Source organism: Stegodyphus dumicola, chromosome 1 (assembly GCF_044657685.1).
Source record: "Stegodyphus dumicola isolate Sdum_Otavi_A_Nest chromosome 1, ASM4465768v1".
Classification (NCBI taxonomy): Eukaryota; Metazoa; Arthropoda; class Arachnida; order Araneae; family Eresidae; genus Stegodyphus; species Stegodyphus dumicola.
Genome location: NC_140768.1, coordinates 271,528,212 through 271,652,083, shown reverse-complemented (window position 1 = coordinate 271,652,083; position 123,872 = coordinate 271,528,212). Strand labels below are relative to the sequence as shown.

At 31.8% G+C, this 123,872-nt stretch overlaps 1 protein-coding gene across 3 annotated transcripts; it reads right to left on the bottom strand.

The window, feature by feature from the left end:
- Positions 1–14,932: 14,932 nt before the first annotated feature.
- Positions 14,933–94,062, bottom strand: LOC118201807 (polyadenylate-binding protein 2-B-like). Of its 3 annotated transcripts, none has more exons than XM_085806828.1 (9): positions 93,905–94,062; positions 81,065–81,171; positions 68,353–68,458; positions 66,813–66,869; positions 55,999–56,066; positions 55,760–55,866; positions 51,035–51,122; positions 35,855–35,976; positions 14,933–14,998 (listed from the first exon to the last, which is right to left on the bottom strand). In XM_085806828.1, exons 1-9 carry the CDS (start codon positions 93,906–93,908, stop codon positions 14,971–14,973), a joined length of 687 nt encoding a protein of 228 aa, XP_085662954.1. In that variant the 5' UTR covers positions 93,909–94,062; the 3' UTR covers positions 14,933–14,970. The 3 variants fall into 3 exon arrangements, with proteins under 3 accessions (XP_085662954.1, XP_085662957.1, XP_085662966.1); XM_085806831.1 differs by having other exon boundaries at positions 81,065–81,123; positions 93,905–94,054; XM_085806840.1 differs by lacking the exon at positions 66,813–66,869.
- Positions 94,063–123,872: the final 29,810 nt, after the last annotated feature.

The following is a 123,872-nucleotide window of genomic DNA, read 5'->3' as shown; positions in this document are numbered from 1 at the left end:
GGGAAAAATTCCTTTGGACTAATAAGATAAGAAAGCCTGGACAGGAATAAGCAAGTGTAACCATTTTAGTTCTGGTTTCATCAACAGATGTCGCCACTTGCTTATTCCTGTCCATGCTTTCTCAGGATTACTCCTTTCAAGTTACAGATAAGCCTCAGATTACAAAGGCCTTAGGAATGTCATGGAATATGTCTACAGGTTTTTCTTACGATTTAAAGATACTTGACATTGAAGAAACAGGAACGAAAAGAAATGTCTTATCAACAATAGGTCTCCTCTTTGATCCGTTAGGTTTAATTGGACCTGTTACGAAAAAAGCTAAAATATTTCTACATTAAGTTTGGCTTCTAAAATTAAATTTAAATACACCTCTTCCTAAAAATTACTTTGAAGAATGGAAGGAATTTCTGCATAGTCTAAAAATAGTCAACGATTATCACATCCCTAGAATTGTTCTAACCAATGGATTACAACAAATAGAAATTATAGGATTCTGTGATGCTAGTCAGAAAGGCCTACGGTGCTGCAAATTATGTGAAATGTATGTCATCTTCAAATGAATGTTCATCAAGACTTCTGTGCAGCAAGTCTTGTGTGTCACCTATGAAATCAATTACCATTCCTCGTTTGGAACTTTGTGGTGCAGTTCTGTTGGTAAAACTAATTAAAAGAATATTAGAGGCCATTCAGTTGTCTATAATCAAAGTGTATTACTTCACTGATTCGTCAATAGTGTTATCATGGATTAAGAAGGAACCTTATCAACTAAAGACATTTGTTGCTAATAGAGTATCTGTTATTCGCAGCATGACTGCTGTTCACGAGTGGTACCATGTTAGCACTCACAATAATCCAGCTGATTTGATATCACGTGGAGCTGAACCTAAAGATCTTCTTCATAATGATTTATGATGCTATGGACTAACTTTCTTGACTAAGGAGAGGTTTTTGACTAATCCTTGTGAAGTAATGTCATCTGATATGGATGATGTGGAATATGTCAAAGAACTAAAACTTAAGGATAATAATGACTTTGTTAATTTAAATGTGAACTCTTAATTCCCTTATTTTAGATCATATACTTAACATCAGTAATAACTATACAGTCAAAAGTCGTTAATTCGGACACCCATAATCCGGACCTCAAAGATACAAACTTTCTGCGCGTGCGTCGCGTTGACGCATGCGCGTAAGACCTTTACGGCTGCGAATATGCGTGTGCGCATGCGCATAATACCTTTACACATTTAATGTATAACGGACGGTATAAGCTAAGCTAAAATTATCTAATTCAGTTAATGTTGCAGATTGCGTTGTTCCTTAATCTTCGAATTGGGTCCGGCTTATTATTTTTTGCAGACTGTTAGAGCAATTTTATAAAGTAAGCTTAAACTTTCAATTATGTCAAAAAGAATTTCCGATATATATTTACTAATATTTAAAGGATCTACAAAGCAAAAGTATGTTTCAAAATCCATTAAACAAAAAGTGGAATTGCTGCAAAAAATGAATGATGAATGCATTCCAAGTACAAAACAAAGAATATTAGTTTAGAATGAAAAACTGTGTGTTGAAAATTATCAGGTTATAGTTTAAATTTAATGAAGCCACTGACATTGAAATAACTTCATTTTATTCAGCTATTTATTTATTCACTTTAGTATTTTATATTGCTATGCATAAAAACTATATGCTTTATTATATACCTTTCTTCTAAAATAAGTATTTTTTTAGCCTTTAGGTCTATTTAAATAAAATTCATATGATTTATATGCAAAGTCTCCAATTTGTGAGTATCCAACTTAACACACTTTTCCTCCGTCCAAACTAAAACTAGCACACAACGATATTGCTGCCTATCAAAACACATTGTTTACCTGTTTTGTTAACACATCCTACATAAGACATCTTAAAGGAATTAGGATTTTATTCATACCAAGTATACAAAAATGCTATTAAGCTTATTAGCCAAAAGGGATGTTAGTCCCAAATGGGATATTAGTCTCAAAATGGCATTTTGCGTCAAAACATTTAAAATGCATTGTATCACTTTTCAAATTGTCACCCTGTATTACATTTAAAGGAATTAAAAAAAAAAACCTGCTTGAATATATGTATATTCCTCACACAGTGGAAAAAAAACAATGGCACCTACATCCATCAAATTTTGAATAACTTAGTCCTCTACCTGAACATGAGTCCAAAATTTGAATCTGTTTTATTATCTATTTTATATTTTATAAAACTTTAAAACTTTTGATTAACAAACTCAACGATTTCAAAGTGAGCAGTGGCAGCTCTGAAGGGAAAACATTTTTATTTCCAGTGCCCGAGACTGTATATCTAAAATTCTAAAGATATGCCGTTTTTAAATATTTTGTGATTTTGCTGTTGAAAGAAGTTTTATGTAGGATAAGCACCAAGAATGTGAGATTTAATAAAGAAACACACAAACTATTAGTAATAAAAAGATAAAAAAAAGTTTTGTAAAGCCCTCTTAGTAAGAAAACTGAACATTGATATGATAAACGGACAAAAGTGAAAAAATAGAGAAAAATGTATGCCAACACTTAATGCTGCATGAGGAACTCAAATATTGCTTTTAAAATGTTTGCAATTTTGCTGTTGAATTGTATATGGTGTATATGCGAGGAAAATTATCTTAATAATAAAGCTAAAAAGATCAAAGGGCAAAAAAAAGTTACAGTGAGTGAAACAGCAGACTGGTACATGACGAATTCGGCGAGAATGTAAAAAGCCTTCCCTTCTGGGTGACTGTTAAAATTTGAAATCTTTCAGTTTTTAGCTGAATAATGGTACTTTCAAAGTGCAATACAATTTGAGGAAGGGACTTGTGTTACAGGTTCATCAAAATCTGTTTACAAATACCATGCATTTACTAGAGAGGCTTTCACACATATTTTAAGAACAGAAATTTAACATGCCATATTAGAAAAATGCTGTGGTTTGCAAGACTATTTGCTAATGAGTACAATCCCATTTTAGTAAAGATAAGGCTGTTTTTAAAGAGAAATTATAAAATAAATATTTTATAAAATTGAATTCTATAACATTTTGTATTTAATTATTATAATCTAAAAGTTTCTGTTAAGTTTTTTTTTAAAAAAAAAATAAAGCAGAAAATGTCTTGAAAATACTTTTATTCAAACTTTTCCTTTTTTTTTTTTTTTTTTAACATACATCAATATCACTCTTCTTCACTGAAAAGCTGCAAAGAAAAAAATGCTAAGGGATTACTGAAATGAAATTTAAATCCAAGTCTGTTTATAATTAAAAATATTAAATAATTATTTAAATTAAATAGATGTAAATATGTATACATACCTATTTTCATATAGTGTCTTACTCATACCATATTAAATAAAAATTAATTAAAGGGAGCTTTCATTTTAAATTTACAATTTGCATAGCTGCAAATAAACCACAGAACTGAGATATACTGATCACAGCTTAGTTACTAAGTGATGCAGGATTCATTACTGCATATTGAGTTTATAAGATATAATGTACACTGCTAAAAAAAAAAAAAAAAAAAAAATGGGACAGTGCTAATATCTCCCGTTCTACTGGGGCGATTCAAGAAATTCAAATTGCGTTCTTCATGTCTCGAAAGCGCGACTTAGGATATATATTAGATTTATATATAGCACTATTCTAACATAGGTATTTTGAAACAAAATCGGACTTCTGAAATAACATACCAATGTTTTTACATATTTCGATTCTACCACTCAAATTATGCCAGCATACCAAGTTTTGTAAAAATCGTACAAGTAGTTTTTGAAATATTAGCTCTCAAAATTTTAGCTCCTCAATGTTAATTGAATTTGGCAAATATTTATTTATATCTCTTTTTTTTATTAAACTTTTTTGATTTTTTTCTGTCACATTTCGAAATTTAGGTTCATTCCAAATAAAATTTACCCATTTTTTGTGTTTTATTTTTTAAATTTCTATTTTTAAATAATTTTTATAAATTTTTCGAAAAAAATTTTGAATTATAACCTATAAAATTTTTACCATCATCTTAAAGTAAGTATATTTTTAAGCATATCTGTAAAAAATTAGACATTTTTATTCAAAATTTTCTAAGATATACACAAATTTACATATTTTCGCGTTTTGAAATTTGGCATCTTTTTTTTTAGCGATAATAACGCCAAATGTGGTGTATGGATTTTTGTTACACTGTATTGCCACAGCTATTTTTAACCTTAAATTTCAGGTAAAATTTTACGGAGAATTAATTATATGACATTTTTTCCCTCAATGATGCGTAATAAATATTTATTAATACTATATGAAAAGCTATTTTTTTAAATAAATTTTTTAATATTTTTTTTAATTTCTCTCTATCTTTTTTTTTTTTTTTTTTTTTAATAAGAGTACATTTTTGTAAGAATAAATTTTTACCTTCGGCGTTTTATCGTCTGCTACTTTACTTCGTTTAAATCGAATTGTCTAAAACTGAGAATTTTCGTTTGATGTTTATTTGAATTTTATGACATTAACTGCACAATTTATTTCTAAACAAACTGATGCTTTTGAAGTGGCTGAAAGAGCGGCTGGTACTATCATCCATATTTTTAAAGCACGGTATATTTTTATAGAAACATAAGATTTAGAATAATCATTTTTATAAAAGTCAAATTATGATATAAATATACAACCCTCTAGACACTGAATTAATGGAAGTTCAATGGTTATGTAGAAATGATCTGCAGCTACTTAATGGCTGGATAAGTCAGCAGATTCTGTGGACAAGTAAGAATAATTATATAAATGACACCAACATTCTGCATTCAATAAACAACGATGATATGATGTTTACTAAATGAATTAAGAAGTTTTAAAGCATAAAAAATCAACTCATTTTTTTCCTAAAATGTATTTTTTTGCGTAGCGTATTTTCATTATATCCTTAAAATTCTAATTTAGAATGTAATTGTCAAGAACTTAATCCTAATCATCAGTAATATAATAAGTAATTATTGCTGTTATTAATAAATCCTTCTTATAAAGTAATTGCAAATATTTCAAAAAACTTTCTGTCTGAATGCAAACATTTTTCTATGCAAATATTTTTAATTTTTTATTAATCAAGATTGCACACCATATTACTTATTTGCACTTCAATTCTTAACCTCACTTCTAGTAGAAGTTACAAATTAATTATATTAAATTAAGGATTGGATTGGATTATTTAATTATGGCAAAGCACACGAGGGCTATCTGCCTAAAGGGAGGGATGCCTTCGTGGAGGACTTTCTAAGGGAAACTGGCTCGTATACACGTTACACATCGGGAAAACCACGAAAACACCCATGCAACCAGCCCGTTCGCGGGATTCGAACCTCGGACCGAACTACCAGTGATCAGTGTCTTTACCGCTCGGCCGTTTGTGGGCCTTTATGAAATGGAAGGCGATAACTTTATTTAAAATGATTGTCAGAAATACCAAAATGTTTCGAAAAGTTGGATACTTTTTAATATACTTTCAGAATGCTTAAAGAAAAAGAGAAGAAAAATAAATTTTTTCATAAAATTTAGTATTTGTATTTTTTTTAATTTAAAACTTTTCAATGTTATGATATTTGATTCTTGCGATTTCAAAAATAAAATATTTGACTAAAATATGAATAATATTTTAAGAAACCAAATGTAGGATAAAATTGTGTAAAGCAATGGGCACAATGATAAAACTGTTTAAAGCAGTGTATGCAAGTCATCCTAAGTTAAAATGTCGGTTATACATCTCTCTTATTTATATATATCTTTTCTGAACAGAACATTGAAAGGCGTGTAAAACTGTGCTTTACTGTATTTTCTCTTTTAATACAGTATGCAGTTTTCAAACTCATCGTAGTCTGGGTTACAAAGTATTCTTCCGAAAGAAACGCAGTTCAAATAAAATAAAATCAAATTCTGGAAAATTGATATTAATAAATATATTTAAAATGAGTTCGAAGGAATAAATAGAAAATTTTAAAACAATTATCTGAAGAGACAATGCAACACAAACAATTAAAATAAAAGTATAAAAATTTAAAAATTACCTAAAATAATAACTATGACGACAAATATATATAAAGAAAACTATTTGAAAAAAAATAAACGCTGCACCTTTATTTATGCAGTTCGAATAGGTAAACAGAAATTTTTAAAACAGTTATTCCAAAAAAAAAATTAAAGTGCAGCTTTAACACTTAAAATGAAATTCGAAAAAGAAAAAATTACTTAAAATAATAAGTTATAATTAAAAATATAATATAAAGAATATTATTTGGAAAAAAGGAACGATGGTGACTTTTTTTCCTCTCACGGGAAAGGAAACTAGGTTGCCATATATTAAGAAGTTCGCCAAGTGAAGTATTCTTGGCGCAAACTGACAAAAAAGTGCCAACATAAATTTGTGAATTTGTCCGTAAATTTCGCTCCAAATTTTACAAAATTTCATATTTAGGCGTAATTTGAGTCGTAGAATCGAAATATGTAAAAAAATTGGTATGTTACTTCAGAAAAAGTCCGATTTTGTGTCAAAATACCTATGTTAGAATAGTGCTATATATAAATCTAATATATATCCTAAGTCGCGCTTTCGAGACATGAAGAACGCAATTTGAATTTTGTCAATCGGCCCAGTAGATCGGGAGATATAGGACTGTCCCATTTTTTTTTTTTGAGCAGTGTACATATTCTTCAATCCTTTGAAATGCTTGATATTTATATCCATCAGAAAATTATTACACATTTCAAGCAAGCAATTACTGATGATAGTTGTAAATAGAACATTCTTCTTAAATACATCTTTACATTAAGGACTTTCTAAAGATATGATGGAGCACTGTTTATACGCCTTTTACATTTATACATTGTATCTTCTTGGTCCGATTCTGGTACAGGAGTCGAAAATCAATTCATGAATAAAGGAGACACTTTGGAAGGAATATATATAGTATATGAACAAGATACTGTGTTAAGTGAACTAGGTGGAGCAGAATTAACCAATACAAAATGTAGCAAAAGCACTCTCATTAAAATATAAAATTCAAATCTTAAAAGAATTTGATGAGAATACTAGTTTGACAAAAGCTGAGATAGTCAAGAAACTGCATATTCCTGTAACAACACTAAAAATGGTTGTTTATGATATTGAAGAAAGAAGAATTTTGTGGACAGTCCGCTTCAAAGAAATTATGTATTCAAGATAAAAAGTTTCTTGGGGTTAAAGGCATTTTGCTAAAATTTTTCATTCAGTGTCATGCATCCAGTATTCCAGCGAATGGCCTCATATTAATCAAGGAGTCAAAATAAATAACACTTGGATTGGATGTGAAAGAAGCTTCCTTTTCAACTGGATGGCTTCACAAATTAAAATTGCTGCTTAGAATCTCATATCATATAATAAATGGAGAATCAAAAAGCATTCCAGCTGAGTTGGTTGAAGAGTGGTTCAAGAATTTATGCATAAAAAATAGACAGATATGAAATAAACATTTTTAATGAAACTGTTTTTTAATTTATGTCTGCAAGAATACAAGCTTTCAAAAGTGACTAGTGTCATGCAGCTAAGCAAAGTAGAGAACATTTCACTGTTTTACTTTGTGCAAATACTGATGTTGCGGAAAAAATGAATATTTTAGTAATAAGAAAATCACAAAAAGCAAGGTGCTTCAAAAATGTTAAAACACTACAATCAAAATATATAGCAAATAAAAAAGAATGGAAGACTATGAAGATTTTTACAGAATTTTGAAAATTTGAGAAAAGTAAGAGGAGACAAAACCACAAAATTTTATTTTTTATGAACGAGGTGTATTGCACACTCTCAAATCTTAAGACAGATCAAACGACAGATTTCTTACAAAATGTAAAAGTTGTTTTCTGCCCAGAAAATTGCACTAGTATAGTACAATCTTTAGATGAATGTCATTTCTTCTATTGAGAATTTAAAACTGTTCTACAGGCAAGGGTTGATTCAAGTAGCCCTTCAAAATAATATAACTGCAGGAAATGCACAGAAAAATTTAAATAGCCTTGAAGCTATGAATATGATTTCTCTTACCTGGACTCAAGTAAAACCACAAATAATTAAAAATTACTTCATTCAAGGGGGATTTTCAAACCCAGAGAAAGTATTGACTGAATGAATGATGATGAAACTGACTGGATGAAGAAGATTGAAAACTACTGCAATTAGACATTACAGTTGAAGATTACATAAACTCTGATGCCAGTGTAATAGACATTAGGCTTTATGCACAGTTGAAGAATTGAAAATCATCAGAAAATGAAGCAGTAATTCCATCTTTTATTCAAAATGCTATTTACTGCATTAATACCATCAGAAATTTCTTTGTATTTTTTTATACAAGGGAGAACAACATTTCAAGTAGAAAACTGCTGAAGATTCAGAATCAAAAGACACATCATGCAACAATCAAAGAGCTGTTTTCTTTAAAGTTAAAATTTGCTTTAAAATTTTCTTAAAAAAGTGTTGCTTATTCAAAATGGTAATTCAAATAAAGGTATGACTTTTTTTTTTCAATTTTACGTAACTTCTTACAGAAATCTGCATTCATGTGATTTTAAAAATATTAAACTTTCATTATCATTTTTAAAATATTAATTATAAAAATTGTTTAAAATAGCAATATTACTTATTTAGAACATTAATTTTAAATTTGTTTGAACATAGTTAAAATTTTAAACAAATTGAAATAATGGCAATAAAATGGTGTAATATCAGTAGTACCAAAATGGTACAGCTAAATATATAATATAAAAACATATTTAATTTATGATAAACCCATACATTTCCATTCATCAGAAACAAAACATGGAATAAACAATCAATGCTCAGTTATCACCTCAACAAGTGGTAGCCAATTTGCAAGCTTTAAAAAAAAAAAAAAAAAAAAAAAAAAAAACCATATATATATATATAAGTATATACACACAGTCAAAAGTCGTTAATTCGGACACTCGTAATCCGGAATGATCTATAATCTGGACCTTAACGCTACAAACTTTCAGCGGTAAGACCTTTATGGCTGCGAATATGCGTGTGCGCACGCGCAAAATACATTTACGGATGCGAGTTTAATGCATTACGGACGGTATAAGCTAAGCTAAAATTATCCAATTCTGTTAATGTTGCAGATTGCATTGTTCCTTAATCTTCGAATTGAATACGGCTTATTATTTTTTGCAGACTGTTAGAGCCATTTTATAAAAGTAAGCTTGAAATTTCGATTGTGTCAAATAGAATTTCAGATATATATTTACTAATATGTAAAGGATCTACAAAGCAAAAGTATGTTTCAAAGTCCATTAAACAAAAAGTTGAATTGCTGCAAAAAATGGATAAGGGCATATCCTTCGTTTCTCTAACCATTCCGAAATCTGTTTATCAATTTCACGCTGCTCTGCGGTGCAGAAGGGGGGAGGAAACGCCACGGCACGCAATGAATCGGAAGTTAATCTGTCAGTACTATCCTCATATCTTCAGGGCAGATGTTTTTATTTTATTTGGCTTGTAATTCCTTACTAAATGTAGTATTTCATCTCGATGTACTCTTTGATATGATTTAAATCAAATTCCTCATCATTATAATTCACTTCCGATAGCGAAGAAAGTGACACAGAGGTTATTGAAAACTAATAAATTTCGATTGACAAATTAGTCGGTATTCTCGACACAGCAATTATAGGACTTGAACAGCGGAACTTTGTAATTGAACAAGAAATTATGTCTGTTTATAGAATTAAAGAGAATGTATTATCACATAAAAAACGAAGCAACTTAAACAACTTACATTGAAAGAAATGTTTAATAAAGTAAACAAATAAATATTAAGCTTTTTTTTTTTGTAAATTTTGATATCCTTTAGATCATAATTGTTCTTTATTTCATTAATTGCAGTTTCATATTTTTAATTTTATAATTTCTGCATGCCATCTTACCAGATTTAAACTGATGATCTATAATCCGGAAAAATCGATAGTCCGGATTAACGACTTTTGACTGTATACAAAAGACGCACTTCAAGAACTAGTCGCCCAGTCGGTATAGTGATCAGGGAAACTGACTACAATACCGAAAGGCCTGGGTTCGAATCCCGGAGAAGGCATGGTTGTAACTGTCCGTCCCTTCATAGGAAAGGCCTATTAGGTGCCTCCATAATAAAGAGATCACCACATCTGGCCCTGTATAGATTAATGGACTGGGTTACAATTGTAATTGTTTACAATCTGCCATTTGAGGGGGAAAAAAAGCTTCAAGAACTAAAAAAGGGGAGAAATTAAGGTTATTTATATAGCATTTATTTTATTTTATGAAACCATAAGAAAGTATTTTGGTATTACATGGATTTAGAAATTAATTTTTCCTTCAATCCTCCCCCCCCCCCTGCTTCTTATTTTTTTATCAAATACCTTTATTTTCTCTACCTAACTGTTGTAATACAATCACTTGTGGTTTCTGATTAAGTAATATAATCGTATATTTATATAGTTTAAACATATTTTTTAATCCAGATATCATAAAAAGAAATTATATATTTCAGTTTAAATTTGGTACATTAAAGATTACCTTTCAAAACATATTCCATTTATTTTTATTTCTCTCATATTCTTTCAGCTGCTGTTTAATTTCTGAATAACCAAGTTTTATATATTAGTTTTTAATCAGAAATTTTTAATTTATGGTGGACACTTCTAAATAATCATTATGTTTAAATAATCCTTCTATGCTAAACCTCTTTTTAAATTATTTTCCTACATTGAAATAACAAGCATAATATGTATTAATATTTGCTAAACTAAGGAAGTGATTTTATGACAGTATTTAATAAATTATTTGAGTTTGATATCATTTTAATAACAATAAAAATCAATTTTTAATATATTCATAAATTACAAAAAATAATAAAGCTTAAATGATTAGAATTATAATAAAGATTAATAAAGATCAGCGATTTTAACTACTATATCAAAGATACATGGAAATGGAAATAATTGGAAAAACACATACTTTTAAAATTCTTGAACAGTCAATATAATTCCAATGCCTCACTGGAGTGTCCCATTGTTTTTATATTTTTCTGATATAAAATATATATATTTCAGAAATATATTTAGAAATTTATTTTTTATTAATATTTCTATATTGTCTGCCAAAATTTTAATTTAGGGCATTTTGAATAGTTTTTGATCATATGAGGATTATTTATTTATTTTAAATAATTTGGCCATGGAAAGCAATTTTCTTCTTGACATTTTCTTTTTTATGAAATCCGTATAAAGCTTTCACTATCATATGTTTACTAAAGGATATCATATCATCAAAATTATTGCAAAGTGAAAGCATATCTTATGTTTATGTATTTATTAAACTAAAACCATGGATCTATGGTAAGTTTTCCATCAGATATTTTATCATGCTTTTGTTTTGAAATATTATGCATTATTTTATTAATCCATAGCTTTTGTTTTTTGATTTTTACACTATGAAATTTTTGTAAACTCAACTACATAAATGTTTAGACATAATCTGTTTCTGGACATCTGGAATAATTTTTTGGAGGTGGAGGGGAATTTACTCCCGTAATATGGCCAATTATATATACTAATGAAAGAAAAAGAAACATTAATATTCTCAATCTCAAGGAACATTGCCTCGACAGGGTTTGTACACATAGGACTATCAATGAAAAAATTAAGGACCTATCAGCAAAAATGAACTGAATAAATAAGGCTATTATCTACCCCCAAACTTTACCTTTTTAGTACCACTTTTGCAATTTGTAAGAATAAAATAAATCTGCAAGTAGGATTCATTATTATTAAACCTAATCTAATATTTAACTTAATTATAAGACAAATTCAAGAATAAAATCAACTTTATCATTTTTTCAAGTAATTAGCATTAAATAAAATGTCTTCAAACATTTATATTTTATACTTACATCAGTCCCATATATTTTAAAGAAGATTAGTCACTTTAAAAAAAAAATTTTACTAAATGTTAGCTTTATATTGATTCTTTCTTTTAAGTTTCATTTCATCATGTACTCATTTTCAGTCCAATACTTAATGCAGATTTTATGTCTAGCATAAGTTAATTTGAAGAGTAAAATAATAATCAACATGACTCAAAACAGAAGCTTGTTGTTGCCACCAGCTGCTTGCTTAGACAGAAAGCCACTTATCAGAACAGTCATGAATGTCAGTGTTGAAAGTTAGTTGCACTTTGTCTGACCTAGTTAGTGTTATAGCTTCATGTGGATTTGCTGAAGTATAACCCAGTTAATATAGTGTATTTAATATGAAGTTTCAATAGGCTGTTGAAGTACTAGGGTGGTAAGTTCTTTTGTATTATTTTAAATCTCATTAGATGCAAGGAATAAAGTTTTATGTTAAATTTTACATTTTTATGTTGTATCTTACACCTACAATAAGGATTAAGGAAAGGCTATCTTTAGCATGTAGAGATAACTTTTAAGGGTAAGCAGTTAGTTACAAAAAAATAAATTATGTAGCTAGATATCCTTAGGCATAATAAATTTACATGGTTACAATTACATTTTTTTTAACTAAAAAAAATTTTAATGCACTAAACATTTTACAGCAGTTATAATCAATAATATTGATTCCAAAATTATATTCGTATTACATTTATGTTTTGTAGCTTTTAATTTGCAAAACTAGAAACATTTATGCTAAACATTAAGCTAAAAACATTTATGGATATTTTTAATTTGAAAAATGTCAAAATATTTTAGATCATTTAAATCAGTTCCCTTCCCTTTAGCATTTTTTCTACGTTTATTTGTTTCAATAAAGAAGTTAATGTTCCCCATAGTCTCTGCTTCATCTCCTAATTTATGAATGTTTCCCTGAAGAGTAACTTTCTCTTTTTTATAAAATCAGTTTCTTCTTCAACGAGTTTCTTCACTTTAGAATTTTCTGATTTAATTAAAGCCTTCTGTTATTCTAAAGAAGTGCTTGCAATTAAAATGTATACAAGAAACTGTTGATTATATTTTTTAATAATATGAGTATTGAGAATAAATATGAAATGATATATGGTCAGGGCCAGCACCAGAGCCAATGTGTCAGAATTCTTAGAATTTAGTAATGAGTAACAGAATCTAGGGAAAGGCAAAAATTTCAGAATTTATAGCCGACACCAAGGTATGAAGGGTGCACTGAGACACATAACGTGAATTTTTTTAATAAATTGTTGGCTTTCATTATCTTTTATTTTCCTTATCTTTCCGTGTCTTATGGAAAGATAAGAAAATAAAGGAAAGATAAACATGTTTAGAGAGAGACTGAGAGACTTCTGGGGTGAAAAGGAGAAGATTCAAATAATTTTGTTTTTGCTGTTCTTTCAAAAATTCTTCAAAAGCTAAGAAATTCATCATGAATTTCCTATAATAAAGATCTACTATGTGTTAATACCATAAAGACAATTTTCATTTCATCACATTTTTCTGGAAAATCTTGCCTTTAAATCCTTCTAAACCTTCACAGATGCTAGGTCTAAAATCCCTACCAATTATGTAACAGCAAAAAGATAGATGATTTTTGGAAAAAGAAAATCAGAAAAGAAAAGTGCAAAATAAATTCTAAAGAGAAAACTGATACACATTTAAATATTCCGACACAATTATATAAGGAAAAACTCTTATGAAAAAATATGAAAGATGAAGGAAAATTATTAGACAAAGGAAATTTCAAAATAATTATAGTAGCTTTTTTTTATTTTATTCTCAAAATGTTTCAGAAACTGTGCTTTATAGTTATAGTATTTATTTTGTTACTTTTTCAAAATCAAAATATTTTTAAGTCACAAAAATGAAAAATAATCTCGCTTTAAAATAAGACAGGAGAAAATAAAAATGTTTTATTTTAAGGTTATTTCTAAAATATATTTTTAATACATTTTCATCACTTTTATGACATTTATCAATATTATTCTGTTTGTAAAAAAACCGTCCGAAAATTTGGAAATTTTCAAATAAAAAATTTTGTATACAAACTGATCTCGAAATCACCAAAATGTTCATAAGTCAGTAAATTTAGCACCACATGATAAAAGAATTTTTATTTCAAAAAAGAGAAACTGTGATGCAATATTTTATGAACTCTTCTTTCCCAAAAAAGAAATAATTTCAAAATATATGTTTCAATCAAGACAGCATTTCATGCCTAAAACTCAAGTATCCAGTATATTACGCAGTTGTAAAGAATTCAAATGTTACTCCATCAAATACATATTTGTCAATCACTGCCAAAATATATTCCTCCAAAATGCTAATTAACACTCAAAATGGCAGTCATAAAAAAAAACAGATGGAATTGTCAGATAATTAAAATTAAGGACCTTTTGCCAATTTTGACCCAAAACTAAGAACTTTCAAGGACCAAAAATTGTTTCTAAAAAAATCTAAGGACTTTTAAAGACTATGTAAACCCTGCTTGCTGAATTCTTAACTGAGAAGGGGGAAATATATGCACAGTCATTTTTTCATAAAAATTATTAATATATTAGTATTGAAAAACTAAATAACATAATACATATCCTGGAATATTGTACAGTAATTAAATTTACTATATAATTAAATAAATAAAATAATAAAGTAATTTAAATAAATTGTACAGTTACTAAATTTAATATAACAAGATGCAATATTAAATTTAGTTAACTGAATAATATAAATTAATAGAAACATTACTTACTTAAGTTGAACAGTCTCCAATAAAAAGTCTGTTTGCCTCTTAATTATATGATTTGAGTAAATTTAATATATGATATTAAAGGTGCATTTTACAATATATCATCCTAGAATACAGCTACAGATAAAAAAAGTATAAACTGTGAATTAAAAGTGATGAAACTCACTGAAGAAAATATTCCCATAATGACTAGATTTAGAAATTTCAATATGGAGAAAACCAGCTACGTCTCCTGAAAACAGAAAATGGTGAGATAATAAATAATTATTTTGAACCATATTTTAATCTTTTTTAAAAATTAATAAAGGAAAAGATTAATTTATTAAAGATACAAGTTCATACATATGGAAATGAATCCCTGCTGATACTGGAATATCTCATAAGACCTCACACATTCTTGCATGCCATCTGTATTTTTTTTATGCAGAGTAAGGAAAAGCAGTCTCTCAGTAGGATAATATTACTCCACATCATGTACAAGTAACATAGAATTGACTCAAATGCACATTCAAAACTGAACTTGCACATACATCAGAGCCGAGCCCATTAAATAATTCTGGCATGAAACTACTATCCAGTATTGCTATGGGGTGTTGTGAAACGCCTAAAGAGGTAGCTCCCACCTTCCTTCCTTTTCCCTTCAAGTTAAAATGTTTTTGTAAGGGAATCGCTGGCCCTAATAATTACTGGCAAAAGAATATTATACTCTATTTCAGTAACTTGTAAATAAATTAATTGCTGTTGTGTTTTTAGACTGAGCATTTTATTTCCTATTATATAAAAATCTGAACCACCAAAAGAACTTAACTGACCTTGATGATAGTTACAAACTGTAATGGATTTGTTCTTATGGTGCATCATTGAAGGAATATCCGAGACTGTCAGACCATAACTTTTTGGATTTAGAGGCCATAAATGTTACATCAGGCTCTTTCGGACATTTTCTAATACTTATTTTGCAAAAAATCTTGTCCCACGAACTAATTTTAGAATTTAACCACAAAGAGATTAAGGCAATGTTGACATTTCTAAATTCATTTTCTTAAAGAAGGGGATTGAATGTCTTGAAAGTACTTTATTGGCTTGCGGTGAAAATAAAACGCTTACTAATTATTATAATCAGATAACTATATATAAAAGACAACAGAAATACACCCATGGCTAGTGCATTTAACACTACAGTACAGCGAGTATGCATCTTCTGTGAGAAACACCACGATTCTTTTAAATGCAGTAAAGGGGTGAGTGAGAAAATAAACTTTCTCAAAGTACATAATCCATGTTTTAAACATTATAAGAAATTTCATTTGAATTATTTTTGCAAAGATAAAAATGCATGCAGTAAATGTAATGGCAAAAATCATCATGAATCAATCCAATTGTAAAGTAATGAGGAAAGATCAAATTTATGTAATTTATCTGAAAATGAATCAACTATCTTGAGTTTGAAGAAAGAACCTTTAGTTTCAAATGTTAATATTAACACTTTGGTTTTCTCAGTGTAATATTTCTGTTTTGAAAAATACTTTATTACACACATGCACTGTTTTGGCTTGTACCGAAAATGAAACTAAAGTTGTTCATGTTCATCTTGATCAAGGTAGCGAAATCATTAAAGATACCTTAGCAAGATCTTTAAAATTAGAACCTATCCAAAATGAAGAATTGTGGGGTTTTTTTCATTAAGAACTAAGATATCAATAATTGAGAATTATCCTGTGGTCGCAATTGAAATAAGAGATAGAAATCAAAAGAATAAAAGTAAATTGGAATGCCTAGTGACTAACACAACATCAGCTTGTCCCATAAAGAGTTCCAGGCATAGCTCGAAAAATGAAGTGCTTAGGTTTACATTCAACGGATCTAAATGTAAACAACAATGAAGAATTACAGCATGTAGGAATATTAATTGGCGCCGGCCGATTCTGGGATGTAGTGCTGACAAATCAAAAACGCATAAACAAACATCTCCAAGTTGTAAATTCCATTTTCGGATCTCAGTCGGTGGGAAATCAAAAGGAAGGTAATCATTCGAAGCACACAGCAGTACTAGTAAGAAATGCCTCGATGATCAGATGATTTAAGTGAGTTTTGGCAGCTTGATTCAATGGGAAAATCAAATGACAGACTAAATGAATTTGATCAAACTGATAATGACCTAATTAGCCATTTTAAAAGAAATGTGTGGTTTAAAAATAAAGGATATGAATGTAAACTGTTGTGGAAATCTACTATGGAAGAACTAGGAAATAATTTTGATATCGCAAAGAAAGGCGGTTTGAATTAAAAAAAAATAACAGGAAACTCCAGAAATATTGAAAAAATATAAGAAAATTATTAAAGAGCAGTTAAGGGAAAAAATAGTCGAAGAATGCCCTAATGAAATTAAATTTTCACAGTATTACAGTCAAAAGTCGTTAATTTGGACACCCATAATCCAGAATGATCTACAATCCGGACCTCAAAAATACAAAATTTCTGCGCATGCGTCGCATAGGCGTTTACGCATGCACGTAAGACCTTTACGGCTGCGAATATGCGTGTGCGCATGCGCATAATACGTTTACGCATGTGCATTTAACATATAACGGGTGGTATAAGCTAAGCTAAAATTATCTAATTCAGTTAATGTTGCAGATTGTGTTGTTCCTTAATCTTCGAATTTAATCCGGCTTATTATTTTTTGCAGACTGTTAGAGCAATTTTATAAAAGTAAGCTTGAACTTTCGATTATGTCAAATAGAATTTCTGATATATATTTACTAATATGTAAAGGATCTACAAAGCGAAAGTATGTTTCAAAGTCCATTAAACAAAAACAGGAATTGCTGCAAAAAATAGATCAAGGCATATCCTTTGTTTCTCTAACCATTCCAAAATCTGTTTATCAATTTCACACTGCTCTGCGGGGGGAACACCGCAGCGCGCAATGAATTGGAAGTTGATCTGTCAGCACTATCCTTATCTTCAGGGCAGATGTTTTTATTTTATTTGGCTTATAATTCCTTACTAAATGTAGTATTTCATCTCGATGTACTCTGTCTTTGATATGATTTAAATCAAATTCCTCATCATTATAATTCACTTCCGATAGCGAAGAAAGTGACACAGAGGTTATTGAAAACGAATAAATTTCGATTGACAAATTAGTCGGTATTCTCGACACAGCAATTATAGGACTTGGAACAGCGGAACTTTGTAATTGGACAAGAAATTATGTCTGTTAATAGAATTAAAGAGAATGTATTATCACATAAAAAACGAAGCAACTTAAACAACTTACATTGAAAGAAATGTTTAATAAAGTAAACAAATAACTATTAAGCTTTTTCTTTGTAAATTTTGATACCCTTTAGATCATAATTGCTCTTTATTTCATAAATTACAGTTTCGTATTTTTAATTTTATAATTTCTGCATGCCATCTTACTGGATTTAAACTGATGATCTATAATCCGGAATCGCCGAAGTCCCGACGAGTCCGGATTGACGACTTTTGACTGTATATGCCACACCATGCTGCAATTCGAGACTCTGAGACGACTCATGTCCGTGCAGTTTTCGACCCTTCTTCGAAGACTCGAAAATTTTAATCTTTTAAATGAATGCCTAAAAACCGGCCTAAATCTGAATCAGAAAGTTATTCGCATGATCCTAAGATTTGGTGAACCTGAAATAGCATTTTGTGGGGACATAGAAAAGGCATTTTTAATGATTCACATTGCAGAAAAAGATAGGGATTACTTAAGATTCCTTTGGTTGGGAATGATGACCAATTATGTAATATTATGCGCATGTGTCGGGTGCCGTTCTGGGCAGCGGTTAGTTCTTTTCTGTTGGCTGCTACAACAAAATATCACATTAAAGGGTATAAAGGGGACCGTCCCGAGAGTTTTAAAATGCTTAATTCTTCTATTTACGTTCATGATTTATTTTATGGAGGTTAAACTGTAGAAGATAAATACCAATTTTTCTGTGGATGCTGTAAATATTTTTCGTGAAGCAAGTACGAATTTGAGAAAATTAAAATATAATTCAGAGGAATTAAATGCCTTATCAATAAGCTCAAACTTCAGGGAGAAGATAATTTCAATAAAGAAACAAAATTTTGGAGCATGATTTGGAATCCTAGTTATGATATAATAAAACTAAACATGAAACCAGTTCAGGAGTGAACTTGAAATGATGAAGACAACACAAAAAGACCGATGTTGAAAACTGTTCCCAAAGTATTTGACCCTATCAGGTATTTGCAACGAACCATTTATAGTTTGGGTCAAGATCATGTTACAAGACATTTGTCTTCTGCGTTTAGTGTGGGATGCTGCACTTCCCATAGATATTAAAAAAAGGCGGATAGACTAAAGTACAGAAATGAGATGTTTAAAAACCCCTAATGTCCTTAGAAAATCCTTTCACAACAATAATTCCATGCAGCTGAGCGTTCATATTTTTGTGATGCCACACCCAGAGCTTTTAGAGCAGTTACATATTTTAGATACACTGATGAAAATAAGGAAATTAAAACCAGTTCTATAATGGCAAAAATAGCTCCCCTCAAATCTTTAACCCTCCCTCTAGCTGCTCGCTTAGCTAAATATTTAAAACACATCCTGCCAATGTTAAGCAACAATATTTTTGGAAACAACTCCAAAGTAATGCTGCATTGGATATGGAAATCACTAAATGTCTGGAAGCCATTTGTTGGCAACCACATAGCAGAAATCTAGGCAATTTTCAATGCTAACCAGTGGTACCATTGCAGCGGAAAGGATAATCCAGCAGATCTATTTCGTTTATTCGCATGTTATCATTGGATCAGATTTGGAGAAAATATTTTTCCCAGTTTCATTCTACTTGACAGTGAGAATTATATTGGCAGGTCATCACAGTCAGAAAGCATTGCACTCTTCTCTCATTGAATTTGAAGCTACAATTCTTCCTTAAAATTTCTTTGCATACTCACATATTGTACCTAGCATTCTCTCTATTTCATTAATGATGCTTTAATCATTTTACATTTTTTTTTCACTGGCATTTGCCTGGAAAAATGTCCCCCTCCCCATTTAAATCGTATGTTGTACTGTATATTTAGCCAAAGGCCGGCTGAACTATTTCTTAGTTTTTGATGTCTGAAATTGCAAGTCGAATCCGAGCCCCAAATAAGACAAGGTTTGATAATTTATTTCTTTTATTTAACTATTTATAATTACTTCAATAATTTACTAAATTTTTATTTATATCTTTATTATTATTGAATTTTAATTTCATTATTTTAATTATTACTTATTTTATTTATTTTTCCCCTTTTTCCTGATGGCTTTTTCAGAGGGCTCCAGCACTTCTATATACAGCGATAATGCAAAATGATTAAAGTGCACAGACATAGAACTTAAAACGCTGTGGAGCTGTATTTTTGATCTTTCCATAAAGAATTTCTTTTCTTCTTACAATATTCATTAGAAGTTTATAGTTGAAAGGGGAGCATAGTTGGAAGGATTTTGGGAAAGAATGATTAGAACGATCAAAACAAATGTCAGAAAAATTGTTGGCCATTCATCACTCTCTCTCTCTCTCAATGAACTTGAGAGTATTCATTGAGACTGAAGCCATGATTAATTCCAAGCCCATTACTTACTTATATAGTGAAACCTCAGAACCCTTTCCACTCACTCCTGCACATTTTCTGATAGGTAGACGTTTGCTATGCCTTCCTGCAACTAGAATATCTAAGGCTGATTTAACAGGATTGAGAAAATCCAGTGCAAAAAACTCAGACATCAATAAAATAATTCTTGAAAATGCTGGCAAAGGGGTTGTTTATTAAATTTAAGATCTGCTAATATGAGCCAGAAAAATTCAAAACCAAATGACATAGTGCTAATCAATGAAGAACACTACCCTAGAAATATGTGGACTCTGGGTAAATTATAGAGATTTTCCCAAGAAGGGATGGCAAAGTCTGCTCACATTCAATCAAAACTGGAACTGGACTAATAAGAAAGGCAGTTCAATTAATTTACAATTTAGAGCACAATGACCGATTTGAAAAATTAAAAAAATAACAACATGTTATTTATAAGATTGAAACTTGTGTTTTCATTATTGTATTTTTTGTAATTGTTATGTATTGTTTTTAATTGTTTTTGTAATTTGTTTAATAGTATTTTTTATTCCTCTATTATTTATATTAATACTTTACTCAAGAAACCTTTGTATGGAAAACTTGTTTAGAAGATCATATGTAAAAATATGGTAACTACTTTTGCAATGTGATTGACATAAATCCTAATGATGACAATTGGTAAGTATCAAAAACAAGTCCAACATTAAGAATCAGCGTAAATTCAAAAAAACTTTTGCAGTACTAATTTCGATAGTTTTTGAACTACCTTCTTCAGCTGCTAAGTGCTAATGAACCAAATAAAGGGTGAAGAAAGATAAGGATAGAGATAAGATAAGACATGTTGGACAGAAGTTAAGGTGCTGGCACTATCTATTGTTGAAATAAGGTAAACTAAAACAAAATTTCTTTAAGGTAAAGATGGATTGCAACTGGGGTCATTAACCGTTTGACTGCTATGCGGTGCAAAAGTGCTGCGTTCATTTGTCTCGAAAACCGCGATGCAGCTACTTATTTTAGAATGCACTCGTGTTACAAAGTCTGCGTGATGTCTGACTACGTACGTTCACACCATGGAGCAACAAAGACACACTGAAACTCACAGCACTTTAGCGCCATGTAGCAGTCAAACGGTTAACTAGAACAGAAATGTTTTTTTTCAATGTGAAACGCTTCAAAAAATCTAATTCACCAATGGAGGATGTTTTCTGAATAATTTTGGCTACAGAAAAATGGAAAGTATGATTTTCATTCCAACAATGCTGAGCAACAGCGGATTTCTGCGTTTCCTTTTTCCTAACATATGCCTCATAGTCTTTAGAACGAAATTTTAAGGCTCTTTTTGTTTGACCAATTTACCGTAATTTCCGGAAGAAACGCTGCAGCGTTATGTGTTTAAAACTTAAATTTTCAGCGGGTGCGGCGTTTCTACCCATGCAGCGTTTGTTTGCACTAAAAATTAAATATTTCCTATGATGGTCATTATACATAGTTTGGATGGCCTTGTCATTGTACATAGACTGGTGCTGTTCCCACACAAAAGACCACTCAGTTGCTTTTTGCGAACGTTATTTTGTTTACATTCTTCCCTTGAACGAACCTACATGCCTTATTCACCCTATACGGGATCTCAGAACAATAACATTCTTTCCCCCTTTCAAATCAACATTCTCATCAGTTTGAATAGTCTCTCTCCTCTGCCATTCGATGAATCTTCCAGGACCCATCCTCTCCCCACCCCTGCCTTTTCTGCAATTTTTTTTAAAGCGGGCACGACTCCACCTGCCTTGCCATAACGAACTCTGATGTATTTCCCCTTCAGCATGAATCGATTTTTCTTGGCATTCTGCCACATACAGATCCTATCAGTTTAGGTACAAGTACTTGTTGGATAGTTTTTAAGTAAGAAGGGAGCGGAAAATTTTTGAAAATGGCACCTAAACGGCACAGAAGCTATACTGCTGGTTTTAAGCTTAATGTAATTTCACGTGCTGAACAACTGGAAATAGAACAGCAGCTTGAGAGTTTGAAGTGGACGAGAGATGTATTCGACGTTGGAGAACTGAAAAAGAACTTAAAAATATGCCACAACAGAAACGAGCCAAAAGAAGTGGTACTGTAAGGTGGCCGAATCTAGAGGATGACTTTGCAAACTGGATAAAGGAGCAATGAGGAAAGGGAATGGCAATTTCGACTGTAAAAATTCGCTTACGAGCAAAACTTATAGCAAAACAAATGAACATAAATGATTTCAAAGGAGGGCCTTACTGGTGCAGCAGATTTATGAAAAGAAAAAATATTTCTGTGCACATTAGAATAACAGTCGGGCAACAATTACCAATGGACTGACAGGATAAAGAGGCATCTTTTCTAAAATATGTAACAGATATTATTGACAAAAAAAAAACATTCTTCGGTTACAAATAATAAATATGGATGAAACGCTGTTAGCTTTCGACTCTCCTGCAAACAGAACTGTTGATGAAACTGGTGCAAATACTGTACCTGTGTTAAATAAATCGATATCATATGAAGAAGCAAGTCGAAAAATAAGAAACGCATCTTTTCACATTTTTTATTGAAACTTAACAACACGTGCACAACATTACATCGGCATCCATAGCTCGCACACAGAGAAGAGAGAATTTGGTGTTGCCAATACGGTAAATATAAATGTACCAAACTAACACGCCTCCTTACATTTATATTTACTAATTACAAACAAACATAGATATAAGCAATCTTTTCATCTTTACCATTTACAATTAAGCATAGATATAAACAATAACATTCAACACTTAACACAAATTATTTTTAAAAAAAAGTTTCTTTCATTAACTTAAATGTTAAAATCAAAGTTAAAACACAATTTAGTTTACATAAGGACATTACCAAAATCTGTTTCATTTCAAGCAAATATATTTAAATAAACATCACTTAAATAAACAGTATACAAAATTTATTTCAATTTCAAACCTTCTCTAAATTTCATAAATTTAATCTTTCCTAAAGACTTAGTAAAGATATCTGCAATATTTGATTCTGAATCAATCTTTACAATTTCAATTACTCCATTTTGAACATTTTCGTGAACATAATGATATTGAACTTCTATGTGTTTTGAATTTTTAGTGAAGTTCCCATAATTAGCAATGGCCAAAGCTCCTGAATTATCTTCATAAATTTTAATGGGGTGAGTTATATCAGCAAAAACATCATTCACAACATTTTTCAAGAAATTAATTTCTGTCACAGCCTCAGATAGAGCAATATATTCGGCAAAAGTGGAAGATTTTGTCACACAATTTTGCTTTTTGGATTTCCAGTAAATTGGATTACCAAACAATTCAATAACAAACCCAGTAGTTGACTTTCTGTCAACAATATCACCTGCCCAATCAGCATCGACATAACAATTCATAATATCAGTTTTAAGATTTTTACTATAGGTTAATTTTAGATGTTTTGTTAAGTACAAATACTTTAAAACTCTCAAAGCATATTTGAAATGTGTCTCATCATAACAATTTTGAAATCTACTTAAATAATTTACGCTGAAAGATATGTCTGATCTAGTACCATGACTAATATATAAGAGTGCTCCTATTAGATTTCTATATTTGACATTTTGATTTAAATTAGATTGGCTTAGTTTAAGATTAGTCTCCATTGGTGTATCATAAAGCTTTGAATTTTTAATACCATACAGTTTAACTAAAGATTCAATATAATTTTCCTGACTCAGTGTTAAGATATTACTTTTCTCATTATCATATTCAATATCAATTCCAATGTAGCTTTTTACTTTATTTAAATCCTTCATTTTTAATTTTTTATGAAGTTGTTCCTTAATATCATTAATTACCCGAGTATCTCTACAACATATCAACAAATAAAAGAATATATACAAATACATCATTTTCAGATTTTACATAAAGACAATAATCATATTTACTTCTACGAAATCCTAGACTCTCAATATACTCGTTAAAACACTCATACCAAGCACGAGGGCTTTCTTTCAACCCATATAGTGCTTTCTTTAATTTATACACTCTATTCGAATTATCATTATAGCCTTGTGGTTGTTTAACATAAACCTCAGACACAACATAACCATTTAAAAAGGCAGTCTCAACATCCATTTGATGAATATTTAAATTATACTGACAGGAATATGAAAGTAACAATTTTAAGGTTTGCATCTTGATGACAGGGGAGTAAGTGTCCTCAATACTATCTTTTTGCTGAAAACCTCGAACCAACTAATCTAGCTTTAAAAACATTACCTGGTTTTCTTTTGAATACCCACTTCACATCTAGAATTGCTTTATCCTCTGGTTTAGTCACTAGTGTCCAAGTGTTATTTTTAACAAGACAGTTCATTTCACTGTCCATTGCCTCTTTCCAATGTACAGCCTCACTGCATGTTGTCGCCTCCTCAAAGTTACCTGGAACTGTAGCATCACAAAAATTTGCACTAACACAGTAGTACCCGAATTCTTCACGAAATCGAACTGGTGGTTTGATTTGCCTTCTTGGTCTCATTCCACTTTTTGTTTCATCTTCATTTATCACACTCTCCTTGGAGTTATCATTACTCGATTCACACGTCACTTCTTGAGGTTCATTCTTCTTATTTGTATCATCATTCTTATCTTCATCATCACAACCCACACACATTATGTCTTCTTCAATAATATCAACATGTCTGGCAACTATTATTCTGTTATTCATCAACACTCTATATCCAACTTCTGTATACCCAAGTAAAATTCCAAATTCAGCCTTTTTATCCCACTTCGACTTTCTCTTTTCTTCTGGTATTCTTACATACACTCTACTTCCATATAATTTCAATTCATTAGCAGATGGTTTCCTATTGAAAAATATTTCATATGGTGTCTTCTTTACAATAGTATTTGTTAATGTCCTGTTTTTCAAATAAGCAGCAGCTTTAATTACTTCAGGCCAGTAACGTCTGTCAACGTTTGCTTCGGCTAAAAGACATCTTGCCATATCCATTATAGTTCTGTTGTAACGCTCAGCAGTACCATTTAATTCATGTACATATGGTGGGCATGACTTTATCTTGAAACCTTTTTCTCTTGCAAATTTGTATATCTTGCTATTCATATATTCACTACCATTATCACATCTTAGTTCTTTGATAGTCTTCCCTGTTAAATTTTGAATTTCATTTACATATTCAATTAAGCAATCAGAGACTTGATCCTTAGATTTGATACAATAAATTTTTGCCAACTTGCTATAATCATCAATAAAACTCACAAAGTATTTCTCACCATTACATCCAATTGTTCTGTGAGGTCCATTTACATTTGTATGTATAATCTCCAGAATATCTTCTGCTTTTCTTCTATTATTCTTGAATGGTAAATTGGGCATTTTATTTTCAATACATATGGCACACTTCATATATTCGGTTTCTATTTCTTTAGGGATTCCTTCTAATAGCTGATCTTTGCACATAATATCCAGATATTTAAAATTTACATGTCCAAATGAACGGTGTAATTTTTCTTTTAACGTTAACTTATTGTTGGTCAAATTTGCAAATATTTTACTATTTTTAACATAACTCTTTACCTTATATAATCTTTCTTCTTTCTTTGCTACTGCTACTAATGAACCATTGACATCATATATTTTAGAAAACTTTTCTTTTGAAACTATTTTATGATTATCAGTAATCTTCGAATAACTTAATATTAACTTAATTGCTTTCATTTCTTTTACATAAAATACATTCTTCAATGTTACAATAGATTCAGAGTTATATACAGGAAAAGAAACTATTATATTGCCAACCTTTGTAGCTTTCAAAATCCTTCCGTCACCGACTTTCACTTGAATAGGATCCTTCAAAGTGACTTGCTCTTTGAAATATTCATCACTGTTTATAATGTGGTCTGTGCATCCGCTATCCAGTAACCAATTGATTTCATTTTTATTTGTCACAATATTTGCACTGGAACTTGTCATGTTACTTTCAATAACAGTGGTGTGAAAACTATTGCCTTGATGAGTGTTTATTCTCTGGTTAGAGTATGTTCCACGTTCACGATGTCCACTAAAAGCACGACTACGTCCTCGATTGTTTGAAGAACTTCGACTGCGATAATTAGTGGAGCCATTACAACGATAGTTCCCTTGATGGACATGCCAACAATTCTTTTTAATGTGACCAGGTTTTCCACAGTTATAACAGACATTCCCTTGTGGACCCGATTTGCTTGTTTCGATTTTGAACACATTTGATTTTTCTGCTGGTGCACGATTTTCATAATCATTTTTCTCTTCAAGTAATTTTGATTTGATTTTGCTCTTTAGGTAATCGACTGTTCTGTCCTTCTCTGGTAATACATCTACTAAGTCACCAATGTGACTGTAATTTGAAGGTAACGCTCTTAGCATATAGTTCAATTTTTCTTGTTCCGTCACGGTGGCGCCGGCATGTTTCAGTTCGTTCACATACTTCTCAAAATCATCGAAAAATATATTTACATCAGGATAATTTTTCAGTTTAACACATTCTAAGTTATTTCGACAAACAATTTGTAGAGATGTTGAAGTTTTTAAATACATTGCATCAAATTTCGTAATTATATCAAATGCAGTCTCACACTCGTGAATGTATTCCAATTGCTTGTTTGTTATGGCGCCGTAAATGTAATTTGTAGCTTGGATATCCTTTTCTTCCCATTTTTCCACGTCATCATTTTCACTGACTTTTCGCTGAACCACATCTTTACACTTTTTAAATTGAAGAAATTTCATCATACGCACTTTCCAATTAAAATAGTCCGAACCATCAAATAGCGGTATGCCGATATCACTGCTTCTTGTACATGCCATTTTTACGCTAATACCGGTAACTTTTAAAACAAATTATAACTACTAAATTCTTCATTCATATTCACAAACCACGAGAACTGCTACCATGTTAAATAAATCGATATCATATGAAGAAGCAAGTCGAAAAATAAGAAACGTATCTTTTCACATTTTTTATTGAAACTTAACAACACGTGCACAACATTACAGCGGCATCCATAGCTCGCACACAGAGAAGAGAGAATTTGGTGTTGCCAATACGGTAAATATAAATGTACCAAACTAACAACCTGTGTTTATGGGCATGAAAGAACATCATTTACATGTGTGTTAGCTTGTGCCGCAAACAGTGACAAGCTAAAGCCGATGATCATTTTTAAATGAAAGACTATTCCGAAAGGAGATTTTTCTGATGACGTAATTATTTGTGCAAACGAGAATGGCAGGATGTGCGAAACAATCATGAACGAGTGGCTACAACAAGTTTGGCAGTGTCGTAAGGGATCTTTTTTCCAACCAAAAGGGTTATTAAGAATGGATTCCATGTGTGCTTATTTACTTGAGTCAGTGAAAAGCAGATGTCAAAAATTGTCTACGACCGTAGCAATAATTCCTGGTGGTTTGACAAAAATCTTACAACCATTAGATTTGTCAGGTAATAAATCCTTCAAAGCTGAAGTCCAAAAGCACTGGGAGTGTTGGATGAGTGAAGGATTGCATACATATACCAAAAGCGGTACAATGCATGAAGCATCTTAAGAAGTTGCGAAGTGGGTAGGAAGTGTGTGGGAATCGGTTAAAACATCATCAATAATAGCAGGGTTCAAAGAAGCTGAAATTATATCCTTAGATAAAGAGACTGTAAACCAAGAGGATGAATGTGATGATCTGGAAGACTTGGACTTAAATCAGGATTTACTAAATCGTTTTAATTCAGATAGTGAAGAATCAGATTTTGATGGCTTCATATAATGCATAGTTTGCTGTAATTCCTTTTGCAAGTAAAATTTAAAATTTCCTTTTGTCATCCAAATTTAATATTTCATTTTTACAACATTTTTTTACAATATAGTCTGAGTATTACAAATATGGACTTCTTTAGTGGGTAAATATAAGTATATACGTGAACGTAAATATATTTTCAACATTTCTTTAATTTATTTTTGAGTTATGGTTTCATTTCATGCATTTTTCTTAACTGATAATGTCATACATCAGGACTTAGGTTGAGATTTTGCATCTATACGGCCCACGACGATGTTACACACAATTTAATCTATTGCGGCGTTTACACTGAGGCGACGTTTCTGTGTAAATTTAATTTTTCCCGAGTCCGGCATTTACGCTGATGCGGCCTTTCTTACGGAAATTACGGTAAATTAAACCCCATTTGCAAGGAATTCTGTAAATACCCCAAGAATTCATATCTGGAATGGAGTCCTGAAGCATGGAAATAGGAATTTTATTGATAGGAAAGAAAACAAAAAAGTTAGATTTCTGCAAAATATGTTCAATTCTATAGCTAATTGACGGAAAGAAAGGAATGATAACAGAACTCCTATAATCACTTAAAAACAGGATAGTACCTTTTGATGTGTTCCCATGAGAATTTTTTAACTGCCTGGATAATAATGTTGGGTGAAAACCCCTGTCAATAGCAACTGCTTTTAAATAATTTAGTTCTTGATCAAGAGCTGACTTGGAGGAGCAAACTTGAAGTGCACGGAAAACAAAGAAATAAAATGAAGCTAACTTCTGTTTCGTCGGATGACATGATTTGAAGTGTGGTGAAAGGCAAACCGATGAAAGTCTACGTTAAACAATAGTACTGAAGTCAGATATGTTACATACGAATGAACAAAATGTCGAGGAACGGAAGAGAATTGGATGTCTCAAGTTCAAAAGTGAACTGAATACCAGGATCAATGGAATTCCTAATTAAAAGAACATTATTTAAATCATTTTCATTAGCAATAAACATGGTAAATGTATTGTCTATGTAGCAGAACCAAACTGGGAAGTTTAAAGTTTCAAACAATTTAGATTCAAAATAATGCATGTGTATATATATATATATATATATATATATATATATATATATATCAGCAAGGATAGAACTAAGAGGGCTTCGCATAGTTAATCTCTCAGTTTGTTTATAATACTTATTTTGGAAAACAAATTTTGTTTGTTTCAAACAGAGAAAATTAGTTCATCAATTTCGATGCAGGAGAAATGAAATTCACGAAGTCTAGTTTTTTTTTAGACATCTTAATGCACCTTCCACTGGAACATTGGTAAATAATGATTTAACATGATTTAACATCAGAAGAAAATATGAGGAAATTTTGGGGAGAAATACTTTTAACTTTTTTACAAACTATTAAATGTTTTATGGTGTAAATGTTATTATCCAATAAAGTTGAAAATCTACAAACTAAATAGTTAGCTAACAGATATGAAACAGTGCCTAAATTTGATACAATAGGGCAGAAAGGAATACCACGTTTATGAATTTTGGGAAGAGCATATAATCTGGCACAATTCACAACAGATTGGATAAGCGATCGTTTTACGTGGGTCAGAAGGACTTGTGAAGATTTCATCGCAGTTTTTACTTTTTAGAGGTCTGAAGGTGAAGGGCATTTAGGATTGACTTTAAAGGTTTATTGTTGAGTTTCACATTATGAGTGATGAGATGTCTAATCATTTCTTTCTGTGTGTCTGAAACTTTACTGAATTTTAAAGCTTTTTCAATAGGAACCACAAGTTTTGGAATCAAAGGTTTTGAAGTTTGTGAGAAGTTAAAATTATATTTCAGAATTTTCTCTTGTTCTTCTGTTAAACTAACACTAGAAATATTAACTATTGGTTTAATGTTTACAATGGGTAAATTTTTTGAACTACTTAAATTGGAAGACTGGAAAAGAAGATTTCTTAATTTAAATGCAAGTGTGTTCTTACGATGGTTAACTACATTTTCAGTTCTAAACCAGGACTTAAGATCGATAGCAGTGAATTTTGGATATGAGTTAGCAAGTTCCAAATGAAGCTTATATAGCTCAAGTTGAATTTTGGATAACTGTTGACGTGTAATTCTTATAATGGACCGAAGCAAGACTAGTTTGCAGTTTAAGACGATTTTTGAAATACGATCGGAAGACTTGACTACATTTAATCTGAATGAAATTGGAGATCAATTTTTTTACATTTATACTTAAGAAAAAAATCAAGGTGATTCAAGATTTTTTGTAGTTTCAGGCATTCATATTCATATCCTGCTTTCGGGTTGTTTTCTCTCCTATCAATAAAATTCCTAGTTCCATGCTTAAGGACGCCATACCGGATATGAATTCTTGGGGTATTTGCAGGATTCCTTGCCTATGTGGTTTAATTCACATTGGTCAGACAAAAAGAGGCTTAAAATTTCGTGTTAAAGAGCATATGGCATATGTTAGGAAAAAGGAAACACAGAAATCCGCTGTTGCTCAGCATTGTTGGAATGAAAATGATACTTTCCATTTTTCTGCAGCCAAAATTATTCAGAAAATGTCCTCTGTTGGTGAATTAGATTTTTTAGAAGCGTTTCACATTGATATTCTAGTTAATGACCCCAATTGCAATCAATCTTTACCTTCAACCTTTAAAAAAATTTTGTTTTAGTTTTCTTTGTTTTAACAATAGATGGCACCAATAGCTTAACTTCTGTCTAACTTTTTTTAATCTCTATCCTTATCTTTCTTCGCTCTTTATTTTGTTCATTTGCACTTAACAGCTGAAGGTAGTTCAAAAACTATCGAAACTAGTACTGCAAAAAAAATTTTTTTTTTTTTTTTAATATATGCCGATTCTTAATGTTGTACTTTGTTTTTGATTGTTATTGAGCGTGATATTTAGACTAAATTATAGGAGCTTCAAACAGGAGTATTTTTTGCTTCCGTTCTTCCAGATGCTGTGGTTGCTATTTTGTGATTGATTTTGATAAGGTCTTTCCAATTTTTAAAGTTTGCTTTGTGGTTTATATTCTTTTAAATTTTCTTATTTGATTTTTTTATTAGTGTTTTCCAGTTTTTTTTAATTTGATTTATATTTTACACCTTCTAATTTTTCTTATTTGATTTTGTGCTTTTCCTTATCTGATTTGTTGTGTCTAGTTTCAAATATTTTGTTTTGTATACATTTTGCAGTGTTAAATTGTTCCAAATTTTTGTGCTTTACTTTTGGTTAGTTAAGTTAGTTTAATTGCTATTTTTTTCCTTCATTATTTATCATACCTTTGTCAATTAACCAGTTCACAAAATTACGCCTAAAACAATAGAAATTCCTGAATCACCTCGATTTTTTACTTAAGTGTAAACATAAAAAATTGATCCCCAATTTCATTCAGATTAAATGTAATCAAAAATCTTCCAATTGTGTTTCAAAAATCCTATCAAACTGCAAACTAGTCTTGCTTTGGTCCATTATAAGAATTACACGTCAACAATTATCCAAAACTGAACTTGAGCTATATAAGTTTCATTTGGAACTTGCCAAATCATATCCAAAATTCGCTGCTATCGATCTTAAGTTCTGCTTTAGAAATGAGAATGTAGTCGTCGTAAGAACACACTTGTATTTAAATTCAGATATCTTCTTTTCCAGTAAAAAAAAAGACGTTTTAATTAATTACATAGCTAATTTTGCTTAGAGCTGTTTTGTAAAATGTGCTTTATAGCATTATGCCTTGTTTATTTTTCAGATTTAAAATATTGTATAAGTTGCCAAAATGAAACTTTATAACAGCGAAAAATAAAAATGGTTTATTTTAATGTTATTTTTTAAATATAATTTCAATATATGACCATTATTTTAATGAAATTTATCAATGTTTAAAAAAAAAATCGTCAAAAAATTCTCAGATTTCGGAATTAAAAATTTTCTATAGAAACTGATGTTAAAATTGCCAAAATGTTGACAAGTCGCCAAATTTAGAACCATTTAATAAAAGAATTCACATCCCCAAAAGCAAAAATTGTTTAAGAGCTGTTTATTACGAAAAATGAATTTCGAAATGTTGCTGTTTCACTTCTCACTTAGAAACCCAAGTATCCCATGAAACTCGAGTAAATATTAGAAAAAGAAACAAATTACAACCCGTGAACCCATTCAAAAGATAACCATATACGTCAGTGAATGGCCAAAAGTAATCCTCCAAAATGCTAATTCACACTCAAAATGGCAGTCGTAAAAACAGACAGAAATTTCAGATGATTAAAATTAAGGACCTTCTACTGATTTTGGTCAAAATTAAGGACTTTTAAGGGCCAAAAATCGATTCCAAAAAATTGAAGGACTCTTAAGGACCATACGGATTTTGTTTAATAATGAATTCATTTGATCCTGCTATTCAGTTCACTTCTGAACTTGAGACATCCAATTCTCTTCCGTTCCTCAACATTTTGGTCACACGTAACAGATCTGCCTTCAGTACTACTATTTACCATAAACCTTCATCAATTTGCCTTCCACCACACTTCAAATCATGTCATCCAATGAAACAGAAGTTAGCTTAATTTTATTTCTTTATTTTCCATGCACTTCATGTTTTCTCCTCCAAATCAGCACTTCATCAAGAACTAAATTATTTAAAAGCAGTTGCTATTCACAGGAATTTTCAACCAACATTATTAACCATGCAGTTAAAAAATTTTCACCGTAACACATCAAACGGTACAATCCTGTTTTAGGTGATTATAAAAATTCTGCTGTCATTCCTTTCTTTCTGTTAATTAGCTATAAAATTGCACATATTTTGCAGAAATTTAACTTACGGCTTGTTTTCTCTACTATCAATAAAATTCCTAGTTCCACGTGTAAGGACTCCATTCCGGATATGAATTCCTGGGGTATTTACAAGATTTCTTACCAATGTGGTTTAATTTACATTGGTCAAACAAAAGGAGCCTTAAATTTTCATGTTAAAGAATATGAGGCATATGTTAGGAAAAAGAAAACACAGAAATCTGCTGTTGCTCAGCATAGTTGGAATGAAAATCACACTTTGCATTTTCTGCAGCCAAAATTATTCAGAAAACGTCCTCCACTGGTGAATTAGATTTTTAGAAGCTTTTCACATCCAAAAAAAAACATTTCTGTTCTAGTTAAGGATTCCAACTGCAATCCATCTTTATCTTCAGCCTTTAAAGAAATTTTATTTTAGTTTTTCTTGTTTCATCAATACATGGCGCCGGTAGATTAACTTCTGTCCAATTTTTCTTATCTCCCTCTTATCTTTCTTCACCCTTTATTTGGTTCATTTGCACTTAGCAGATGAAGAAGGTAGTTAAAAAACTATCGAAAGTAGTACTGCAAAATTTTTTAAAAAATTTAAGCTGGACTTTGTTTTTGATTGTTATTCAGCATGATATTTAAACTATATTGTAAGTATTTTATAGCCTATTACATAAAAATCTGAACCACCAGAAGAACTTAAATGACCTTGATGATAGTTATTTAGATTTACTTTATTAGATTTGTTCTCATGGGGTTAAATTGAGAATGCTTTGATACCAACACATTGTTAATTGCATGCTTGTTTTGCTAATTTTGGATTAAAGAAACGTAGTGGTTTTCCAAGGGAAGAGGGGTTCAATTAAGTCTGTGTGTGTGTGTATTTAATTATGGCAAAGCTCACTAGGGCTATCTGCCTAAGGGGGAGGGATGCCTTCGTGGAGGACTTTCTAAGGGAAACTGGCTCGTATACACGTTACACATGGGGAAAACCACGAAAACACCCATGCAGCCAGCCTGTTTGCGGGATTCGAACCTCGGACCGAACTACCAGTGTTCAGCGACGTTACCGCTCGGCCGCTGGTGGGCCTCAATTAAGTCTGACCTGCCTCCTCTTGTTAACACTGAATCATATTTTAATTGCATTCTTATAGCTATATTTCTTTTGCATTTCTCTTCTCTGTATTTCTACTGGTTTGATGACTATTAGCTGATTTTTTCCCATTTATGGGATTTTTGAATTTCATTTCTTCTGTGTCTTTGTGGATTTGATTCTAAACTTCTTATTTTCTGTCCATATATATACAGGGGTTGGACAAAAATATGGAAACACCTTTAAAAAAACATGTTTCTTTGCTTAATATGTTATAGGAAACCCGTTGGCATCCAAAACAGCTTGCAGTCTTCTCGGAATGGATAAATACAGTTCCTGTATGTTTGCCAAGGGAATATTATACCATTCTTCCTGGAAAACGGTGGCAAGTTCAGATAACGATGTTGGCGGTGGATAACGAGAACGCACTTTCCGTTCCAATGTAGATCACAAAGGTTCGATAATATTCAGGTCTGCTGACTGTGGTGGCCAGGGGAGATGGGACAACTCATCCTCGTGCTCAGAAAACCAGTCCTGGACAATGTGAGCTGTGTGAACAAGGGTTTTGTCGTCTTGGAAGACACCATCACCATCGGGGAACAAAGTTTGTACCATGGGATGAACTTGATCGGCCAAAATGTTCACATGAGTCTTGGCATTTATGTGCCCTGACACAGTTATCATGGGCTAACAGAGAACCACGATATGGCTGCCCAAACCATAACAGAACCCCCGCCATGTTTCACTCTTGGCAACAAGCAGTCTGTATTATAGGCTTAAGATGGCATTCTCCAGACGTAAACTCGGCCAGAAGTGGGAAACAATGTGAAAGAAGACAGACCATATTACTCGCTTCCACTGCTCTATAGTCCAGGCTTTATGACTTAAACACCACCTTTTCCTGTTACGGGCATTAGCATCACTGATGAGTGGCTTCTCAATTGCAGCACGGCCAGCAATTCCCTGTTTATGAAGCTCCCTTCTAATTGTTTTGGTACTCACAGGGTTCGGTAACACAACATTCATTTCAGCAGTAACTTTTGCAGCTGTGGTCTTCTTATTTTTCGTCACAATTGCCCTTAATGATCGTCTGTCACGATCACTCAGGACACACTTTCGTCCGCGCTGTGATTTAACAGATGATGTTTTTCCGCTTTTCAAATATGCGGAAAAAATCTTCGATACAGTACCTCTTGAAACACTAAACACCTCGGCTACCTTGCTTACGGAAGCACCTACCATGCGTGCTCCAACAATTTGCCCATGTTTCGAAGTCTGTTAACTCTGACATAATGCAATGACAGCCTCACATAACAGTACTCCGACAACAACTGAACTGTTTAGCACATTTACGAAGTTGTATAGGTGGCATCAGTAGTCAAAAACGCCAGCGCCACCTACATATTTCATTAAAATCAATCTTTCTTTTCAAACATGCATTTCACAAGGTGTTTCCATATTTTTGTCCATCCACTGTATATACGTAATTTGTTTTAGCTAATGAAATTCCCCCCCCAAAAAAATTTTGTTTACTATTTTTGAAAAAGTTAGCGAGTCTTTTGGCATTTAATATATGTGTGCTACTTTGAATATACTTAGAATAAGCATGTAACATTAATTACATCAATCAATACTTTGATTACCAGCATTCTTGATTTTGAACGATTTTAAAAATACATAATTTAAGCAATACAAATTTTTTTTCCAGTTTTGAAACAAAACAAAATTGATATTTGCAGAAAATACCTGTATGGTCTCCTCAAAAATTGATAACTGAAGAAAGGAAATCTAGGAAATCTTCGAATCCGTCGTCTAGGTGGTCTGTTAGTTGTACTAATACCTGGGTGATTAGTACGTTTAGGAAGTACCTATAATCAAACCAGACAGTTAATGCTACAATGGCAGGGAGAAAATAAAGCAAATGATAATCTACTTGCTTTGCTTTCTTATACATTTACTTCTGTATGTAATTTTAATTTGTGTTTTTAAAATAAGGTAGAAAATTTTATATAAATGCAATAATTGACAAAGGGTTCTATAACAATAGAATCTAATTTATACATTTTTCCCAGAATTCAGTTTTATAAACATATAATCTGCTCTACAAATTTAAGAACAAAATCTAGAACTTCACATTCAAAATTTCCAGAAATAGTCAAGAATGAGTAAGGTTATTTTTCCTTTCCTATAATAATTCATTTAAGACTGAGATCAAATTCAAGAAGCAGATACAAAAGAAATGTTGCTTTGATGGTTAATGGTTCTATCTTGGCTAAAATAGAATTTTTAATTAAACTTCTGGCTGGGTCCTTAGTATACATCTGTAAATTCTGCATGTAAAAGTATGGATCTTTTTAACTGATTATAGTGCAATGAATATTTTACATACTAGAATTTTTAGTCTGCACATGAACTACATTTTGTTTTACTTATCTCTCCCCATCAATGCTGAAATGTTTTCTTAAAACTCTTTACTTTGCATTTAATAATACTCATAAAATTCTGCAAAACTTGTTGGGAAATTACAAAAAATACATTAAAACTTCTCAAATTACCTTGGGAATATTATTAAAGCTGTAGCAAATTTCAACCTTTAAATCAGTATTTTCTTCATTAAAAGCAGAATCTTAAAAATTTTCATAATTTATATTTAATTCTGACAAAGCATTTAAAGGTCGCTTGGAAGAGGACTGATGCCCCTGTAGAAGACTTTATGAGAAAAATTAATTCAGATGAGGAAATTATAAAAATGCTATGCCGACAGCCTACTTGCTAGAAGTAAAAAAAGGTAAAAAATATTCACATCATTAAAAGCAAAAGGCATCTTGCAAAAGTCTTTCTTTATATTTTTAAATAAGAAAACATTACTTGGAGCAAAATCTATATAATAGAAGTGTGCAATGATACATAGTCATGATGGTACATAGTCCTGAGAAATTTCTCTTTCATTTACTCTTAATTTCTTTGCACAGTTTTATTATTTATTAACTCTGCACTGTATTTCTCTGATTATTTTTCCAATTTCGAAGTAATCAATTATCAACAATTCTTTGGAATTTCAGAAAACATTGTGAATAATTTCATAAATCATATTGATATAAAAACTTCCTGCTCACAGTGAAAAAAGGCATATTTTCAAGTCATGCTTTGTCCTTTACTGTCAGATTGAAATAGCATACCTATATTTCATCCGTGGTCATATATATATGCAAAATCTCCTCTTGAAACATCATTAGAAGTGACTCTGCAATCCTCATAAATCCATTTTCTGTGCTTCAATTAACATTCTGGATACCCCCATCAGGCTCAGAGGTTCCTGAACATTTCAAAACTGACACTGTGCTATAAAAATAAAAAAATCTGCAGCTTCAACTGCATAATAACTGGAAGACACAAAAGTATTTTTGCTGCACATACAGCATCACATTTTCTCAACTCGGTCTTCCTGTTTCTGGATAACATGTTTTATATATATATATATATATATATTTAATCATTATATATGGTCGCAGACGTACAAAAGAAATTTCATATTTACTAAGATCGCCTATTTCTATTAGAACTGCTCAAATTTATCAAGATATGGGCTCCTAAAATTTCTGAAATCATTTCTGTAAGTATGTTATTCTATGCCTCCAAAATAACAGTCTGAAATTGTAACATACTGGAGAGTAATTCCATACAATCTGCCCTAATTGAAAATATTCAATAAAAGCCTGAAGTAATGATCATTTAAATATGCTAATCTGGTTGACAAGCTCTTGAAAACAATCCTTGCACTATGCATTATTCTAACAAAAGAATCATTATTTTGCAAAACAGATAACATGGACAGCTACAACTTATTAAGTATAAACTTATTATAATATTACAGGTATTCGAACTACTACTTCAATTTCAATGTTTTTATTTTCTCTCAAGTTGTATGTACTCTTACTTGTAAGGTGAGCATCTTATAAATAAAATAAATATCATTTAGAATACCAGCCCATCTTTCCTATATATGTTATAAATTCTGAACTCAAAATCAACATTTTCTGTTTATATGTAAAAGTTTCTAATACATTTTTAGAATTTATTGCTACCTTTTGTTTTCAAAAGTTAGCAACTGAAAATTGTACTGTTGAGATTTCCGAATTGTATGTAAACTTTTCTGAATTTTTTAAAAATTTAAGCACTTAAAATAGAAAAGTTACTACTGAAAATTCTAAAGATAAATTGAAAAAATACAATAAAGGTAATAATGTAGAAAAACTAAATTCCTAAATCCCTTAGACTTGAAAATGGAACTTACCTATATTATAAAGGCATAGATAAAATAAAAGGTTGAAATGCTTGCTAATGGAAGGTAGAAACTCATTTTGCAATGTATGGCATGTTCCTGATAATGATCAAAACCTTTTCTCTAAAGGTTTAGACAGGGTTCCTATAAATTTCTGCACACAGAAATCAAGTGCTTTTTAGGACCATTAATGAAAAAATTAAGGACCTACGAGCAAATGGGAACTGAATAAATTCAATTAAAAGTATTACTATGCCTGAACTTCACTTTTGTAATACCATCATAAAAATAAAATAGATCCGTAAATAGGATGCATTATTATTAAACATAAATTACCATATACTTATTAATAAGTTTAAGAATAAAATAAACATTATGAAATTTATCAAGTAGCATTAAATATTTTACACTTATAATAGTTGGACATATTTGAAAGATAAGTGACATTTTATTTACGTTTTACTAACAACTTTATGTTGATTTAGTTTTATGTCTTTATTTTATCACACACTTGCTCAGTCTAGAGATTTAGTGAATAGCAAGTACATTTTATGTCAAGTGGCATAGGTTAAAATGAGAAGTAAGATCATAATCAGCATGATTCATAAAAAAAAAAAAAAAAAAAAAAACCTGGTTGTTGTCATTGCTGCTGCTTGCCTACAGATAGACCTGCTGATTAGACACAAGTAGCATACGACATTGCAAATTGGTCCGAGAGGTTGCAAAGTGGTCCTGTAACTTTTACGATATCTTTACAACGTTGTGAAGATGCAAAATATTTGCCACTGCATCTTGGCAATTTGTCGACGTCGTTGAAACATCATGATATGACAGCTTTTAGACGTGGTCGTTTTAGCATCTTTTTCATAGTTCACCGATGTTACTTTTAGAATGAAAAGAGACAAAATCTGCCCTTTCAAGAATCTGAAGTCCGAATAAGATTTATTTTGCGAAGTTTCATTACTTTATTTCATCTAAATATATTAATCTAAGGTAGATTCATCTAATGAAATATAAATTTAATATATATACTTGAATTATTAAATTTAATTAGTACTAAAAATATGTGCTAAATTATTATTTAAAATTTTGAAAATACTTAAAATGTTTTTTTATAAATATTATAGTAAAATATTTAAAAATGAAACTAATCTATATAGTAAGTCACATTTTATGTTCTATAAGTAGTTATGCATTTTATATATTTAAAAAATTATATTTCCGAAATCAACATAAATCACATGTTAGTAATTATTTCACTGTTAAAATATGACTTTATTTATTATTTTTGAAGTAAGGACGAATTTATTTGAATTAATATGCTGACATAATATGAAACATTTTACCGCATACAGAGCAAAAAGTACAATTTTCGCGAAGATGTATACACAGATAAAAATATGACGATTTTAAGAATTCCGAGAGAACGTCCAATATTAAAAGACTATGCATGTCCATGCATTTTTAACGTCTGTCCAATATATATGACGAAAAACTCATCGACGGTCGGGATAAGCAGAACGGAAAAATTAATGGAAAAGGAGAAAGAAATGTTAACAATTTTAATGGAAAATGACAAAATTAATAATGGCTTTGAAAAATTACTAATAAATGTTGACATCAAAATTAGAGAAACTGTGAACAAAAAAATGAAATTTATTACCTATAAAAATTCTGATGAACTGTTTATGTTTTTCCCATGCATTTAAATATGCTTGGTTTAATCCTAGTATCACGGTACTCTCGGGATTTTACAAATGTTTTAGTGAGCCCGATAAATATTTTTGTGCTACTTTGGTAGACCGGTTGCACGGATTTTGGCGAGTAATAGGACTTATGGTAAACCCATTGCTGGACAATTTATTTATGGTAACCGATACTTTGTTGTCATTTTATTTTTTAAACAATGCATTTTATTATGCATAAATTCCGTGTTTTAAATATTATTTATGGCTTCGAAATATTGAAAATCAATTTAATTTTACATTTTTATCTGAAATAAAAATTTTATTGTTTATGATATTTTATGAAATTTTATGTTGTGGATGATGTAATCAATGATGTCACCTTGCTTTAAAAGTAATTGGTTTTAATATCTAGAAATTTAATCTAATGTTTTAAACATTATTTATGGCTGTTAAATATTAAAATACAATTTTATTTTGCATTTTTACATATGATTTTTTATGTATTTATTATCTATGATTATTTAAATAATTTTAATTCTAGGCGTGATGTAATCAGCTCCCAGATTGGTTACAGAATATTTGTGCATTATCGAGCTGTAATCAGCTCCTTGATTGGTTACTGAATATTTGTGCATTACCACACAATTTTAAAATTTTATTATTCATCTCTTCGAAGTCCTTAGATGTCATAGGAAATGGATATGTGCCTTTCAAAGATTAATGTTGTTATTGGTAAGTACCAAGAATACTGGTATCGGAATAAAAACATTATCCTTCGAGACCTTATTTTGGCCAGCCTGGCTTTCCTAATCAAAGATTTATTTATAAATTGTTACAAGGCACAGAAAATTTATTTAAAATTTTTGGAGGAAACCTCGCTAATTGCTTCTTCAATGAAGTGCAAGAAATGTGGATCACAGACAAAGATGGTTAAAAAAGAGCTGACTCTAAGGACAGCCATATATGGTATTATGATCACGGTGGAAGAAATAACCGCTGTAATGGTAAAAAAAATATTAGACATTCCTCCTTTTTTACCGACAGTAAACTTCCAATTGCTGTCATTTTAGCTCTAGTGAACGAAATATTCATGGGTTCTTCATATGATAGAATTCAATGTGAGCTCAGTATTTTTTCAGAAGCTATAGCTGACTGGTGCAGTTATGTAACCAACGTTTTAGTTAATTTTATGGAAACTAAAATGGAGAAAATAGGAGGGCCAGGGAAAATTATGGAGATTGATGAGCCCAAAATTGGGAAAATAAAGTTTAACAAGGGTGGATTCATTGAAGGGCAGTGGGTTTTTGGGAGAATAGAGCGAGACTCAGGTCGCTGTTTTTTAGTTCCTGTGCCAGACAGAACAGTGGATACTCTTCTCACTTTAAGGATTGGATCGAACCGGGAACCCAGATTATTTCAAACTGCCGGAAAGCTTATGACCGTTTGAGCGAAGAAGGGTTCAATCACTTGCAAGTTAACCATTCGTTCCATTTCGTAGATCCTGAAACCGGAGCTCAAACCAACACAGTTGAAAGGCAATAGCGTGACTTCAAAAACTCTTTGCCAGTTGACAATTGTCGATGAGATTTTGAAGGATATATAGCCTGGTATTTGTTTAGGAAAATTTGCTCTGCATTGAATGAGAAGCCATATGTTAAATTTCTTGAAATTATTCGAGACATAAACTGGGATGATTGGCGTGTACTTCAGGGAGGGGCGGTTAAAGGATCTTCGAAATCTTAAAAACAATACCTATTACTGGAGATTTATATTTTCCAAATTTTTTTGTTATTTTTAATTTTTATGATAAATTAATTTGGCTCTAAATTGCTTTATCTATTTATAAATTTTTTTTAAATTTTTTATTCCTGCCCTTGATATTACATTTTTCAAATTTTTTTCATTGATATCTAAATTATGGTTCTGATTTTTTTTTATGGTACTTATCAATAAACGACAGGTTAAATGACTAAAAAAAATGTAAGTACACATTTTTCTTTTACTTTATAATTGTATACTTCAATTTTTGTTAAAAAATTCACACTATTTTCAAAAATTGCTTAAATAATTATTGTCACATATGTTTTAATGTTAACTATATTCTATAAAACGTATTTTAAAGTATTTGAATTTAAGCAATATTTTAATTCTTTTAAATGTTGGTATAATGTTTTTAATTCGATATTCAATTTAAGTAATGTTTAAATCCAATTAAACATTGGCGCAATGTTTTTATAGCGGTGTTTTTATTCTATTTCTTTGCTATATAAAAGTAATAACTTATTATTATTAACCATTATTATTTATTAAACCATTATTATTATTAACCATTATTATTATTAACCATTATTATTATATTAATTAAGTATTAACCATTATTTTTAACGATATTTATTTTTTTATAGTTTCGAATATGCGCAAAAAAAAAAGCGTTTTTCAAGATGATTGACGGTTGTAAAAAACGCGCCAACGATTGCGGCACAGTAAATTGCCAAAAATCCGTGCAACCATCTACAAAGTAGCACTAATTTTTTTTTTGTAAATTTCGTATTTTGTGAATATTGTTTGTAATTCTATTCAGTTGAAATAATTCTTCTAGGCCATTTAAAAAAGATTCTATTCAATTATCAGAAGAACCGTCGAAAGGTTTAGTGCAATCGAATAAATCGCTGAAACACTGCACTGAATTGCTGTTTGACATTCCATACATATTATTTACTAGACGATTATATAAATGAACATCTAAGATCGAGGCTTGCGCACTTTGGCTAGCTGCCAAATTCGAACAAGTTAGTAACTGTGCGATCATTTGACTCCATCTTATTTTCAGGAACATTTTCTTCGCGCTTTTGTAATTCACCGTCGAAAATAGATACTGGAAAGATTCAATACAGAAAGAGAACGACGTATAAAAATATAATGATGGCAGTTTATTTTGAATTGAGGAGAAATCTTCGTGGTAATGCCTAATTTCTGCTTATTTCGTTTGTGAATATCTGCTTGCAATGTGCTAACATCGTCTATACAGTTAAATAATGTTCTGTTTTGGTATTTTATGACTTTCCAGTTATTAAAATTAAATTGTGTTTTCCCAATCTTCAGTGGCTCCAGCGGTGCAATATTTGAATACACGGATTATCGTTATATTTGGACACGCGGATCCGATTATAACGTCGTGCAATATTTGGATACATGGATTATCGTTATATTTGGATACAATGATTCGGTTATAACGTCCTAAGTACTATAGCATATATCATTCATATTAATTGATTATTGTGTTCATGATACAGGTTGGAGCTCAGACTTCGCACATATAATAAAAAAAAATAGTGCTAAAGAAACATTAGCATTACTATGAAATATTGTAATCTATAATTATGCCATACTTAATTGTGTAGTATTGAAAACCACTAAATATTTTTTTATTGACTGCAAATTGCATTTTTATTACTTGTGGTTTGGTATCTAACACTGTGTAATTCGCATTTTTTTAAATATTGCTGTTATGTATGTCTATTAGATTATCTCAATAAATGAATGTTGGAAATTAGGTTTTGTTCTTTATTCAATTTAAGTATATTCATTATACTTAAATAAGCATATTAAGTAAGTCAATTAAGTATTATATATTCATAATTTAAGTATATTCTTCGCTTACATTGTATGCGCTTGTGATAACAAAGAAATTCACTTACGTTACTATCGTATACTATATTATTTAAATTATTTCTGTACAGTATCAAAAGGAATGTTATTGATTATAAAAAGTGCCTGAAATGATCATTGTAATCTAGCACTATTCTAAAATGTAGAAACTAAAATTAGGTAAATACATTTACGGCTCTAGTATAGAATTGGGTGACCCTTCAATCAGCGACAATTTTTCATAAAATTTTGCCGATGAAATCTTATTTCTGGTTACCATGATAGTTTAACTTTGTTTTAGCCTCCTGATTTTTTAAAAATAAAAATAGATTGATGTGTACATGGACAAATTTAAAGCACTGTGCAATGCCTAGTTTGTGCAATTCTGGTATTTTTTTATTTATTTATTTTTTAGTGAAAACAGATCGATGTGTACATGGACACAGAGTTTATGCAATTCTTTGACTTCTTATTTTAGTTTTGCGTAGCAACCATCTTGAAATAGTGTCTTCCTGGTGCCAATCTTGACGTCAAAAAAGAATCGCCAAAAAACAAGGGGCACCCATTTGTAAACTTTTACCGCATTTACATAGGATTGAAAGAAATGGTGTTAAGAAACATCAGCATTACTAGTAAATACTGCAATCCATAATTATTGCACTTTTAAATGCTTACTATTTAAAAAAACACAATTTTTTTTATTAATTGGAAATTTTAGTTCTGTTACCTTCCTACTGCTATTTATACTTTCAAACACTACTAGTTCATGTTTTTCTTAAATAGTGCTGTCATGTATGTTGTTTGTTAGGTTATTTTTTCATTTTAGATATGAATATGGGAAGTTATTAGATTTCCTTATAATTTTACTTAATAGTCATTTACATTCATCCACTACAAAAGTTATGTATGTACAGAGAAAACAACATTACACGCTGCGAAAATCAAAGGCCAAACATTACACGCCAAATTTAGAGCCGTTTAATGCACGTCGCCATATTAAAACCATGGGAAAATTCAATTAGAAATAGAATGCCTGATTAGTACTGCCCTCTAGGAGGTATTAGAACAAACAAAAATAAAAACTGAAATAAACATTTAGAAAGCGTTTTAAAGGTTTATAATGTAGAAGAACGCTTGAAGTGCGTTTCAGCCGACCTGCAGAAGTTTCACCTGAACACGCTAGATGCGTTATCCCTACCAATTCTGTAACAGCAAAAAGCCAGAAAATATTGAAAAAAATGAAGAAATGGCTTGAAGCCAGTTGATGAACCTTGTAAAGGCTAGTATATGTGGGGAAATGCATTAAATTTAGCTTTTGGAACTTGACAAAACAAATTTACAAATGTTGGTACAACTGAATGTAGCAACTGATATTTGAGAAACAATGCCAGAATTTTCTTTAGGAAGTAATTTCTTATATTTAAAGATGATTTTTCAAAATACTGGTTTTTTATTTAAAGTCACAGAAAAATTAAAATGATTTCTCGCCGAAATTAAGAATTGTGGTCACAAAGTGGTTTGGTTTATTTGATTATGGTAGAAAATGCAAGGGCTATCAGTTTTGGGGCAGAAATGCCTTAGTGGATGACTTTCTAACATTACACAAAACTTTGTGGACAAACCACAAAACTCCCCATGCAGCCAAAATGTTTGCCTGGAAAAGATCCCAGGTTGAATTATCGGTATTCAGCGACTTCACCACTCGGCCACTGGCTGGCCATGGTTAAAGTGCAAAAGAGCTGTTAATAGATGGTGGTACTGAAATTATAAAAACTGACAAACTCTTTCTGATATTAGTATACATTAAAGAATATGCAATGCACTCTAGAGCAAAACAGCTCTGCTGAAAGAAAAAATTGTACAATAATAAAGGCTGTAAAAGTAAGGCCATACATAGAGAACATAATGCCAGCAAAATTATAGGCAAAAACTGTTAATTGTGCTGCCATATCATTAACAAAACTGGTTGGACTAGAACTGAATAAAATAAGCATCTGCAATGGAATTGATAATTCTGTGGAATGAAGTACACATTCATGTTTAGAAAATTTGATCACAGAACAAGATATAGCACTAATTGAATGTAATAGCAACACTTCCCCTAAGGAAAGTAATACACATATAAAAACAAGATGTTAAAGAACTAAGAAGTGTAAATGCTTAAGTGTCTAACAACTTTATACTAAATGCTGTCTTCTGCTGATACATCATGTGAAAAATTCAAAACATATCAAGATGCTATGAAAGATTTCAGTGGAAAGAACTACTAACAAAAAATTAATATTACTTGAAAGCTTTAAAAGTATACTTATCTGAAGGTGTTGTTAAGGCTATCGACATAAAATGGGTTTTTGAAATAAAAGTAACAGTACTAAGAAAGTTCACATAGTAGTTAAAGGATATCATGAAAAGGTAGATTGTAAGGTATATGCACATGTAGCAAAATTATTTTTAATAAGAATGATGATTTTTAATCCTTACAAAGGAAATGGAATATTAAAAGGAATAGTTAAATGGAATATTAAAGAATGATGTATGCATCAAACCTCCAGATGGAAACCTTAAACAATGGAAATAACTTAAAGTTTTAAAAAAATTGTATTGCCATAAGGTCACCACACTGCTGGAATGACAAATTTAATAAATTTATGAAAGAATAAATTTTAAAACACCAAAGAAGGATTTTTGTGTGTATATACTAGGGAAGATGTAATTGTTATTTTTTCTCATGATTTTCTCGTTACTGAGAAAGAAAATGCCAAGACCATATTATTACAATAGAAAGCAGCAAAAAAAAAAAAAAAAAGTTTCAAGATTTCACATAATATATTACACATATGCATATATAATACAGAAACACAAAATTTTTTATAAAGAAATATATATAACATTCCAAGAATTTTCGCACATTATGACACTGAAAATTGATCAGTAAATACATAAAGAATCAATTTTTCACAAAAACCGAAAATTGAAATTCAAATAAACAAACAAATTTCAAAAAATCCTACATATGTAGAATTAGAATTCTTTAAATGTTAAAAGAAAACTTAAAATAAACCATCACAAAAAAATCAAAAATTAATATTAAAGAGGAGGAATCCAATTAACTAGAATATAACATACATAGGAGGATACATCGAAATAACTTACAGTTCCTCTTCCATAAGAAAATCCTTGCTTTTCTGCATTCAGAATTAGCTCTGTTGAGCCATTCCAATACATTTTTTTAACCACTTGTGTTAAAAAGACGTGCCACGCACGTCGAGATGCTTTCGCCTAACTACGAGATCGTTTATTTCTCGAGTTACAGCTCTGGATTGCACTCGCAAATGCGGAGCGGCGTAAATGAGACACTTTTTCGCTTGTTATATCGTAACGCACTGCACCGCAACCGTGAAGTTTAGTCGTAGCGCAAGTGGTTAAATCTTAATACTTGACCCAAAAACTATCATCCTCCTCAAAGCAAGGGAAAATTGCAAAAATACAAAGCAAAATAATGAAGATTTTCCCTAATTTCAAAAAGAACCTTTCCTAAGATTGAGAACTTATCCATAATACGTAGAAAAAATTAAATACTTTCAGGGGAAAAAAACTGAAAACCTACAATGTAGTAAACCTTTTTGGTACTTACGTACTATGACGACTACCTTGGCAACATTTGCAGATAAAAATGTTCATTGCCATTTTTTGGTTTATGTTTATAAATTCTTTTAAAATATAAGTCCTAATTATAAATGAACAAAAACATAAAAACCAATATATATATATATATATATATATATGAATTAAAAAATTACTTAAAACTAGTTAAAAGAAAACGTTGAAGTTAATGGTGAGGAAAGTGGCAGGAAATAGCTTTCAAAATAGCATCGAAAGACGTTTCCCGTTTTTTTCTGCCAAATAAATTCAGCTAAATAGGTATCCAAATGATCGCGGCTTGTCCCACGTAGTCGCTTGTTCCTCCATTTTGCAGAACCCTCCATCCTTTCAACATGTTGAGTACAAGTCTGCGTAAATGGGCCAACAAAATTTTTTTGATGATTCACCTTAAAATTTTCAAAACCAGCAGCAATGAGCTCCTCTGTTTGATATCCAGGCCACGAATCTGACATTATTGTTGAGCCGTCGGCAATATTATTTTGGATTTCATGCATTAATGTTGTTGCCTTCCGGTCTGGAACTCTGACCAGAAATGTTTCTTTTGTCTCCTGGCAAATTCCACCAAAGACCCACTGCTGTGGCAAGATATGAACTTCGTTATTCTTTCGACGCGTAAAAAGGCTTTTGCCAATTTCGACAACCAATTCGGGCCCTCCAATTTTGATATTTCGATTAAACGCCAATTCTTTCACACACACTTCACGCATAATTACTCCAATCAATAACAGTCTTATCTGATAAATCCAACTGATGTTTGCACCATTCAATGGACAACTGTTCATATGCCCAAAAGTAAATAATCTTGAAGCTTTTAAAAATTTAGTACAACTGTTTTCAAATCACGTACCAGTTCGAACACCAAACTTTTGTTGACAATTTTTGACATTGCATCTACAATAAAATCCTGAATTATAAAACTTTATAACATGGCCGTTTTTACAAATGCATTCTTTAGGTAAAATTCCAGAATCTCTAAAAAATTCTATCACTTCTTCATTTGAAGGAAGTTGGAAAATGTTGATATCCATTGGGAAAATAATAATCACAAAAAGTTTCACGTGCTTAACCTAAATGTAATAATCCGCATAAATGTAGCAAAAAAAGGTGTGGTAATACTCTTTATTTTAGCACCCTCTAACCTATGTTAGGGTTAACCTGTATAACCTACAAGGGTCGCCAGTTTTGGCGATATATCTAGGTAATTTTCATAGTAACCAAAAATTCTTTTTACACAACACTTTGCCAGAACCACTTTTCAAACACCAGTTCAAAACAATGAAAATAACCTATAAACATAGTCCACTTGGTACTACTGAGCAGAAAAGAAAAATAAAGACTTAAGCATTTTCAGATTAAGACAAGGGCTGGTGATAAAAGTGATATAAGAAAAGTATTTCAGAGGATGAAATATTTTGCTATGGATATCCAGTGCAGTGTCTTTCAAAAAAAAAAAAAAAAAAAAAAAAAAAATACAAATGTCTTACTATATCATCCTGTGAAGGAGAATATATTGCTGCCTCTGTAAGCTTCAGCTGAAATTGTTTCTTTAACTAAACTTGTGACTGATATGAAACATAAGCTGTTGCATTGTAACTTAAATTTAGATAACCAGGGTGCAATTCATTTAATACAAAATCATGAAAACAGTAAGATCAAAGTATATTCATATCAGATATTTTATTAAAGATTTGACTAATTAGGAAGTAATTAAAGTGAATTATCTATCACTTTCAGAGAATGTTTTGGACATTTTAACTCAAGCTCTGTTCTTTAATAAAATTTGAGAACCATGTTAAATTTCACAGCATGATTTTTGAAGTTTTAAAATATAATTTTTAAATTTTTAGTATATATAATGCAATGATACAATGTAAATTGACATTTGTTAAAGTATGCACAGTTTTCTGCTATCAACAGCAATCTCTATCAAAGTCATGAATTCTTACGTTTGTCTAAAAAATGCAACTTGCAAGGGTAATCAGCTAGTATTGCAATGCAGAATGAGAAGAGTATTCTCAGATAATATTCTATATTCCAATGGTGTATTCAGTCGTTAATTTCACAAATTATTATTTGTCATTTGCACATATCATTCCATCAACTCTGGTCATTCTCAATTCACAACCTTCTTAGTACACGACCAGCAGATGGGAAGTGTTTTACATGTTTTATTCTGAAGAAAATTTATCAAATTCATGGTATGTCTGAAACCATTGCTTCTTTTGTCAATTATCATGCACATGCATTTACACATGACAGTTATACAAATACTTAATTTTACTTATCCTCTATGCTAACTCATATTTAAATGATGCCAGAGTACTAATAAACTAAAAACAGATTTTCTGCCATATGTTTAATTGTTTAGCTTAGGGTTTCTCAAACCTTTTACCACATGTCACCTTCGAAAGCAATTTTTTTTTTTTGCATACATTACTATATTTGTATTATATATTTTAGCATATGTTAGCATATTCATATACATATAAATGAATGTTTGTCTTTTATACAGATCTACAGTTTAATTCTAATCTTTATAAAACTTCCCACACTCGAATTTCAAAACAAGAGGAAGGTCACTGTCTACATAGGATTTCTCAAAAACCAGCCCATGGATCTGCACTTTTTATTTATATATATTTTACACTAACTTAAAGAACTTTTAATTAAAAACTCGGCAATTTAAAAGCTTTGCATTGCTACTCTGCAATGAGTAAGATATATATGTTTCAAATTTAATCAGAAACGTTAGCGATATAAAAAAATTGTGTCACCACTCAGAAAACACAATTATATTGCCTCGAATTTAATAAAGAAATTTGGCTACTTAAAAGAAATGTATTGCCACTGCCCAAGTTAAAATATTTTACAGTATGTTATTGTTCAGCAAAGCATAAAATATTTAATTTTTCATGCATTAACATGCACACATTAGCATGCGTGTTATTGCATCAAACGCATTTGCTTTGCTTTTAGAAACAGAATTTGTAATAATCATCACAAAGCATTACTTCGGTGTATAATCAATTATACCACCAAAACAAAAATCAAATGCTCGATCTACACCTCAAGCACAAAATAAAAAGACATCATGAGCTTCAGAAACAAACAAGCAACGGGAAGTAAAACTGGAAAACAATCGTGTACCCATTGCTCGAGCCCATTCATATGAAACAAATTAGCAGTGGGAAGCAAGACTGGGAAACATTTAAGTATGCACTCGAGCTTATTCATCTAAAACAGAACAGCAATGGTAAGCAAGACTTGAAAACGTTCAAATACACACTTGTACCCATTGAACTTATTCTGAATTTTTATTTTAAGTATAAGGATTCTTCTGTTTACATTGTACAAATTAATTAAATGCAAAAATACAAATATTTAGATTAAAAAAAAAACTGATTTTATGGTTATTTTTGCGTATTAGTCTTAACTTAAAAATGCGCTCTGGCATACACTGACGTTCAGTACTCCAATGTCATGAACACATGAGAGGAATTTGTTCACTCTACATTGGGAGCAAAGAAGTTAAGAGGCTTTTCAATTTAAACTATATAACTCGAATCAATATTTAAGGAAACAAAATCTGTAACTATATTGTTCAAACACATATAATTCAAATTTTAAATTATATCATGCACTAACCTTAATTAATCTCCCTCGAAACACAGATTCATCAAAGGCTGTAGACGTGATTACTGATTCTTTATCTGCAAATTCTATATAAGCAAAACTAAAAAAAAAAAAATAATTCTAAATTAGAAATGTACAGATACTTATTCCATTGCATATTAATGATGCCAAAAATAAAGCAAGGCAAAAATGAGTAAGAGCTGACTATCAGGTGAAAAGATGAGCTATGGGTTGATTTCAGATATGAGGCGTGAAACATTATGGACAAGAAGAATACAAAGATTACAGTAGCACTTGTTTTCTCTTTACGACAATTTCTTCTTAATATAAATTATCATTTAAAACACAATTTAAAAATATTGTATAATAAATAATATAAATTATCATTTAAATTATTTGTGAGGTGTGATCTGTACTTTTACATTTTTTTATTTATTCCCCCCCCCCAAATTTAGCAATTAATTTTTTTTAAATTAAGTTACAAAATAAATATATGTTGAAGTGAAATATCGCAAAAATACAGTGAAGGTAGACTGCGCGGGGGGGGGGAGAAAAGAAAAAAAAAGGGACAAAGTTCTATATCTCCTGTTCTACTGGGACAATTGATGAAATTCAACTTGTGTTTTCAATTACTCGAAAGTGCGACTTAGGATTATTAGATTTATACATAGCATCATTCTAACATAGGTATTTTGACACAAAATTGGACTTTTTCTGAAATGACATGCTAATTTGTTTCCATATTTCAATTCTTCGACTCAAATTATGCCAAACTGCACTGCCAAGTTTTGTAAAAATCGCACGAGTAGTTTTTAAAAAATTAGTTTCAAAACTTTAGCTGTTCATTGTTAATTGAATCTGATATATAATTATTAATCTGTTTTTTTTATTAAACTTGCTTGATTCCTTCTTCCAGAATTCGAAATTTAGGCTTAATCCAAATATAACTCACATTTTTTATGATTTATTTTTAAAATTTGTATTTTTTAATATTTTTCATAAATTTTTCAAAAATTTTGTATTATAGCCTATAAAATTTTTAACATCGTCGTAAAGAAGTCTTAAAGTCTACAAAAAATAGACTTTTTTAAATTCAAAATTTTTAAAGATATACATGAATTTACAAATTGAAGCATTCTGAAATTTAGAATCTTGTTTTCGAACAATAATAACACCAAATGTGTTTTACGGACTTTCTTAAAATCATTTGAAAGTATGAACAATGACCTTTTTTTCTGCTTGCCTGCAATGAAACAAAGAAAAGAAAAATAGTTTGCTATAAATCAGGGTTCGTACACATTTCTGAACAGAGAAATTAAGGATTTTTAAGGACCATTAACGAAAAAAATTAAGGACCTATGAGCAAATGGGAACTGAATAAATTCAATTCAAAATATTATCTATGCCTGAATTTCACTTTTGTAATACCATCCTAAAAATAAAATAGATCCCTAAGTAGTATGCATTATTACTAAACATGAATTACCGTATTTGATGGCATACAAGACGCACTGGCATATAAGACACACCCTTATTTAGAAGGCCACACACAAGGAAAAAAAAGTTTCAATAGTCTGCGCTACAGCGTGGTACCACAATAACTTAAAATGTGGTTTCTTTTAATTCTCACATTTCATAAAAGCCAAATAAACAATCATTGAATGCAATTACCAAACATATTTTTATTAAGGAACACTAACAAAGGGCAAGCTATTTTGAACATAATATGTAAATTTCAATAATGATAAATGAATGAACGGCAAGCAATCAAACATAATACAAAATAAAGCAGAAACAACAAAAAACACAGATTCAAGGAAAACGTTGCCTATTATGAAATTAGACTTTAATCACTTTCAAAACCATAAAAATCCTTTTCACTCTCATCATCATCGAAAACGAGAATATCGTCATCACTACTGTTTCCGTCATCGCTAGTATCACCTTCTTCGAATAATGAGTCGTCTTCTGTTACGTCAAGAGCATTACTGATTTCGCACTTCTTAAAGGACTTAACAATTACTTCAGCCTTTACATCCTCCCAAGATCTTTTTATCCACTCGCACACTTGTGAAATAGAGGGCCGCTTCATTCTACCTGAGGGTGTGATGTGGCTCTCCTATCCATTTGTTCCATCAGCATTTTCAAGTTCAGGCCAAGATGGAGCTAGGCATCAAAGGTTATGTTTTTGTTTTTTAGCAGTCTTCAGCTGATCTTTCTGCAGACGCCAAGTACGTATCATTTTTTAGGTAGGTGGTGGACCGAAATGCCTTGCTGCTGCTCTGTTTCATGCACTTTGGTGTAGTTTAACACTCTTAGTTTATACTGAATTGTATAGCTTAATCTCTTGTTTCCTGTAGTCATATTTTCCAGGGTATTTTTTTTTAAACAAATAGTTTTAAGCAGTGATACCGACACGTTTATGCGGAGTAGCACCAATACCGACATGTGTGGCTGAGTCAAAGAAAGTCTATGTAAAGAAGGAAAGGCTCCTTAGACGTAATGTGACAGTTGAACCTGTTCGAACTTCGACATCAGCTTCGAGCTTTGGCGACAGATATTTCATGCATGCGCAAAATAATTATGGCAGATTTAGAAAAAGTTATGTGTGTCTAGACCTTTATTTGGGCTAAAAATAGCATTCAGTATTGAAAGTTAACCTGTGTCCTTCACGTACAAGATGCAAGTAACTTTTTTGAGACCAAATTTAGGAAAAAAAAAATGTGTCTTATATGCCATCAAATACGGTAATTAACATAATTGCTAATAAGTTTGAGAATAAAATAAACTTTATGTGATTTATCAAGTAGTATTAAATATTTTACACTTATAATAGTTGGTCATATTTTAAAGAAGATAAGTGACATTTACATTTTACTAACAGTTAGCTTTATGTTGATTTTGTGCATGTGTATGTCTCATTTTATCACATACTTGGTCAGTCTAGAGGTTTAGTAAATAGCAGGTAGATTTTATGTCAAATGGCATACGTTAAAATGAGAAATAAGAAAATAATCATCAAGATTCATAACAAAAGACTGAATGTTATCCCTACTGTTGCTTGTCTAGAGAAAGACCTGCTCATTAGAACAAACTTTCCAAGCTGCAATGTCTAAAATACAAAAGAAAAATTATCCCGACCATTTCTGTAACAGCAAAAAGTCAGAAATATTTTGGAAAAAATAAAAGGAGTGAAAAAGTATAAAATTAATTATATAGAAAACTGATGCACATATTGAGAATTTTGAATATTCTGAGACAATTACATGGGAAAAACTCCTAGTATGAAAAAAATTAAAAACCAGACATTTTTAATTAATTACATAGCTAATTTTGCTTTTGCTAAGAGCTGTTTCATAAATTGTGCTTTATAGCATTATACCTTTATTGTTCAGATTCAAAATATTGTATAATACGTTGCCAAATTGAAACTTTATAATATGAGTAGCGAAAAATAAAAATGTTTTATTTTAATGTTATTTTTTAAATTTCAATATATTACCATTACTTTAATGAAATTTATCATTGTTATGATGTTTTAAAAAAAATCGTCGAAAAATTCTCAGATCTCGGAATTAAAAAGTTTCTATAGAAACTAATCTTAAAACTGCCAAATGGTTGAAAAGTCACCAAATTTAGAACCATTTAATAAAAGAATTCACATCCCCAAAAGCGAAAAGTTGTTTAAGAGCTCTTTATTAGAAAAAATGAATTTCGAAATGCTTATGTTTCACTTCTTGCTTAGAAACTCGAGTATCCCATCATTTATATTAGAAATAGAAACAAATTATAACTCATGAACCAATTCAAAAGACAACCATATATATGGCAGTGACTCGCCAAAAGTATTCCTCCAAAATGCTAATTCTCACTGAAAATGGCAGTCATGAAAACAGACAGAAATTTCAGATGATTAAAATTAAGGACCTTCTGCTGATTTGGGCCAAAAATAGATTCCAAAAAATCAGAGGACTTTTAAGGAATCTTAAGGTTTGTACGAACCCTGTAAATTAAGAAGTTTGCCAAGTCAATTATTCTTGGTGAAAACTTTAAAAAAATATGCCAAAATTAATTTTTGAATTTCTCCATAAATATCGCACCAAATTTTACAAAATTTAATATTAAGCATAATTTGACACTTAGAATCAAAATATGGGAACAAACTGGCATGTCATTTCAGAAAAAAATCAGATTTTGTGTCAAAATACCTATGTTAGAATGATGCTATATATAAATCCAATATATATCCTAAGTCGCGTTGAGACATGAAAACGCAATTTAAATTTATAAAATTATTTTAAACATTATAAACTGTATATTCATACACCTTTTTAGCTTAGGTTAGATAATTTGAATACAACAAAGTACATGTCTTCATCTAAGTTGAGGGATACCTTAATAAAGGATTTTAAATAAAACTAACTTTTATTCAAGTAATACATAAGAAAAACCACAAAAATACCTAAACAGCCAGCCTATGAATTAGGATTTAAAGAATTGAATTATAAACATTCAACGGCTTATCCACTTTGGCCCATGGTGACCTTCCCCAAAGGAATCAAGTCATTAGGTATACTGAAGAAGGGAATTTTCATAGGTATGCTTTGTTAATTACTCCTAAATCCCAGTGCACATTAAAACACAGAATTTGGAAAATAATTTTATTTAAAATAAACAAAATTAATGCAGAATAGTTAATATTCAATACAACTAATCTAGCCTCGATGTTAAATTTACCCTTTGGGATGCCCAGTATATTTATCACACTGTATTGTAACTCGGTTTATTGATCCACAACCATGAAAATGCTGCTCAAGTTCTTCAGCTGTAGCCCCATAATCCACCTACAAATTTAAAATTATTTTTTAAATCATCTTTAACTGATTAATGTGCAAAAGAACACTCACTAAAACAAACAAGTTCAAAAATATCAATAATAAGTTCAAACACTGGACAAAAAAATTACTTTAACTTACATTTCCTACATAGATAGATCGTGAATCAATTTCCACTTTCTCTTCATAATTTACAGACATAAATCCAGCTAACAAAAAGAAAAATCATTATACACTTTATTGCAAGAAAGTAAAAATTTGTTACATTATTTAAAAAATTAATGCAGAATTATTTTCACTGAAAATATTAGTTCAAATAAAATTGCTGATAAATATTAAAATTTATTTTAGTGTTACTACCTACCTTGCTTATGATTAAATCTTATACAGCAGTACACAAAGGGGAAACGTATGCAACATTATTGAAATTTAATACAAATATTAATTCAAAATTTACTGATGTAGTATTACACAGGGGAGAATATATATATATGCAAGATAAAAAAATATGAAAGCAAACTTCTAAATTTAATTCACTATAACCTCTTATATTTTTTTTATTTCATTTGGGAACTTCATCTATCTATCCTAAAAATTAGCGCGTCTAAAGTGCAACATTCAAATTAATCATACGATCTTACGTAACCTTTAATGCAGATGCCTGTTGACCAATCACCAAATTGTAAACTGAAACTAAAAACTGAAACTTTTGACTCCCTCCCTTCTTTCTATGAGCTGATGCGTCACCACTTGCTTGTGCTTTCCTCTTGGCCAGATGTCTTTCTGCAATCATGTGTGTGCTGCTACTTTTGCTCCTATAGCAACAATATCAAAATTGTAAATGCTCTTTAACAGGCACGAGTACAGCACCAAGTGAATTGTGGCCACAAAATGGGAATTTAAATAAAAAAGGAATTTAATCCGGCTCAACTGCTTCTCAAAATGGATGGATGCTCTAAGTATCAAGTATCTACGCAATTAGTATTTCTACGTATCTACGTCTCCGTGTTCTTATATCTCAGTTGTTTTTTGTTCATCTCAGTGTTCTTCCAGTTCTAATTATGAAGAAATCTAAATGGGTTTGTTATTCTATGTTCACAGCGAAACATGAGAAAAGTCCTGTTTCACCGGAGATTTTAATGCAAGTTTGTGCGCATTCATAATCAAATCCTTCATGTCGTGTCATCGAACCACAATTTCATTACACACATATATATATAATTTAAAGTCAAGTAGAAAGAACAAACATATATACGTAGGCTATTCAGAGAGTTAATTTACATTTTAGAATTTAAAAAAAAAAAAAACGAAAATAAACATTTTTTATTACTTACATTTGAAATGAACATTATTCAGCTATGTTTCTACATAATCTCCATATAAATTAAGACATTTATCATAATGGTACACAAGCTTCTTAATTCCATCGTCATAGAATGTTGCCACCTGACACTTCAACCATGCACGGACGCCTGCATGCAGTTCCTCGTCATTGTCGAAGCATTATGCTGGAATTCAGGCACATGCAAGTGACGAACTTTAACCAGGTCTCGTCTCCTGTTAAGATATAACCAAGAAGAGATTTATTGTTCTTGGTATGCCTCAAGAAATGTGAAAGTTGCTGCCATCCGCTGCTTTTTATGGTCTTCTGACAAGAGTTTTGGTGCTTATCTGGCACAAAATTTATAATAGCTTAGATCTTGCATCACAACACCAAACAACTAAGTTCATGAAATTTAAGGAAACTCTAGCGAGAGCTCCAAATCTGTGAAGTGGTGGATTTCATGAATCTTTTCATCAGCTCTCTCGATAAGTTCAGCATTAACAATGCTCTGCCGGCCACTTCGTGTTTCCTCGTGAAAATTTGTAAGGTCATTTTTAAACATGATGCAACATTATCTCACTCTGGCTTCCCTCATTACGTCGTTTCCATACACCGTACAAAGTTCTCGAAAAATTTCAATTGGTCTCAGTTTTTTTTGCGAATAAAAATCTAATTAACTGATTATATTCACCACTGGCAGTATTTTCTATTGCTGCACATATTTTAAACATTCACAGCGTACAAAGCAGAAGCAATACATGCCTTCAACGATTACAATCAGGTGTGTAAGGATTCAGTAGACACTACGATACCAAGATGGGGATACTATCACTTACTGCGCAGTAGCAAAACACAAGTTACTTTATAAATAGCCCTCACATATAATACATACATGAGTAATACATCAAATATAATATCACATATAATACATCAAATTTTAATCATGATTGCAATTTACAACTTAAATAACTATAAATTATACTCAAATTTCTTTAAATTAAGAGTCTCTTCAATGCATAGGCCATGACAGGCCTGCCGAGACTCTTCAATAAGTTAATGAAACTGCCAATGCAACAGTCTTGAATTCCTTCCTTTTTGCCGAAATTTTTCTCACAGAAAAATTTCGGCAAATTTTTCTCATACAGAAGTTTGCAAGACGTTTCTCACCCAATTTGCCTTTGTTGATAATCAATATATTTATGCACCCCTTATGTTAACTTTCTTGACTAAAGTAAACACAAAAGAAACCATGCCTGGGGTCTTTTTCAGACCTTTATATGCCCCTTTCAAAAGTGTAGAGGGAAAGGAATGACTGGAATTCTATTTCTTCCAATGTTCCAATCAGTTGGTAAAAGAACAGGTGGATGCAAATATGATTAGTTGGCAATAAGCAGGGTTTATACAGTTAATTTAAGCTAGCTTACTCATACTCAATTCCAGATTATAAAATTCAGAAGTATTTTTGGTCTTGAAATGAATGCAAGATGGAAAGCTGTGATAACTAAAAAAGAAATGTTGAAGAAAAAGTACAGTTTTTTCAAGATAAGTGGTCATCTCTTTACTTTTTCATTCATTGAGAACAAGAATAAGACAGTTTGCCTTATTTGCAACGAAAGTGTAGCTGTGATAAAAGAATATAACTCCAAGGGTCACTATGATAAAATGCTAAATATTTTGCATTGGAAAAACACTTTTGAAGCGATAAAGTCGGTGAATTAAAATCAAATTTAATTATCAGTCTTTTTTCTTCAGAGCAAATGAATATTCTAAAAAATAGTGTTTGTGTTAGCAACTTGATAACAGACAAAATTGCTAAATGTTGAAAACCTTTCGTCAATACAGAGTCTGTAATAGGTTTCTAGTGTGCAGCTGATGTTCCTTGTTCATCATAGGCTCACGCTTTTTTTTTTTATCATTAGCTTATCTGGTGTGACAGTAATGAGGATCTGGCAGAAGATAATATTCAATAATTTAAAATCCAAATACAAGGACATTGTGTTTTATTTTTCAGCAATGTATGAATTAACAGATACAATACATACTGAGCACAAGTGATCATTTTTTATTCATAGCATTGACAGATACTTCATGATTTTAGAGGTATTAGCCAGTGTCATTACACTTAAGGGTACAGCACGGGGATCAGATTTATATTACAGTCAGACTAAAACCTTGGCTAAATATGAGTTAGATCTGAGCAATATATATTGCATAAATATATATATAACCACAGATGGTGCTCCTTGTATGACCAGACAGAAAACAGTAACATTATGCAAATATGATGTGAAGGCATGCAGAAATAGTACTATGATAACTTTCCACTGTGTCATCTACCATTAAAATTTGTGCAAGAAGTTCTCAAACTTTAGCCAGGTGATGACTGTTGTTGTAAAAGTGGTTAATTTCATACAGTTCAAAGGCTTTAATCACAAAATAGTTCTTAAATGATTTTGAAACTGAAAACAGTGATGCTATGTATTATGCCGAAGTACTTTGATTGAAATGAGGAAAGATGCATCATCACTTGTTTTCTTTGAAGGATGAGTTTAACAATTCATGGAATATAAAGGGAAATCCATGTGTGAATTCCATGATGAGAAGTGATTAAGAGACTTTGCATTTCTTGTTGATATTACTGGTCATCTCAATGATTTGAACAATTCTTACTGGGGAAAGATCTATTTGTTCATAATCATTATGACTCTATGAAAGCTTTTAAGACAAAATTAATCCTACAGCAAAATTAACTGCTAAATAAGAAATCCATTTAATTTACAAAATTAATGGGGTTGATGAATAAAACTACAACATGTAACTCGTGGGATTATGCACAGTATTTTCCAAATCCGAGAGTGGAATTCAAAAATAGATTTCTTAACTTACATGAGAATGAAATTTTCATGATAACTTTCTCCTTGCCATTCTCAGTAGATACTGAAAGTGTTCCACCAGAAATTCAATTAGAATTTGTAGATTTGTAATCTGACTCTGTAGTAAAATGAGAGTTTCTTGAAAATCCTATGCTCAGTAATTTTCAAAGTATTAATCCAAACACAAGTATCTAAGAATATGTACACAGTTCTTGTCTTCCATCTTTGGCAGTTTTACATATATGAACAATTATTCAGTCAAATGAAGAACACAAGAACATGTCTGACAGATTTAGAGGATGCTTTACAAATTGCAATAACACAGATTCTACCAGATATCAAAGTTTTAATAAAACAAAAGCAATGCCAAATGTCTCTTTAAGACTGAAGTGACTTCCATCCTGCCAGTAATGTGAATCTTTTACTGTCAATGGATTTTGTAACATCATTATGTACTACATATAATGTCATTGTCATTCTCTTTCATAATTAATAAATAAACACAATATATACGGATTCGACTTCCATCGATTTTATTTTTTAAAGAAAAATCGCAAAACATTGGATTTTATAAAAATTGATAACCCTATATCTCGCCTTAAAATTAATTGCAGTCTTGTAAACATTTCTTGTCAATAAATTTTTTACTTATGCTAGTCATTTGACAGACATGTCGCCAGGGCTGGCACTAGACATATCGCCACCTGGTGCCCTCTGCGGGCTTTAAATTCTGCTATCTGATGCCTCCTTAAATTGTAAAAATTTTGTCAGCTCTAGATTCTGCTAACAAATACCACCAAATTTAAAATCTTGTTATCCTTACATTTTGCTGCATCCTGCTTTGGCACTGACCTTGCTTGTGCCTTGCAGATTTTTATGAATTTATTGATATAGCTCTTTCTTGGGTATGAAAGGTTGAAGACTACTACTCTAAATGCATACCGGCAGTCAAAATTCCAAAGCACATAGACACTGCTCATACTCATTAAAATTACAAGATAAACTGAAAACTGCTCATTAAAGTTTTCAACCATTGTCCAATGGTGTATTTACACTAAAAACCTGTAAATGAAAGCAAAACTAGACTTCTGTGCAAAGGTCAGCTCATGAAAATTGCTAATCAGGTCACCGACAATGTGACACGCAAAGTAGCATGCTGAAATTTGGTTGTGAAATGGTGTTTAAAATTAATGTTATTTTCAAGAGGGATCAGTACCAATTACAATTCAAAAATATTTAAGTGAAAGGCAAAAATGACACTTAGTTGGTAGCTTCAGATAGAAACACAGATGTTGTTCAAAATTCAAATGCCCCCAAAATGCCACAACAAGAACTTGAAACCAATTTAAAAGGAGTGAATAGTTTAATGCAGGAATGTCCAACTAATGAGATGCATGCAGCCTGCCCTGTAAAATTTTGCAGCCCGTGACAAAATTTATGAAATGTGGCACAAAAAGTTGTGAGAGCTTTTAGATCAACTTACACCTGCAAACCTTTTTTTCAAAAATGAAATATATGAAACATAAATCAAGTGTGTCCTTAACTGACAAAAACCTGTAACATCAGTTATGATTAGTGATGGGCAACTTCGGTACTTTCTTGTACCCGGTACGAGAGTTAACGGGTCAACGGGTACAGACAAATACCCGGTACAAAATACCCGTTACTCAAGTAACCGTTACTTTGAAAAGTACCGAAAACCGAGTACTCAAGTAACAATTTGGAGTACCGAAGTAACGAAATACCAGAGTAATGGTTTGCTGTACCGGAGTACCCTAGTAACGATTTGGAGTACCGAAATACGCAGCTAATGATTTTGCGCACTGAAGGAACTCTGCCACGTCACCACATGTTTGATTTTATCTGTACGGAGTCACATTTTGAATATCAGAAAACATGTCAACTACGGAAATGTCTGAGGAGCAGGCAATTCATGGACACAAGGAGCGCATATCACCATTTCGCAAATACAACCAGATACTACTGTCCTCGTACCAAAACCGAAGTGAGCTGAACCCTCATCGATCCTCCAGTAATGAATACCGAAATACCAAAAAGTAACGAATACCGAAAAGTACCCGTTTTGGTACAGAAGTAACGAATACCGAAAAGTACCGAGTTCAGTACAGAAGTAACGAATACCGAAAAGTACCGATTTCGGTACTGAAGTAACGGGTACTTGAACGTACCGATTTTCAGTACCCGTTGCAACTATGTGCCCGTTACAAAATACCCGGTTCGGTAGTACAGTCATCACTAGTTATGATGCGCAAATACAAGTACTGAGATCTTGAAAAACTCATTAGTTTATTAAACTTCAACAGTGAAAGAAAAATATTGCACTTATTATACTAAATATAATATTTGATTGTTTTATTAACTATTGTTGTAATTATTTATGTACAGTCATAAATATTTAATTTTCCCATTTTATTTGTCTTAATTGTTCTATTTTTAATTTATGAATAACAGAAATTATAATATTGTATCATTTTAAATTTTCACCTAAAAATTATATATATATAATATGTATACATATACACATACAAACAATACAGTTTGGTGAAATAAACTGTATTTCCAAACTGAAATGTATTTCCAAAGCGGTCCATATACTCTTTTGGGTTGGACAGGGCTAGGCTAGTAGATAGCTTGCTCAAGGATGGTCCAACAACTAACTGCATCCAAAAAGCATTTTTGGTCACTGTTAGTTCAAAGAAACTGAAGTGACTACAAGAGAGTTTGTTTAACCCTTTGACGCACGCGATATTATTTTTATAATTTTTTTAACTAAAAACTCTAGAAATTGAATATTATGATCCTAGAGACAAATAATATATAAATTTTAAAAATATACTTTTGCCCTTAAATACTAATTTAAAAATATACTTTTGCCTTTAAATAAATTAAATAAATTTTTAAAAATATACTTTTCTGTGGGTGGTGGTCGCACTGTGAAACCACCGCGCGTCTAAGACTTTGAAACTTACTACTGAGGTAGTAGGAAAAAAAAACCTTACCTTTCTCCGCACGAGTTTTTAATAAATAGCGAAATTTACGAATTTGAAAAAAAAAAATGTATGCAAGAATTGCATTATATATAATTTTTTTCATTATTTTCCAAAGTAAATCGTCAGAAAAAATTACAAAATAAACATTTATGTAATTTTTCTATAGCAGTGAAAATATAAGTACCTACATAATAAGGACGTTTGGCTACATGGATAAAAACTCAGTAAAATGAGGATAAGACTTTTTTTTTTTTTTTTTTTTTTTTTTTTTTAATTTCAAAGAACAAATTTTTTTGTGACGCTGTTCAAAGCATGTTTTGTCTTTTTGGTGCATGCATAGACCCAATTGCACGTTTCGCACATGTATCTTCTTCTATGAGGTTTCTTCCTTGTGCTACAATATGTACACTGCCTGGATCTAAGTTTCATTGGTATATGTGCAGCTTTATTTAGTTTCTTTGATCTGGCACATGAAATTTGTGGTTTTTTTATGCTAATGGGGGGGGCCTTGGTTTTTTTCTTATTTTATTCGTATTTCGTCCGAAAATATTTTCAATTTAAATGAAACTTTAACGAGATTTTTATTTTTAATTATAGCAAAGTATATTTACATTAAATTTAAACCACAGGAAATAATTTATAAAATCACAATACTAGCTTGAGGAGCAAGTGTGTTGAGGTCAGAGAAAAGTCTCTGGAAAAGAAAGACATTTTTACTGGGCAGGTGCATGTATTGTTTAGTAATAAAATAACTCTGTGATTTCAAAACCCCTTATCTATATCCAAGTAAAAATAAACATTCACTTTTGAGAAGCAAGCAAACATTGTGAAGAGCAATGGTTTCAAGGTGCGACCACCGAGCCTCTAGAGCATTAGACACAATGCTCAGTGGTCGCGCCCTGAAACCACAAAGTAAATGCCATACATATAGAGGTTTTTTTTATATATGCAGTTTAATTATAGCTATTTTTTATTGTTTATGATAGAAATTATGATGTACATGTGAATTTAAATTTTGAAATTTAAAGTTGTCTATATTAATAAAAGGAAGTTACTTTGTCTCATTGAAAATGAATTTTAAAAGGCATCCGATTTGAAGTACTAAGACCTAAAACATGTATGAATCTGCAGTCATTTTGTGTTATTTTGAGGTAAAAGATCAGTAATCAATTGATTTTCACTCAAAAATTTTGGAAAGAAGAGGAGAAAAAAATTTGAAAATTGGTGTTTTTGAGGCGCAACCACCGCACGTCAAAGGGTTAAGACCTTTAGGCTGCCAAAAAACTCGAATCAGCCATTTTACTGCAGCACAAAGGCCTCATGAGGTTAGATTTTAGTGAGAAAATAAATGGTTTGTATCCCACTCTGCATATTTCAAAGGGTGCTGTTCTCATGACATTCGGTGCAATCAAGAGAAAAGTCACCAGATACTGACAAGACAATATCACATATAAACTGCTCAAAACATTTAAAGGATATTGTAAGTTTTATATAAAATAAAGATATAAGTGAATTTTTTTTGCCGAAAATGGAAGAAGAGAATCACAAATGCAAATTTTCTGATTTTCAAACTGTGGAATATGCTAATTTTGAGTTTGACGTCAAAAACGTCGCTTCAGCGGCAGCGAATGAAATTTTACTTTCAACTGAATAAAAGGCAATGAAGACAAGGATGATCTGCATTCAGTTACCGCTTTGTTTCGATGAGAATGATGTCTCAGCGAAGTCATTTAACCGATTCAGAAGCTTGGAGAGTTGTTGGTAGGTTAGAAGGGGGCTAAAATTAAGCCGAAGTAGTGCAAGCCATTGGAGTGTCACAAAGTGCAATTTCCAGGATCTGGAACCATTTTTTGGAAACTGGAAGTGCAGGCCGAAGACCAGGGCAAGGTTGTAGATGAGCAACAGCGCGCAAAGAAGATCGTTATTTAGTGTTAACGGCTTGGAGACACCGAAATATGAATGCTACTCTTCTCCAACAACACCTTCGCTCGGCTACTGGCACCACGGTTTCAACTCAGGCTGTCCGAAACCGGCTCCATGGTATAGGTCTGTATGCTTGCCGACCGATGGTATGTGTTACACTAACATCAAGGCATCGTCGCGACCACAGGGTGTGGGCAACAGAGCATGTGAACTGGAGGAGAAATGAATGGAGCAATGTTCTTTTTTCTGAAGAGTCCCGTTTTTCTGTTCATCCTGATAATAGGCTTATTTTCATCTGGAGGGACCATGGCAGTAGGAATAATCCTGCGTTCGTGCACGAAAGTGTCAGATTTGGTGGTGGGGAAGTGTTGGTGTATGGTGGCATCTCCATTGATGAGTGCACAGACCTCTACATCATTCTAAATGGACCTCTGACTGGTCGCCGATATAGGGATGAGATCCTCAGACCTATTGTAGTCCCTTACGCTGCAGCAATCGGAGATGACTTCATTTTAATGGACGATAACTGCAGGCCACATCGTGTTAACCTGGTGGAGGATTTCCTTTTCGAGGAAGGAATCGTACGAATGGAATGGCCAGCGTGTTCTCCAGACAGGAATCCAATAGAGCACGTTTAGGACGCTCTAGGAAGACGATTTGCTGGCCGCCAACCACCCCCACAAACTCTCCAAGAACTGGAAAGAGCTCTTCTGGAAGAGTGGGACAGAATACCCCAACTTGTGATTAACAGTCTCATTGACTCATGCCTCAAAGGTGTTCAACGTTGCTGGCCATCCGGCAACGTTGAACACCTTTGACAACAACTTTATGGCAACAAACCATACCCCTACTGAAAATGATTTCCTTTAAAGAAAACACCTTTTTTATTCTTTTTTCTCATATGCACAAACTGTGTTTTTTTCCCTTTGTACACAAATGCGCAATAAAATGCATTTTTTTCTGCCAAACATGTGTAAGTTATACTCATATAACCTACTACGTTTGTCGACCATGTATCAATCAGCTAAAAGATTTTCCAGCCACAAGATCCACCTAAAACCGCAATATCCTTTAATTGTTTTGAGCAGTGTATTTTCATTTGGCTATCCATGGTTTAAAGCATTAATTATATCAGTGGTAGCAGACTACCTTAAATTTTTCATCATTTTCAGTTTGTACTGATATCGGCTGAATATTTTACACTGCATCTAAACAAAAGTTACTTAATATTCATTAAGTTCTTATGCTTAAAAAGCTTATTTAGCTAAGTAATTAAACCTAAAAATTAATACCTGTTTGAAAGTACTATAACACTCATACATATGAAAAAAAGCAATTTTTTATTACTGATTATGTGTACTATACTAATTCTTAATTTTAGGAAATCAAACTGAATATTTAAACCTCTGTTTCCTATTCAACATCCATTTTTAATCTATGCCTTTTCAAATTTTAGCAAACAACTACACTCATGCAAGCAAACACTTTTAGAACTTATTTTAGATGCACTTTGTTTTTTCATTTCTCTTAAATGTTTTTATGAAAATTATCAGAATTTATCTGCCACATTAAAGTAATTGCTCTCTAACAAGTATTTAAGTTCATTTAAGAGCTTTAAAAAGAAACTTACATAAGTAGAATTTACTTAATAATCATCTTAAAAAACTATATATCTTCATTTAAAAAAAATGAGCTGCATTTCATACTGTTTTGAAATGAAAAGCATTTATGTATTTCAATCCATACGCAATCTTGCGAAGGTTTATTTTCCTAAGAATGAATTATATGATTGAAGAAATAAATGAACGAAGATAAGAAACAAACCAGACTGAGCAGCAGCTTCTCTTTCAGATTCTGAGGCTCTACTTTCATTTTCATTATCTATTTTATGGAAATGAGAGAAGAAACCAGTTACATAAAACATCTAAATGATATACATACTTTTTCTTACTAATGCTAACTGTGATATAAAGTTAAATTTAATGCATAGTTGTAAAACACTTGCTTTCCAGAAAGAGATCCATATCAAATTATTTCTTGAAGTACTGCACTCAGTATAAAACCAAAGTATCTTACCTCAAATTTGAAAATTCAAATTATGCTTTAGTTCCATTAATTACTTTTATATATTTATATAAGGATATATATATACTCATATAAGGATATTTTTGGGGGGAGGGAGATATATTTACATGCATCTAAAATAAAAAGATAATTTAAGTCTTTAAGGAAGCTTTCAATAACTGATGTTTTAAGTACAGAAATATTTTATTACAAGTTCTATTATTGGAAACTACAGAGACATAGCCTTAATACCAACACCCAAAACTATCTCAAATACAAAGCATTGTACTGAAACTGATATTCAGGCTTGTACTGAAATTACTGTACCATGACAAACATCATTATCACTTCCCAATGGATTAATGATGATCATCAGCTACAGATTAATGATTCCCATGGATTAATGATGGTCATTGCCTATAATTAACTCGGACATTTCCCACTGAAATTCAAGTTTCAATTTTCTTGATTTTGCATGATCAGTCAGAACAATTTCCTTTACCAAACACAATGAATTAAGTACCAACAAATGACTAATTTTATAGGTTTATTACAAAGTGTAGTGCAACACAAAAAGCATTATAAAAATTTAACTCATCTTATGTGTAAAAATATAATAAATATAATAATTTTCAAAAAGAAATATCAAACTCATAACAAACAAAAAAATTCATACTGCAAAAGAAATAATATATCAGTAATAATAAATATTTTTTGGTGTTCCAAAATAAAAGCGAGAGATTTAAAATTTTGTACCAGATAAAAAAAAAAAAAAAAAAAAATCCTGATGTGGACACGTCATAACCTCCTTGTATGGCATTAAATTATGCACATTGTCAGCTGTATTTCATTGACACTTATTTCCTCAAACTTCATTAGAGATATATTTCTCATTTAATTAATTAAATTCTCACTTCACAGCAAGGCAAAAATACATAAAATCTCAAAACATGTTTATAAAAATTGTAAAATATACATAATTAAACAAATAAGCAAAAACATTTCTAAAGAAAGGGTAGTATTCAATTACATTCCTAAACAGAAGATTGGTAAGGAGTGCACTAAGAAGTGAAGAAGAGCTACAGTATCAGATTCTAGAATTAATAGTAATTTACACATTCCTACAAGCAGAAATTTAAGCTTTCACATTCAACACATACTAAAACAATTAAAATTGAAAAAAAAATCACTTTAATTTAAAATGACATTATAAGATTGTTTGCTTTTCATTTAAATATAGAATATGAAATAAAATTTTAAATTCTCTAAGAAATAAAATACTATGACCTTGTGAACTTACGTGGAATACTGCGAGTATGTAATTTAGCAACTTCTCTTTGCAATCGATCAATATTTTCAGATTCTTCTTCCATTTCTTTCACACGAGCTTTTATCATTTCAACATCCTAATAGAAATTTTGAAAATAATTCCTAACTAATAGTTGATTAAAAAATAAATAAAGTAAGAGACTGAAAGATACTTTCCAAAGTTACATTTCTTTACAACTTTTATTTATTTACAATAAATAATGAGGCTGAAAGTTACTTTAATCATATTAAAATTAAAAATGTGCATCATGCATATTCTCATACTTTTATTAAAGAGTATGCCATATTACCCTATAATAATTATTTTCAGTCATAAAAATGTCTAATATTAAAATTACAAAATTTATAATAATTTACAAACAATACAGCCTGGTGAAATAAAATGCATTTCCAAAGTGGCCCACATAGTCTTTTGGGCTGGACAGGGCTAGTAAATTGTACAGCAAATTATTATAAATTTTGTAAAATCTTAAAAGAAATTAAATGCATCTTTTTGAGAAGGAATAAAAAAAATTCTCTATTCTACTGTAAATTGTTTCTATTTAATTTTCTGCTCTTCTGGTATCTGCACTGCATTAAAAAGGACATAATCCAAATTTAAAATTTTTACAAAGTTTTAATTTTCTTCTCAGGAAATTCTAAAAATCTTTCTGCAAAATTCATATTCTGCAGAAATTTTCCAAATAAAGTTCAATAATGCTGTGATTTCCCTTCTCTAGTAAAATTAGTATTTAGTAATAGAAAATATTCCAAAACATTTATTTTCAATATTTTATTTTATGGAAATTCTCAAAAATTATATTAATGATTTGTTACGCTATATATTTTTAAATCATACTTAATAATCATATGAATTGGAAAATAATACCTACAATTTCCTGAGAGGTAGATGATTACCTCAGATTTATTTTACTCACATCAAAGAAAACTTGTACACATTAACTTTTGTGTCACATTGCTATTGTTCCTGCAGGCAATATGCCAGTACAACTCAAAGCTGATAATGTATCCTCAGTATTTAAAAATTGCCATCTGATATTTAACCCTTTCAGATGCTCAGCCGGCACTGCTCAAGTTATATTCAAGTCATTTTAAGCATTATGCCTTTTTATTTTATATTACTTTTATATAGTAATATAACAAATAAAAATATCAACTGCAGTTCAAACCTTTTATCCAGCATGATTACTTCTAGTAAAAGCTAGACTATCCACAATACTTAGGAAATGAGAAATTCCCAGATAATTGAGTATATACAAAATGGAATTAAAGATAGAAAAGCTACATGAATAGAGAAAAAATTTCTGATCTAAAATTATAAAAATAGTTATCTTTATTTGTTATCAGCTTGAATATCAAAAGCCTATGTTTAAAATTCTGTAAAACTGGGAGGGGGATTGCATTTTGTATATAAAATTCAACATGCTTCATAGCCTTCAACATATAAAATTTAAACATCTTATCCGATTACAAAATGTCGCTGGCCATAGAATTAAATGGAGATGCCTCCAAACTTGTTTAAACCATTCCAGTAAAAACTAAATAATTAATCAAAATAAATAAAAGATTACTCTGCTTTCACAGTAAAAAAAAAAAAGTATGTAAAATGCTTAAAAATTGTTATCAATATGACAATTTATTACAAATTGATTGGAATGCATTTTGGTAAAAGAGATGGGAGTAATTTAATGTTTGACGGAAAACTTGCATCAAAGGCATTCCTTCTAAATTCCAGTGAATTGACTAAGCACTTTTTCTTAGAGGGGTTCCAAAGAAATGCATCCAAATTTCATCCCAAATAAAATTTTTCTTAGTGGTGCTCCAACGAAATTTGTTATCTTTGTACACTTAATGATGATTTAAGATAAACATTTTAATTTTTTTTCCCTTTACATAAAATGCATGTTAACACTCACACAAAAAAGGAGATATTTTCACTTGCATTATATTTTTTTTAATGTATAAGGCTTACTCTACTGACTGCCTCAGTTAAACATACTAATGAGAGTAGCCACCAGCCTATTGTGAATTTTGGAATCTCCCAAATGTTCCCATGCTATAATAACTCCCCACTTTTCTTTGCATATCTTTTTCCAAAGATGAATTCTTGGAACAATAGGGAAGGTATAAGTAACATCTTCTGAAAGAAAGCCATGTAATTCTATTCACATTTTAAGAAGTTATCAGTAGGGTTTCAAGAGTCCTGTACATGCTTGAAGACAGCTTTACAAGTCTCTCATTTGCTTAATTTTTTTTTAAATATAGTTTAAAAAAAATTTATATTTAAAATATAATTTTAATATAGTTACGTGAATGTCAGATTGTTGGGCTTTTGTTATACTTTTACATTATATCTAACAATTTAAAATTTTTAGTGTTCTAGTATATTTGTTGTCAAATCTATTTTTCTTCCTTTTGCACAATAATGATTAAAGCAGCCTGACAAAGTTAGACATATAAATTTATGCTTAGTATGAAAGCAGCAGAACAGAGTACTTAATAATGAAATCAGTTTTAAGTGCACTACAAAATCCCTTAATTGAGGCACATTTCCTATTAACATTTACCCTTCGAAAATTGTATTTTAGATGTACTGTTACTTTTGGTTTGATGTTGCCTTTGTTTTCTCATTTCAGGAAACAAAATGAAACAGATCACAAAATATTTTGTGAAATTTACAATGTCAGAAATATAAATGAAAAGATAAAAGCAGCAGCCCACAATGTTTAATTTTTAGATACAAAATATGTGGTAAGACTTAAAAACAAATCAGCCTATAAAAACTATAAAACTCAGAACTATAAAAACATCTTACATATTTTAGACAAATATAGCACCACAGGTTCCAATTACTTAAAATTAATGCAAGCACCATAACTCAAGTTAAAGCAGATTACATCACACCAATATGAAAAGCAGTAAAAAGACAGAACTGTACATTAACGAGAAGCTGGTGAAAATTCCATGGTTGGTGACTGCAAACACTTGCACAGCTTTCAAAGCATCAATGTTCCAGCCACCCAATGAATGATTTTCATTCAATAACAATGTAAAACACAACTTAAAATGTACAATTTAGCAATTCCGATTCTCAAATATGCACTTTATATTCAGTAACTAATTATAATATCCCAAACGGTCATACTTGAATGTTAACCTTAAATAAATTCAAATTCCTTTAGATGATAGATTACAATAAAAACTTGTTTCCAACAAAGCTCAAATTTTTTTTTAATTACCAATGTCCAATATAAGAATAACATATTTTGGATTCATGTGTTTTCAAGATCCTATCTGCAGTGTGCATATTTACCATTCTAAGACAACCATTCTGGTTTAAAACCACAACTGTTATCCTTCTTACTACTCTAACACAGCCACTCTGGCCTAAAATCACAACTATTCTTCTTAGAACACATTTACATTTTGGAAGGTTATCCTCTTTCAAAACTACCATATTTTTTAAAACTCCATTTTTGACATTGTTGTAGATGATTTAAGTAATCCAAGTTTCATCATTTCCATATATGTTGAGTAACCTTTTCAACTTTTTTCTATATAGACAGACAATTATTAGGTATATGGATCGGGTTCAGCTATTGTATTTATGGTTCGGCCAATTAGAAAATATCCAGATGCTAAAGCCTCATGATCATTAATATCAGATGAAATCGGGCTTGATGATTTAGAATTTAAAATTCCTCCAGGCTTGGTAATTAGAGTGATGAATTCTTCATAATTAAAATTTGTGTTTCCAACAGTCCTCATAAAATGATGTTTAACAGACCTTCACCCCGGCATCCCAGAGCCCACCAAAATTTGTTCCAGAAGAGATAAATTTCCAATTGATTTCATCAGATACCAAGAATTTTCCTAAAATGTCGTCAAGATCAGTAAATTACATGAATAGAGAAAACTACATGAATAGAGAAAGAAATTTCTGATCTAAAATTATAAAAATAGTTCTTATTTGTTATCAGCTACAAGTCATTTGACCTCTGCTTGGGCTCCAGCAAAATTTGTAAGCATTGTCAGAAAACAAGATGCACCTTTTTCCATACCTTACAAAGAATCTTTAACACTGGATTGTATTTGATCGCAAGGTTGCCTACCGTATCTATAAGGACAGTCTTAATGGCCATACAAACAAAAATTGCCACATATATTATAGGAAGGGAATTCTTTCTTTGAATTTTATATTTGATCTAAAAAGGTCTGGCAAGTCAACTCATGAATTGTAAATGAGAAATTTATAGTAATTCTTTCAGGTGGGAAATTTTCCATTAATTGTTCCACAATTATAGGTTTATTTCTTACTCAGGAGCAGAATTATAAACAATATTTCTAAAATGAGTGAAAATTTATGATTTGTAAAATACAAGAGTGTTTCCAATTGTTCAATTCCAAACTTTCAATCCAATTGATTCAAAACGTAACACATTGCCTTTTAAAACTCAAGCAGCTGGCACTGTGCGAATGGATGTAACGTGAAATTTGAATAAAGAACTTATTCTTCTGCTCAGCGTACGTGATATTGCAGATCACGAGACTTTATCGGTGTTTATGTAGATTTTACGCTTTTTTAAAAGTGTTGGCATATTGCACTTGAACTAAATCAGAAAATGTGCATAATAAAAGGTAATTTTATTCCGTATTAATTTGCATTTGTTAACACTCTATTTTCTATTACATAGCGCCAAATATTCCCCTAGCGGTGACTTTTGGAATCAATTTGTTTTTTCGCGGAATCCTTTGTACCCCGTCTTGTTTAATCTTCCTACAAAATGTGGCGTCCTTCTCGCAAATAGATAGCGCTACAGAACACTGTGAGCACTGTCAGTTTAATTATGGCCACCCGGTATATATAAGAACTCAACCATAATTATACTTCCAACAATCAGCACTGAAACAACCAAAATACATCCAGTGGTTCCAAATAACTTGTCTCTAATAAAAGTGAGTCTTATAGAATATGATTGTCAGTGACATTTAATAATGCTTTTTTATGTTCTTAGATATAATATCTACTTTTTAAAAGTGGTTGCCCATTGGAGGTTTCAGTAATTTTTTTATTGAAATATATACTGTATTAGCAAAATTGTTCCCATGCTTTTCTATGTTCTTAGATATATAGTCAAAAGTCGTTAATCCGGACACCCATAATCCGTAATGATCTATAATCCAGACCTCAAAGCTACAAACTTTCTACGCATGCGCATAATACGTTTATGCATGTGTGTTTAATGTATAATGGATGGTATAAGCTAAGCTATAAAATTATCTAATTATCTATTTCAGTTAATGTTGCAGATTGCGTTGTTCCTTAATCTTCGAATTGGATCAGGCTAATTATTTTTTGCAAAGTGTTAGAGCAATTTTATAAAAGTAAGCTTGAACTTTCGATTATGTCAAAAAAAAAATTTGATTCTGGAGCGGCCAAAGGATCTACAAAGCGAAAGCATGTTTCGATGTCCATCAAACAAAAAGTGGAATTGCTGCAAAAAATGGATAAAGGCATATCCTTTGTTTCTCTAACCATTCCAAAATCTGTTTATCAATTTCACGTTGCTCTGCTGGGGGGGGGACGTTGCGGCGCGCAATGGACTGGAAGTTAATCTGTCAGTACTATCCTCATCTTAAAAGGAAGATGTTCTTATTTTATTCGGCTTATAATTCCTTACTAAATGTAGTATTTCATCTCGATGTACTCTGTTTTTGATATGATTTAAAACAAATTCCTCGTCATTATAAATATTGTGAATACGCATCAAATAGTTTTCTGGTTGCAATTTTCTAATTTCGACTATGCGTAATGTATGCTTCACACATGCGCGCGTTGAAAGAAATGTTTAATAAAGTAAAATAAATATTAAGCTTTTTTTTTTTTTTAATTTTGATACCCTTTAGATTATAATTGCTCTTTATTTTATAAATTACGGTTTCATATTTTTAATTTTATAATTTCTGCATGCCATCTTATCAGATTTAAATTGATGATCTATAATCCAGAAAAACCGATAATCCGGAATCGCTGAAGTCTCGACGAGTCCTTTGACTGTAGTATCTACTTTTTAAAAGTGGTTACCCATTGGCGGTTTCAGCACATTTTTTATTAAAATATATGCTATATTAGCAAAACTGTTCCCAGCAAATGGAGTTATTCACAGATCTGAAAGAATATGGCTGTTCTGCAAAAAATTTCACTTCTTTTTGCTTAACTTCAGCACTATGTAATTTTTTTAGATAAGCAATGAACTTTGAATTTGATCCCAGAGGAATTTGACTCCATAAATGAACTCTTAAACAATGCTCTGAATAAAAAATTAATAAAACAGCAAGCATAGTTTAACAAATTCTTAGTTTATTTTTATAGGTGAATTTGAAAATGTTTGCTACTGGCCTGAAGTTTTCATGCTCAGATGGTAGAACCACTCTATCCAGATTCCTCCCAGTTTTAATTAGTTGGTTGGTTGACTTTTAATGGCATAAAACCTCCCAGTTTTAAATTTTTTTAAAAAAATCTTTCTAAATACAACACTTCATTGAATAATTTATTAGACAATTATTCTTTATCAAAACATTTTCTTTCAGAAGTTAAGCTTCCATCCATCTGCTCTTAATCTACAATATTTCAAAAAGGTGATCCATTTGATATAAGGTATTCCCTCACATATTTTTGCACCTAGCTTTCGAGCAACAGCTTCTGAAAATTTAAAAATTATTTACATAATTTTCCCCTTCTTCAGTGTGCTCATAGAACAAGCTCCACTAAATTTTAAGATGGATTCATCCAGGTAATAGTTGTTTTAATCTTAATAACAAAGCCCTCATAAGTTACCTGTGTAAATCATGCCAAATCTTTTCCTTCTAACTGTTGAACTTTAAAACAACCTAATAAAAGAACTGACACATCACAACAAAGCAAACATGAGTCGACAATTAGTCTACCATTTCACAGAGTTGGTTGCTCAGTCATTTTTTAGTTATTTATGAATCACTTGAAGCATAAGTAGTAGCAAAAGCAACAATAAAAACAGGCCAGATTAAAGTCACAGGGAAATAGAAATGAAGATAGCTTATTAGATGCTGTAATTTTAAAATTAATGTGCATTCTTACTGGAGTTTGGTTTGGTTTATTAGATGACGGGAAAGCATTCGAGGGATATCTGCCTTAAGAAAGGGATGCCTTCGTGGAGGACTTTTTATGGAAAACTGGCTCATATACACGTTACACATGGGGAAAACCACGGAAACACCCATGCAGCCAGCCCGTTCGCAGGATTTGAACCTCGGACCAAACTACCAGTGTTCAGCCACCACTTCAGTCTTCACCCGCCCGCTGGTGGACTTATTGGAATTTGAGTTTCTTTTAAAGAAATAACATTATGATAATTACCCTTAGTTTATCCACGACTTTTCCTCTGTTACATTTGTACTAAAACCGCATCTTTCGGGAATTAAATAATTTGCATAATTTTCTCAATTTTGGGTCGATGAAATTAGTAAAAAAATGAAATAAATATGTGAAGAAATACAGTTTGCAAACGGTGCATTGAAAAAGACATTATAAAGCATACACTTTTCATTGTTTATAAGCATTTTCAAAAATTAGCATATTACAGGGGTGTTTGTGGGACCCCAAAAAATCCCCTGAAACTTTTACGGACTTACTACCGACATTTTGGAGTTTCGAGAAGGGGGGGGAGAGAAATGAAAAATTACAATTATGAAGTATTGAATGACCTAATTATAAAAGTTCAATGAATTACTTTTTTTGCAAAATTAATAACCATAAATTTTCAAACATATAAACTACTACATTTTATGTAAATATTTTAAATTACCTGAATTAATTTTTTTTAAAAAATTACCTAATTTTTGCTGCTTTTTTTTTATTTTCTGATGTTTGTGGGCTTGTCTTTCTTTTGTGGTGAACTTCATAATTGCAGGAAGGTTGACTTTTATTTTCCTCATTTACAGTTGAAGAAATTTCCTCGAGAACTGCACATGCAGAGGTAGAAACAGTTTGCTTTTCTACTAATGTAGAAGGTTTTTCAGAGACTTTTATAGGTGACTCATCTGAAATACATGTTTTTAAGTCCTCTTGATATGTTTCCCAACTTCTGTTCATATTCAGTAAGAGATCTTTGTGAATTGGATCAGTCACTGGATTTTTTTAGCCATATTTTTCACATGAGGTTTCTTTAGAAGCCATTAAATCATATTTAATAGTCTGCACTGCATCTAGGGAATCAATCTTAAGAGAGGTTCTATAGTCAGTGACAAGTGTATCCATTAAGTTGAATGCACTTTCCACTAATGGGCCATGGAAGCAGCTAAGGCAGGCTTTGACCAATTTAGCCAATGTAGGATACTTATAATCATTTGTGAAATCATCTTTTAAATTAAAAACTTTAGACCAATATTTATCAATTGTACACTTGACTTGATTTCCACTTTCATCAGATGTGTAGAGCATTTCTTTGGTGATATCAATATCACTCTGATATAACCTTATTTCAGCTTCTACTTTTGACTTTTCATTATCACTAAAAATATGGGACATAAAAGATGATAATTTTTCAAAAGCTAATATTGTACTGGTTTTACCTCTTAACTCTGGATCTAATTCTGTAAAACTAATTAGATATGAATTTTTAAGGGGTAATTTCTGTTTTATATGCTGTGCTGTATTAGTATAAGCTTTCATCAGAGAAATTTGGAATTCTTTTGCTATTGGATGATTTTTTGATAATTTCTTCAAGAGAGTGGAAGCTTCTGCACCATATTACTTTGCTAGGTAGATGGAATTTTGGATTTGTGACATCAACCTTTAATAAATCATTATAAGATGTGCACTCTATATTTTCTGGCTTCATAAAAAAGAAAAATTTTGCCATCAATTTATAAATATTGGAATGTATTAAATGAAGCATTGGTTTTTTTGTTTCAATATATGTGTATATATAATTTTATTTCAATATATGTGTATATTTTTTTCAGTATATGTGTATATATATATAATTTAATATATGTGTTGAACTCTGGTAATACTGCTGAATATAATGCCATATGCAATAAAGTTTTGTTTTGCATAACAAAAAACCCATTTAGTATTCTTTTTTTCCGAGCTAAAGCATCCTTTGCGAGTTGTTGGGAATGCAAGCAAGAATACACCCCTTCAACAATTTTTTTCTGAGCTGCAGAAATATTTCTTTTATTGTATACAGTTTCAACACAAGAAAAATAATCCCCTTTATCAGTTTTATCCAAGTAGTGAAAATAAAATGCAATAAGAGCATACCACAGATCTTTGATTCTTTCTATAAACACATAAAATGTACACCCACCTATGGTCTGGTCTCTTCAAGGGCTTAAGTTTTTTAATGGCAAGGGATTCACAGATTTTGAAAAAATTTTCTCTTTTACTGCAGCTTTTCATATCAAAATAGATGTCATCAAACAAATCTTCTAAGTATCTATCCAAAACATAAAGCAAATTTTTTTGCACAGTTATTAGCTGTGTGACATGTGTCACCATCAATATCTAATAAGTGGGGTGCTTTGTTTGATCGTAGTCTGGTTTCAACACCCTTTTTTTTTTCCACGCATGGTGTTACATGAGTCCATTAATATACTAATTAAGTTTGCCCACGGAATATTATTATCTTCAATAGTATTAACAACTGCTTTAAAAACAGCTTCTGAATTGCAAGATTCCATCTTTAGAGATGCAAAATGATGAACTACAACTTCATTTTGATTGTTGTCATAAAACTGCACCAATATTGCCAGTATACTTTCTTGAGCATTGCTAGTACTTTCATCCAAATTTAGAGAAAATGGAGTCTCTTTTAAAGTTTTAATGATATTTTCCTTAATAGTTTTTGCGAGCCCATATTTCATCTTATAACATGCAGTAGTCCTGGACATTTCAAACGAATTTAGTGCCGTCTGATCGCGGCTCAACTGTTTACAGAGTTCAATTAAATTGGGAGCTACATTGAAAGAAAGAGAATTCTCAGTGATAAACGAAGTTATTAATACCTCTTGGCATGCTTTTCTTGTCACTATATCCAATGGCCGAGCATCAGTCTCCAGTAAGTCATCAGTATTTTTTAAATTAACATAATTACTTAAAGTCATTGAATGTCTAATGCACTTTGAATATTTTATGTGCGTCACAGTTTTAGAATGATTCGTGAAAGCCTTGAATCCTTCCCCACCATACTTCAGCAGTGAGTTACAAAAAACACAATATGCTTGTCCAGCAACATTTATTTTCTTGCACCATGTGCCGATGGTATCCCCATTACCATCTCTCCGTTCAATCCAATTCCACCTAAATGCATTCCGGACACCTTCTTCTAATTGTATAATATCACTATTTATATCGAGAAATTTCATAGTGAAATTCTCTTGTGTACATAAATAAAAAAATATTTCAATAAACGAAACGAAAAATTTATACATGCATCAATAAATGAAACGAAAATTTTACACAGCGGAGGAAAAAAAGTTGAGAAGCGATCAATGACAAATAGCTAATACGGCAAAAAATCCCCTTCTCTACTTATTGGCGCCATGCCAGGAGAGATAAGACCTTTGAACCCAGAGTCACGTGATCGCACATCTGGTCGAACGAAGTCTCGACCTTTTTTTCTGCCATCCCTACTTGCCGAAAAGAATCCAGAAGAGAATGTCTGAGAACCAGGAGAATGAGTTATAACTTGCAATACGGAAAGAACAAAAAAGAAGTTTTCTCCCCCTTTTCACGCAATATCACTGCCTTTGGAGAAAGAAAGGAAAAGTTTTCACCACACACACTAACCTGTTTCGTTTTCTGCTTTCAAAGCAAACAAAATTACCCAGATCAAAATAAATAATTCATTATTATTTCTACTTCCTTTTGAACGACGATCCCCAGAATTTCCGGGGATCGAAGTTCAAAATCCCCGGAATTCCGGGGTTTCCTCGGAGCACAAACACCCCTGATATTATCTCAGAAGAATCTTGAATAATAAAATGCATTATGATTGTATATACATCTACCATTAGAAAAATAAAACACTAATTAAATACACTAAAAATATGAACAAATAGATAATTAAAGAGATGGGTTTACATTATTTTGCTTGCTATACACTTCGATACCTACTTGGATACTTTCATGAACAACTTTCTTCAAAAAAAGTGGCGATTTATATTTTATATGTGAGGAAAAGTATAACAAAAACCTTAAACAGAGAGCTACTTCAAATGCTAGTAATAAAATCTAGGTTAAACTACAAATACTTCATGGTTTAAGCCATTAGGAAGGCCAGTTAGATGGAAGAACCAGCTGGATAATTATATAACCACTTTTAAACTAATACAATCAAAAAATTCACGATACAAAGAAAATTATTCAATTTATAACTGCCTAAATATAAATGATGGTACTTGATCTTACAGAAAACCAAACAGCTTGAGAAAGTTGTCTATTTCGTGCATAATATATTAAAAAAAAAAGCTTCAACTTATTTCCAAAAAATGCAAATTTTTACTAAAAAACAAGTATTCATGCTTGCTTTTGCAAATTAGAATGAAGGGTAAAAAATCCCTCTCTTAGAATGGAATAATGCAATAGTTTCATTTTTGTTTGGTGGTAAATTTAATTTTGAATCTTTAAAAAAAATCTCATGAATGTAAAAAAGCAATTTCAAATCTTTGAAATTACCTGATTTTGAGTACAATTTTGCATTTGTTACATGGTTTAGCTATACATGCTGCTGAATATAATAATTAATTGCTGGTCTGATTATCTTTCTTCAATTATTTTTGCATTCTACAAAAAACTCAAAAGTCTTTTTTTGGCATCAAAACTTACTTTTATAAATTAATTCTTTGACAAAATACAGTACAAAGTCTGTAATCCGGACTCGTCAGGACTTTGGCGATTTCGGATTAGGGTTTTTTCCATATTATGGATCATCAATTTAAATCTGGTAAGATGGCATGCAGAAATTATACAATTACAAATATGAAATAAAGAACAATCATGATCTAAAGGGTATCAAAATTTACCAAAAAAAAAGCTTAATATTTATTTGTTTATTAAACATTTCCTTCAATATAAGTTGTTTAAGGTGCTTCCAGAAAATTTCAAAAAGTTCCTTTTTCTTGTTTCATATATAGTGGACTTTCCAATGCCATACTTCTCGAATAATTTTGAGACGGATAGGCCTTTATCCACTTTTTGTTTAATGGACATCGAAACATGCTTTTGCTTTGTAAACCCTTTGGCAGCTCCAGAATCGGAAACTCTTTTTGACATAATCGAAAGATCAAGCTTAATTTTCATAAAATTGTTCTAACAGTCTGCAAAAAATAATAAGCTGGATCCATTTAGAAAATTAAGGAACAGCGCAATCTGCAACATTAACTGAAATGCCTTAGATAATTTTAGACTAGCTTATATCGTTCGTTATAAATTAAACGTGCATGCACATAAAGTTTGTAGCTTTGAGGTCCGGATTATAGATCATTCCAGATTATGAACGTCCGGATTACAGACTTTGTACTATAAAAATTTAAATTGTGTTTTACTAATTAATTTTCTAATAAATTAGCTAATTTTTCATCATTAAAACTTGCACATTATAATATTTAAAATACTGAATATATTTATGAATCATACTTACGGGATCTTCATTCTCTGTTTCTTTAGCATCAAATTTCCCATTTTGTTCATTATCTCCAGCTATTAAGAAAGGATCATCTGTTTCAATACTTTCATCCGAGATTTCAACTAAAATCAAGCAAAACTATTCTTTAAATTGAAATTTTAAGCAAATGAATAAATTCTTTGCAAGTATTGTTAAAATTTGTATTTTAAGTATTGCTCACATATAAATAAAAATAAAGCTTTAAAAAATACTTGCTATAATTAATACTTTTAATTAAAATCAAGACTCAAGCCTTAAAATTATAGGTTCTCTTAAAAAACTCATTTATTAAAAAAAATTAATACCTCTTAAAAAACTCATTTTCAAATTACATATTTAACTACTTTTACATAGTACTATATACTTGTTAGAAAACTTTAGTAAATTTGATTCTTGTGTACATCTAATGAATGCAAAACTACTTAAATTATATGAAATTATAAAAGGTGACTGCTTTAAAAATTCCTAAAACCACAGCAGAGTAAAAATTCAACATTATTTCAAGAAATTCAAAGCATTACTGCAAAATTTGCACATATATGCATACACATATATTTTCATTAACCCATTAACCGCCAAAACTACAAGGAATGTTTCTTTTCTCATGAAAATAATAACAAATATTAAATTAAGCATTTATAACATAAATTTCATTGAAAATAAAAAAAAAAATGCTCTTACCTGTGGAAAAAGCGAGTGTTGCGTTCGCGCAACGTCAGCGGAATAAGACTACGGATGTTTAGTGAGTAGGATTGTACTCGTGTGACGTTTCTTTTGAGTGGAGCGCAGAATTACTTTTTAGCTGTATAACGTTTTATGAATCTACAAATCACTTCACTTGTAATTAATTTAATATTAAAATATCTATTGTATTTCTTTTACAAATGCAGATTATTTCATTTGAAAGATTCAAGCATGAAAAGCTTGATTACAAACATGATGTAAAGCTACATTACATCTATAAACAGTCTGGCTATGGTACTCTTTACAACAAAGTCTTTTGTTATCAACGGACTTTACGATAAAATGTCTACCATCTCTATGGAATGGTTTTTGAATGCTGAATCTACTAGGTCTTCCTGTTGCTGATCTATTTCTGGCTAATTCTACACTCTCAATAGGAGTTTACAAAAGAAATAATGCATTCTCGCGTCTGAAATCTAAACCAGACTTTATATTTCCAGTAGTAAAAAGTGGTGATATTTAGCAAGTTTAGATATGGTCTCACCTCATATAATTTATCAGTATTGTCAATTTGACTATTGTCAATTTGACTATTGTCAAATGCAAATACTGCTTCATATTCCAGTACTGCAAATGTGATATCAATTATACAACAGGAACAGAAATATCCTTATCAAAAGACCAATACATTTTTGAGGTAAAGAATGATATCCTGTAACCAATAATATTTCAATAAATTTTCTCATATAGGCTTCAGATGCAATAAATTCTGGGCATTTTTTTCCCTGAGCGTATATATTTGTCTGTTCAACGAGAAGAGAGTAAATGTCTAAACCAAAAAGAAAATCGAAAATATGTGCACTAGTTTTACCTTGTGTTTTGTCTTTTATAATTTATCTTCTATCTCTTTCTTCATGTTCTTCCTGAGACATAACTAACAGTTCCTTTTTTATCCACTTCAAGATTTCAGTCTTCTGCTTTTTAAACTTTTTAGTATGACTATAACTGCTTTTAGAAGGCTGAAACTTACTTTTTACGTGAATTTCAACTTCCCCAGCAGTATCATTTGGTAAAATATCATTATCATTATTTAAAACATTGCCATTCCTTTCTTCTTCGTCACTAAGCCTCTGCAATTTCTGGGGGAACAACAACAATATCAGTTTCATTCTGATCATTATTAACATCATCATCATCTGTTTCTTCATCAAAAAATCTTTGAAGGGCCTCTTTTAGTGTAAGATACCTAGTTCTAGGCATTTTTAAACAACCAGAACATGAACCAGAACATTGAAAGGAATGAGTGAAAAAGAAGATTAACTACCCGTTTCCTGCTGACGTTGCGTCAACGCAACACCTGTTTTCCCTTTCTTCGCAAAACAAATATAAACATCTGACTGATTTAATGTTCTGATAAACAGTGACCTTGACTAAAAATAGATCACTCATAAAGACGGCGATTCTTTCGTTAAATATTTTCAGCAAAAATACCCGATCGAAAATTTTGCTTAAAGTACGAGATTAATTATTATAAACAATATAATTATTGAAGGCAATTATTTTTTACAGAAATAATCTTCATAATATTCCCTACACAAAATCATCTGCTGGTATAAAATATCTTAGGTAGTTATATTTATATATGCATTTATTTTGACCGTTGCGTCAACGCAACACCAGCGGCTAATGGGTTAACATTGCAAAAAGTATAACTTTTCCAAATTTAATTCTTACTTCAACTACTATGTCTCATTTTCAATAGTTAAAAACAATGCCAAATTTAATAAGAGATGTTTTAGCGAATGGGTTGAAATATTTCTGACAGACATTAAATTTACTTTTTTCTTTTTAAAAACTGATGGATCAGTAACATGAGCAAGACATTTTGATGTAGACAATGACTGTTGGCTTAACCCTTTAAGTTTTAGATTACAATTTGAATTATGTATTAACAGGTATTAGAAGTCAGGAACTGCTTGCTATAAAAAAGAAAATGGCTCTTAGAATGACAAGAATTTTAGTCAGCTGTTCAGATATTACTATTCCCATATATTAGTAACTATTCCCATATCCACAGGCTGAAAGATAGACGTACAATTTGGAGGGAAGAATAATACGGATACATTATCTTTCACTAAAACTTTAAATGAAATATGTGCTGAACAGTTGTCAACAATCAGGACTATTTTTAAGTCATCAGGTAAACCAACTGAATTCAAATGTCGACGAGCCTTGGGATAAATTGCTGCGTTCCTGCAGCATTTGTGCACGCTAAAATTGTTAGTCTCACTCTGGAAATCTTTGACACCAATTGGAGCCTTTTCAGTAGAGGTTACCAAGGTATTTCACAGTACATATTGCCAAAAAAGACCAGTTTCATCAGCATTGTAAATTTGTTCTGGAGATAATTGTTCACTAGTAATGAGTTCAATGAATTCATCTCCAAATTTTTCAGTAGCTTCAGTATCAGTTGAAGCATTTTCACCTTAAATTTTTAATTGTCTTATACCATGGCGATTTTTTAATTTAGTTAACCAACCTGTCGAATATGTGCACTCAGTGTTTAAATTTATTTCTTCATGAAATATTTTGGTTTGAGCCATTACCATTGGACCCATCAATAGCATGCCCTCGCTGCGACGCTGTCTGACCCATTCAATCATCACTTTGTCATGATCGTTACTTTTAGCATAATGAACCCTTTTTCTGTTATTCATTGCAAGTGAGATGTCGGAATCCACAAAAAACTCAAAATGTTCCTTTTTCTTTTTGTCTATGTCATATACAGTTGACTTTCCAATGTCATACTCCTCGCATAATTTTGAGATGGATATGCCTTTATCCATTATTTTGCAGCAATTCCACTTGTTTGATGGACATCGAAACATGCTTTCGCTTTGTAGATCCTTTGGCAGCTCCAGAATTGGAAACTCTTTTTGACATAATCCAAAATTGAAGCTTAATTTTTATAAAATTGCTCTAACTTTCTGCAAAAAATAATAAGCTGGATCCAATTAGAAGATTAAGAAACAGTGCAATCTACAACATTAACTGAAATGCCTTAGAATCAGTAAAGATAATTTTGGCCTAGCTTATACTGTCCGTTATACATTAAACGTGCTTGCGTAAAGCACACAAAAAAAAAAAAAAAAAGTTTGTGGCTTTGAGATCCGGATTATAGATCATTCCGGATAATGGACGTCCGGATTACGGACTTTGTACTGTAATAGAATCTATCTTCGTTTAAATTTCCAGAAGTCCTATGGGTCATATGACACAATTAGGGGCTCTTGGGAGAAGACAAAAAAGCTGAATTCAGTGTTACCTACACCAAAACTTCAACTTGATACAAAGCAGGAGAGCTATATGCTTTTCTTTTTATTCCATTCTAGAGGAGACCTTTCAAGTCATTAGTGATAACTGGGGACAGACTGTTCCTCTGGTTTATTGTAAGAACAAGTCCTTAATTTCTTGAGGCCAGCATCTGGCAGAGATGGCAGAAATGAAGTCCACTAGAATTTCCAGAACTCTCACTTTTAAGAAACGATTTTGAATTGCAGGCACATATCAAATTTTCTCATAAATACAAAAAGAGCGAGTTGGCTGAGGGTAAGAATTACTACTTTTCCTGTGCATTACTAACTTTACACCAATTCTTGTCTTAAAGCTTGGTTATACAATTAATTTATTTACATAAATCTTACAAAAGTAGTTTAATCTCGAAAAAAGTTAAAAAAAGGTTAAAATCATCTATCCTCTTCCTTGTTTTTTATTTCTTTCACAGTTTTTAACTTTTTTCGTTTACCAGATTAAAATAATTTTCTGACACGAAACTCTGATGCACATTAATTTCAATACTAGTTTTTGTGTACATAATTTTATGATAATGAAATTTTATTCGAATATTTAAGCAGTTAATATTTGTATTAATATTTTTTGTTTTACTTCAACATATGATATACATTATAAAGTTTATCTGCACAAATGATATCAGGGTTCGTACACATTTCTGCACACGAAAATTAAGTACTTTTAAAGACTTTTAAGGACCATTAATGAAATAAATGAAGACCTATGAGCAAATGGGAACTGAATAAATTCAATTAAAAATATTATTCTATGCCTAAATTTCACTTTTGTAATACCATTCTAAAAATAAAATAGATCCCCAAGTAATATGCATTATTACAAAACATTAATTAACAGAATTATTAATTAGTTTGAGAATGAAATAAACTGTATGCAATTTATCAAGTAGTATTAAATATTTTACACTTCTAATAGCTGGACATATTTGAAAGAAGATAAGTGACATTTATGTTTTACTAATAGTTAGCTTTATGTTGATTTTTTTATGTCTTATTTTGTCACATACTTAGTCAGTCTAGAGCAGTGTTTCCCAACCTTTTTTTCCTTGCGAACCAAAAGAAAGGTCCGAAAAAATTTGGCGAACCCCCTATGTAGTCGTTAATGACAGGTAAAAAAATAAATAAGTAAAATTTGATACAATATATATTTTTCATATTGCAGAATAATTGATTATATTAATCGTGAAACATTTAAATAAAACATTAATAAGACTAAAATGATGGCTATAAAAATTGAAAACAAGATAAGTTTAACAAACTGGTTCTTATGTTTTACATTTGGAAAAACTCTTAATGGGATATTTGTGGCTGTTTGATAGAACAAAGCAATTCAAAGTTAGACTCAATATCTGACAATTTCAGTCTTAGATCAGGTTCTGCATTTAACCTGTTTCTGTATTTATCTTTCAGATAAGTTTATGTTGAAAATCTTTCTCGCATAGATACGTTGTGCAAAATGGTAATAGAACTTCAATGGCTTTTTTTGACAGAACAGAATATTTATTTTGTATACTGAGCCAGAAGTCAAAGACTGATCTTTAAAATTTGCTTCTAGAGAACTGTCACAAGATAACTGAGTTTTTCTTTTTCCAGTATATTTAGAGTGGTTTCTGAACTTACATTTCCTTGAAATGGATTACGTATCCAGTTGTTTGAGATGGATATATTGCATCTGTTGGGAAAATAGTCATCGAAAGTTAATCGAAGATAGTTCAGATGTTCACATATACTCCTTTTAATGTTTTCATAGAGTTTAATTGAATTTTCTGATAAAAAAGTGCTGAGAGAATCGAAACATCCACATTCATTTATCTGCAGGCATTGAATCCAAAAATTGATCTTTTTCAACATAGCCTTAATTCTATCATGTACACTGAAAATGGTGACACCCTTGCATTGTAAAGACATATTTAATTCATTCAGTTTACAAAAAATGTCAGCTAAATACGCAAGCTTTTGCAGCCAAAGAACATCGGATATACAAGAAGACAAATAAAACAGATGATCAATAAAAAATGCTTGAACTTCAGACTTCAATTCAAACAAACACATTAAAACTTTATCACAGGAAAGCCATCTAACTTCTGTGTGAAGTAGTAAGGAAACGTGGAAACTTCCAAAATCCTCACAAAGCATACGGAATAGACGGCAATTTATAGCATGCGATTTTATAAAGTTCAAAATTTTCACAGCATCACTTAAAGTAGTAGATAACTCTGCAGAAATACGTCTATGAATACAACAATGAATCCATTGAATTTTCTAGTTGTTCTTCTTCACCCGTGCCACAAAACCAGAAAAATTTCCCGTCATTGATTTTGCACCATCTGTACACACACCCACACAATACGACAAGCTTATTCCATTCTTTTCAAAATACCCATTGATCATATTGAAAATCGCTTCTCCAGTTGTGTAGGTTTTCAAAGGTTTTGCAAATAGTACATCTTCTTGAACAATATTCGTAAAAAGATACCTAACGTAGACAAGCAAGACTGCGGCATTTGTTACATCCGTCGATTCGTCAAGTTGAATTGCAAAATAATTCAATTTTATTCTTTTTCGAAGTTCGTTCTCCACATAATTAGCCAAGTCATTAATTCTACGCGACACCGTGTTGTTTGATAAGGGAACTTTCTCTGCTGCCTTTTCCCCAAGCATACATTTGGCGATATCTTTCGCACATGGTACAATTAAATTTTCTGCTATTGTATGCGCTTGTCCAGATCTTGCAATTCTATAACTTACTCGAAATGATACTTCAAAGGCCATTTTACTATCTTCGTTTGAAGTCAAGAAAGAAGAAAGGCTACACTTTTTTGGTATCTGCTAATTTTCTTTTGAAATATTCAATTCTTTCAATTTGAAATATTATCTTTGTGTGTCAGATGTTTTGTTTCAATATGTCTACGAAGAAGTGATGGTTTTAAACTGCTGTTGGCAAGAACTTTGTTACATATAACACAAAGCGGTTTAGGTTCCGACTCATCCCCAGTAAAATGAAAACCCAATTGTAGATAGTCGCTGTCATATTTTCACTTTTTCCTTTTCTAACATCATTTCCTTTGTTTTCCATCTGGTGAAACGGTACCTAAATACAGCTTTCAGTACCATCATCTCGATTATCATGTCTCGTTCCTAAACGACCCGTTTTTAACCATCGATCCATAATAAAAAAAAGCTATAATAATAATTAAATTAATAATTATTAAATTATTTACATGAGAACTTGACAGTCACAGCATCACTATCACTCAAGCTTTACAAGTGCTAAGCCTATGTATGAACGTCGACAGACAGACAAAATAGACAGTTAATACAACACTATTATCCCAGTTCCTGGTTGTGAACAAGTATCTAATTCTAAAATCTGTAGTAAACTGCCTTAATTTGATATTTATTTCCAATTGTATTGTAAAAAAAAATATATATATATATATATATATATATATATTACATAGAAGGGAAAACTGCCGTAATGATTTTAAATATAAAGCAGAACATGATACTAATCACATTGATAAAATGTTTTAAATATAATTAAATGTAATAAAAAGAGAATAGTATTTGATTACTTGAATAAGAGGAATAAATTATAATGTATAAAATTGTTGATATAATTTGATATTGATGAAGTATTTGAAAAAATAAGAAAAAAGAAATGAAAATATTGAAATTTATTATAGATTTCTTAACAAATAGGCAGCGAACAATCTGTTTTACAGTGGGTGTATTCTTTTATTTTTTTTTAATGGTGTTTAATAAATCCGCCATTACAATATTATTTTTGCGAACCCACTGAGATCCGCGAACCAGCGGTTGGGAATGACTGGTCTAGAGGTTTAATAAATAGCAGGTTGATTTTATGTCAAACGGCATAGGTTAAAATAAGAAATAAGAAAATAATCAGCATGATTCATAACAAAAGACTGAATGTTGTCACCACTGTTGCTTGTCTAGAGACTGACCTGCTCAGTAGAACACACCTGAAAGGCCTGATGTAGACACAATTGGCAAGTGTTGAAAGTTAATCAGGCTCTGTTTGATGCAGTTATTGTCATAGCTTTGTGTAGAGTTCTAAGGGGTTGTAGCCCAGTTAATACACTTTAAGGTTCCAATAAGCGATTAAAGTACCAGAGATGATAAGTTTTTTCGTATTATTTTTAAGTTTAACTAGATGCAAAGAATAAGTTTTACTTGAATTTTTACATTTTTGTGTTTTATCTTGTGACCACAGTGAGTGTTAATGAAAGGCAATAACTCGCTGTAACATGTAGAGATAATTTTTAAGGGTAAGCAGTTTTTATTTTTTAACAATATTTGTTAAAAAAAAGCCTATTCAAATCAAAAGCTAATAAAATTTCACAGTTTAAAATACATACAATTTATGAAATTGATTCTTAAACAATATTAGGATACACATTAAATGCTACAAAACATTTATGTTTTGTAACAACAACACTCAACAAAATATTTATCCTTCATTTTAATTTGAAGCCTTCCCAAACATTTTGGCTAGTTTATATCGATTCCCTTCTCTTTAAGCATCTTTTCTAACAATTAAAGATTTGTTTCAATATACAAACAAATGCTTTCACTAGTTTCTGTGTGCTTATCTCCTAACTTGTCAACCTCTCAACAAGATACCTATGAGAGTTTACTTTATCTAGTAAAAGTTAAATAGTCCCAAACCCCCAACTGAATCATAAACTGAAAAGCTGAAATCATAAGCAATTGGGTAAGTTTCATAATAATAATTGCACTATCTTTGAAGAGTAATTTTCTTTGTATTCAGTTTCTTCCTTCAACATGTTTCCTTTTCATTTTAGAATTTTTCGATCTAATTAAGGATTTCTGTTATTCTAAAAAACACTAAATGCATTTAGAATGTATAGAAAAAGTGGCTAATTTTATTTCTTTAGTAATATGAACATTCAGAAGAAATATGAAATATATATCGTAAAGCTCGGTTACAAAAGCTGATATGGCAGAATTTTTAGAATTTAGTGACACACCAAAAAACAAAATCTAGAAATATCAAAACTTTTAGAATTTAGAGCAGGCATTGCAAGCAGAATTTAGAAAGGCACTAGGTATCAGAATTTAGGATCCATGGAGATTACATCAGGTGGAAAATGCCTAGTGCCAGCTCTGTGTGCGATGCATTAAGACATATTAGATTAATCTTTTAAATTGTAAGTTCAATTTCTATATTAATTAAAAATTTCCTTTCTATAATGCCTGCCCATGTGATAAGATTAGAAGCATTTTTGATATTTTCCATGCTTGTGCCTAGTGAAAAGTAGAGAAAATAAAGGGAAGACAAACATGTTAAGATTCTAGTATCAGAAGTAAAACATTCAAATACAGTACAAAGTCTTTAGTCCAGAATGATCTATAATCCGGACCTCAAAGCTACAAACTTTGTACGCATGCGTAAACGCATAATGCATTTACGCATGCGCGTTTAATGTATAACGGACGGTATACGCTAGGCTAAAATTATATAATTATCTATTTCAGTTAATGTTGCAGACTGCGTTGTTCCTTAATCTTCTAATTGGATCCGGCTTATTATTTTTTGTAGACTGTTAGAGTAATTTTATAAAAAGTAAGATTGAACTTTCGATTATGTCAAAAGGAGTTTCTGATTCTGGAGCTGCCAAAGGATCTACAAAGCGAAAGCATGTTTCGATGTCCATCAAACAAAAAGTGGAATTGCTGCAAAAAAATGGATGAAGGCATATACTGTCAAGGTGTATATGGACAAAGTTAAGGCAGTGTGCAAAGCCTAATTCATGCAAATATCTTATTTTTTTAAAGTTAAAATAGGTCAATGTGTACATGGACAAAGTTAAGGTAGTGTCCAGTGCCTAGTTTGTGCAATTCTCCGATTTTTTTTTAAAGTTAAAATAGGTCAAGGTATACGGCAGTGCACAATACCTAGTTTATGCAATTATCCTTTTCTTTTAAAGTTAAAATAGGTCAATGTGTACGTGGACACTGAGTTTGCGTTAAGTCTTTGACTTCTTATTTTGGTTTTGTGGCCGGAAGAATCGGCACGAGGAATGGTGCTGATCTTGGCATCAAAAAACAGATAATTTGCCAAGGGGTACCGTAGAGTAAATTTTAACCCAGAAATGGATTAAATACAGAAATTGCTTAATTATAGAAATCTCCATAAAAAGCTCTGGTGTTAAAATTATAGGGAGATTTTTAGCAATTATGTTTCAGATTATTTGATCAACATGGGCAAGTTTCCATAAATAAAACTTTAAAGTTCTTAAAAATAAATTAAAGTCTGGAATAAGTTCAAACACTACACTTATAAAATGATAAGCCTGTAAGGATTTATACAATCTAATCTGTAATGCAATAAATTTATCTCTAGAATAACTTTAAAAAATTCTACATTTTTTTTAATCCTTTTCACTGAACACCCCATTCATTGCCACTTAATTTTTTTATAAATATTAAAGTATAATTTCTACGTGAAACTTAGATTGCTGTTATGTAAATTAACATCATACCTCTTCTAATTACAATTAATATGAAACATCAATTTTAAAAGTCACTATACTTAAATTACCTATTTACAAGATAGTTTATATAGAAAATGTCGAGAGGAAAAAATGCATGTGATGCAGATGCATTCAGCTGATATTTATTAATGTTTAAAAATGTTTTCACCTGAAACATTGTGTAAACAAAAAGTTTTTATTAATTTTACCGCTGATTGTTATGCAAAGTTCGAGGCACACAGCAAAATAATATAACAAAATGATTGATCAATCTTTGCTTAATCCTTATTTAATGTTATTTATTATTTAATTTCATTTAATCTCATTGAAGTCTCAAAATGTATACAACTTTAAAAGCTGGATTTATTCCCTATTGGATTATAGATGGATTTATGCTCCCATTCCAGAGGCGTAGCTAGAGGGGGGCAAGGGGGGCATCTGTTCCCCGCCGCAGAATCGAAGGGGCGCCAAACTGATGTTACGACATTTTAGAATTAAATTTTTTTCCATCCTTGGCAAGCAGTAGGGGGCGCGAAATCTTCAGTTGTCCCTGGGCGCTGAAAACCCTAGCTACGATTCTGTCCCATTCTCATTCCCATGCAATTTTATGCATTGGCTTATTCCATTCATTACGGAATTGAGTGCTTATTAGCATTTATTAAGGAAAAAAATTTGAATCAATTCACTTCTACATGGAATTCAGATGACAACAAAATTATACAAGCAAAATATATTTCTCAAATCCCAACTGCATTGGCAATCAGAATAGAAAGACTTTCGAAATACTACCATTTATTTTAAATTTTTATTCTATTAAATACATAAATATTGCATAAATGTATATTATCAGAGAAGCTGATTATTTAATCTTTTCAATCACTAAATGACACCCAGATTGATTCATTTCAGGTATTGCATAAAAGTACTTTTTTTATTTCTTCGAAATTTTCGGCTATAGAAGCAGAAAATTACTTTTGTCATCACAATTTCAGATCTTAACTGAACAACAAAAACACAAATTCTTCACATTAGAAATTTTGCTAAAAGAAACAGAAAAGTAAATTTAAAAAAAGAAAAATGAGAGAAAGTTACAATGCAATGAAAATTAGGCTATCACAGAAGGAGTTACAATAAGGCAAAGCAGTTACTTTAACGCCAGTTAAAAGATTACTTCCATCACAATTTTTTTTTAAACTTAACTATAAATAATAAAAGGAACACTTTTGTTTACTGAATTAAAACTATACTTAATATTTATTAATTTATGTAATATAGTTAGTAACTTATATTAATATGTTTTTGTCTTCTCTCCGGAGAAAAATTCTGCTTAAAATGAAAAATTATAAAAATGCAAATATCTACTGATCCAAGTTACAAAGAATACATTTAACAAAAAAGTATCATATTATAATAAATTACCTTCTTATAAATAAAAAGGATAAATTTTACTAATTTTAAGTTAAGATGCAGAAATTTAATTAAAAATTCATGATCATTTGAAATACTATACTATAAAATACTTTTCTCACTGATAATTTTAAAAATCTGAAAACACATACCTATTTAACAATTTAAACACAAAACATGTGTTAACATTTTAAGTATTGAATATTCAAATAATTAAACCAAGTAATAAATCAATGCTTGGAAGAAAACTAAGGAAAGAATACAACTTTCAAGTGTTTACATACAATTCTGAAATTTTTTGAAAATTATAAAAACTGCTGAAAAACTCCCTTCCCTCCTTCCTAGATATATTTCCCTAAACCCTACGTACAATATTATATATATATAACAAATAAATAATTTTTTTTCGAAAAAAATTTTTCGAAACCAAAAAAAAAAAAAAAAAACTGTACAAACCGTATTAGAACTTCAAATATTCCTACAACTTAGAAAATTAGAACAAAAGCAAGAGAGCTTACTGAAACCCAAGAAAACAAAGAAATAAAACTCTGCAAGTAAAGCTTTAAATATAATTCACAAAAACTGACAAAAAAATGCAGAAAACAGAGCTAAACTATTTTAACTTCAAAAGAAAACTAAAAACGCTGTCACATTATTCCTAAATTTTAATTTTGCAGAAAACTTTTGCTCTACTTACAGAAAAAGAATGAAAGCAACGAAACTAACAAGATACAACAATTAATAAAGCTGAAAGATTAAAACTATCAACTCAGAATACATGATTAAAAACGTAAAAAAGAAAAGTTTAGTCTTTTCAGAAATGAAAAAAATATTACGCATAGTTTCTTTTTGCAGTTCTTCTCTCGGTTAACACTGAAATTACAGTCAAATTTGCCTCCCTAAATCAACTTGAATTACTACGCACTTGCTAGCACAAACTAACCAACACCTTTCTTCCGGCAAAGAACGTCCATGTACATATTCTGGTGCCTTTGTTCCGACGCATGCGTAATGCTACAGCATGACTACTACAGCATTCGCATTAAAAACTTTTAATTTTAGTGAGACAAGTGATGGCGTTGATGGGAAGATTCTTCAGGGCAATATTTGTGATTCCACCGTCCCCTGGGGTTTTTTTTCTTCTGATAATTGATAAATTTGGCTACGGTGATAGGATTTGTGAGGAAAGTAAAGTTGCGAGGTCCAGGGGTATTGAGAAAGTTGTTAACAAGGCTATTATCTTCATTTATTGTGTCTTCATCATATGGGTCTGGATTATGAGTGAATGTTTATGAGTGACACATACCCAATATCTGGTGCAAAACAGGGAGATGTCAAAAATGATTGACATTTATAACATTGGGGGGGGGGCGTTTTTTCTCTTGAGTGATTCAATCTTAACATTGAGGTAACCAATCCTTTTTACTTTGGATAGCCTTATTTGCATCAGTTTTTTCCGAATTGTATAAGAAAAAGGAGCATTGGTCTATTTTCACATTTTCACGTCGATTTTTGAGAAGAATGATGTATTTGACGTCGAATTAATGTCCACTGAATACATTGTAGTAGATAGGCTTCTGATAACAATTTTGAGGACTTTTTCCTCTTGAAGTTGATAGGTGTGTGCTTTGAGATTAGTGTCCGTTACAACTTTACGCACGTATCTGTGCATATCTGCGTCTAGTGTGTAGATGTGTAGTTTATTTGCTTTTATCTGTCCTATAATTTCCTTGCCTATTTGTATATTTAGATTCTGTATGAATTCGTCAGGTTTTACTATATCATCGACCACTATGGAGGAAGAAACTCGTATTTGATTTAATTTTGCTTCATTATCATTATTCTTATTTGTTTTCGATTTCTGAGGTTGACTTTTATCTGCGGTTGTTTCTTTATTCTTTGAATTGGAAGTGATATCTTCTTTCTCAACAGTATGCTCGATGTTCATTGTAACAGTTTCATCTACTTGGTGTTGATACTTATTTGACACCTTTGTGTAATTATGGTCATTGTCGATTTCTGAGTCTGGGGAATTTGAATTGTGTTTTCGTTTTTGTGGTTCCTTAAAAGGGCCGCCGGATTGGAGGGTTTCGCAAAATTTCGGGATTTCGTCTATTTTTTGGGGGTTATGTTTTGGTTCATGGTAACTAGAACGTTAATACGTTTGGAGGAAGTTTCATTCTCTTGTATTCGTAGTTGATTTATTGCTTTGGCTAACAGGTAATTGATTTCTTTAATTAAAGCAGGAAATTCATGTGGAGTGGTTTTATGGATAGTTTCTTGAATATCTTGTACGAGACCATGCGGGTTGTTTCTGTGTTAGTGGAAAGTGTAATTTTATTGCTAAATAGGTTGATGATTTCCTGATTTAAAAATCGTGCTGGGTGGAGTTCTCCATCATTGGTACATTTTCATTTCGGTATTTCGAACAAAGTTTAATGTCTATCAGTGGACGAGATATTAGAAATAAATCGTTGGCCACTGCCCTGGGCGAGGTTAACTCCCACCCGAGAGAACCCCAAGACAGATGCAGTAGCTGGAGCTGCTTAAGGTTCCTGACTTCAATCTAAAAATTAAGCTTGGGGTAACTTAAGCAGCGTATAAAATTCTTATGGGAGAAAGGTAGCAGTGAGATAAGCGAAAAGCGGCGGCCGTTATGTTCGCTCAGGTCGTTGACCGGCGCTCCCGCGCTGGCTGTGTATGGTGGAGGAGTGGGTGCGGTATTAAAGGCTAGGAGAGAGCAGATCGCTTGCCGTGCTTTAATTGAAAACGGCAGCCAAAATAATTCGTCTCGAGGGAATGTGTTGAATCATTAAACCTATGAGTAAAAAGAATAAGTGCCTCTGTATCAGGATTAAACGGAGTTAATATAAAAATAAAGGAAATTATAGTCGCAACGATTGCTGACGCAGATAAAAGTTATATTCGCACTTTAAATTTTTATGTTGTTCTCAAAATAGCACACATATCACCTGCCAAACATCTAAACATTACGCATCTGACTGCGTTAAGAACAATTAATTTGGCAAATCCAGAATTTTATAAGCCTGGCCGAATATCATTTTTCAATTAATGCATTTGATTTGTTGTTGTTGTTGCCAAATGAAATTTTCTTCGAACTGTGAGAAACAAATAAATTAAAAACGCAAGATTTGATTTTTCAAGAAGCCTTCTTTGGATGCATTGCGAGTGGTTCTATGCGCATGCCGCAAGAAAACAATTTTAGTAATTATTGTGGGACGTTAATTCAGTTGATGATTATCTAACACCTTAAAAGCGTTTTGGGAAATCGAAGAGGTCCATGAAACCAAACAATTTTGCGAAGAACATTTTCTTCATACGCACTATAAAAGTGAGATACGTCGTAGAAATGCCGATACTGCGATACGCTGTATTGTACTGGGTTTCTATTGCCGGAGCAATACTTCCCAGTCATGCAAAAAGTACCATGCGGAAAATGGTATTAGAAAATTCCTTATTGAGTTTTCTCTGAGGGGAGAAATAAGAGGGAAAAAAAGCAATACGGCGCAATTTTCGCCTGGGCTCAGGAGCTGACGCGAGCTATTTGCAACACTGGTTCAAACAAGAACAAGTCCAAAGTAGTTACACCTAAAAGTCCGTGAGATCCTCGTAGCCTGCTGGCGCTTCACTGCGATTGGTCGAAATGTAGTTGGAATGCTTGTCAGAAGAGATGATGTGGAAAGATGCACACGGAGCGTAAGCGCAGAGTACTGACGAGTAAAATTAATTATTGGCTTGCCTAATTAAGCATGCAGAATAAGGTCGAATGTGCAAATCGTCCGGAAGGATTTCATAGCTCATAATATACGCAAAGTTATCTGTACAGTTGGTCTTTGCTTTCCTGAAAAAGTTTCCATTTAGCTTGGATAAGTAGTGTTTGATATAATAAATATGAAGTTCGCAATGTAAATCTACATTTCTAATATAGTATGGGGATAGAAATTCCGATTAATGATGAGCTTATATAATTGGGAGAGTAGAAGTAAAACGCCAGTAAAGGATTAAATTACTTACTTAAGCGTTTCTCACACAATTCAACTTTGAAATCTCTGTATGAAGAATTTATTAAAGAATACCAACCATTGGGACACTCGGAAGAAATTTCGAATTCAGAAAACCCCAGTTTTTCGTATTATGTGCCTCATCACGGTATTTACCCATATAGCACACTTAGTTGCTATGACGTTGCAGTGACATCTCAATGTTACATTTTCTTCACATTACATTTGTAACCACAGTACAACCTCGCAGACATGTCACATTGTGATGTCGATGTGAACGTCGCACGGATGTCACATACACATCACAGCAAACATTTAATGAGACCACAAGAAATTTCTCAGCCTTCCCCACCCTGACCTTTCTCAACATTGCTCAAGTAATTCTTTAATGGGATATATTCGTTCGCGCTGACATTGCCCTCCCGATTCATTGTTATGTGTTTCGTTAAAACTTTGTAAATAAATTATTTTTTATGCTAATAACTTGCAACTTTGGTTATTTCTTTTTTATTAAAAATATTGACAGTTTATAGCGTGTTTTTATTGATGTGGTACTTAGAAATCATTGAACTATCTTCTGTGGGGAATGAATTCCCATTCTACCGTGTGATCAAGAGAAACGGACCATAAAGTTTGTTGTCTGCATAGCGTTTGTTTATCTTAAGGATTTTTCGCTGCTATTTTTTAGTTCTATTTTTTTAGTTCTGTTAATGTTCGCTGAAGATGTCATTACTGCTAAATTTTCAGGTAAACACTGTTTATTGTATAATGATGTGAATGACATCAGTAATAATTAATATATAATAATAAAAGCGTAATTTAAATGCCATGAACAAAAAGAAATAATAAACTGACAGTTAATAAACTTTTATTTATATTACAAAGAGTGCGGAAGCAAGGGCATCATCAAAAGTTTTATCCCCTTATTGTCTCACTGCTTAGAAATTTTAATTTAGGGAGTTAGTTTTATTTGGTAGATATAATTTACATTTTGTTGCTTTAAATGTTTGAAGATAATGTGAGATAGAAATTTATTTTATGCATTTTATTGCAGTACTTTCATCGTGTTTTTCGAAATTATTCACAAAATAATTACTTATGTCCATGCGTGGTACTTAGCGCCACATTATAAATGATGCCATGCTTCCATACCCAACTTAGCAAAACTACTTAGCAAAACGTATTTTATGAGTTCTCTCATTTATTGATCTCGCCTTCGGGCGCGGTGTATTTTAAATACACCTCTTAAATTTTTAACTTTATGGCCTATGGTAAAATGATAATATACTGGTAAGAGCTCCTAGTAGCTAAAGCCAGCAGTAAAGATATGATCCAAGATCCATCCAAGATCCATACCCACGGTCTAGCTATATAGAATACGTTTTTTTAATTATTATGAGTCTACAAATGACGTATTACTTTAAAACACTGAACTTTTCTACATGTTTCTTTTATGTAAATTTCTGAGTTTATTTTTTAAATTTATTATATTAGATCTTTTCTTTCCGAAAATTATATCACACGTTTACGTAGAAAAATATTTTCTACCTTAGGTTAGGTTATCTGAATATGACAAAACACACGAGGGCTGCCTACCTAAGAGAAGGGATGACTTCCTGTAGGACGTTCTAAGAAAAACTAGCTCGTTTCACTTTACATATTCAGAAAAACATAAAAACCAACTATGTAAAAGTATTTTTACATAAGAAATTAAGAGACTATAACTATGGTATTAATTTTTTAAATATATACATAAATTATTTAAACGATAACAATATAAATATAAAGAAATTACATTTCATGGTTACTTTTATATGAAAGAAGTTAAAATCTCATTTGTGGCAAAAGAGTATAAATTAGTATTAATTTGTCTCTAACAGTACAAGTTACTTCATTTTATAAAGAAACCGAATTTCAAATTGTATTTAAAAAAAAAAAAAATATAAATGTAATGAAAATTACTATAAACCGAAATGTATATTTAAGTCCCACCGATAAATTTTATTTGGAATAATAATTTTATTTTAAATTAATGTATTTCACTTCTGCAAACAAGATATTATATTTTGTTATAAGAAATTAAAAATTACATCTAATCTTCTGATTACGTCTAATTTAATTTTCTAACCTAATCCCATCTATTTTTGCTTTATCACTTGCAGAAATAGACAATGGAAAAATACTAATTTTTGCAATCGTATTTAAAAAGCTTAGAAAAATTAAGAAAGAAATCTTTCACAAAGGAATTTAAAAATTTCATTGTGATAACTTGGAAATTCGCATATTATAAAACATTCATTTATTAAAGTGAAGTCTTTGCCGCTATACAGGCGAAGAAAAGCTGGTCTTAAGGTAAAATATAACTTCATGGAAGTCTTTATTTTTTAAAGATTTCTGTTCTTTGCCGCATTTAAATAAACAAATAAATTTCTTTGGAAATTTGTTTATAGCAGAAAGCCAATTCCTGGAGAGTCAATCGAAGGATTTGAAAACTCTATAATTGCTCTCCTTTTACTGTATGATAAACAAATAGTTCTTTTAATGTAAAAGGCGGAGTTTTATATTTTCGTTATTTTTTAATTTTAACAAAAGTTGTAAATTTATACCTACAAAATTAAGTAGTGGAATTACTTTTATTTTAAAAAATACAGCCAATTTCAATTTGAACTTTGTAACAGACCTATATAAGTGTAATTGAACTATTTTATTCACGCCATGAACTCATGAACTGTAACCGAACTATTTTATTTAAACGCCATCTCGTGGCGATATGAAAAAACGTCAGTCGACCTCCAGCCGCCATGATGATAGCTTACTATGTTATGTTATTCTCAATGTTTGATGTTCCATTTGGTATATGTTTCATTTTTATGTATATTTCTTTTGTTTGTAACCGTTCCTGTGTGCTCTGTTAATAAATCCTTTTAAAGCTAGCCGGCATTTGTGTCTATTGAGGAACGGCTACATCACATTGGCGCCCAACTAAATTTGAATCCAAAATGGCGCAACAAAATGTTTAGAATTTCTGTTTGGCTTTAACAAGCTCTTACTCCCGAATTTAACTTTTAGTTGCTGGAGATCGGCTCAGTTTCTTTTCAGGTGTGGACTACTGGTCAAATATAACCAATTCTGGAATTAAAATTGTCATACCGTGCTGCTAGCACATCGAATCATCAACTGGACAATTTCAACGGAAAAGATAAGTTTCGTTTACATTATCGTTTAATCTGAGTTTAAAGTTCTTTTAAACTGATTATTTATTATAAGCTGCTTCTTAAAGCAAATGTAAATTCTTTACTGAAATCTCATTTATTGATACTACATAAGAGTATTAAACGAAAGCAAACAGCTTTCTGTTAACCAAACGTTATTTCTTGAATTGTAATTTGTTATTTTAAAATTTTAATGCGCATAGTAAATTAATTTGTGAATAATATTGTTTCACTGAATACATGTTTTGATGTTAAAGTTTGAATATATTCATGGACGTTTGTTCATTAGAATTTATTAGTTTCGATTCTGACATACAGCAGCAGATGTTTTCCCCCCGCGGAAATGTTTAGACTAGCGATGATTTATGATGTATTTACGTCAAATCTTTTATTATTTTTATTTCCTTTGAGTGCTGTTGTTCCTTATCAAATGTTTTATTCTACATAAAGTAAAATATTGTACTTGTTGATTTATCTTTCGACGAACATTTTGAGAAAATGATTATAGTATAATACTTTAAGAAAATACGATTGTTTTCCTTTAATGAATGCATGTCTTGAAAATATTTCTTGAAGCGAAAGAAAATAATTATGAATAAAATCGAATGACTATTTAAATAAAGTAAAAGAGTTACTAAGTGTGTGTTGCTTAATCAGCTTAATATTTTGTTAGGATTAAGATTTCGAAGAATTCAGCTTAAATATAAAAGCTTATGGTAAGACATTTATGTATGTTTTGCTGAGTAGTAAACAATTTTTGAGCAATTTATTATATGTTATTTTCTTGATACAAATTGAATTTATGAGTGCATTTTATGATATTTTTACGACTTCGAAATAATAAACTTTGTGAGTATTATTGTTTACATTTATAAATACTGTTTAATAGTGGTATATAAATGTACGAGTAACATTGTTTACATTCATACATGCTGTTTAATAGGGGTATATACATTTTACTTAAAGGTATAATTATTAATTCTAAAATACTGTATTGTGAATAAAATCGAAATAACAACAAATTCAACTTAATCTTTTCCCTCCCCCCTGACCTCTCATATAATTATGGCTTACCTTGCCAAAGCACGAAAAGAGGATTTAAAAACTCTCGCTTCAGAACTGGGTTTCACTGTAAACGACACTATGCGAGTAATAGATCTTAGATCTTATTGTCAATTCTGACACTTATGATGAGGCTTTTACCAGGAATCTTCTGGAAACTTTAATTGAAACTAGACAACAAAAACAACGTGAAAGCAACGATCTGGAGACACGTCAAAGAAAAGAACAAGAACTTTTATTAGAATTGGAACGTTTAAAATTAAACCTGGCAGCTGCTAGCTCAAACCCTAACTATGCCGCCTTTGCTTCAAATGCAGCTATTGGAACAAATATTCAACACCTAATCCCTAAATTTACAGGAACTTCTGACATTGCAACCTACCTGCAAATTTTTGAAAGACAATGTGAGAAAGTTAATATAAAACAAATAGATTACATCACTCATCTCCTACCTCTTCTGCCTATAGACATTTCGCAAATTATTTTAAGAGAACCAAAAGAAAAATTAGAAGATTATTCTTACATCAAGAAGATTCTGCTACAAAGATTCAAATTAAATGCTGAATCATTTCGCATTAAACTTACTACACACCAAAAACACCCTGGGTCTTTATGGAAAGATTTTACTTACGAATTAAACAATTATCTCGAAGAGTGGCTTCATAGTCTCGATGTTACAGACTTTGAATCACTGAAAGACTTGGTCCTGACGGATCAGCTTAAAAGAAGAGTCAGTAGTGACGTTAAGGAGCATTTTATTGATACTTGGGGAAAAATAAAGAGTTCATCTGAATTAGTACAGAAATTGGATGATTATGAAGCTGTACGTGTTAAAAATACGAACTATAAAACTGAACTTCCTGGCAGGCGGAACTATTCTTACAAACCGACTAATCCATCCAAACACAAAGTAGAAAATCGAACAAGTGACATACAGGGAACTCATAAAACCTTTTCAAATCGTGTTTAGCAACAAACAGAGGAAAAGCGACCTCCTTTAACATGCTATGGGTGCGGAAAAACTGGTTTTATCAAGTCTAAATGTCCAGACTGTAACCCCCCAAAGACTTCAAATTCATCAAATTTTGGCACTATCCAAATCCAATCCAATTTATCTTCCACTCGGACTGCTGTATTTCCAATTAGTATTGGTGGTGTTTCCGGTACAGCTTTCGCCGACACTGGTGCTAGTCACTCAATTGCAAGTGAATCCCTCTATCATATTCTGCAGAAACAAGATGCAGTATTTGAAAAGACAACACTAGAGGTGTCTTTCGCTGATGGTTTGGTATCTGAAAAAGAGGTACTTCGCACCGAACAAATTATTCTTCTCGAAGGCAGAGAGTTCAAAACTCCGCTCCTTGTATTGCCTGATGCCAAAAATAGCTCGACTCTGTTAGGAATTGACTTTCTTCAAAAAGCTAAAATTGTTTTAAATCTTGCTGAAAATAAGTGGAACTTTTCTGATGAACCTCGAAGAAAATATAGCTTCGTGAAACCTCATCAATCCCAAGTACTGGAAGAAACCCCAGTTGTTGTAAACAACTGCGAACTACGAGAAAATGAAGGACAACAATTAACTACAGCCCAACGGCTTGCAACTGATGCATTGCTTAACAAACATCACACTGTCTTCAAAGTAGGGGGAGAAACCACTAATCAAAAGCCATCTGGCTTACTTCAAATTCCAGTCTATGCTCAACGTTTTGAAACCTTGTCAATTGATCTTTTCGGTCCCCTTCCTGAAACACCGTCTGGTGAAAAATGGATATTTATTGTGCAGGACTGTGCTACGAAGTGGACAGAACTATTTGCTTTAAAGGAAGCCACGGCCAGAGAATGTGCCACTATTCTTTTGGAGGAAGTCGCCCTTCGATTCGGGTTACCCAGGAAAATAATAAGTGATAATGGTACCCAGTTTACTAGTGCTGTTATGCAACAACTATGCTATATCTTGAACATTGATCAAAGTCTTACTCCTATCACCCACAATCTAACCCAGTTGAAAGGAAGAATAGAGATCTGAAACCACGTTTAGCAATACTTGTTGGTAACGACCATCAGTCATGGAAGGATAAACTGCCATTAATAAGGTTTGCTTTGAATACAGCCAAATGTGATTCAACTGGACATTCTGCTGCTTTTCTTCAATTTGCACGAGAGTTACGAACCTTAGATGATGTAAAGCATGATATAAAAGCCGTAATTGAGAACGATAATTTTGTTCCAGAAATTACTCCATATTTGAAACGTTTTGCAAGAAATGTACAACAGGTACGAGAAAGAGTCGAAATGCATCAAGATAAGCAGAAACGATATGCTGACAAAAAACGAAGAGAAACACCGAAATTTGTTCCTGGAGATAAAGTTTGGGTCACCCTCCACCCAATCAGCAAAGAAGAAAACTGCTAAATTCATGCCCAAGAGAGATGGTCCTTATGTAATAGTGACTACAAGATCTCCAACCACTTATGATATTGCCGATCCTCATGAACCAGACAAAATTCTCGGCAAGTATCATGTTTCAGCCTTGAAACCATATCAAGATCGAAATAAGCAAAACCCAGCTCGTGTAATTCCAGTGGTTCCCTAAAAGAAAAGAGGACGCCCGAAACGTGTAATACCATCCGAATCTGCACCTGTTGCACAAGGTGCTGGTGACGCAAAATCTACTCCTCGTCAAACTGGAGCCCGTCCATCTGATTCTCCGCCCGCTGCACAAAGTAGACAAATGTCAGTTCCTGACTTCTTGCCGAGACGTCTACGAAGTCAGAGGGGGAGGATGTAACAGACCTATTTAAGTGTAATTGAACTATTTTATTCACGCCATGAACTCATGAACTGTAACCGAACTATTTTATTTAAACGCCATCTCGTGGCGATATGAAAAAACGTCAGTCGACCTCCAGCCGCCATGATGATAGCTTACTATGTTATGTTATTCTCAATGTTTGATGTTCCATTTGGTATATGTTTCATTTTTATGTATATTTCTTTTGTTTGTAACCGTTCCTGTGTGCTCTGTTAATAAATCCTTTTAAAGCTAGCCGGCATTTGTGTCTATTGAGGAACGGCTACATCACAACTTAAGTAAATAACTGAAATTTATTTTAATTGCGTATATTCTAAAATGAAAGGCATAAACGTGTTTTCATACTTATTGTGCTAAAAGTAAATTAAAGAAAATATTTTTTATATTAAAGAATTCAAATAATCTATTTCTCTTCAATTAAAAATATACTAAGGGAAATCTTCTAATAAAAAATCAATGTAATAATGCCTTTTTGACACTTTAACAGTTTGAGATCATTTCTGATTTCAATAGAGAAAATAAAATGAAAACTTTAAAGAAAGTCAAGTTTAAAGAAAAAGGAAGCACTTTAAAGAAAGTACAGCATCAGAGACTTGTCATCAGATTTTAATATCTGAAACTAATCTCATAACTGCTTCACCTAAACATTTTTATTACGTTTCAAATTCTTATTTATGCAGTATTTGTGCAAGTGCCTGATTCGCCAAAAACGGTACGGTTCTGTGTTGTATAGATTCATTTAGATTAAATTAACAACTTTTTGAAAGTATACATTGTAAAATATAATATTTTCATATTATTTAAATCAAATTAAAAAACTGAATCATGTTTATATTTAACGAGAAGAATAGCGGGAATAAGTGTATCTCATGTTACTTCATCTTTACATCAAACATATTTCTCGAATCCTCATCTTTGCTCTGTAAACTTATATTAAAATAATTCAAAATGCTCAGCATAAAACATGGTTCTGATTTAATTCTATGTTTGCAGAAATTTATGGCTAGCAAAGAATCATTAATTTTTCTCGTGTTCCTATAAAGTTCATGCATCTCTAGTATTTTTCTCGGGTATAATTGCTTTACTCTTAATAATAATTTTTAAATTGTTCTTCAATTATTATATATTAATTATTAGTTCTATAATTTATGCCAGTATACAATAAGTGTTTACTCCTGGTATGTGTTGATTAAATAAAGGAACCATATAAGTGCTGAGTTTCATTCAGTTTACCATTCAGTTCATTCAGTTTCTGAGTTCATTTCAGAAAAGTTATGAGCTACTAACAGTATTTAAACATTGCTATGAAGGTTATAGTATAGTGTATATTTTTAGAGGTGAGTAATACAGATTTTCCGTAATTCAGCTTTGGTAACAATGATTGTTTTATGAACTGGAATTATTAATTGATGCAAATTTGTTATGCTTTTGCATAATAAACTGTATGAAACGGTATTAAATTTAAGCTCTAATTGTTAAGAGAACAGAAAAATGTGTTTAGGAAATGCAAAAAATTTAAAATAAGTGATTCATATTAATCATCAAATTAAACAAATTATACAATATTTTTACCTTAATACAATTATTTAAATATATTGAAGCTGTGCAGAGTAAGAGAATTATTTTAAATTTGCAGCTTAACAATCTCATAAAATTGTAATTTGTCAATGAAGAAATAATAGTGAAAGAGAATGCCTGTTTTGTATAACTAATATAACTAAATATAAATATATATTTTCTGTAATTTAGTTTCCGTAACCACGTTTTCCATAATTACCCATAATTATCAGTTCAGCCATAATTATCGTTTTTACCCATAATTATGCGTTCAGTATTACAGATTAAGCAACAAATCGCAAATTTGAAAACTAAGATTGTAGTTAACTAATTTAGGAACTATGAGGATTTACGAAAGCCTTTAATTCAAAACAAAACATTTCGTTATATAGAAAAATATCCAAATACGTAAATATCCTATAAATGGAGAACTAAAACGTTTTTCTTTCATCCAATAATCAAAATAATTTAGTTCTTTTTCTGGAAGAAAAGCAATTAAGAAGGAGAGAAATGGAAACCAGAGAACAGTGGTAAAAGCTTAACAATAAAAAATATTCCAAGCCAAATAAAGTTTTTTAAAAAATATTTCTGTTTAGAATGAACAAGATAAGAAAAGGCATTAAGTTAAGAAATTTCGTTATTACAAATATTGCAAGCCGAAGTTATTATTTTTTTTTAAATGTTTCTATTTTGAAGGAGGGAAAAAATGGTGTTAAATTAAGAAATTTAGTTACATTTTGAATAAGCTATAATAAGAACTCAGCCTTTTAATACAATTTAGAAATTTTGAAGAACTGTGAAATGTCTTTAAATTCTAAAGAATGGAAGCAAAATTATGTACCTTCTGGACAGTAAGAACTATTTGTTTGTCAAAAGTATTTGAAATATAATACTTAATAATAATAGAAAATGACAATAGGATCACTTTTGCATCATATATACCACGTTCTGCATTTTCTATACACTATGGGTCATACATATACTATGCAATAAAATAAATGGATTACACTTATATAAGTACATTATATATATGAGATACAACCTTAGTACGATGAGAAAATTTCAAATGATTATGTTGAAAATTTTCAATAATTTTAAAATTTCGAATATTACGGAAATATTTTAATACCTTAATGAGTATAATTTTTTACTGGTTCACTAAAACCAGTAAGAAATTATAATTAATGTTTTTTTAAGTAAAAGTGTTGATCTTTAATCCATTCCGGAGAATACCGATTAATCTTTGGAAAGTGGCTGGTGCTATTTTCAATCCAACAGCAATCCTTGTAAATCTACAGACTCCAAACTGATATATAAAGGCAGTTTTGTGTTTATCTGGATGGTACATCTTAACTTGGTGATAACCTAATTTTAAGTTTACGGTAAAAATGTACCTAGTTTGCTTTTCATTATGAAGAAGTTCATCCGTAATAGGCAGCGGGTATGGACCAGACTTAGAATTCAGTTTGCTGTAGTAAATGCATAATCGAAAGTCACCGTTCGGCTTGGGAACTAAAACAACGGGTGCTGCACGTGGGAAACCGCACTCTTCGATTATGACTGATGCAAGAAATGCATCGATTTCTCTCTTCAAAATCTTCTCTATTGCTAGAGATATCCTGTAAAGGTTGTAGCCACTGGCGCTGAATTTAAACGTAAACGTAATGTGATTTTTAAACGTAAACCGAATAGTAACTTTTAAGTTTAGCAGTAGTGAAACGCCGTTATTTTATGTAAACACAAAAGTAAAATGAGATGATAAAATGCTAGATGAGTAATACAAAGTCCAACAGCTTTGCAAGTAAAAACATAGTCCTATCTATGTAATTCATCATAAAATAGTTGAATGAACAAGTCTTGTAAATAATAATTGAGTAAATAAAAGTATATACTTATCAGATCAAAGCACTGCTAAGTGAATTTTAAACTTAAACAGAATAGCAAATTTTTGTTTACAGTGGTGAACAGCGATTACTATGGGCAAACAGAATAGTAAATGAAATTGATTAAATGATAAAAACAACGTCGAAGAATTCAACACACCGAACAACTTTCGTTCGAAACTTCAAAACTTTAAATATTCCACATCATTCGACTGCCACATGCAAGACGCAAAACTTAAAAAATAATAATAAACTAAATAAAATTAAATGAAAACATTTATAACTTTACGTCATCTGAAATCCAACATTCTCACACCAACAACAGCTTAACCTTCTGCAAATATTTATACGGGGTATTTCATAGATCATGGGACAAACTTAGAGGGCTGGTGGAGCGTATTAAAACGTGTATTTTTTTTATAGGAATGTAGGGTCGAAAGTGACGGGTTAAAGCAGGAACGCAAAAAAACGACACGAGAGGAAAATGTGTTTATGTACAAAATCAACGCAAAGTGCTTCTTTGCAGCAGTACAGTATTCGCAATAAATGTTCAAAAAAGGGAACACTAACAGTAATAGGAACTATAGCTGTGATTGGCTGGCAATGCAGCGGTAGAGGGCGGTAGTGAGGACAAACCACGATCTGATGCATATCAGAGCAGTGGTGCGCAAACTAGGGGTCGCCAAATTTTTATGAAATGCATTATGCCTGCATGCTGCATACCATACAGTGTACATATAAAGAGTGAAGCGCCGTCACTCACTGTTTAATTGCAATTTGATGCTGTACGCTCTTTCTTTGACCGTAATGCGTAATGTATGTAAAGTGTGAAGACGCAATTTTTTCATTCCGGTAGATAGCGCCCTCTTCCAACACCGACTCTACTAGTAGAGTCGGTGTTGCCTCTTCGCGGTGATTCCCCAGTTTTACTGAAAAGCGCCTATTTGACTAGACGTTAACCGCAGAGAAAGGGAAAAAATTCGCTTCCGTGATCAGCCAATCAGATGGCGAGGTACGCGGTGTATCTGATAGTCAGAGTAAAGACGTGAAGTGTTCGCATGAAGTTGTAGCATGTAGCAGTTGGCCTGCAATTGTTTTAGTTTATCCTCGAGTTTTATCATGTGACGTTATGTAATTATGATTTTTTATATTTTTATCGGGCTTTGCTACTCTTTGTTATCAGGTATGTACTATCATTAGAGAACGATCTCTGTTAATTTTACTGAATTTCTCGAAAAAAATTATAAAATTTTATATATTATTTGTTTTAGTTTAAATAATTTAACCCTTATCTTCATAATGGATAAATGGGTAATACGTACACCAGGTACATCTTCAGCTAACAAACGAAGAAATACTGATAAGGAGTCGCAAAATACTGAACTAAATGCCCGATCTAAAAAAATAAGAAAATACAATGAGGAATTTATTAAGTATGGTTTTACATTTTGTGTTGTTGATGATGAAGAACGCCCGATATGTGTCATTTGCAACGAAAAATTAGCAAATGAGAGCATGAAACCAGCTAAATTAAAAAGGCTCCTGGAAACTAAACATAAAGAACTTCAAAATAAACATGCCGATTTTTTTCAAAGACTAGCTGAAAACCTGAAGTGCACATTTAAAGAAATTTACAACAATACTTCAGAAAGCATTACGAGCTTCTTTAGAAGTTTCTTATCTAATAGGAAAAACAACGAAACCCCATACAATTGGAGAATCCCTTATCCTTCCTGCAGCAACTAAGATGACATCAATTATGCATGGCAATAAATATGGAAATGAACTAAAAACAATACCATTATCAAGAGATAACGTGTCTCGGCGGATTTCCGAAATGTCATGAAATATCGAGTCAGAAGTCATAAAACGCATACAAAATTCATCTGTATTTGCTTTACAACTGGATGAGACTACCGATATTACTAAAATGTCACAACTAATTATTTACGTTAGGTTTATTTTTAATGAAGATATAACAGAAACGTTTTTATGTTGCAAAAGTTTGGAAGGAAAAACAACTGGAGAAAAAATATTCGAAGTAATAAATGAATATTTCGAAACAAAGTCCCTTACCTGGGCAAACTGTGTTGCGGTTTGTACTGATGGTGCTGCAGCATTAACAGGTTCGAATAAAGGGCTCAGAGGCTTAATTCAGAAGGTGGCGCCTCATATGGTATTTAATCACTGTATAATTCATAGGCAAGCTCTTGTTGCAAAAGATATGGATGAAGAGTTGCACAACATATTACAAGACGCTGTTAGATCAATTAACTACGTTAAATGCAACAGCCACAACAGCCATCTCTTTTCAATACTTTGCAATGAGATTGGCTCAACGTATGAGAGATTACTGTTACACCGCAGTCAGATGGCTTTCACGTGGGAAAATACTACGACGGATATTTGATTTGAGAAATGAAGTGTACATGTTTTTAATCGAAAAGAAAAATACAGGGGCGTAGCTAGAGGGGGGCATCTGTCCCCGAGCGCAGAATCCAAGGAGCGCCAAACTGATGTTACGACATTTTAGAATTAAATGTTTTCCATCCTTGGCAAGCAGTAGGGGGCGCGAAATCTTCAGTTGTCCCTGGGCATTGAAAACCCTAACTACGACTCTTGAAAAATAGATTGGCAAGTTATTATATCAATGAAGTTTGGCTAGGGAAGCTGAGCTATTTAGTTGATATTTTCAAAAAACTTAACGACTTAAATTTGAGCTTGCAGGGTGAGAATTCAATTATCATAACTTCAGCCAGTAAAATTTAAGCTTTTAAGAATAAGCTTAGTCTCTGGCAAACTGAACTGAATAAAAACAACACCGACATGTTCCCTTCCTTAAACGATTTTATCAAGGAAAATAATACAGATATATTTACATTTAAAAATATCACTTCCAATCACATTGAAAAGTTAAAGGAAAATTTTTCGAGAAGATTAGAGGATTTTCCTGAAAACTATCTTGGTTGGATTCGTGATCCATTTTCCTTTGACATATGCAGGTCAACTCTTCAAATTAGTGAGAAAGAGCAATTGATAGATCTAATTAGTGATTACACCCTTCGAAATCAATTTCAGACTCAGCCTTGCCAAAAATTTTGGATATCCATGGAAAAACAATATCCCGTTTTATGCAAGAATGCCATCAGAGTGTTAATACAATTTGCATCAACGTATTTATGTGAAACTGGATTTAGCAAACTAGTTTCGATAAAAACTAAATACCGCTCGCGTTTAGACCCTGAAGATGATATGCGAATTCCAATTAGCAACATACATCCAAACATCGATGAGATAATTAGAAACTTGCAGCCACATACATCTCATTAAAGGGCAATTTACTCCTTTTTGTGTTATACAAAAAGTATTTTCTTAAAATTATAAATAAAATTAATATGAGTCAGATATCATGATGTTTTTATTCGATGAAATGAAAGAAATGCGCGAAATATACATCGTATTTGTGAACATTTATCTCTAGGGGTCGCCAAAAATTTTCTCTCTACAAAAGGGGTCGCAGTCGAAAAAAGTTTGCGCACCACTGCGTCAGAGGATCATTCGCAACACTGATGTCGAGCGTGAAAGGTGAGTTTACGCACAGGGAAAAAGCTGACGTGCATCTCATGCATGGTGCTGCTAGTGGGAACGGCAGACCTGCAGAACGGTTGTACCAGGAACGGTTTCCGAACAGGCGTATGCCGAAGCACACAATGGTCGAGAGGTTGCATCGGTCTCTGTATGAAAACGTGTCATTTGAAGCCACTTCGGACACTAGGAGTGGAAGAAGAAGTGCTCGACAACATCGGATTGCAGAATCCACCTTGAACATTGTGCAAAAATCACCTCAGACAAGTACAAGAGCTATTGCGTCGTCTGCAGCTGAGTCATTCTACCGTTTGGAGAGTATTGCATGAATGGGACATTTTCGGGCCGATGGATTGGCCGCGGTGGACCCGTTCGATGGCCACCCCGTTCGCCAGATTTATCCATCTTGGATTTTTTATGGCGCCATCTGAAGAGCATAAATGATCATTTACGAGACTCTCGTTCACTCACTGGAGGACCTCGTTGCACGACTATCCATTGCAGCTGCAAGCGTGAGCGAAATGCCTGTCGTTTTTCAAAATGTTCGTCAATCTCTTCTGCGACGTTAGCAAGCATATGTGTTTCTGCTCATGGTCGCAATTCTGAATATTTATTTGTGAATACTGTATTGCTACACAGAAGCACTTTGCGTTGATTTTGTACATAAACACATTTTCCTCTCGTGTCCTTTTTTTTGCGTTCCTGCCTTAACCCGTTACTTTAGACCCTACATTCCTATAAAAAATGCATGCTTTAGTACGCTCTACCACCCCTCCAAGTTTGTCCCATGATCTATAAAATACCCTGTATAAATATAATAGTAAACATATATATATTATTAAACAGTAAAACTTTAAAAAAACACAGTATTTCAAAATTAAATTTAATAAAAATCTTCTGGCTACACTAAATTCGCACTGTTACAATTACCGAAATAAAGCTCTATGTTTGCCACAAGGAAACATACAGCCGGAAAACACAATCAAAATCGCGCCTAATAAAAAAACTCTCGCCAAGTTTGGCGCTCACCCCGATTATGGAATATTAACCAAGTTTTCTTTCGAGTTGGTGGGATTGCAACTTTGCTTTGATTATTATGTAAACAATCGTAAGTGTCCAACTTTTCTGCTAATTCTGCAGGGGAGTTTAAGTTCAGCCAAATGTCCAAAAAGTGATGTCTTATTTCTTCAGAAACTCTATTTTTCATTTGATCAGCTATAATGAGCTGCTTCAAATCATCAAAGTTTATAATATTTAATTATCTAAGCCAATTTTCAAAATAACTGGTTAGTTCAAAGTAGAAATCACTCCAAGTACTTTCTGCTTTCTTCCGACGTTGAACGAAGGGTTGTCGGAATTTATCAGCGGTGAGTTCATGTCTCTTTAGAAGCATTTCTTTTATCTTTTGGTAATCTCTTGATTCCTCTTCTGGCTCACGAGCAATCAATTTTCCAATTTCTGTTGGTAACGATCTCACTAAATACGAAACTCAAGTTTCTTCTGGAACCTTTAAAAATTTCCACAACTGAAGACACAACTGAAGCCAAAACTTCAATTGAAGTTTTTCAATTGAACATCAATTGAAACACAATTGAAGTTTTGGCTTCAATTGTGTCTCGAAAAGATTTAGAAACAAGGCCATGTCATCATCCTTAGGATCACATTTAGGTAAAATTCTCTCAAGATCCCTATTGGTTTTTTAAACCTCAACAACAGGACCTGCTGTAGTGGAGATAGGTGTCTTCTGAAGTTTCAAACCTTCCAATTCATAAGCTCGCTCTTCTTCTTTTTCTTTGGCTGATTTCTCCCCCTTAGCAGCTTCTTGATTGAGCAATACGTTCTTATTCAGCTTGTTTCTCTTTCTAAATTCTTTCTTCTATTGTATTTTTTAACATATTTTTCATTAATTTTTAATCATAATTATCGGATTTTGTCATGAGTTCTTTAATTGTATCATTTTAGATTTTCGGCCATGACCAACTCCAATTCAAGAGTAAGAAGTTTTAAATCTTCTTTTTTCCCCTTACCTAGAAAGGATATTTTGTCTTTCGCGAAATTTAAACACTGTCGTAAAGTCTCAGTTAATGTTCACATTATCACTGTTAAAATTTAATGTTCTAAATTTATTTTACATGTATTTAAATTCGACCTTCACTCCTTAGATAGCATTGATAATTTTAAGCACTTAGGGGCATATAAAAGAAATCAACTTCGCAATAATTGGAAATAAACACTACTGGTTCACAATACTTACAATTCACACATTTGTCAAAACTTAATATCAATTAAACTTCGAATACTGCAAATAATCAAATATTATTCAATAGTTTTAAGTCAAGATTACTTATCTTAATTACACACATCGGGGCAGATGCTGGCAGATGTTGGGAAAAAGATCCATTCCTTACATATAAAACAACAAAATGGCTATCACATCATCTATACAAAGTATCCTGAAACAAAAGTGAATTCGCCGCGTTCTGCAACTCTATACTGCTGCCGCTAGTTGGGCGCTAATTTTTGTATTATATCTTTAAAAAAATCAATTAGGAGTTAATTTTAAATAAAGTTTCATTAAAGCCTAACATTGACATACAGAAACCGACACACAGAAAATGGAATTACATTAAAAAGTTTTTAATTTTAGTGTGTGAGTTCAAACAATAACAGCTCACATCTTCTTCGAGAAGATGAAGTATAGTCAGTATAACGCAATTAGACAAATGTTGGATTATGATCCAATATTTGTAATATAACCATTGAATATACTGTCAAACGCCCTAGGACAATTCATCACAATTCGTCATGGTAGTAACTTGTAAATTTTAATTTTAAAATTTACTTGAACTTTGAAATTGGACTCTATCCTATTATTTGTGTTGCATCTCATACTTATGTTAACCAAGGAACTTTTTTATTCAAGATTATGTTATTATTTCATTTTTTAATTACTTTGTATGAATTTTTACTTTATCGTATAATTCTACGAACTTTTGAACTTTTTACGGCCTATCTAGTTAATGCATACTTCTGAAGGACTTTGAACTCTTACGCCATTCACAGCTTCAAACTGTCTTCGCGCCATTTTCATGATGTCTCACTACTGCTTATCCTGCACTCTTACTAGCTATATTGCACTCACCATCTGCATTTGCCAAAAAACTCACTGCATCTGCCTGCATGCTTCAATTTAATGCCATTGTTTATCAATGCACAATTTTTATGATGAACGCCTACTTTCGTAAGTATTAAGATATGCCTGCTCACGCAGCTGAAATTTCTTCGCCCACGGGTGTTGGTACTTCCCTAGTACCATTTATTTGGAAATATCTTTGCCTAGTGCCCTTTAATACGATCTACTGGCGAAAACTCTTTAGTACTTAATGACCAGAAAAAAGTAAGTCATAAATCAATAAGTTAACAAATGAATGGAATTTAACGCATTTAAGTGAACCTACAGCCCCACTATAGTAAACAAATATAGTGAAGTTTAAAGAGTGCATTTATTCTATTGTGGTTTATGCGCTATCGACGAAATAACGAAATAAATTGAATTCAATCCAATAAGTTTAAATGAAATGCAAGAAAAAATGCACATAGTTTAATACTCCGTGCAAGGAAGTCATGTGGTGTACGCATGAGATTTTTTTTTAGTCCAAAGAAGCTTTTTCCCTGAGGGACTATTGTTTTCGTTTTGGCATTTAGCGTTGAAATCTTTAAACGGCTTTTAAACTTTGCCACCAAGTATTATCGCCCTGTATTATATTTGAAGAAATTAAATAATGAAGAATCTGCATAAGTGTATGTATGTTTCTCTCATTGTGATAAAACAACGGTACCTAGAGCCATCCAAATTTGAATCACATAATCCTTCTGCGAATATGGGCATCTTGAAGCCCAAATTTGAAATTTGGAATTTGTTTTATCATCGATTTCATATTTTGTAAAACTTTAACGAATTTCTGTTTAACAAATTCAAGGATTTCACAGCGAGTAATGGCAATGTCGTACAGAAAAATATTTTTATCCCCAGCGCGTGAAACTGTGTATCGGAAATTCTAAAGATATGCTCAATTTAAAAGTATTTTGCGATATGGCTTTTGAACTGAATTTTATGGTTTAAGTGCGAAGAATATGATATTTAATAAATAAAGGTAACACACAAAATGTTAAAAAACGCCCCTTTGGACGTAATTTAAAATCTGAAACCTTTCAGATTTTCTTTTTTTATTAAGTATTATTCTAAATTTGGCATATGATGTATTCTATGCTAGCTTAATGTAAAATTTGTTTTATTAGATTTTCCTCCTTTCCCAAAGGTACAAAGTGTTAGAGATCTGGTCTCATCCGTGGGCTAGTAGCTGATTCACCCATTTCACAGACCCTCTTCTAATGGCTCTTCTCCTAGTTTTCTTCTTTTTATTTTTGAGTTTGTTAACCTTTCTTCCCTTTTACTCCTCCTATCTTAATAATAAACTTCTAAACATCCCTCTAAAGAGCTATGATCAGTTATATTCTTCTTCTTATAGTCGGTAATTGATTGGGAGCTATACCTATTCGATTTTTAATGAAGTTTCTATTGCTCCCAACACGTTTGCCTATACCTGTCCCACTTTTGAAAAATTCTTCGTGCCGTGTTAAAGAAGATAATGTCCAAGGAAGACACTTGAAGACTGCAAAACTTTTTATATGGTATGACTGCACCACGACACCTCACTACGCTTTGGAAGCCGTTGGCAGCTTACCGAGAGACGTTACTGGCAAGATGTTGTTTTTGGCTGTAAAAATTTAGTTTCAGAAGGGGACTGGATACACACATTACCTGTTACGCACGGAAACTGAACTTCCACAATTGCGTGCTACCTCAGATTTTTTTTTTTTGTGTGTGTGTGTGTGTGTGTGTTTACACATTTCAGACAGTGCACACGTTTTACAAATATGCGGTTCTGTCCAGATGAACAGGAATTTTCAGAATGGCTTCTGCAATTGGGAGACGTTTGAGTTCGTATTATTATTTTGCTCTACGAGTGTGATTCTAAAATTTAGGAAGTGAAGGAAATTTATTTATAAATAGTAAGTGTTTTTCGTTGGTCTCTTTCGAGAGGTGTACTTGGAGTAGCTCATCTGGACAAGTTCGTGAGTATATTTTTGATTTCTACGCTTTCATTATGGACATTGTCTTGTACATCGATAGGATAGCTTGACTTAGTAAATATGGATGAGATAAATGATTTAGCAATCCTTAATAAGCGCGATATTGTTGAGAATATTCTTAAACATGGCACGATTGAGGATTGTAGGCAGATTATGTCTGAGTTTAACTTAGCGTTTAACACGCTTAGAAATGGCTTACGGAAAATCACCCCAGAAATGGAGCAATGGCTCCAAAAAACCTATGCAGAGCTTGAGAAGTGTGTAGCGATTAAACAAGCTGCAGGAGATTCAGTGCAAAATATCTGCGGTAGCATCCCGTTAGTTAATACTAGCAATGATTCGACATCTAATCAAACTACAAAGCAACCCAAACCAGTTTCAAATGTTATTCAGGAAATAAGCAAAATAAATAATTATAATGAAAAATGGATTACACCCAAAAAATACCACAAACGCACACTTAGTGAAAGCAGCAACGGTTCAATGACGTCAACCAAAAATAAATACGCTTCATTAAAAATAGATGATAAAATGGACACTACAAATGTTAGTTCGCTAAACTCACAAGAAGACAGTACTAATAATGAAGGTGATTTCATTACGCCCAACAAAAAGGCTAACAGAATTCCGCCGATTATCATTTCAGATGTCACGGACTGGAAAGCCCTCAGAGATAATATTAAGCAATTTACCATATCCATGGAATGTGTACAGAAAGGTGGTGATATCCACATTAAAGTTAAATCGGATACTGAGTATCGTGAAGTCACGAGATACCTAGACGAAAAGGAAATTCCTTACCATACCTTTCCTCTCCCTCAGGATAAACCGATAAGGGTTGTAATCAAAAAATTATCTGTTCACACCAAACCCGAGGACATTATGGAAGAACTAATAGACAATAACATCCCGGTTAAAACAGTAAGACAAGTTACCAAGAAAATAGACAATGAAATTGTCAAACTACCCACTTTCATGGTTGAAGTCAAACGCAGCATAGAAGGCAAGAAAATATACAACATAACGCATATTCTAGATTTGGCTGTTAAAATTACTCCCTTCAGACCCACTCCAGGACACAAACAGTGTCACCACTGTCAGAGGTATGGCCACAGTCGTGCTCACTGTAAGCACAAGCCCAGGTGTTTAAAATGCGGGCAAAACCATATTACTACTACATGTACAAAAGACAGAAACTTACCCGGCAAATGTTGCCTCTGCGGAGGCCCCCACATTAGTTCGTACCGTGGTTGCGAAATGCATCCGGATAACTTGAAAAGAAAAATTGCAGAAAAAGAATTCCAAAAAGAAGCGAGAAAAACTTCAAAAAATAGTCCCCCTGATATCAACTTAGAAAATTTCCCACCTCTTCCAAGAAGAAACATAACTCAAAATAGCAGTGAAAATGTTAATGAGCAAAATGCTTCATCCACCAATCAGGACGCAGCTGTCGAAAGTGAGAACTTAGGCTCCGTTTCCGATTTCATAATTTGGCTGAAGAAATTATTCCTGCAAGGAAAAAATCTCTTCGAGCGGTTCTTAAAATCTAAATCAATATTGGAAAAAATCCAAGTCGGCTGGGAAGCCTTTGAACTTTTATCAAGCATCAATTATGAATTTTAACCACATTAACAGTAATTCAAGAACTCACCTCACTGCCCCCAGCAGTTTAAATCTTGCATTTTTTAACGCCAACGGTATTCGCCACAAGAACGTTGAAGTTGCAAACTTCCTTACTCACCATAATATTGATGTGTTTCTAGTGAATGAAACTTGGCTCAGACCTAATGATAAGTTCAAGATCAATGGTTACAACGCATTCAGGACGGACAGAGACCATAACAGGGGCGGCGGTACTATGATATTAATTAAAAGGCATCTGCACGCCAACGAGTTTAATATTCCCAATAGCAGCAGCATTGAAACCACTGCGATCGTTGTGCATTCACGGACAAATGAGCCGATTGTCATCATCTCGGCTTATAATCCCCCCATAAACATTCTCACCAACAATGACTTGCAAATTTTTAACAATATCACTCACCCTGTTATTATAGCAGGGGACCTGAATTCTAAACATCATAGCTGGAATTCTCAAAGAAATAACACAAATGGCAACAAACTTTACAACTATGCTCTTACGAATGACCTTAGAATTTTTGGACCAACGGAACCTACCAGGTATCATCATACAGGCAGCTCGGATGTTCTCGACATTGTTATTACAAAAAATATCCAGCAAATCCCTTTCCTAAAGGTGATTAATCAATTAACCTCTGACCATCTCCCTGTTAAATTTACTTACCATGGCTTTGAGAAGACCTTGCCTTTAAAGAAAATTATAAACTGGCAGAAATTTAATAATTCTCTAGAACAATTACCTGCACACCCGGCTCTTGCCGATATTGTAGACATTGAGTACAATATCACTAAGATCAATAGTAAAATTAAGAAAGCCCTTGATGATTCCACCAAATTCAAAGATTATAAGAAAGATAAGCTCCCCGACCACATCATTGAGAAAATAAAAGACAAAAACCGCACAGCAAAAATCTGGCGAAGAACAGGCGATCCCACTGTTAAAAGAAATCTGAACAGAAAAATTAGGAACATCAAGACCCTCCTCCTAGAGTACAGATCAAATTGTTGGGACGATTTCTTAGACTCCATGGATTTCTCTCCGAATACAGTCTGGCGCATTGGAAATTCCTTAAGGAATACTAATAACAGAAATATTGGTCCTCTCCACACCAGTAGTGGAATTGCTTATTCTGAACATGACATGGCTGAAGCCCTTGCGCAGCATCTAGAAAAGACGTTCACCAATCATGCCTCTAATAATGATGAGACAGATGAAGAAGTCGATAATTTCATTAACCACCTAGCTGACAGAAATTGTAATAATCACTTCAACCCAACTTCTCCAGCAGAAATAAGTAATATAATTAGCAACTTAAAGTCCAGGAAAGCTCCCGGCTACGATAGCATCACCAATACGGTTCTCAAAGCTCTCCCAGGAACCTACATAGTCCTCATTACAAACATAGTCAATGCTTGTATGAGGCTCAATTACTTTCCGCAACAGTGGAAGCACGCGCAGATAATTACGTTTGTCAAGCCGGGGAAAAACCCAAAGAACTTAAACTCCTACCGTCCGATCAGCCTTCTCCCCAGTTTGGGAAAGGTATTTGAGCGTGTGCTCCAAAAGAGATTAACTCGACATCTAGAGGATAAGGAAATTATATGTAAAGAGCAGTTTGGTTTTAGAGCCGGTCATAGTACCGTGCACCAACTACTGAACGTTACAGAATTTATTGCAGACTCCTTCGCAAAAAAGAACACAATCGCCAGCTGCTTTCTAGACCTAGAAAAAGCATTTGACAAGGTGTGGCATGAGGGTCTCCTCTACAAGCTGCACCTTGTTCATCTGCCCATCAGTTTTATTAAGCTCATGAAAAGTTATCTTAAAAACAGGACCTTTCAGGTAAAAATTAATGACTCTCTCTCTTCAAGAAAAAGAATTAAAAGCGGAGTGGCTCAAGGAAGCGTTCTGGGACCGCTTCTGTTTAATATCTACACGAATGATATGCCAGTTCCTTTGAATGCAAAAGTAGTGAAATATGCCGACGACACAGCAATTTTAACCAAGTCGCTAAAACCTCAGCTCGCTGTAGATAAACTTGAAAGCGCAGTAAATATCATAGCACACTATTATGATTCATGGAAATTAAAAGTAAATCCGTCAAAGAGCCAAATTCTCCTTTTCAGACGTCATCGGAAGTTCACTCCTGTAAATGTAAATATAAAAATTAATGATCAAGCCCTAGCAATTGTTTCAAGTACCAAGTATCTAGGAGTGGTCTTCGACTCACAGCTGTTATTCAAAGAACACACGGAGTATGCCTTGCGCAAAGCCACCGCTGCTAAAATGTCTCTTTACCCTTTAATAAGAAGAAATGCTAAATTAAATATCAGTCTCAAGAAGATCTATACCAGCTTAATAAGACCCACCCTACTTTATGCAGTGCCTATCTGGGCCACTGTGTACAAGACTTATAGACACAAACTACAGTTCTTTCAGAACAAAATACTCAGACAAATTGTTGACTCCCCATGGTTCGTACGTAACCTGCAGATACATAAAGAACTAAAAATAAGACCCATAGATGATCAAATTCTCACCACGAGCCACAATTTCTATGCTAAAATAGAACTTTCTCAATACGAACATATCCGTAATCTGATAAATTATGATCCTACTATAGAAATTGCAGCAAAGCGCCCAAGAGGCATCTTCCATAACAGCAAATGGTGAAATGTGTATATATTGTACATAGTACTATTATCTTTATTTTATCTTCATTGTGTCATTTTACCAGTGTCTTTGAAACTTTATAGACTTATGGACATGATCCGTGTACCTGGATCTTCAAAGCACTGATCTTATATTTGTCATTTTCGTAATCTTCTTATTGTTATATCAGAGACTTTGTAATATTGTGGACTTATGGACATGATCCGTGTACCTGGATCTTCAAAGCTCTGATTATTTATTGCTAGTGTAAAATGTTTTTCACCATTTGCCACTTCGCTCAAATACCGCCGTCCCTATATATACATAGTGTATAGTTACAGTAACTCATGTGCCTCAGTGTTGTATAAGAACTTTAGTGTTTAATTTCTCAGACCAAGACTTCACTGAATTGTGATATCTACTATTTCAAGATGCATTGGGCTGTGGACAGTTCACGGGAGGGTGACTCCCACGTGACTACCACTGTCCAATCCGTGTTTTACAGAAAGGATGAATTTGAATATTTTGTTTAGCTAATCTGTTGCACTTAGTTGTGCCATTTGTCTTCATTTAGATCGTGATATTAGTTAGATCGTGATATTAGTTTAATTATTCCAATCTAGATAACCTGTTTCAAAACTTGATAATTATTAATATTTCCAATATTTCTCATTGTACGCGTAAGCTGGTGACCACCCGCGTGACAGGCTCCTGCCTGTCACGCGGCTCCCTTACTCACCTACATTTCACAAAATTTGACAAATTTCGCCTAGTTGGCGCGGCGTAAATCGCCTTAATTAAAAACTTAAGTACCAACGCCTTAGGGCAATTTACCAACAGAGACGGTTAAAGTAGCGGTTGGCTACTAATTGCCGCCTAGCCATTGACTCGATTTCGATTTCGAATTGGGAGACGGTCATATAAAAATGACAGTGTTTGGAAGACGACATTATTGAAATTCCATCTCTGTGCGCAATCAACTGATCAATAGTAGAATAATTATTTGGTTGCAGCAATGATTTCGTCTTACAATACTTGGCCAATAAAGTAATTAAAAAAAAAAAAAAAAGGAAAGGAAAGAAGAAAGGTTTCAGGTTTTAAATTACGTCCAAAGGAGCATTTATTAACATTTTGTGTGTTACCTTTATTTATTAAATATCTTGTTCTTCGCACTTAAACCATAAAATTCAGTTCAAAAGCCATATCGCAAAATACTTTTAAATTGAGCATATCTTTAGAATTTCCGATATACAGTCTCACGCGCTGGAGATAAAAATATTTTTTCTGTACGACGTTGCCATTACTCGCTGTGAAATCCTTGAATTTGTTAAACAGAAATTCGTTAAAGTTTTACAAAATATGAAATCGATGATAAAACAAATTCCAAATTTCAAATTTGGGCTTCAAGATGCCCATATTCGCAGAAGGATTATGTGATTCAAATTTGGATGGCTCTAGGTACCGTTGTTTTATCACAATGAGAGAAACATACATACACTTATGCAGATTCTTCATTATTTAATTTCTTCAAATATAATACAGGGCGTTAATACTTGGTGGCAAAGTTTAAAAAGTGATACAGCCGTTTAAAGATTTCAACGCTAAATGCCAAAACGAAAACAATAGTCCCTCAGAGAAAAAGCTTCTTTGGACTAAAAAAAAATCTCATGCGTACATATGACTTCCTTGCACGGAGTATTAAACTATGTGCATTTTTTCTTGCATTTCATTTAAACTTATTCGATTGAATTCAATTTATTTCGTTATTTCGTCGATAGCGCATAAACCACAATAGAATAAATGCACTCTTTAAAATTCACTATATTTGTTTACTATAGTGGGGCCCTAGGTTCACTTAAATGCGTTAAATTCCATTCATTTGTTAACTTATTGACTTATGACTTACATTTTTCTGGTCATTAAGTACTAAAGAGTTTTTGCCAGTAGATCGCATTAAAGTGCACTAGGCAAATATATTTCCAAATAAATGGTACTAGGGAAGTACCAACACCCGTGGGCGAAGAAAATTCAGCCGCACGAGCAGGCATATCTTAATACTTACGAAAGTAGGCGTTCATCATAAAAATTGTGCATTGATAAACAATGGCATTAAATTGAAGCATGGAGGCAAGTGCAGTAAGTTTTTTAGCAAATGCAGACAGTGAGTGCAATATAGCTAGTAAGAGTGCAGGATAAGCAGTACTGAGACATCATGAAAATGGCGCGAAGACAGTTTGAAGCAGTGAATAGCATAAGAGTTCAAAGTCCTTCAGAAGTATGCAGTAACTAGATAGGCCGTAAAAAGTTCAAAAGTTTGTAGAATCATACGATAAAGTAAAAGTTCATACAGAGTAATTAAAAAATGAAATAGTAACAGAATCTTGAATAAAAAAGTTTCTTGGTTAACATAAGTATAAGATGCAACACAAATAATAGGATAGAGTCCAATTTCAAAGTTCAAGTAAATTTTAAAATTAAAATTTACAAGTTACCACCATGACGAATTGTGATGAATTGTCCTTGGGCGTTTGACAGTGTATTCAATGGTTGGATCATAATCCAACATTTGTTTAATTGCGTTATACTGACTATGCTTCATCTTCTCGAAGAAGTTGTGAGCTGTCATGAATATAAATTTATGCACAGATGGAATATCCAGGTGGTTATGAATGATAGAGTTTCTCACGTACCAAGGTGCATTCACGATGCTACGTACAATTTTATTTTGAAGTATATCCAGTTTTTTGCGCTCAGTTTCACTGGCGATTGCCCAAGCCGGCCCTGCATATAGCATGATCGGTCGAATTAGAGATATGTAAAGCATTTTCTTTTATTTTTAGACTGAGCTTTGATTTTTTGCCGATAATAGGATAAATTGCCATGTAGGCTGCATTTGCTTTGTTTAAGATATAAGAAATATGATCTTTGAAGTTGAGAGACTTATCTATGCAAACACATAAATATTTATAGGAATTAGCTACAAGGATTAGAGTTCTATCTAAGTAGATATCAGTGTTGACTCTTAATCTTGTTTTGTATCTCCGATAGAGCACAATACAACATTTAGAGGCATTGAGCTTAATTTTCCAAGTCTTGCAACAGTGATTGATCAATTCATTTGTAAATTACTTAGAGCAAGCTGGGGATTTCTGAATTCAGTCAGCGTATTTGAGTATTTTCGTGTTGAATGATTGCGGGAAATCATTGATATAAGCATTATAGA

Coding starts and splice junctions, on each gene's coding strand:
- LOC118201807 (XM_085806828.1), bottom strand. Junction 66,870..68,352: donor ACATACTCGCAGTATTCCAC/GTAAGTTCACAA, acceptor TCCATAAAATAG/ATAATGAAAATGAAAGTAGA. Junction 55,867..55,998: donor GATCTATCTATGTAGGAAAT/GTAAGTTAAAGT, acceptor TTAAATTTGTAG/GTGGATTATGGGGCTACAGC.